The sequence below is a fragment of the Lonchura striata genome, chromosome 3 (genome assembly GCF_046129695.1).
Source record: "Lonchura striata isolate bLonStr1 chromosome 3, bLonStr1.mat, whole genome shotgun sequence".
NCBI lineage: Eukaryota > Metazoa > Chordata > Aves > Passeriformes > Estrildidae > Lonchura > Lonchura striata.
This window is the reverse complement of record NC_134605.1, coordinates 112,508,937-112,620,795: the sequence shown is the minus strand read 5'-3', so window position 1 is coordinate 112,620,795 and position 111,859 is coordinate 112,508,937. Positions and strand designations below refer to the sequence as shown.

Genomic DNA, 111,859 nt, shown 5'->3' with positions numbered 1-111,859 from the left:
GTATCTTATTTTATTTTATGGATTTTTCCCGGATTTTTTTTTTTTTTTCATTTTATTTTGGGGATTTTTCCCAGATTTTTTTTTTTTTTAATTCATTTCATTTTTGGGGATTTTTCCCGGATTATTTTTTTATTTTATTTTAATTCTTAGGGATTTTTCCCAAATTTTTCTTTTAAATTTTATTTTATTTGGAGAATTTTCCCCGGATTTTTTTTTTTTTTTTTTCTTTTCATTCTTGGGGATTTTTCCCGGATTTTTTTTTTAATTTCATTTTAGCGGGAACCCCCCATTTTTAGCGGGAAAAGTCCCCTTTTTGGCGGGAAAAACCCCCGTTTTTGGCGGGAACCCCTTACCTGCTTGGCGGGAGCCGCGGCGCGGGAAAGGCGAAGGGGGCGGGGCCGAGCGGCGCGCGCGGGAAAAGGGGAGGGGGGGAGGGGCGGGGGAGGGGGGGGGAGGGGGGGAGGGGCGGGGCCGCAAAACCCGGAACGGACCCGGAGCGGGACGGGGAAAAAAAACCGGAATTGGGGGAGAAATGGGAGTTTTGGGGGAAAAAAGGGAATTTTGGGGATTTTGGGGAAGAAAAAGGGAATTTTGGGGAAAAAATCGGAATTTTGGGGGGATTTTTAGGGAAGGAAAGGGAATTTTGGGGGGAAAATTGGAATTTTTGGGGGAAGAAAAGGGAATATTGGGGGGATTTTTGGAGAAGAAAAAGGGAATTTTTGGGGAAAATGGGAATTTTGGGGGAATTTTTGGGGAAAAAAAGGGAATTTTGGGGGAAAAATTGGAATTTTTGGGGGAGGAAAAGGGAATTTTTGGGGAGGAAAAGGGAATATTGGGGGGATTTTTGGAGAAGAAAAAGGGAATTTTTGGGGAAAAATGGGGATTTTTGGGGGATTTTTGGGGAGGAAAAGGGGATTTTTGGGGGATTTTTGGGGAAGAAAAAGGGAATTTTGGGGAAAAAATCTGAATTTTGGAGGGATTTTTGGGGAAGGAAAGGGAATTTTGGGGGAAAAATTGGAATTTTTGGGGGAAGAAAAGGGAATATTGGGGGGATTTTTGGAGAAGAAAAAGGGAATTTTTGGGGAAAAATGGGGATTTTTGGGGGATTTTTGGGGAGGAAAAGGGAATATTTGGAGAAAAATTTTAATTTTTGGGGGAAGAAAAGAGAATTTTTAGGGAGGAAAAGGGAATATTGGGGGGATTTTTGGAGAAGAAAAAGGGAATTTTTGGGGGATTTTTGGGGAGGAAAAGGGATTTTTTTGGGGATTTTTGGGGAGGAAAAGGGAATTTTTGGGGGATTTTTGGGGAAGTAAAAGGGAATATTTGGGGAAAAATGGAAAATTTGGGTGAATTTTTGGTGAAAAAAGGGAATATTTGGGGAAAAATTGAATTTTGGGGGGATTTTTGGTGAAAAAAGGGAATTTTTGGGGGGGATTTTTGGGGAAGTAAAAGGAAATTTTGGGGGAAGAAAAGGGAATTTTGGGGGAAAAATTGGAATTTTGAGGGCATTTTTGGGGGAGAAAAGGGACTTTTGGGGAAAAATTGGAAAATTTTGTGAATTTTTGGGAAAAAAGGGGAAACTTTTGGGGGAAAATGGGAATTTTTTGGAGAAAATGGGAATTTTTGAAAAAAAAATTCATTTATTTGAGATTTTGTGTGAAAAGGGGGAATTTTGGGGGGAAAATTGGATTTATTTGGGATTTTTGGGGGAAAGGGTGTGGCTTCGTCTGCCATTGCTGTCTATGGGTGGGCGTGGCTTCACTGAGGGGGCGTGGCTTCGTCTGACACTGCTGTCTATGGGGTGGGCGTGGCTTCGCAGAGGGGGCGTGGCTTCACCTCCCATTGCCGGCTACGGGGTGGGCGTGGCTTCGCAGAGGGGGCGCGGCTTCGTCTGACATTGCAATCTATAGGGGGCGTGGCTTCGTCTGACATTGCTGTCTATGGGGTGGGCGTGGCTTCACGGAGGGGGCGTGGCTTCGTCTGCCATTGCCGGCTATGGGTTGGGCGTGGCTTCGTCTGACATTGCCGTCTATAGGGTGGGCGTGGCTTCGTCTGCCATTGCAATCTGATGGGGGCGTGGCTTCACTGAGGGGGCGTGGCTTCACCTCCCATTGCCGGCTATGGGGTGGGCGTGGCTTCGTCTGACATTGCAATCTATAGGGGGCGTGGCTTCGCAGAGGGGGCGTGGCTTCGCCTCCCATTGCCGTCTATGGGGTGGGCGTGGCTTCGCAGAGGGGGCGTGGCTTCGTCTGACATTGCAATCTATAGGGGGCGTGGCTTCATCTGCCATTGCTGTCTATGGGTGGGCGTGGCTTCGTCTGCCATTGCCGTCTATAGGGTGGGCGTGGCTTCGTCTGCCATTGCAATCTATAGGAGGCGTGGCTTCGCGGAGGGGGCGTGGCTTCGTTTGCCATTGCCGTCTAAGGGGTGGGCGTGGCTTCGTCTGCCATTGCAATCTATAGGGGGCGTGGCTTCGTCTGACATTGCAATCTATAGGGGGCGTGGCTTCGTCTGACATTGCTGTCTATGGGGTGGGCGTGGCTTCGTCTGACATTGCCGTCCGTCTACGGGTGGGCGTGGCTTCGTCTGCCATTGCAATCTACAGGGGGCGTGGCTTCGCGGAGGGGGCGTGGCCTCACTTACCATTGCCGCCTATGGGGTGGGCGTGGCTTCGGCGCGCGCTCTGCTCTACGCGAGGGGCGCGGCCTCGCGGAGGGGGCGTGGCCTCGCACAACAACAAATCCCCGGCGAGGGGGCGTGGCCTAGGCCGGCCCAAAGGTCGAGGTCGCGGGTTCGAGCCCCGGTGCGGCGGCGGCCATGGCGCCCCGGGCCGTGATCTTCGGCCTCAGCGGCGTCCTGCTGCGGCCGGGCCTGCAGCACTTCCTCAGCGCCTGCGAGCGGGACTGCCACCTGCCCAGGTCCGGCCGGTTCGGGCCGGTTTGGGTCGGTTTGGGTCGGTTTGGGTCGGTTTGGGTTGGTTTGGTTTGGTTTTGGGTGGGTTTGGGTCGGTTTGGTAAAGTTCCGCTCGCGCCCGCCCGCGTCTGGAAGAGAGGCGGCGCCGTACGAGAAACAAGAAATCAACGGGAGAATCCTGCGCTTGGCGGCGCCGCCCGCGCGGGGTGCGGGGTTTGGGGTTTGGGGTTTGGGGTTTGGGGTTTGGGATTTGGGATTTGGGGGGTTTGGGGTTTTTGGGATTTGGGGTTTGGGGTTTGGGATTTGGGGTTTGGGGTTTGGGAATTTTGGGGTTTGGGGTTTGGGATTTGGGGTTTTGGATTTGGGGGATTTGGGGTTTGGGATTTTTGGGATTTGGGGTTTGGGGTTTGGGGTTTTTGGGGTTTGGGGTTTGGGGTTTGGGGTTTGGGAATTTTGGGGTTTGGGGTTTGGGATTTGGGGTTTTGGATTTGGGGGATTTGGGGTTTGGGATTTTTGGGGTTTGGGGTTTGGGATTTGGGATTTGGGGTTTGGGATTTTTGGGATTTGGGGGTTGGGGTTTTTGGGGTTTGGGATTTGGGGTTTGGGATTTGGGGTTTGGGATTTGGGATTTGGGGTTTGGGATTTGGGGTTTTTGGGATTTGGGATTTGGGATTTGGGGTTTGGGGTTTGGTGTTTGGGATCAGGTTTTGGAATTTTTGGGATTTGGGTTTGGGGTTTGGGATTTGGCATTTGGGATTTGGGATCAGGTTTTGTAATTTTTGGGATTTGGGTTTGGGGTTTTGGGTTATTTGGGATTTTTGGGTCATTTGGGATTTTGGGGATTTGATTTTTGGGGATTTTTGGGATTTTTGGGTCATTTGGGATTTGATTTTTTTTTTTTTAATTTTTGGCAATTGATTTGGGATTTGGGATTTTTGGGATTTGACTTTTTGGGAGTTTTCGGATTTTTGGGATATTTTGGGGTCATTTGGGACTTGATTTTTTTGGAATTTTTGAGATTTTTGGGATTTGGGATTCTTGGGTCATTTGGGATTTTGGGGATTTTATTTTTTGTTATTTGGGATTTTTGGGATTTGGGATTCTTGGGCCATTTGGGATTTTGGGGATTTTATTTTTTGTTATTTGGGATTTTTGGGATTTGGGATTTTTTGGGCCATTTGGGATTTTGGGGATTTTATTTTTTGGGATTTGGGATTTTTGGGATTTGGGATTTTTGGGCCATTTGGGATTTTTGAGATTTTATTTTTTGGGATTTGGGGTTTGGGATTTTTGGGCTTTGGGATTTTTCGGGATTTGGGGTTGATTTTTCGGGATTTGGGCTTTGATTTTTCGGGATTTGGGGGTTGATTTTTCGGGAATTCCCCAGGGGTTTCCTGGCGGCCGCTCTGGATTCCGGCGGATCCGAGAGCCTCGAGTCCCGAGCGCTGCGGGGGCAGATCAGCCTCAGCCAGGTGCGGCACCCGGGAATTCGGGAATTCCGGGAATTCCGGGAATTCCGGGAACGTCGGGAATTCCTCACAATTTTGGGAATTTTCCAATTGGGATTCCCTGGAATTTGGGTCTTTTCCAATGGGGATTTTTTTGGAATTTGGGACTTTACCAATTGAGAATGTCGGGAATTCCTGGATTGGGAATTCCTGGGAATTTTGGGAATTCCTCACAATTTTGGGACTTCTTCAAGTGGGAATTTCCTGGAATTTGGGGCTTTTCCAACCAGGATTTTTCCATAAATTTTGGGACTTCTCCAAGCTGGAATTTCCTAAATTTTTGGACTTTTCCAATTGGGAACGTCGGGAATTCCCGGGAACGCCGGGAGTTCCCGGGAATTTTGGGAATTCCTACTAGGATTTTGGGAATTTTCCAAGTGGGAATTTGCCAGATTTTGGGACTTTTCCAACCCGGAATTTTTCCCAATTTTTGGGACTTTTCCAATTGGGATTTTTCCAGAATTTGGGGATTTTCCAACTGGGATTTTCCCAAAATTTTGGGAATTTTCCAAGTGGGAATTTCCTGGAATTTGGGGCTTTTCCAACCAGGATTTTTCCATAAATTTTGGGACTTTTCCAAGCTGGAATTTCCCAAACTTTGGGACTTTTCCAACCTGGATTTTCCATAAATTTTGGGTGTCTTTTCCAATTGGGAAGGTTGGGAATTCCCAGGAACGTTGGGAATTTTGGGAATTCCAACTAGGATTTTGGGAATTTTCCAAGCGGGAATTTGCCAAATTTTGGGACTTTTCCAACCGGGATTTCCTGGAATTTTGGAACTTTTCCAGCCGGGATTTCTTGGTATTTCAGGACTTTTTCCAATTGGGAAGGTTGGGAATTCCCAGGAAATTCAGGAATTCTCAGGAATTTTGGGGAATTCCTCGCGATGTTGGGGCTTTTCCAAGTGGGAATTTCCTGGAATTTTGAGACTTCAACCTGGATTTGTCCCAGTTTTCGGGGTTTTCCCACCCGGGTTTTCCTGGAATCTGGGGACATTTTGGGAATTCCCGGGAATTTTGGGAATTCCCGTTTCCCGGCCGCAGCTGCAGGAGGAGCTGGAGCGGCGCTGCCGGGCGGCTCCGGGCGCCGCCGTTCCCGAGGGATTCTCGGCGTCGCGGCCGTTCCGGGAATTCCGGAGCCGCGCCCGGCTGGAGGCGCCGCTGCTGCGCGCGGCCGCCGCCCTGCGGAGCCACGGTGGGAAGGCCGGGAATGCCGGGGCGGAATGTTGGGAACGGTGGGAACGGTGGGAATGGTGGGAATGGTGGGTTTGGAATGGTGGGAATGGTGGGAACGGTGGGAACGGTGGGAATGCTGGGAATGTTGGGTTTGGAATGTTGGGAATGGTGGGAATGGTGGGAATGTTGAGTTTGGAATGGTGGGAATGGTGGGGGTGGAATGTTGGGAATGTTGAGTTTGGAATGTTGGGAATGGTGGGAACTGTGGGAATGGAACATTGGGATGATGGGAATGGAATGGTGGGAATGTTGGGTTTGGAATGGTGGGAATGGTGGGGGTGGAATGTTGGGAATGTTGAGTTTGGAATGTTGGGAATGGAGCATTGGGATGATGGGAATGGAATGGTGGGAATGGTGGGAATGTTGAGTTTGGAATATTAGGAACGGTAGGAATGGTGGGAACGGTGGGAATGGTGGGAATGTTGGGTTTGGAATGTTGGGAATGGTGGGAACGGTGGGGATGGAATGTTGGGAATGGTGGGGGTGAAATGTTGGGAATGTTGAGTTGGGAACGTTGGGAATGGAGCATTGGGATGATGGGAATGGAATGTTGGGAATGCTGGGATTGTTGGGGGTGGAATGGTGGGAATGTTGGGATGATGAGAACATTGGGAATGGTGGGAACGATGGGTCTGGAATGTTGGGTGTGGAATGTCGGGAATGGAACATTGGGATGATGGGAATGGAATGGTGGGAATGGTGGGAACGTTGAGTTTGGGATGTTGGGTGTGGAATGTCGGGAATGTCGAGTTCGGAATGTTGGGAATGGCGGGTGTGGAATGTCGGGATTGTTGGGTTGGGAATAGTGGGAATGTTGGGAATGTTGGGTTTGGAATGGTGGGAACGGTGGGAACGGTGGGAACGTTGGGTTTGGAATGTTGGGAATGGGGGGGGTGGAATGTCGGGATTGTTGGGTTGGGAATGGTGGGAATGGTGGGAATGGTGGGAATGTTGGGTTTGGAATGTTGGGAATGGTGGGAACGGTGGGAATGGAGCATTGGGATGATGGGAATGGAATGGTGGGAATGGTGGGAATGTTGGGAATGGTGGGAACGTTGGGTTTGGAATGTTGGGAATGGGGGGGGTGGAATGTTGGGAATGGTGAGTTGGGAACGTTGGGAATGTTGAGTTTGGGATGTTGGGAATGGGGGGTTTGGAATGTCGGGAATGGAACATTGGGATGATGGGAATGGAATGGTGGGAACGTTGAGTTTGGGATGTTGGGTGTGGAATGTCAAGAATGTCGAGTTCGGAATGTTGGGAATGGCGGGTGTGGAATGTCGGGATTGTTGGGTTGGGAATGTCGGGAACGCTGAGATGGTGGGAACGGAATGTTGGGAACATTGGGAATGTCCAGTTCGGAATGTTGGGAATGCTGGGAACGTTGGGAATGTTGGGAATGTGGAGGATGGGAAGTTGGGAATGGAACATCGGGATGATGGGAATGGAATGGTGGGAATGGTGGGAATGGAATGTTGGGAATGCTTGGAACGATGGGTGTGGAATGTTGGGAACGTCGGGAACGTTGAGTTTGGAATGTTGGGAATGTTGGGAATGCCAAGTTCGGAACGTTGGGAATGGTGGGTTGGGAATGTTGGGAATGAAAGGTTGGGATGATGAAAATGGTGGGAATGGAATGTTGGGAATGTTGAGTTTGGAATGTTGGGAATGTTGAGTTCGGAATGTTGGGAATGTTGGGATGGTGAGAATGTTGGGAATGGTGGGAATGGAGGAAATGGAATGTCGGGAATGCTGAGTTGGGAATGTCGGGAATGCTGAGTTGGGAATGTCGAGAATGGCGAGTTGATGGGGATGCGACGTTGGGAATGTTGGGAATGTCGAGTTCGGAATGTTGGGAATGGTGGGACTGGTGGGAATGGAATGTTGGGAATGGAGGAAAAGTTGGGAATTTTGGGTTGGGAATCATGGGATGATGGGTTCGGAATGTTGGGAATGTTGGCTCAGGAATGTTGGGAATGTTGGGTTGGGAGTGTTGGGATGGTGGAGATGGAAATTTGGGAATGCTGGGGATGGAAATCCTGGTGGATCCCACCAGGAGCTCCTGGCCAATCCCACCATGAGCTCCTCATGGATCCCACCAGGAGATCCTGGTGGATCCCACCACAAGATCCTTGTCAATCCCACCACAAAGCCCTGGTGGATCCCACCATGAGCTCCTCATGGATCCCACCAGGAGATCCTCGTGGATCCCCCCATGAGCTCCTGGTGGATCCCACCACAAAGCCCTGGTGGATCCCACCATGAGCTCCTCATGGATCCCACCAGGAGATCCTCGTGGATCCCCCCATGAGCTCCTGGCGGATCCCACCACAAAGCCCTGGCTGATCCCACCCTCAGCTCCTGGTCATTCCCACCATGAGATCCTGGTGGGTCCCACCAGGAGCTCCTGGCCAATCCCACCACAAGATCCTTGTCAATCCCACCACGGAACCCTGGTGGATCCCACCACGAGGTCCTGGCCAATCCCACCAGGAGCTCCTGATGGATCCCACCAGGAGATCCTTGTGGATCCCACCACAAAGTCCTGGTAGATCCCACCCCGATCTCCCGTTGGATCCCACCAGGAGCTCCTGGCCAATCCCACCACAAAGCCCTGGCTGATCCCACCACAAAGCCCTGGTAGATGCCACCAGGAGCTCCTGGTGGATCCCACCACAAAGCCCGGGTAGATCCCACCACGAGTCCCTGGCCGATTCCACCAGGAGCTCCTGGCCGGTCCCACCACAAGATCCTTGTCAATCCCACCACAAAGTCCTGGTTGATCCCACCACGAGATCCTGTTCAATCCTCCCACAAGATCCTTGTGTATCCCACCACGAGCTCCTGATGGATCCCACCAGAAGATCCTCATGGATCCCACCAGGAGCTCCTGGCCAATCCCACCCTGAAGCCCTGGTAGATCCCACCATAAAGCCCTGGTAGATCCCACCATAAAGCCTGGGTTGATCCCACCCCGACCTCCAGTAGGATCCCACCATGAAGCCCTGGTGGATCCCACCCCAAAGCCCTGGTAGATCTCACCACCAAGCCCTGGTAGATCCCACCAGGAGCTCCCGGCGGATCCCATCCCAAAGCCCTGGCAGATCCCACCACCAAGCCCGGGTAGACCCCACCAGGAGCTCCTGGTGGATCCCATCCCAAAGCCCTGGCTGATCCCACCATGAACTCCTGGTGGATCCCATCCTAAAGCCCTGGTAGATCTCACCACCAAGCCCTGGTAGATCCCACCAGGAGCTCCTGGCTGATCCCACCCCGAAGCCCTGGCAGATCCCACCAGGAGCTCCTGGCCGATCCCACCCCGAAGCCCTGGCAGATCCCACCAGGAGCTCCTGGCTGATCCCACCCCGAAGCCCTGGCTGATCCCACCATGAACTCCTGGCGGATCCCACCCCAAAGCCCTGGCAGACCCCACCAGGAGCTCCTGGCCGATCCCACCCCGAAGCCCGGGCAGATCCCACCAGGAACTCCTGGCGGATCCCACCCCAAAGCCCTGGCTGATCCCACCATGAACTCCTGGTGGATCCCACCCCGAAGCCCTGGCAGATCCCACCAGGAGCTCCTGGCCGATCCCACCCCGAAGCCCTGGCAGACCCCACCAGGAGCTCTCCGGCCTCTCGCAGGGTTCCTGACGGCCGTCCTGGCCAACTCCTGGCTGGACGACACGCCCGGGAGGTCCCGGTGGGCCGAGCTGCTGCAGGAGCTGCGCCGCAGCGTCCACCTGGTGCTGGAGTCCTGCCGGCTCGGCGTCGCCAAGCCCGACCCGCGCGTCTTCTCCTGCGCCCTGGACGCGCTGGGCGTCAGGCCTGAGGAGGTGCCACCACCATCCCAAAAAAAACGGGAATTTGGGGTTGTCCGTGGCCCAGATCCTTGGAGGATCTCAGGGGTTTGAAGCTTTGGGAGATGCCACCACAATTCCCAAAAAATCCAGGAATTCAGGGTTGCCCATGGCCCAGATCCTTGGAAAATTCCAGGGGTTTGAAGCTATGGGAGATGCCACCACAATTCCCAAAATCCGGGATTTCCCATCCCCCAAATCCTGGGATGTTCCTGGGAATCCAAAGCCCTCTGAGATGCCACCACAATGGCCAAAATTTGGGATTTTCCATGCCCCAAATCCATGGATATCTGTGGGAATTTGAAGCTTTGGGAGGTGCCACCACCATCCCAAAAAAACAGGAATTTGGGGTTGTCCATGGCCCAGATCCTTGGAAAATTCCGGGGGTTTGAAGCTATGGGAGATGCCACCACCATCCCCAAAAAATCCAGGAATTCAGGGTTGTCCATGGCCCAGATCCTTGGAGAATTCCAGGGGTTTGAAGCTTTGGGAGATGCCACCACCATCCCCAAAAAAAATCCGGGAATTGGGGTTGTCCATGGCCCAGATCCTTGGAAAGTTCCAGGGGTTTGAAGCTATGGGAGATGCCACCACAATTCCCAAATCTGGGATTTTCCATCCCCCAAATCCACGGATTTTCCCCGGAATTTGAAGCTTTGGGAGATGCCACCACCATCCCCAAAAATCCGGGAATTGGGGTTGTCCATGGCCCAGATCCTTAGAAAATTCCGGGGGGTTGAAGCTATGGGAGATGCCACCACCATCCCCAAAAAATCCAGGAATTCGGGGTTGCCCGTGGCCCAGATCCTTGGAGGATCTCAGGGGTTTGAAGCTATGGGAGGTGCCACCACCATCCCCAAAAAAATCCAGGAATTCAGGGTTGCCCATGGCCCAGATCCTTGGAAAATTCCAGGGGTTTGAAGCTATGGGAGATGCCACCACAATTCCCCAAATCCGGGATTTCCCATCCCCCAAATCCTGGGATGTTCCTGGGAATCCAAAGCCCTCTGAGATGCCACCACAGTGGCGAAAATTTGGGATTTTCCATGCCCCAAATCCATGGATATCTGTGGGAATTTGAAGCTTTGGGAGATGCCACCACCATCCCAAAAAAAATCCGGGAATTGGGGTTGTCTGTGGCCCAGATCCTTGGAAAATTCCGGGGGTTTGAAGCTATGGGAGATGCCACCACAATTCCCAAATCTGGGATTTCCCATCCCCCAAATCCACGGATTTTCCCGGGATTCTGAAGCCCTGGGAGATGCCACCACCATCCCGGGAATCTGGGATTTTCCATCCCCCAAATCCATGGATTTCCCCAGGATTCCAAAGCCATGGGAGATGCCACCACAATTCCCAGAATCTGGGATTTTCCATGCCCCAAATCCATGGATTTCCCCAGGAATTTGAAGCCCTGGGAGATGCCACCACCATCCCGGGAATCTGGGATTTTCCATGCCCCAAATCCATGGACTTCCCCAGGAATTTGAAGCCATGGGAGATGCCACCACCATCCTAAAGATCTGGGGAATCTGGGATTTTCCGTGCCCCAAACCCATGGCTTTTCCCGGGAATCCGAAGCCCTGGCAGATGCCACCACCATCCCGGGAATCTGGAATTTTCCACCCCCCAAATCCATGGATTTCCCCGGGATTCCAAAGCCATGGGAGATGCCACCACAATTCCCAAAATCCGGGATTTTCCATCCCCCAAACCCATGGATTTTCCCGGGAATCCGAAGCCCTGGGAGATGCCACCACCATCCCGGGAATCTGGAATTTTCCACCCCCCAAATCCATGGATTTCCCCGGGAATTTGAAGCCATGGGAGATGCCACCACCATCCCGGGAATCTGGGATTTTCCACCCTCCAAATCCATGGACTTCCCCAGGATTCCAAAGCCATGGGAGATGCCACCACAATTTCCAGAATCCGGGATTTTCCATGCCCCAAATCCTTAGATTTCACCAGGATTCCGAAGCCATGGGAGATGCCACCACCATCCTGAAAATCTGGGGAATCTGGGATTTTCCACCCCCCAAATCCACGGATTTCCCCAGGATTCCAAAGCCATGGGAGATGCCACCACGATTCCTGAAATCCGGGATTCCGGGGATTCCCGGGGTTCCCTCTTTTCCAGGTGCTGTTCCTGGGCTGCCGGGAGCGGGACCTGGCGCCGGCGCGGGCGCTGGGAATGGCGGCGCTGCCGGTGCGGGACACGGGATCCGCCCTGCGGGACCTGCAGCGGATCACCGGCGTCCAGGCACGGCGATCCCGCCCCGGGATCTCCGGGGGGGATCTCCTGGGATCTGATGGGAATCCTGGGTGGGATCTCCTGGAAATCCTGGGTGGGATCTCCTGGGATTCCTGGGAATCCTGGGTGGGATCTCCTGGGATCTGATGGGAATCCTGGGTGGGATCTCCTGGGATTCCTGGGAATCCTGGGTGGGATCTCCTGGGAATCCTGGGTGGGATCTCCTGGGATTCCTGGGAATCCTGGGTGGGATCTCCTGGGATCTGATGGGAATCCTGGGTGGGATCTCCTGGGATTCCTGGGAATCCTGGGTGGGATCTCCTGGGAATCCTGGGTGGGATCTCCTGGGATTCCTGGGAATCCTGGGTGGGATCTCCTGGGATCTGATGGGAATCCTGGGTGGGATCTGATGGGAATCCTGGGTGGGATCTCCTGGGAATCCTGGGTGGGATCTCCTGGGAATCCTGGGAATCCTGGGTGGGATCTCCTGGGAATCTTGGGTGGGATCTCCTGGGAATCCTGGGAATCCTGGATGGGATCTCCTGGGATCTGATGGGAATCCTGGGTGGGATCTCCTGGGAATCCTGGGTGGGATCTCCTGGGACTCCTGAGGGTCCTGGGTGGGATCTCCTGGGATCTGATGGGAATCGTGGGTGGGATCTCCTGGGAATTGTGGGTGGGATCTCCTGGGAATCTTGGGTGGGATCTGCTGGGAATCCTGGGAATTGTGGCTGGGATCTTCTGGGAATCCTGGGAATCCTGGGTGGGATCTTCTGGGAATCTTGGGAATCCTGGGTGGGATCTGCTGGGATCTCCTGGGATTCCAGCACAGGATCTGGGATGTCCTGGGAGTCCTGGGTGGGATCTCCTGGATCTCCTGAGAGTCCTGGGTGGGATCTTCTGGGAATCCTGGGAATTGTGGGTGGGATCTCCTGGGATCTGATGGGAATAGTGGGTGGGATCTCCTGGGAATCTTGGGTGGGATCTCCTGGGAATATTGGGAATCGTGGGTGGGATCTCCTGGGACTCCTGGGAGTCCTGGATGGGATCTCCTGGATCTCTTGAGAGTCCTGGGTGGGATCTCCTGGAATCTCCTGGGAATCTTGGGAATCCTGGGTGGGATCTCCTGGGATCTCCTGGGATTCCAGCACAGGATCTGGGATGTCCTGGGAGTCCTGGGTGGGATCTCCTGGGATCTCATGGGAATTGTGGCTGGGATCTCCTGGGAATCTTGGGAATCCTGGGTGGGATCTGCTGGGATCTCCTGGGATTCCAGCACAGGATCTGGGATGTCCTGGGAGTCCTGGGTGGGATCTCCTGGATCTCCTGAGAGTCCTGGGTGGGATCTGCTGGGAATCCTGGGAATTGTGGGTGGGATCTTCTGGAATCTTCTGGGAATCCTGGGTGGGATCTTCTGGGAATCCTGGGTGGGATCTCCTGGAACATCCTGGGAATCCTGGGGATCCTGGGTGGGATCTCCTGGGATCTCATGGGAATTGTGGGTGGGATCTCCTGGGAATCGTGGGTGGGATCTCCTGGGAGTCCTGGGAATCCTGGGTGGGATCTTCTGGGGATCCTGGGTGGGATCTCCTGGGATCTCATAGGAATTGTGGGTGGGATCTTCTGGGAATCTTGGGAATCCTGGGTGGGATCTGCTGGGAATCCTGGGTGGGATCTCCTGGGATCTCCTGGGAATCCCGGGAATCCTGGGTGGGATCTCCCAGGACGTCATGGGATTACGGACCAGGAATCCGGGCTGGGATCTTCTGGGATCTGGCGAGGATTGGGATCTCCTGGGAATGGGTGGGTGGGAATCCAGACCAGGATCTGGGACCTTCTGGGAATCCCGGATGGGATCTCCTGGGATCTCGGGAAGGGGAAGGGCCAGGATCTTCTGGGATGGGATCTGGGAATCCAGCCCGGGATCTTGTGGGATCTCCTGGGAATCCTGGGTGGGAATCCAGCCGGGGATCTTCCGGGATCTTGGGAAGGGTTTGGATCTCCTGGGATTCCCGGCTGGGATCCTCTGGGAATGGCCGGGATCTTCTGGATGGGATCCTGGATTCCCGACTGGGATCTCCTGGGATCTCCTGGGATCTCGGAAGGGTCGGGATCTCCAGGGAATCCCGGCTGGGATCGGGTGGATCCCGGGGGATCCCGGCTGACCGGGATCCGCCCCCGCAGCCGCCGGGCCCGGAGCTGCCGGTGGCCGTGGAGCCGCAGGAGGTGGCGCACGGATACGTCGAGATCCGGGTACGGAGCGCCGGGATCCACCGGGATCCACCGGGAATCGGGGTGGGATGGACCGAGATCAGCCAGGAATCGGGGTGGGATTGACCAGGATCCATTGGGAATTGGGGCGGGATCGGCCGGGATCCACCAGGAATCGGGGCGGGATCGAACAGGATCCATTGGGAATTGGGGCGGGATCGACCGGGATCAGCCGGGAATCGGGGCAGGATCCGCCGGGATCCACTGGGAATTGGGCCGGGATCGAACAGGATCCATCAGGAATCGGGGCGGGATTGACCAGGATCGGCTGGGACTTGGGGCGGGATCGGCCGGGATCCATCGGGAGTTGGGGTGGGATCGGCCGGGATCCATCGGGAATTGGGGTGGGATCGGCCAGGATCCATCAGGAATTGGGGTGGGATCGGCCAGGATCCATTGGGAATCCGGGCAGGATCTGCCGGGATCCATCGGGAATTGGGGTGGGATCGGCCGGGATCCACCAGGAATTGGGGCGGGATTGAACAGGATCCATCGGGAATCGGGGCAGGATCGGCCGGGATCCATCGGGAATTGGGGCGGGATTGAACAGGATCCATCGGGAATTGGGGTGGGATCGGCCGGGATCCACCAGGGATCGGGGACTGGGGTGGGACCCGCTGGGATCCGCTGGGAATTGGGGACTGGGCGGGATTGACCGGGATCAACTGGGAATCAGGGCAGGACTGGCCGGGATCCACCGGGGATTGGGAGGGGATCCACTGGGAATCGGGGCGGGATGGGCTGGGACCCATCGGGATCCACCAGGAACCAGGGTGGGATCAGCCGGGATCCACCGGGAATCGGGGTGGGATTGACCAGGATCCGCCGGGAACCGGGATCAGCCGGGAACTGGGGCGGGATCAGCCAGGATCCATTGGGAATCAGGAGGGGATTGACCAGGATCCATCGGGAATCGGGGCAGGATCAGCCAGGATCCACCGGGAATTGGGCTGGGAATTCGGGCTGGGAATCCGGGCTGGGATCTGCTGGAATCCAGCGGGCATTGGGACGGGATCGGGGTGGGATCCACTGGGATCCGACAGGAATCAGGCTGGGATCCATTTGGAATCTGGGCGGGATTGGCCGGGAATCCAGGGTGGGATCTGCCGGGGATCAGGCTGGGATCAGCTGGGAAAGGACGGGAATCCGGGCTGGGATCCCAGCTGGGATCCATTGGGAATCGGGGCTGGGAATCCACGCTGGGATCCGCTGGGAATTTGGGAATGGCCGGGATCCGCTGGGAATCCGGGCTGGGATCCGGGCTGGGATCCATTGGGAATTTGGGAATGGCTGGGATCCACTGGGAATCCGGGCTGGGATCCATTGGGAATCAGGGCTGGGAATCCACGCTGGGATCCATTGGGAATTTGGGAATGGCTGGGATCCGCTGGGAATCCGGGCTGGGATCCATTGGGAATCGGGGCTGGGATCCGGGCTGGGATCCATTGGGAATTTGGGAATGGCCGGGATCCGCTGGGATCCGGGCTGGGATCAGCCGGGAATTTGGGAATGGTGGGAATCCAGGCCAGGGGCTGGGGATGGCTGGGGGGGATTCCAGCCGGGATCTGGAATTCCCGGCCAGGAAAAGTTCGGGAATTGCGGAGCCCAGCACAGGGAATTCCGGAGCTTTTCCCGGTCTGGAATTCCCGTTCCCGGCGGAATTCCGGAGCTTTCCCTGGCCGGGAATTCCGGAGCTTTTCCGGCCGGGAATTCCGGTTCCCTGTGGAATTCTGGAGCTTTTCCAGATGGGAATTCCAGAGTTTTTCCGGCCGGGAATTCCAGCTCCCTGTGGAATTCCAGAGCTTTTCCTGGCCGGGAATTCTGGAGCTTTTCCGGGTCCTTGCAGAATTCCAGAGCTTTTCCAGCCTGGAATTCCGGAGTATTTCCGAGCTGGGAATTCCAGAGCTTTTCCAGCCGGGAATTCCGGGGTTTTCCCATTTCCCTGCGGAATTCCAGAGTTTTCCAGCCAGGAATCCTGGGGTTTTCCCATTTCCCTGTGGAATTCCGGAGTTTTCCGGCCGGGAATTCTGGGCTTTTCCCATTTCCCGGCCGGGAATTCCGGGGTTTTCCCGTTTCCCTGTGGAATTCTGGAGTTTCACGTCCGGGAATTCCGGGCTTTTCCCGTTTCCTGGCTGGGAATCCCGGGGTTTTCCCATTTCCCTGCGGAATTCCGGAGTTTTCCGGCCTTTCCCAGCCGGGCGTGCGTTTCCACTTTGCCGAGCTGGGCCGGGGCCCGGCGCTCGTCCTGTGCCACGGATTCCCGGAGTCCTGGCTGGCCTGGCGCTTCCAGGTGAGCCGGGATTCCCGAAATTCCCCAAATTTCCAAATTCCCAAAATCCCTGAAATCCCCAAAATCCCCAAAATGCCAAAACCCCAGCTCCATCCCGGAATTCCCATCCCCATCCCAAAAATCCCGGCCCCATCCCGGAGTTCCGGCTGGCCTGGCGCTTCCAGGTGAGACAGAATTCCCAAATTCCCAGAATTCCTGAAATTCCCAAAACTCTCAAATTCCCAAAATTCTCGAACTTCCCAAAAAATCCCACATTTACCAAAAATCCCAAATTAACCAAAAAATCCCCAAAATCCCCCAAATCCCGGCCCCATCCCGGAGTCGTGGCTCTCCTGGCTCTTCCACATCTGCCCAAAATTCCCAAAATTCCCAAAATCCCCAAACTCCCAAACTTCCCAAAATTCCCAGAATTCCCAAACTCCCAAACTTCCCAAAAATTGCCAAAATTCCCAAAATTCCCAAACTCCCAGACTTCCCAAAAATTGCCCAAATTCCCAGAATTCCCAATCCCACCCTGAAATTCCCATTCCCCAAATCCCGTCCCCATCCCAGATTTCCCATCCCGGAATTCCCAAAATCCCGGAATTCCGATTCCATCCCGGAATTCCCGAACTTCGGAGCCCATCCCAGAGCCCCCAGTTGATCCCTGCTGTTCCGAGCCCTGCCCGGAATTCCGGGGCTGTTGGGAATTCCGGGAATTCCGGGAATTCCGGGAATTTTGGGATTTGCAGCTGCCGGCGCTGGCCGGGGCCGGGTTCCGGGCGATGGCGCTCGACATGAAAGGGTTCGGAGAGTCCTCGGCACCGCCCGGTCAGAGCCCCGGAAAAACGGGAAAAACGGGAATTCCGGGGGAAAAATGGGAATTCCAGGGGAAATATGGGAATTCTGGGGGGAAATACGAGAGTTCTGGAGGGGAATGGGGGAATTTCAGGGGGAAAATGGGAATTCTGGGGGAAAAACGGGAATTCTGGGGAAAAATGGGAATTCCGGGGAAAAAATGGGAATTCCGGGGGGAAATACGAGAGTTCTGGGGGGGAAATGGGGGAATTTTGGGGAAAAAAGTGGGAATTTTGGGGGGAAAACTTGGGAATTTTGAGGGGGAGGAAGTAAAAATTCTGGTAATTCTGGGATGGGGGTGGGATTTTGGGAATTCCAGGAATTGTGGGATGTGGGTTGGATTTTGGGAATTCTGGGAATTGCGGGATGGGGGTGGGATTTTGGGAATTCTGGGAATTGCGGGATGGGGGTGGGATTTGGGGAATTCTGGGAATTCCGGGATGTGGGTGGGATTCTGGGAATTCCGGGAATTGCGGGATGGGGGTGGGATTTTGGGAATTGCGGGATGTGGGTGGGATTTGGGAATTCCGGGATGGGGGTGGGATTTTGGGAATTCCGGGAATTGCGGGATGTGGGTGGGATTTTGGGAATTCTGGGATGGGGGTTGGATTTGGGAATTCTGGGATGTGGGTGGGATTTTGGGAATTCCGGGATGTGGGCGGGATTTTGGGAATTCCGGGAATTGCGGGATGTGGGTGGGATTTTGGGAATTCTGGGATGGGGGTTGGATTTGGGAATTCTGGGATGTGGGTGGGATTTTGGGAATTCTGGGATGTGGGCGGGATTTTGGGAATTCCGGGAATTGTGGGATGTGGGTTGGATTTTGGGAATTCCGGGAATTCCGGGGGAAAACATCGGGGAAAAGCCATGGGATGAAATGGGGGTACAAATCCGCGGGCGGATTTCCCGCAGATGTGTCGGAATATTCCCAGGAGCGGATCTGCCAGGTCGGGAATCCCGGGAATGTCGGGGCCGATCCCGACGGGATCCGATCCCAATGATCCCGATCTGATCCTGATCCCACTGATCCCGATCCCACTGATCCCAATCCCAATCGGATCCTGATCCCACTGATCCCGACGGGATCTGATCCCGATGATCCCGATCTGATCCCGATCCCGATCTGATCCCGATGATCCCAATCCCGCTGATCCCAATCCCAATTTGATCCCGATTTGATCCCGATCCCAATGATCCCGCTGGGATCTGATCCCGATGATCCCGATCCAATCCCGATCCCTTTGATCCCAATCCCGATTTAATCTTGATCCAAATGATCCCGATCCTGAGGGGAATCCGATCCTGATCCCGATCCCGATCTGATCCCGATCCCGCTGATCCCAATCCCAACGGGATCTGATCCCGATCCCAATGATCCCGATCTGATCCTGATCCCAATGATCCCGATCTGATCCCGATCCCGATGATCCCGATCTGATCCCGATCCCAATGATCCCGATCTGATCCCGATTTGATCCCGATTTGATCCCGATCCCGATGATCCCGATCTGATCCCGATCCCGATGATCCCAATTTGATCCTGATCCCAATGATCCTGATCCCATATCCACCGATCCCGATCCCGAGCTGATCCCGATCCCGCTGATCCCGATTCTGATCCTGCTCCCGATCTTCTCCCAGGATTTCATCACTTTCCTGGATAAACTGGTGAGGATTTGGGATTTGGGATTTGGGATTTGGGATTTGGGAATTTGGGATTTGGGATTTGGGGTTTGGGATTTGGGATTTTTGGGATTTGGGGTTTGGGATTTGGGATTTGGGATTTTTTTGGGGTTTGGGATTTGGGATTTGGGGTTTGGGGTTTGGGATTTGGGATTTGGGAATTTGGGATTTGGGGTTTGGGATTTGGGATTTGGGAATTTGGGATTTGGGATTTGGGATTTGGGATTTGGGATTTGGGGTTTGGGGTTTGGGGTTTGGGGATTTGGGATTTGGGATTTGGGGTTTTTGGGAATTTGGGATTTGGGGTTTTTGGGATTTGGGGTTTGGGATTTGGGATTTGGGATTTGGGATTTGGGGTTTGGGGTTTGGGGTTTGGGGATTTGGGATTTGGGATTTGGGGTTTTTGGGAATTTGGGATTTGGGGTTTTTGGGATTTGGGGTTTGGGATTTTTGGGTTTGAGATTTGGGGGATTTTGGGAGATTTGCAGGATCTGGGGGATTTTTGAGGTTTGGGGTTTGGGATTTTGGGGATTTTTGGGGAATTTTGGGATTTGGGGATTTTGAGGATTTTGGGAATTTTGGGATTGGTATTTTGGGGATTTTTGGGGATATGGGGATTTTGGGGATTTTGGGTTTGAGGAATTTTGATATTCGGGGGATTTTGGAGATTTTTCAGTTGAGATTTGGGGAATTTGTGGATTTTAGGGATTTTGGGTTTTTGGGGTTGAGGTTTGGAGAGTTTTGGGAGATTTGTGGAATTTGGGGATTTTTGGGTTGGGGATTGGGGATTTGGGGGAATTTGAGGGTTGGGATTTTTGGGGTTTGGGGATTTTTGGGATTTTGGGAGATTTTTGGGGATTTTTGAGATTTGGGGTTTGGGGGAATTTTGGGGATTTGGGGAGATTTGGGGATTTTGGGAATTTGGGGGATTTTTGGGATTTGGGGGATTGTTGGCATCTGGGAATTTTGGGGGATTTTGGGGATTTGGGGATTTTGGGGATTTTTGTGAGATTTGTGGAATTTGGGGATTTTTGGGTTGTGGTTTGGGGGAATTTGGGGGTTGGGATTTTTGGGGTTTGGGGGTTTTTGGGATTTTGGGAGATTTTTGGGGGTTTTTGGGATTTGGGGATTTTGGGGATTTGGGGATTTTGGGGTTGGGGATTGGGGATTTTTGTGAGATTTGTGGAATTTAGGGATTTTTGGGATTTGGGGTTTGGGGGTTTGGGGGATTCTGAGGGTTGGGATTTTTGGGATTTTTGGGATTTTGGGAGATTTTTGGGGGTTTGGGGGATTTGGGGGATTTGGGGATTTGGGGTTGGGGTTTGGGGGTTTGGGGGAATTTTGGGGGTTGGGATTTTTGGGGTTTGGGGATTTTTGGGATTTTTGGGATTTTGGGAGATTTTGGGGGGATTTTGGGGATTTGGGGATTGGGGGTTTGGGGGATTCTGAGGGTTGGGATTTTTGGGATTTTTGGGATTTTGGGAGATTTTTGGGGGTTTTTGGGATTTGGGGAATTTGGAGATTTTGGGGTTGGGGTTTGGAGATTTTTGTGAGATTTGTGGAATTTGGGGATTTTTGGGTTGTGGTTTGGGGGTTTGGGGGAATTTGGGGGTTGGGATTTTTGGGGTTTGGGGATTTTTGGGATTTTGGGAGATTTTTGGGGGTTTTTGGGATTTGGGGATTTTGGGGATTTGGGGATTTTGGGGTTGGGGATTGGGGATTTTTGTGAGATTTGTGGAATTTGGGGATTTTTGGGATTTGGGGTTTGGGGGTTTGGGGGATTCTGAGGGTTGGGATTTTTGGGATTTTTGGGATTTTGGGAGATTTTTGGGGGTTTGGGGGATTTGGGGGATTTGGGGATTTTGGGGTTGGGGTTTGGGGAATTTTGGGGGTTGGGATTTTTGGGGTTTGGGGATTTTTGGGATTTTTGGGATTTTGGGAGATTTTGGGGGGATTTTGGGGATTTGGGGATTGGGGGTTTGGGGGATTCTGAGGGTTGGGATTTTTGGGATTTTTGGGATTTTGGGAGATTTTTGGGGGTTTTTGGGATTTGGGGGATTTGGGGATTTTGGGGTTGGGGTTTGGGGATTTTTGTGAGAAATCCCAGAACAAAAAAAACCCAAATCCGTAAAAATCCCGGCCCAAAAAACCCCAAATCCGTAAAAATCCCGGCCCAAAAAAAAACAAAATCCATAAAAATCCCGATCCAAAAAAACCCAAATCCGTAAAAATCCCGGATTAAAAAAACCCAAATCCGTAAAAATCCCGGATTAAAAAAAACCCAAATCCGTAAAAATCCCAGCCCAGAAATCCCAAAATCCGGAACAATCCCAGCCCAAAAAACCTGAAATCCATAAAAATCCCAGCCCAAAAAACCTCAAATCCGGAACAATCCCGGCCCAAATAAACCAAAATCCGTAAAAATCCCGGAACAAAAAAACCAAAATCCATAAAAATCCCGATCGAAAAAACCCCAAATCCATAAAAATCCCAGCCCAGAAATCCCAAAATCCATAAAATCCCTGCCCAAAAAACCCCAAATCCATAAAAATCCCAACACAGAAATCCCCAAATCCATAAAAATGCCCCAACAAAAATCTCCTAAGAAAAATCCCATCCCAAAAACGCCAAAATCCATGAAAATCCCAGAATAAAAATCCCAAAATCAATAGAAATCCCATCACAAAAACCCCTGATCAATAAAAATCCCGAAGTGAAAAACCCCAAAATCCATAAAAATGCCCAAATAAAAATTCCAGAAATCAATAAAAATCCCATCATAAAAATCCCCTGATCAATAAACATCCCATCACAAAAACCCCCAAATCAATAAAAATCCCACAATAAAAATCCCAAAACAGAAATCCCCTGATCAATAAAAATCCCCTAATCAATAGAAATCCCATCATAAATAAAAATCCCAGAATAAAATTCCCTTTACAGAAATCCCCTAATCAATAAAAATCCCCAAATCAATAAAAATCCCATCACAAAAATCCCCTGATCAATAAAAATCCCAGAATAAAAATCCCAGTATAAAAACCCCAAAACAGAAATCTCCTCATCAATAAAAACCCCCTAATCAATAAAAGTCCCAAAATCAATAAAAATCCCAGAATAAAAACCCCAAAACAGAAATCTCCTGATCAATAAAAATCTCCTGATCAATAAAAATCCCATCTGAGAAATCCCCTGATCGATAAAAATCCCATTACAGAAACCCGATAACTGATAAATAACCCTATAACTGATCAATAAAAAAACAATAATCGATCGATAACCGATCAACAACAGATCAATACCAATGAATAACCGATCGATAACCGATAATTGATCCCCGATCAGGGCCATGTCCCTCCCTGAAGGCGCCGTTCCGGCCCAGCCGATAAAAATCCCGTAACAGAACCCCGATAACCCATTGATAAACCCCGATAACTGATCAATAAAAGGCAATAACTGATCAATAACCGATCAATAGTGATCAATAACCGATCAATAACCGATCAATAACCGATATTCGATCCCCATGTCCCTCCCTGAACACGCCGTTCCGGCCCAGCCGATAAAAATCCCGTAACAGAACCCCGGTAACCCATTGATAAAAGGCAATAGTTGATCAATACCGATCGATAGCCGATCAATAACCGATAATCGATCCCCCCAGGGCGGTGGCCTCCCTGAACACGCCGTTCCGGCCGGCCCAGCCGATAAAAATCCCGTAACAGAACCCCGATAACCCATTGATAAAAGGCAATAGTTGATCAATACCGATCGATAGCTGATCAATAACCGATAATCGATCCCCCCAGGGCGGTGGCCTCCCTGAACACGCCGTTCCGGCCGGCCCAGCCCGGCTCCGACCCCCTGGAGCAGCTCCGGAGGATCCCGAACTTCGACTACCAGCTCTACTTCCAGCAGCCGGTGCGGGAGCGCCGGAATCCCGCAATTCCCGAATTCCCGAAATTCCCACATCCCGAAATTCCCGAATCCCGCAATTCCCGAATTCCCGAATCCCGAAATCCTGAAATTCCCACATCCCGAAATTCCCGAATCCCGCAATTCCCGAATTCCCGAATCCCGAAATCCTGAAATTCCCACATCCCGAAATTCCCGAATTCCCGAATCCCGAAATCCTGAAATTCCCAAATCCCGAAATTCCCGAATCCCGGAATTCCCGAATTCCCAAATCCTGAAATCCCGAAATTCCCAAATCCCAAAATTCCCGAATTCCTGAATCCCGAAATCCTGAAATTCCAACATCCCGAAATTCCCGAATCCCGCAATTCCCAAATTCCCGAATCCCGAAATCCTGAAATTCCCACATCCCGAAATTCCTGAATCCCGGAATTCCCGAATTCCCGAATCCTGAAATCCTGAAATTCCCGACATCCCGAAATTCCCGAATCCCGAAATTCCGACACCCCGAAATTCCCGAATTCCCGAATCCCGAAATCCTGAAATTCCCGACATCCCGAAATTCCCAAATCCCGAAATTCCCGAATTCCCGAAATCCTGAAATTCTGACATCCCGAAATTCACGAATCCCGCAATTCCCGAATTCCCGAATCCTGAAATCCTGAAATTCCCACATCCCGAAATTCCCGAATCCTGAAATTCCCGAATTCCTGAATCCTGAAATCCTGAAATTCCCGACATCCCGGAATTCCCGAATTCCCGAATCCCGAAATCCTGAAATTCCCGAATCCCGAAATTCCCGAATTCTCAAAATTCCAACATCCCGAAATTCCCAAATTCCCAAATCCCGAAATCCCGAAATTCCAACATCCCGAAATTCCCAAATCCCAAAATCCGGAAATCCCGACATCCCAAAATTCCCAAATCCTGAAATCCCGAAATTCCGACATCCCGAAATTCCCGAATTCCCAAAATTCCCAAAAATCCCGAATCCCAAAAATCCCCAAATCTCAAAATCCCCAATTCCCAAAATCCTGAAATCCCGAATCTCAAAAATCCCAAATCCCCAAATCCTGAAATCCCAAATCCCAACTATCCTGGAATCTCCAAAATCCTGAATCCCAAAATCCTAAAAATCCCGAATCCCAAAAATCCCAAATCCCAAAAATCCCGAATCCCAAAAATTCCAAACCCAAAAAATCCCAAATCCAAAATCCCAAAATTCCCGAATCCTGAATCCCAATTCCCAGAAATCCCAACATCCCAAAATCCCAACATCCCGAATCCCCAAATTCCCAAAATCCCAAAAATCCCAAATCCCAAAAATCCCGAAAACCCCAAATATCTCGAAAAACCGAATCCCAAAAATCCCAAATCCCGAATCCCAAAAATCCCAAATCCCAAAAATTGGGATATATTTGGGATTTTATCCTGATGTTTTGGGGATGTTTTTGAGATTTTTTTTGGGATGTTTTTGGGATTTTATCCCAATGTTTTTTGGATTTTATCCCAGTGTTTTTGGGATGGTTTTGGGATATTTTTGGAATTTTATCCCGCTGTTTTTGGGGATTTTATCCCATGGTTTTTGGGATATTTTTGGGATTTTCTCCCAGTGGTTTTGGGATATTTTTGGGATTTTCTCCCGGTGTTTTTGGGGATATTTTTTGGAATTGTATCCCGCTGTTTTTGGGGATTTTATCCCGGTGTTTTTGGGATATTTTTGGGGATTTTATCCCATGGTTTTTGGGATATTTTTGGGATTTTCTCCTGGTGGTTTTGGGATATTTTTGGGATTTTTCCCGGATTTTAGGGCGTGGCGGAGGCGGAGCTGGAGAAGGACATCGAGAGGACCCTGAAGATCCTGATCCGATCCCACGAGCCCGAGGTGGGATTTGGGATTTGGGATTTGGGATTTGGGATTTGGGATTTGGGATTTGGGATTTGGGGTTTGGGGTTTGGGATTTGGGGTTTGGGATTTGGGATTTGGGATTTGGGATTTGGGATTTGGGGTTTGGGATTTGGGGTTTGGGATTTGGGATTTGGGGTTTGGGATTTGGGATTTGGGATTTGGGATTTGGGATTTGGGGTTTGGGGTTTTTGGGGTTTGGGATTTTTTGGATTTGGGGTTTGGGATTTGGGATTTGGGATTTGGGATTTGGGATTTTTGGGATTTGGGATTTGGGATTTGGGATTTGGGATTTGGGATCGGGTTCAGGATGGGGATTGGGATTGGGATTCGGGGTTGGGATTTGGGATCGGGATCAGGAATGGGATCGAGGTCAGGATCAGGATTTGAGTCAGGATCAGGATCGGGGTTGGGATTCGGGATTTGGGATCAGGATCGGGATGGGGACTCAGGATTGGGGTCGGGACTGGGATGGGTTTGGGGATTGGGATTGGGATTTGGGATCGGGATTGGGATTGGGATCAGGATCAGGGTCAGGATTGGGATTGGGGCTGGAATTAGGATTAGAATCAATATTAGGAGAGGATTGGGATTGGGATTGGGATTGGGATTGGGATTGGGATTGGGATTTGGGATCGGGATCGAGGTGAGAATTGGGATTTGGGGTCAGGATTGGGATTGGGATTTGGGTTGGAATCGGGATTGGGAATGGGGTCAGGATTGGAAATGGGATCGGGATTGGGATCGGGATTGGGATGGGATTGGGATTGGGATTGGGGCTGGAATTAGGATCAGGCTCAGAATGGGATTGGGGTTGGGATTTGGATTGGGATCAAGATTAGGAGAGGATTGGGATTGGGATTGGGATTGGGATTGGGATTGGGATTGGGATCGGGATTGGGATCGGGATTGGGATTGGGATGGGATGGGATCAAGACCGGGATCAGGATTAGGATCGGGATCAGGTTTGGGATCAGGATCGGGATCGGGATCGGGATCGGGATCGGGATCGGGATCGGGATCAGGATCGGGATTGGGATCGGGATCAGCCGAGGATCCGGAATGGGATCCCGAAGAACTGGGAAACCCCGGGGAGCTTTTCCAGCATCAGGGGGATCCCTGGCTCCGGGACCGTCCCCGATCCCGTTGTTTTCCTGGGATCCGCTGGGATCCGTTCCCGGTGTCCCCAACCCCCTGGGGGTTTCCCGGGAATTCCCGGGAATTCGGGATCCCTGACCCCCCCGATCCCGCAGGATCGGCTCCCCGTCGACCTCGACCTGCGCCACGTCCAGGAGAGAGGTCGGGAACCTGGGGATCCCCCGGGAATCTGGGATCCATCCCCCGGGAATCTGGGATCCACCCCCTGGGAATCTGGGATCCACCCCCGGGAATCTGGGATCCATCCCCCGGGAATCTGGGATCCACCCCCCGGGAATCTGGGATCCACCCCCGGGAATCTGGGATCCACCTCCCGGGGATCTGGGGTCCACCCCCGGGAATCTGGGATCCATCCCCCGGGAATCTGGGATCAATCACCGGGAATCTGGGATCCATCCCCTGGGATCCATCCCCTGGGAATCTGGGATCCACCCCCCGGGAATCTGGGATCCACCCCCCGGGAATCTGGGATCCACCCCCGGGAATCTGGGATCCATCCCCCGGGATCCACCCCCGGGAATCTGGGATCCACCCCCGGGAATCTGGGATCAATCCCCTGGGAATCTGGGATCCACCCCGGGAATCTGGGATCCACCCCCCGGGAATCTGGGATCCACCCCCCGGGAATCTGGGATCCACCCCCGGGAATCTGGGATCCATCCCCCGGGATCCACCCCCGGGAATCTGGGATCCACCCCCGGGAATCTGGGATCAATCCCCTGGGAATCTGGGATCCACCCCGGGAATCTGGGATCCATCCCCAGGATCTGGGATCCACCCCTGGGAATCTGGGGTCCCCTGGGAATCTGGGATCCACCCCCGGGAATCTGGGATCCATCCCCCGGGAATATGGGATCCAACCCCGGGAATGTGGGATCAATCGCTGGGAATCTGGGATCCATCCCCGGGAATCTGGGATCCTTCCTCAAGTCCCTGGCGGGTTGGGGGATCCTGGGATTTGGGGGATCCCTTGGGATTTGGGATCCTGGGAATGGGAATCCCCAGGGATCTGGGGGCTCCTGTGGGATCTGGGGATCCCCTAAGAGTGGATCCCAAATCCCCTGGGAATGGCGGGATCCTGGGATCTGGGGGATCCTGGGGGATTTGGGGGATTTGGGGATTGGGAATCCCCTGGGATTTGGGGGGATCCTGGGATCTGGGGGATCCCTTGGGATCTGGGGGGTTTGGGAATGGGAATGGATCCTAAATCCCCTGGGAATGTGGAATCCCCTGGGATTCGGGGATCCCCTGGGATTTGGGGGATTCTGGGATTGGGAATCCCCTGGGATTTGGGGGATCTCCTGGGATTGGGGGGATTCTGGGAATGAGGGATCCTCTGGGATTTGGGATCTCCTGGGATTTAGGGATCCTGGGAATGGGGGATCCCCTAGGATGTGGGGCTCCTGTGGGATTTGGGGGATCCCCTGGGATCCGGGATCCCCAATCCCCTGGGGTTTAGGGGATCCTGGGATCTGGGGATCCCGTGGGAATTGGGGGATTCTGGGATTGGGAATCCCCTGGGATTGGGGGGATCTCTTGGGAATGGGAGGATCCCTGTGAATGGATCCCAGATCCCCTGGAATGTGGAATCCCCTGGGATTGGGGGGATCCCATGGGATTTGTGGAATCCTGTGGGATTTGGGGGAATCCCCTGGGATTTGGGGGATCCTGGGAATGGGGGATCCTGCAGGATCTGGGGAAGATTTCCCAGATATTTTTTTCAGCGGGAGGATCGTGAGGAGGGATCTGGGGCTGATCCCAAGGGGGGATCCGGGGAAGATCCCGAGAGATTTCAGTGATCCCGAGGGGGGATCCGGGGAAGATCCCAAGGGGGGATCCGGGGAAGATCCCGAGAGATTTCGGTGATCCCGAGGGGGGATCTGGGGGAGATTCCAGGGGGGAATTGGAGGCTGATCGTGAGGGGGGATCTGGGGCCGATCCCGATGGATCTCAGTGATCCCAAGGAGGAATCTGAGGCCAATCCCAAAATGGGATCTGAGGCCAATCCCAAAATGGGATCTGGGGCCGATCCCGAGGGGAGATCTGGGCGAGATCCCGATGGATCTCAGTGATCCTGAGGGGGAATTTGGGGCCGATCCCGAGGGGGGATCTGGGTCTGATCCCAAGGGATCTCAGTGATCCCAAAGCGGGATCTGGGGTTGATCCCGAGGGGGAATTTGGGGACAATCCAAGGGGGGATCTGGGGCCAATCCCAGGTGGATCTGGGGCCGATCCCAAGAGATTTTGGTGATCCCGAGGGGGGATCCGGGGCCGATCCCGAGAGGGGATCCGGGGGAGATCCTGAAGGGGGATTTGGGGCTGATCCCAAAAGGGATCCCAGTGATCCCAAGGGGGGATCTGGGGCCGATCTTGAGGGGGATCTGGGCAAGATCCTGAAGGGAAAATTGGGGCCGATCCCAAAGGGGAATCTGGGGCCAATCCCGAGGATGGATCTGGGGCCGATCCCAGGTGGATCTGGGGGAGATCCCGAGAGATTTCGGTGATCCCAAAGGGGGATCTGGGGCCGATCCCGAGGGGGGATCCGGGCGAGATCCTGAAGGGGGATTTGGGGCTGATCCCAAGGGATCCCAGTGATCCCAAGGAGGAATCTGGGTGAGATCCTGAGGGGGAATCTGGGTGAGATCCCGAGAGATTTTGGTGATCCCGAGGGGGGATCCGGGGGAGATCCCAGGTGGATCTGGGGGAGATCCCGAGAGATTTTGGTGATCCCGAGGGGGGATCTGGGGCCGATCCCGAGGGGGGATCCGGGCGAGATCCTGAAGGGGGATTTGGGGCTGATCCCAAGGGATCCCAGTGATCCCAAGGAGGAATCTGGGTGAGATCCTGAAGGGAAATTTGGGGCCGATCCCAAAGGGGAATCTGGGGCCGATCCCGAGGGGGGATCCGGGCGAGATCCTGAAGGGAAGATCTGTGGCCGATCCCGCTGGATCCCTCCTCCGCAGGGGGGCTCCTGGTGGGGCTCCCGGAGGATCCCCCCGGCAGCCGCCTGCTGCCGCCGCCGGCGCTGGATTACTACGTCCGGCAGTTCCGCGCGTCCGGCTTCCGGTGAGAGCCCGGGATCCGCCGGATCCCCGCCGCGGATCCCCGATCCCCCGTCCCCGCAGCGGATCCAGTTCCGGGTCTCTGCTTTGCCCCCCAGGGGTCCCCTGAACTGGTACCGGAACGTGAGGGAGAACTGGAGCTGGGCCCTGCGCGCCCGGCACAGGACGGTGAGCGGGGACCCAGCCCCGGGATCCCCCGGGATCCCCCGGAGAGCCCCCGGGATCCCTGAAAGATCCCAGAGATATCCCCTAGAGATCCCCCAGAGATCCCCCAGAGATCCCTCAGAGATATCCCCCAGAGATCCCCTGGAGATCCCCCAGAGATATCCCCTAGAGATCCCCCAGAGATCCCCCAGAGATCCCCTGGAGAGTCCCCAGAGATCCCCTAGAGATCCCCTGGAGATCACCCAGAGATCACCCAGAGATCCCCCTAGAAATCCCCTGGAGATCCCTGAAAGATCCCAGAGGTATCCCCAAGAGATCCCTAGGAGACCCCAGAGATATCCCCCAGAGATCCCCCGGAGATCCCCAGGAGATCCCAGAGATATCCCAGAGATCCCCTGGAGATCCCCCCGAGATCCCCTGGAGATCCCCCGGAGATCCCCCAGAGAGATCTTGACCCTATCCTTGAGAGATCCCCAGAGATCCCCTAGAGATCACCCAGAGATCCCCCAGAGATCCCAGAGAGATCCTCAGGGGATCCCCCAGAGATCCCAAACCTATCATTGAGAGATCCATGAGAGATCCCGGGAGATCCCCCCAAGAGATCCCCCAGGAGATCCCCCAGAGATATCCCAGAGAGATCTTGACCCTATCCTTGAGAGATCCCCCAGAGATCCCCAGGAGATCCCCCAGAGATCCCAAACCTATCATTGAGAGATCCATGAGAGATCCCAGGAGATCCCCAAGAGATCCCCGAGAGATCCTGAACCTGTCCTTGAGAGATCCCCAGAGATCCCAGAGAGATCCCAGAGAGATCCCAGAGATATCTTAACCCTATCCTCGAGAGATCCCCCAGAGATCCCCCAGAGATCCCCCGGAGATTCCCTGGAGATCCCCCGAAGATCCCAGAGAGATCACTCAGAGATCCCCCTAGAGATCTCCTGGAGGTTCCTGAGAGATCCCTGAGAGATCCCCAAGAGACCCCCAGGAGATCCCAAACCTGTCATTGAGAGATCCATGAGAGATCCCGGGAGATCCCTGGGAGATCCTGAACCTATCCCAAAGATATCCTGAACCTGTCCAGGAGAGATCCCCAGGAGATCCCAGAGAGATCCCTGAGTGATCCCAGTCCTGATCCCCACCCCAATCCCGATCCCGACCCCGATCCCGATCCTGATCCCGATTCCGATCCTGACCCCAACCCTGATCCCGATCCCCAAACGGATCCCGATCCCGATCCCGATCCCAATCCCAATCCCAATCCCAATCCTGACTGATCCCCAAACGGATCCTGATCCTGATCCCAATCCTGACTCTGATCCCCAAACTGATCCCGATCCCAATCCCGATCCAGGGCCCCTCAGGATCCCCCACATTCCCTCCAATCCCACTGGATCCCCCAAACCCCCTCTGGATCCCCTCAGGATCCCCCAAATCCTTCGGGATCCCCTTGGGATCCCCCAAATTCCATTTCCCCACCCCGGGGACCCCCCGAACCCCCGGGAGCCCCTCGGGATTCCCCAAATCTCCTCGGGATCCCCCAAATCCCCTCGGGACCCCCCAAATCCCCTCGGGATCCCCCAAATCCCCTCGGGAATGCCCCAAAATCCCCTCGGGATCCCCCAAATCCCCTCGGGAATGCCCCAAATCCCCCCGGGGATCCCCCAAATCCCCTTGGGAATCCCCAAAATCCCCTCGGGATCCCCAAATCCCCTGGGGACCCCCCAGATCCCCTCGGGATCCCCAAAATCCCCTCGGGACCCCCAAATCCTCTCCAGATCCCCTCGGGATCCCCCGAATCCCCTGGGGATCCCCCAAATCCCCTCGGGAGCCCCCAAATCCTCTCCAGATCCCCAAAATCCCCTCGGGATCCCCAAATCCCCTCGGGACCCCCAAATCCCCTCGGGATCCCCCGAATCCCATTTCCCCCCCCCCGGGGATCCCCAAATCCCCTCAGGATCCCCAAAATCCCCTCGGGACCCCCAAATCCCCCTGGGGACCCCCAAACCCCCTGGGGTCCCCCGAATCCCCCCGGGATCCCCTGGGATCCGCTCTGGGTCCCGGCAGATCCGGCTGCCGGCGCTGCTGGTGACGGCCGGGAAGGATCCGGTGCTGCAGCCCCGGCTCAGCCACGGCATGGAGGCGTGGGTCAGCGGGAAACGGGGAAAAACGGGCGGAATTGGGGGGAATTCGGGAAAAATCGGGAAAAACGGGGAAAAACGGGGGGAATTCGGGAAAAATCGGGGAAAAACGGGGGGAATTCGGGAAAAATGGGGGGAAATTCGGGAAAAAATGGGGAAAGTTGGGGAGGAATGGGGGAAAAATGGGGAAAATTGGGGTAAATTCGGGAAAAAATGGGGAAAAACGGGGGGGAAAATCAGGAAAATTCGGGAAAAAATGGGGAAAATGGGGGAAATTCGGGAAAAATGGGGAAAATGGGGGAAATTCGGGAAAAATGGGGAAAATTGGGGGAATTCGGGAAAAATCGGGAAAATTGGGGGGAAATACGGGAAAAAGGGGGAAATTCGGGAAAAATTCGGGAAAAAAATGGGGAAAATTCGGGAAAAAAATGGGGAAATTCAGGGGAAAATTGGGAAAAATGGGGAAAATTGGGGGAAAATGGGGAAAATTCGGGAAAAATTGGGTAAATTCAGGGGAAATTTGGGAAAAATGGGGAAAAATGGGGAAAATTGGGGGAAATTTGGGGGAAATTCGGGAAAAATGGGGAAAAATCGGTAAAAATGGGGGAATTCAGGGGAAATTCGGGGAAAAAAAAGGGGAAAAACGGGGGGAATTCTGGAAAAATGGGGAAAATTCGGGAAAAATGGGGAAAATGGGGAGAATTGGGGGGAAAATGGGGAAATTCGGGGGAAATTCGGGAAAAATGGGGAAAATTCGGGAAAAATGGGGAAAATTAGGGGGGAAATGGGAAAAATGGGGGAAATTCGGAAAAAAATGGGGAAAATGTGGGGAAAAATTGGGGAAGAAAACCAGGAAAAATGTCGGGGAAATATGGGGAAAATTCAGGGAAAAATGGGGAAAATGTGGAGGGGAGAAATGGGAAAATGTGGGGAAAATACGGGGAAAGTATGGGGAAAATTCCTGAAAAAATGGGTGAAATCCCGAGGGAAATATGGGAAAATGTGGGGGGAAATACAGGGAAAATACGGGGAAAATTTGGGAAAAAATGGAAGAAATGTGGGGGGCGGAATGGGAAAATGTGGGGAAAATACAGAGAAAATTTGGGAAAAAATACAGGAAAAATGTGGGGGAATATGGGAAAAATTTGGGGGAAATGTTGGGGGGAAATGTGGGAAATGCGGGGGTAAAATGGGAAAATGTGGGGAAAATATGGGGAAAAATTTGGGAAAAAATGGGGGAATTGCAGGGAAAATGTGGGGAAAATATGTGGGGGAAGTATGGGAATAATATGGGGGAAATGTGGGGAAAAATGGGGAAAATGTGGGGAAAATATGGGGAAAAATGGGGAAAATATGGGGGAAAATTGGGAAAAAAACAGGAAAAATGTAGGGAAAATGTGAGGGAAAATTCGGGAAAAAATGGGGGAAATGTGGGGGGAAAAATGGGAAAATGTGGGGGAAAATACGAGAAAAATGTGGGAAAAATATGGCGAAAATTCGGGAAAAATGGGAGAAATACGGGAAAAAATGGAGGAAATGTGGGGGGGGGGGGAACAGGAAAATGTGGGAGAAAAACAGGGAAAATTTGGGAAAAAAAACAGGAAAAATGTGGGGGAAAATATGTGGAAAATCCAGGGAAAATAGCGGGGAAATGCAGGGAAAATGTGGGGAAAATGTGGGAAAAAATATTGGGAAAACCGGGAAAACGTGGGGAAAATATGGAGAAAATTTGGGGAAAATTTAGGGGAAATTCAGGAAAACCATGGGCAAAATACGGGGAAAACATGGGGGAAAAGATGGGAAAATATTGGGAAAATATGGGAAAAATCTGGAAAAATATGGGGGAAATGTGGGGGAAATACGGGAAAAAAATGGAAAAATATGGGGGGAAAAAAATGGAAAAATATGGGAAAGTGTGGGGAAAAATATGGGGGAAATACGGGAATTTTGGGGAAAATGGGGAAAATGTGGGAATTTTGGGAAAAAATGGGGGGAAATTGGGAATTTTGGGGGGAAAATGGAAAATTTGGGAATTTGGGGGAACAGTGGGGAAAATTTGGGAATTTTGGGGAAAAAATGGAAAATTTGGGAAATTTTGGGGAAAGATGGGAAATTAGGGAATTTTTGGGGAAAAATGGGAAATTAGGGAATTCTGGGGGGGAAATGGGGAAGTCTGGGAAATTTGGGGAAAAAGGGGGAAATTTGGGTATTTTGGGGAAAAAATGAGAAAAAATTGGGATTTTGGGGGGAAAACGGGAAAAAATTGGGAATTTTGGGGGGAAATGGGGAATTTTGGGGAAAAATGAGGAAAATCTGGGAATTTGGGGGGAAAATGGTGAAATGTGGGGATTTGGGGGAAAATGGAGAAAAATTGGGAATTTTGGGGGAAAATTGGGGAAAATTTGAGAATTCCGGGGGGAAAAACTGGGGAAAATTTGGGAATTTTGGGAAAACTGGGGAAAATTTGGGAATTTGGGGGAAATTGGAGAAAATGTTGGAATTCTGGGAACAGTGAGGGAAATTTGGGAATTCTGGGATTGGTGAGGGAAATGTGGGAATTCTGGGAATCCTGAGGGAAATGTGGGAATTCTGGGGTTCCATGAGGGAAATTTGGGAATTCTGGGATCAGTGAGGGAAATTTGGGAATTCTGGGAACCGTGAGGGAAATTTGGGAATTCTGGGAACCGTGAGGGAAATGTGGGAATTCTGGGATCGGTGAGGGAAATGTGGGAATTCTGGGATTGGTGAGGGAAATTTGGGAATTCTGGGAATCCTGAGGGAAATGTGGGAATTCTGGGAATCCTGAGGGAAATGTGGGAATTCTGGGAATCCTGAGGGAAATTTGGGAATTCTGGGATCCATGAGGGAAATTTGGGAATTCTGGGCAGGTCCCGCAGCTGCAGCGGCGCCACCTGGAGAACTGCGGCCACTGGACCCAGCTGGAGAGGTGGGCGGAGCTCCCCTGCCCGGAATTCCCAATCCCGGAATTCCCCAGTCCCAGAACTCTGAAATCCCTAAATTCCCAAATCCCGGAATTCCGAAATCCCAAAATTCCCAAATCCCGAAATCCCCAATCCCAAAAATCCCCCTATCCCAAAATTCCTGAATCCCGGAATCCCCAATCCCAGAATTCCCAAAACCCGGAATTCTGAAATCCCCAAATTCCCAGAATTCCCAGAATTCCCAAATCCCAAAAATTCCCAAATCCCAAAATTCCCAAATCCCGGAATCCCCAATCCCAAAAATCCCCCAATCCTAAAATTCCCGAATCCCGGAATTCTCCATCCCGGAATTCCCAAATCCCAAAAGTTCCCCAAGCCCAGAATTCTGAAATCCTGGAATTCCCAAATCCAGGAATCCCCAATCCCAAAATTCCCGAATCCTGGAATTCTCCATCCCGGAATTCCTGAATCCCGGAATTCCCAAATCCCGGAATTCCCAAAGCCCAAAATTCCCAAATCCCGAAATTCCCCATTGCAAAAGTTCCCCAATCCCAAAAATTCCTGGGAATTCTCGATCCCGAAATTCCCAAATCCCAAATCCTGGAATTCCCGAATCCCAGAAATCCGATGGGGAATTTTGGGAATATTTTGGGGATGTTTGGGGAATATTTTGGGAATTTGGGGAATTTGGGGAATATTTTTGGGATATTTGGGGATTTTTGGGAATATTTTTGAGATTTTTGGGAATTTTTTGGAATTTTGGGGATATTTCGGGAATATTTTGGCAATTTTAGTGGAATATTTTGGGAATGTTTTGGGGATATTTTGGGGCTATTTTGGGTATAATTTGGGATTATTTTGGGAATATTTTGGGAATTTTAGTGGAATATTTTGAGAATATTTCAGGAATATTTTTGGGATATTTCGGGGCTATTTTGGGAATATTTTGGGAATATTTCGGGGCTATTTTGGGAATATTTTGGGAATATTTCGGGGCTATTTTGGGAATATTTTGGGGAATATTTCGGGGCTATTTTGGGAATATTTCGGGGCTATTTCAGGAATATTTTGGGAATATTTTTGGGAATATTTTGGGGCTATTTTGGGGCTATTTTTGGGAATATTTTGGGAATATTTTGGGGCTATTTTGGGAATATTTTGGGAATATTTTGGGGCTATTTTGGGAATATTTTGGGAATATTTTGGGGAATATTTCGGGGCTATTTTGGGAATATTTCGGGGCTATTTCAGGAATATTTTGGGAATATTTTGGGAATATTTTTGGGAATATTTTGGGGCTATTTTGGGGCTATTTTGGGGAATATTTTGGGAATATTTTGGGGCTATTTTGGGAATATTTTGGGAATATTTTGGGGCTATTTTGGGAATATTTTGGGGCTATTTTGGGTAATATTTTGGGGATATTTTGGGAATATTTTGGGAATATTTTGGGAATATTTTGGGGAATATTTTGGGAATATTTTGGGGCTATTTTGGGGATATTTTGGGAATATTTTGGGAATATTTTTGGGAATATTTTGGGAATATTTTGGGGCTATTTTGGGAATATTTTGGGGAATATTTTGGGAATATTTCGGGGCTATTTCGGGGCTATTTTGGGAATATTTTGGGAATATTTGGGAATTTCCCGCAGGCCGGCGGAGCTGAACCGGATCCTCCTGGAGTGGCTGCGGGAGCTGCCCCCGGAGCCGCTGCCCCCAAATTCCCCAAATTCCAAACTCTGAGCACAACTCCCAAACTTTCGGGAATTTTCCGGGAATTTTTCCAGGAGTTTTTCCCCAGGAATTCCGAGGTTTCTTTGGAATTTTTCCAGGAATTTTCCCCAGGAATTTCAAATTTTTAATGGGAATTTTCCCCTTGGAATTTCAAATTTTTTGCAGAATTGTTCCCAGGAATTCCAAGCTTTTATTGGGAATTTTTCCAGGAATTTTTCCCGGGAATTTCAATTTTTTAATGGGAATTTTTCCCGGGAATTTCAAATTTTTAAATGGGAATTTTCCCAAGAATTTATCCAAGGAATTTCAAATTTTTTGCGGAATTTTTCCAGGGAAAACTCCAAACTTTTATTGGGAATTTTTCCAGGAATTTTTCCCAAGATTTTCAAATTTTTTGCAGCATTTTTTTCCCAGGTATTCCGAGCTTTTATTCATAATTTTTCCAGGAATTTTTCCCGGGAATTTCAAATTTTTTGCAGATTTTTTCCTGGGAATTCCAGGTTTTTTGCAGGAATTTTTCTTTTTTTTTTTTTTCCCAGGAATTCCAAGGTTTTTTTTCCTGATTTTTCCTGGGAATTCAAATTTTTTGTGGGAATTTTTCCTGAGAATTCCAAGTTTTCTGCAGGAATTTTTCCCTGGAATTCCGATTTTTTGGTGGGAATTTTTCCCGGCAAATCCAGGAAATTTCCGTGGATTCATCAATAACCAATAACCGCTCATTAACTCATTAATCCCGGTCGATAATCGATAATCAATAATCAATAATTAATCACTAATTAACGATTTTCCTGTTTCCGCTGCCGCTGTCAAAGATGAGAAATAAAATTTGGGATTTTTCCAGCAATTTTCGTCTCCTCGGAATCCTTCGGAAGCCTCCCTGACCCCGAGGCCAAAAAATTCCCAAAAATCCCCAAAAATTTCCCCAAAAATCCTCCCAAAATTCCCCAAAAATCCCAAAGAATTCCTGCAAAATCCCAAAATAATTCCCAAAAAATTTCCCTCCAAAAATCCCAAAAGAATTCCCCAAAAAATCCCCCAAAATTCCCCAAAAATCCCAAAAGAATTCCTCCAAAATCCCCCAAAAATTCCCTAAAAAAATCTTAAAAGAATTCCCAAAAAAATTCCCCAAAAATCCGCAAAAATTCCCAAAAATCCCAAAAGAATTAAAAAAAAATCCAAAAAAATTCCCCAAAAATTCCCAAAAGATTCCCCCAAAATCCCAAAAGAATTCCCAAAAAAATTCCAAAAAAATTCCCAAAGAATTCTCCAAAAGAATTCCCAAAAAAATCCCAAAAAATTCCCAGTAAATCCCCCAAATCGCCAAAGTTTTCCCCAAAAAAAATCCCCCCAAAAAACCCCAAAAATTCCTCAAAGATTCCCCCTAAAAATCCCAAAAAATTCCTGCAGAATTCCCAATAAATCCCCCAAAATCCCGCAGAGTTCCCCAAAGAATTCCAAAAAAATCCCCCGAAAAATCCCCAAATACCCAAAAAATCTTCCCCACAAATTCCCCAAAAAATGCCCCAAAAATTCCCCTAGAATTCCCAAAAAAATTCCCAAAAGATCCCAAAAATTCCCCAAAATATTCCAAAACAATTCCTTCAATCTTCCCCAAAAATTCCCAGAAAATTTCCCCAAAAATTCCCAGAAAATTCCCACAGAATTCCCCAAAGAATTCCCCCCAAAAAATGTCCAAAAATCCCCCAAAATATCCCAAAAAATGGCCCCAAAATTCCCAAAGAATTCCCCAAAGAATTCCCAAAAAGTTCCCCAAAATGCCCCAAAGGATTTCCAAAAATTCACTAAAAAATCCCAAAAAATTCCCAAAAAATTCTCAATAAATCCCAAAAAAATCCCTAAAGATTCCCAAAGAATTCCCCAAATTTCCTAAAGATTCCCAAAGAATTCCACAGAAATTCCCCAAAATTTCTCCCAAAATCCCCCCAAAAAATTCCAAAAAATCCCCCAAAATTTTCCAACCCCAAAACCCCCAAAATCTCTGGAATTTTTCACAATTTTCCCAGATTTTCCCCAAATTTTTCCAATTTTTCCCCAATTTTCCCAAAATTTTCCCTTTCCCCATTTCCCAGCAATCCCCACCAAAAACCCCAAAAATTTGGGAATTTTTTCCCATTTTCCCCCAAATTTTCCAGGAATTCCCTCCCAGAATCCCCAAAATCTCTGGAATTTTTCCCAATTCTCCAAATTTTCCCAATTTTTCCCATTTTCCCCCATTTTTTTCCCCAAAAATTCCCAATTTTCCCGATTTTTTTCCCATTTTTTCCCAATTTTCCCACCCAGAACCCCCAAAATCTCGGGAATTCTTCCCCAATTTTCCAATTTTTTCCCCATTTTTTCCCATTTTTTCCCAATTTTCCCCCAAATTTCTGGAATTTTTTCCCCATTTCCCGGCAATCCTCATCCCAAAAAATCCCCCAAATTTGGGATTTTTTTCCTTTTTTCCCCCATTTCCCCCCAAATTTTCCACGAATTCCCTCCCAGAACCCCCAAAATATTCGGAATTTTTTTCCAGATTTTCCAAAATTTTCCCCATTTTTTTTCCCATTTTTTCCCCAATTTTTCCACCCAAAATCTTTGGATTTTTTTACCAATTTCCCCAAATTTCTCCAATTTTTCCCAATTTTCCCACCCAGAACCCCCAACATCTCTGGAATTCTTTCCCAATTTTCTCCAATTTTTCCCATTTCTTCCCAATTTTTTCCAAATTTTTCCCCAATTTTTTTCCCCAATTTTTTTCCCATTTCCCCCCAATTTTTCCCCAATTTTTTCCCAATTTTTCCCCAATTTTTTCCCAATTTTTCACCAATTTTTTTCCCAATTTTTCCCCAATTTTTTTCCCAATTTTTCCCATTTTTCCCCAAATTTTCCCAAATTCCCCCAATTTTCCGGGAATTTTCCCCATTTCCCATCAATCCCCACCCAAAACCCCCCAAAATTTGGGATTTTTCCCCATTTTTCCCCATTTTCCCATTCCCGGCTCCGCTCCAGCTTTTCCAGCCGCCGCTGGAATTGCGAAATTCCCAAAAAAACCCAAAATCTCGTCCCGGTTTTTTTGGTTTCCGGGAATTCCGCGGCCGCCGCGAGCTCCGAGCCCAAAAATCCCCAAAATTCCCCAAAAATCCCCAAAATTCCCCAAAATTCCCCAAAAAGGCGCGGCGGGAAGCGGCTCCGGCATGGTGAGGAAATTCCCGCGCGGCTTCTCCCGAATTTTTTTGGGAATTTCGGGAAATTTTGGGAAAATCCAACCCCGCCCCCAGCCCGCGGCTCTCGGCCGCTCCAAAGGTCAAAAATTCCCAATTTTTGGGGTTTTTTGGGAATTTTCCCAGGGGTTTTGGGAGATTTTGGGGATTTTTTGGGAATTTTGGGGGTTTGGGATTTTTGGGAATTTGGGATTTGGGAATTTGGGAATCCCAAAAGGGAAAATTCCCGGGAAAGGGTAAAAAAAAATCCGAATTTTGGGGATTTTTTTTCCAATTTTTTAGGAATATTTTTCCCTCTTTTTTGGGATTTTTGGGTTTTAGGGATTTGGGGTTTTGGGAATTTTGGGATTTTTGGGAATCCCAAAAGGGAAAATCCCCGGGAAAAGGTTGAAAATTCCCGAATTTTTGGATTTTTTGGGGATTTATTTTTCCCCAATTTTTTAGGATTTTTTTCCCTCTTTTTTGGGGATTTTTGGGGTTTAGGGATTTGGGTTTTTGGGACTTTTGGGATTCGGGTATTTTTGGGAATTTTGGGAGTTGGGAATTCGGGATTTTTGGGAATTTTGGGGAAATTCCCGGAAAATCCAACCCCGCCCCCAGCCCGCGGCTCTCGGCCGCTCCAAAGGTCAAAAATTCCCAATTTTTGGGTTTTTTTGGGAATTTTCCCAGGGTTTTTGGGAGATTTTGGGGATTTTTTGGAATTTTGGGGGTTCGGGATTTTTGGGATGTTGGAATTTGGGAATTTGGGAATCCCAAAAGGGAAAATTCCCGGGAAAATGTTAAAAAATTCTGAATTTTGGGGATTTTTTTCCGGTTTTTTGGGGGGGATTTTTTGGGTTTGGGGGATTTTGGCAGTTTTGGATTTTTGGGAATTTTGGGGAATCTCAAAAGGGAAAATTCCTGGGAAAAGGTGGAAAATTCCCTGAATTTTGGGGGTTTGGGGATTTTTTGGGAATTTTTTTCCCGTTTTTTTGGGGAATTTTGGGGGTTCGGGATTTTGGGAATTTGGGAATCCCAAAAGGGAAAATTCCTGGGAAAAGGTAAAAAAAATCCAAATTTTGGGGGTTTTTTTTCCCAGTTTTTTTGGGGGGGATTTTTCCCATTTCTGGGGAGATTTTGTGGTTTGGGGGGAATTCAGGAATTTGGGAATTTTGGGAGAATTTTTGGGAATCTCAAAAGGGAAAATCCCTGGGAAAAGGTGGAAAACTCCCGAATTTTGGGGGATATTTTTCCAGGGAAATTTGGGATTTGGGAATTTGGGGAATTGGAGTTTTTGGAATTGGGGATTTTTTTGGGGAAATTTGGAATTTCGGGGGATTTGGGAATTTTGGGGGTTTGAGATTTGGGACGATCCCAAATTCCCCGGGACGATCCCGGATCCCTTGGGCTGATCCCCCGGGCTGATCCCGGATTTCCCAGGACGATCCCAAATTCCCCGGGCTGATCCCCTGGGCTGATCCCAAATTCCCCGGGCTGATCCCAAATTCCCCGGGACGATCCCGGATCCCCCGGGCTGATCCCGGGTTTCCCGGGCTGATCCCGGATTTCCCGGGACGATCCCAGATTTCCCGGGCTGATCCCCTGGGCTGATCCCAAATTCCCCGGGCTGATCCCAAATCCCCCGGGCCGATCCCAGATTTCCCGGGCTGATCCCGGGTTTCCCGGGCTGATCCCGGATTTCCCGGGACGATCCCAAATTTCCCGGGCTGATCCCCTGGGCTGATCCCAAATTCCCCGGGCTGATCCCAAATTCCCCGGGACGATCCCGGATCCCCCGGGCTGATCCCGGGTTTCCCGGGCTGATCCCAAATCCCCCGGGCCGATCCCAGATTTCCCGGGCTGATCCCGGGTTTCCCGGGCTGATCCCGGATTTCCCGGGACGATCCTGGATCCCCTGGGCTGATCCCGGATTTCCCGGGACGATCCTGGATCCCCTGGGCTGATCCCGGATTTCCCGGGCTGATCCCAAATTCCCCGGGCTGATCCCAAATTCCCCGGGCTGATCCCGGATTTCCCGGGCTGATCCCAAATTCCCTGGGACGATCCCGGATCCCCTGGGTTGATCCCAAATTTCCCGGGCTGATCCCGGATTTCCCACAGACTGATCCCGGATTTCCCGGGCTGATCCCGGATCTCCCGGGCTGATCCCGGATCCCCTGGGTTGATCCCAAATTTCCCGGGCTGATCCCGGATTTCCCGGGCTGATCCCGGGTTGATCCCAAATCCCCCGGGATGATCCCAGGTTTCCCGGGCTGATCCCGGATTTCCCGGGCTGATCCCAGATTTCCCAGGACGATCCCAAATTCCCCTGGGACGATCCCAAATCCCCCGGGCTGATCCCCTGTGCTGATCCCGGATTTCCCGGGCTGATCCCGGATTTCCCGGGCTGATCCCAAATCCCCCGGGCTGATCCCAAATCCCCCGGGCTGATCCCGGGTTTCCCGGGCTGATCCCAGATTTCCCGGGCTGATCCCGGATTTCCCGCAGGCCGATCCCGGGTTTCCCGGGCTGATCCTGGGTTTTCCGCAGGCCGATCCCGGGTTTCCCGGGCTGATCCCCTGGGCTGATCCCGGATTTCCCGGGCTGATCCTGGATTTCCCGGGCTGATCCCGGGTTTCCCGGGCTGATCCCGGGTTTCCCGGGTTGATCCCGGGTTTCCCGGGCTGATCCCGGATTTTCCGCAGGCCGATCCCGGGTTTCCCGGGCAGCTCCGGGGCCGCTCCGGGTTCCGGTTCCGGAACTGGGCCGGCACCCATGGGTGCAGCCCCGAGCTCTTCTTCCAGCCCCGCGACCTCCGGGAGCTGCGCCAGGTGAGCAAACCCCGGGAACATCCCGGGAAAATCACGGGAAAATCCTGGAAAAATCCTGGGAAAATCCTGGAAAAATCCCGGGAAATCCCGGGAACATCCCGGAAAAATCCCAGAAAAATCCTGGGAAAATCCTGGAAAAATCCCAGGAAAATCCTGGGAAAATCCTGGGAAAATCCCAGAAAAATCCAGGGAAAATCCCAGGAAAATCCCGGGAAAATCCTGGGAAAATCCCAGAAAAATCCCAGGAAAATCCCGGGAAAATCCTGGGAAAATCCCAGAAAAATCCCAGGAAAATCCTGGGAAAATCCCAGAAAAATCCAGGGAAAATCCCGGAAAAATCCCGGGAAAATCGCAGAAAAATCCCAGAAAAATCCTGGGAAAATCCCGGAAAAATCCCAGAAAAATCCCAGGAAAATCCCAGGAAAATCCCGGAAAAATCCCAGAAAAATCCAGGGAAAATCCCAGAAAAATCCAGGGAAAATCCCCAGAAAATCCCAGAAAAATCCCAGAAAAATCCTGGGAAAATCCCGGGAAAATCCCAGAAAAATCCTGGGAAAATCCCAGAAAAATCCCAGAAAAATCCTGGGAAAATCCCGGGAAAATCCCAGAAAAATCCTGGGAAAATCCCAGAAAAATCCCGGGAAAATCCCAGGAAAATCCCAGTTAATCCTTGGGAAATCCTGGGAAAATCCTGGGGAAATCCCAGAAAATCCCAGAAAATCCCGGGAAATCCCAGGAAAATTCTGGAATTCCGGCCGGAGCGGCGGGAAAGGGAATGGGAGGGGGAGGGGTGATCCCGAGGGGGTTTTGGGAATTCCCAGGGAATTTGGGGTTTTTTGGGATAATTCCAATGTTTTGTGTGGGGCTTTTTGGGATATTCCCGGATTTTGGGATGGGTTTTTTGGGACATTCCCGATGTTTCAGGAGGGGTTTTTTTGGGACAATTCCCGATGTTTTTGGGCTGTTTTTTGGGGTAATTCCCGATATTTTTGGGCTGTTTTTTGGGGTAATTCCCGATGTTTTTGGGCTGTTTTTTGGGATAATTCCCAATGTTTTGGGGCTGTTTTTTGGGACAATTCCCAATGTTTCAGGATGGGTTTTATTGGGATAATTCCCAATGTTTTGGGGCTGTTTTTTTGGGACAATTCCCGATGTTTTTGGGCTGTTTTTTGGGGTAATTCCCGATATTTTTGGGCTGTGTTTTGGGATAATTCCCGATGTTTTGGGGCTGTTTTTTTGGGGTAATTCCCGATGTTTTTGGGCTGTTTTTCTGGGGTAATTCCCGATGTTTTTGGCTGTTTTTTGGGCTGGTTTTTTTGGGATAATTCCCGATGTTTTTGGGCTGGTTTTTTTGGGGTAATTCCCGATGTTTTTGGCTGTTTTTTGGGGGTAATTCCCGATGTTTCAGGATGGGTTTTTTTGGGATAATTCCCGATGTTTTTGGGCTGTTTTTTTGGGGTAATTCCCGATGTTTTTGGCTGTTTTTCTGGGGTAATTCCCGATGTTTCTGGGCTGTTTTTTGGGGCAATTCCCGATGTTTTTGGCTGTTTTTGGTGCCGCTGGGGCAGATCCTGGCGCTGGCGCAGCAGCGGGGGAAGCGCGTGAAGGTGGTCGGGGGCGGCCACTCGCCCTCGGACATCGCCTGCTCCGACGGCTTCCTCATCCACATGGGCCACATGAACCGCGTCCTGCAGGTCAGCCCCGAATCCCAAAAAAAACACGGAAAAAATGAAAAAAAAAAGCGAAGGAATCGGTGAAAATTCGCCCGAAATAGGGGAAAAAACAACCCAGAAAATTCCACCAAAAATTCAAAAAAAATCCCCCCCAAAATCACCCAAAAAATTCAAAATAATGAACCGCGTCCTGCAGGTCAGCCCCGGAGCTTCCCCAAAATCCAAAAAATGCAAAAAATTAAAAAAAAAAGTGAAGGAATCGGTGAAAATTCACCCAAAATAGGGAAAAAAACAATGCAGAAAATTCCACCAAAAATTAAAAAAAAATCACCCAAAAATTCAAAATAATGAACCGCGTCCTGCATGTCAGCCCCGCAGCTGCCCCAGAATCCCAAAAAAACACGGAAAAAATGAAAAAAAAAAGCGAAGGAATCGGTGAAAATTCGCCCGAAATAGGGGAAAAAACAACCACAAAATTCCACCAAAAATTAAAAAAAAAATTCCCCCAAAATCACCCAAAAAATTCAAAATAATGAACCGCGTCCTGCAGGTCAGCCCCGCAGCTTCCCCAAAATCCCCAAAAAACGCGTAAAAACAAAAAAAAAAGCGAAGGAATTGGTAAAAATTCACCCAAAATATATTAAAAAAAACATCAGAAAATTCCACCAAAATTTTTTTTTAAATAACCCAAAAATTCCCAAAAAAATCAACAAAAAATCCCCCAAAATCCCCCCAAAATTCCACAAAATAATTACAAAAATTTTTTAAATCACCGGAAAAAAAAAAAAAAACCACAAAAAATTGCCCAAAATCACCACAGATCACCAAAAAAAATCCCCAAAAAATCCCCCAAATTCGCCAAAAATTGCCACAAAAATTCCACCAAAATATCACCCCAAATCACTCAAAAATGCCCCAAAAAATCACCAAAATCACCCAAAAATTCCCCCCCAAATTCCCCGAAAATCACCAAAAAATTCAAAACAATGAACGGGGTCCTGCAGGTCAGCACGGGAATGTTTCGGAAAATCAAAAAAAAAAAAAGTGAAGGAATCGGTAAAAATTCACCCAAAATATAAAAAAAATTTAAAAAAAAATTCCAAAAATTCCCCCCAAAAAAGCACCAAAAATTCCCAAAAAAAGCAACAAAAAAATCCCCCCAAAGTCCCCCCAAATTCCACAAAATAATCATCAAAAAATTTTAAAAATCACCAAAAAAAAATCACCAAAAATGCCCCCCAAAATCACCGCAGATCACAAAAAAAAATCCCCAAAACATCCCGAAAAAATCCCCCAAATTTGCCAAAAATATCCACAAAAATTCCCCCAAAAAATCACCAAAAATCACCGGAAAATTCCTCAAAAAGTCACCAAAAAATTCACCCAAAATATTAAAAAAATCATCAAAATATCGCGGCAGAAAATCCCCCCAAAATTCGAAAAATTTCCCCAAAAAAGCACCAAAAATTCCCCCAAAAAAATCAACAAAACAATCCCTACAAAAAGTCCACAAAAAGTCCCCAAAAATTCCCTAAAAAGTCCCTGGAAAATTCCCAAAAATTTCCCAAAAAGTCCAAAAAATTCCCAAATTTTTCCAGGTGGACAAGGAGAAGCTGCAGGTGACAGTGGAAAAAATCCCCCAAAAATCCAAATAAATTCCCCAAAATCATCCGAAAATCACCAATAAATTCCCAAAAAATTCCCAAAAAATTCCCAAAAATTCCCAAAAATTCCCCAAATCCCCGAATTATTCCAGGTGGACAAGGAGAAGCTGCAGGTGACGGTGGAAAAAATTCCCCAAAAATCCAAATAAATTCCCAAAAATCATCAAAAAATCACCGAAAAATTCCCAAAAATTCCCAAAAATTCCCAAAAATTCCCCAAATCCCCGAATTATTCCAGGTGGACAAGGAGAAGCTGCAGGTGACGGTGGAAAAAATCCCCCAAAAATCCAAATAAATTCCCCAAAATCATCCGAAAATCACCAAAAAATTCCCAAAAAATTCCCAAAAAATCTCAAAAATTCCCAAAAATTCCCCAAATGTCTCCAGGTGGACAAGGAGAATCTGCAGGTGACGGTGGAAAAAATCCCCCAAAAATCCAAATAAATTCCCCAAAATCATCAAAAAATCACCCAAAAATCCCCAAAAATCCCCAAAAATCCCCAAAAATTCCCCAAAATTCCCAAAATTCCCAAAAATTCCCCAATTTTGGCAGGTGGACAAGGAGAAGCTGCAGGTGACGGTGGAGGGCGGAATTCTCCTCTCGGAGCTGCACCGGGAGCTCGACAAGCACGGCCTGGCCCTGCCGAAGTGAGCGGGAATTCGGGATCGGGATTTGGGATTGGGGTTTGGGATTTGGGAATTGGGATTTGGGATTTGGGATTTGGGGTTTTCGGGATTTGGGATTTGGGATTTGGGAATTGGGATTTGGGATTTGGGAATTGGGGTTTTTGGGGTTTTTGGGGTTTGGGATTTGGGATTTGGGGTTTTTGGGGTTTTTGGGGTTTGGGGTTTGGGATTTTTGGGATTTGGGATTTGGGATTTGGGATTTGGGGTTTGGGATTTGGGATTTGGGGTTTGGGGTTTGGGGTTTGGGGTTTGGGATTTGGGGTTTGGGATTTGGGGTTTGGGGTTTGGGGTTTGGGATTTGGGGTTTGGGGTTTGGGGTTTGGGATTTGGGGTTTTTGGGGTTTTTGGGGTTTGGGGTTTGGGATTTTTGGGATTTGGGATTTGGGATTTGGGGTTTTTTGGGATTTGGGGTTTGGGATTTGGGGTTTGGGGTTTGGGATTTTTGGGATTTTAGATTTGGGGTTTGGGATTTTCGGGGTTTGGGATTTGGGGTTTGGGATTTGGGATTTGGGGTTTTTTGGGATTTGGGGTTTGGGATTTTAGATTTGGGGTTTGGGATTTTTGGGATTTTAGATTTGGGGTTTGGGATTTTCGGGGTTTGGGATTTGGGGTTTTTGGGATTTGGGGTTTGGGATTTTCGGGGTTTGGGATTTGGGGTTTTTGGGATTTGGGGTTTGGGAATTCTCATCCCGAATTTCCCGTCCCAGTTTAGGCGCCGTGTCCGATGTGACGGCGGCCGGAGTCATCGGCACCGGCACCCACAACACCGGCATCCGGCACGGCATCCTGCCCACCCAGGTGCAATCCCGGGAATTCCGGGAATTTTGGGAGTTCCGGGAATTCCGGGAATCCAGACACGCCCCCCACTCCCAAATCCACTAAAAAATCCCACCGAAAATCCCAAAAAACCCCAAAAATCCCCAAAAAACCACAACATCGACATCCAGCATGACATCCTGCCCACCCAGGTGCAATCCCGGGAATTCTGGGAATTCCGGGAATTTCAGGAATCCAGACACGCCCCCTGCTCCCAAATCCACTAAAAAATCCCACCGAAAATCCCAAAAAACCCCAAAAATCCCCAAAAAACCACAACACCGACATCCAGCATGACCACCCAGGTGCAATTCCAGGAATTTTGGGAATTCAGGGAATTCTGGGAATTTCGGGAATCCAGACACACCCCCCGCTCCCAAATCCACCAAAATATCCCACCAAAAATCCCTAAAAAATCCCACCAAAAACCCCTAAAAAATCCCACCAAAAACCCCTAAAAAACCCCAAAAAAACCCCTAAAAAAATCCCCAAAAAACCCCTAAAAAATCCTTTAAAAAAATCCCCAAAAAAACCCCTAAAAAACCCCAAAAAAACCCCTAAAAAAATCCCCAAAAAAACCTAAAAAATCCTTTAAAAAATCCCCAAAAAACCCCTAAAAAATCCTCAAAAAAACCCTAAAAAATCCCCCAAAAAACCCTAAAAAATCCCTAAAAATCCCCAAAAAATCCCCAAAAAACCCCTAAAAAACCCCTAAAAATCCCCAAAAAACCCCTAAAAAATCCCCAAAAAACCCCTAAAAAACCCCTAAAAAACCCCTAAAAAATCTCTCAAAAACCCCTAAAATACCCCTAAAAAATCCCCAAAAAACCCCTAAAAAAATCCCCGAAAAAACCCTAAAAAATCCTTAAAAAAATCCCCCAAAAACCCCTAAAAATTCCCCAAAAATCCCCCCGGACACCCCGAATCACTGACCGAGGCCGCAATCCCCTTTCCGGGCAGGTGGTGGCGCTGTCGCTGCTGCTGGCCTCGGGCCGCGTGCTGCGCTGCTCGGCCACCGGCGCCGGCGGTGACAACGGTGACAACGGTGACAATGGTGACAATGGTGACAACGGTGACAATGATGATGGTGATGGTGACAATGATGGTGACAATGATGATGATGATGGTGACGATGATGATGATGGTGACGATGATGATGATGGTGCCGCGGCGTCGCTGCTGTTCGGGGCGGCGCGGCTGCACCTGGGCGCGCTGGGCGTGGTGCTGAGCGTCACCTTCCAGTGCGTGCCCGCCTTCCGACTGCGGGAGATCGCCTTCCCCTCCACCCTCACACAGGTACCCACGGATCCGCAATTCCCGGGATTCTGGGAAAAACACGGAATTTAGGTGGGGATTTACATGGGAATCGCCACAGGAATGCAGGGAAAATTCCTGGAATTCTCTCGGGAATGGGGGAGAATTCCCAAGCTTCCGCCTCAGGGAGATCGCCTTCCCCTCCACCCTCACCCAGGTACCCGGATTGATCGGGAATTCCCGGAATTTCTGCCGGAATTCTGGGGGAAAACGCAGAATTTAGGTGGGGATTTACATGGGAATCGCCTGAGGATTGCAGGGAAAATTCCTGGAATTCTCTCAGGAATGGGGGAGAATTCCCGGGATTCTGCCTCCAGGGTGTGGCCTTCCCCTCCACCCTCACCCAGGTACCCACGGATCGGGAATTCCCGGGATTCTGGGGGGAAAACACGGAATTTAGGTGGGGATTTACACGGGAATCGCCACAGGAATGCAGGGAAAATTCCTACAGGGAAAATTCCTGGAATTCTCTCAGGAATTGGGGAGAATTCCCGGGATTCCGCCTCAGGGAGATCACCTTCCCCTCCACGCTCACCCAGGTACCCGGATTGATCGGGAATTCCCGGAATTTCTGCCAGAATTCTGGGGGAAAACACGGAATTTAGGTGGGGATTTTGGCAGGAATTTAGGCGGGAATTTACGCGAAAATGGGGGGAAAATTGAGGGAATTTTCTGCAATTTTACTGGGAATTTCATCAGGAATTTCCTCAGGAATTTCCTCAAGAATCAGGAAAAATCTCTCAGAGTTTCCTCAGGAATGCCAGGGAAATTCCTGGCATTTTCCGGAATTTTCCTGGGAATTTCGTCAGGAATATTACCAGGAATCTCCTCAGGAATGCCGGGAAAATTCCTGGAATTCTCTGGAATTTTCTCAGGAATTTTCTCAGGAATTTCCTCAAGAATCAGGAAAAACTTTCAGAGTTTCCTGAGGAACGCCAGAAAAAATCCTGGAATTTTCTCAGGAATTTTTTCAGGAATTTTCTCAGGAATTTCCTCAGGAATTTCCTCAAGAGTCAGGAAAAGCTTTCAGAATTTCCTCAGGAATGCCGGGAAAATTCCTGGAATTTTCCTGGGAATTTTGTCAGGAATTTCCTCAGGAATTCCCTCAAGAATCAGGAAAAAACTCCCGGAATTTCCTCAGGAATGCCGGAAAAATCCCTGGAATTTTTCCCAGTAATTTTCTCAGAAATTTCCTCCGGAATCAGGAAAAAACTCTGGGAATTTCCTTGGGAATAAGGAAAAGTTTCCCGGAATTTTCTCAGGAATTTTCTCGGGAATTTCCTCAGGAATCAGGGAAAAACTCTGGGAATTTTCTCAGGAATGTGGGGAAAATTCCTGGAATTCCTGCTGGGAATTTTTCCTGGGAATAATTTCCTGGGAATATTTTCTGGGAATCATTTCTTGGGAATTTTTTTGTGGGAATAATTTCTATTTTAATATTTTTGGGAATATTTCCTGGGAATATTTCTTAGGGATATTTTTGAGGAATATTTTCTGGGAATAATTTTCTGCCAATTTTTTCTGGGAATTTTTTTGGTGATTTTTTTTCTGGGAATAATTTCCCTGGAATGTTTATTATGGAATAATTCCTATTTTCACTTTTTTGGGAATATTTTCTGGGAATAATTCCTGGGAATAATTTCCTGGGAATATTTCCTGGGAATAATTTTTTTGGGGAATAATTTCCTGAGAATTTTTTCTAGGATTTTTCCTGGGAATATTTCCAGGGAATAATTCCTATTTTAACTTTTTTTGGGAATATCTTCTGGGAATAATTTCCTAGGAATTTTTCCCGGGAATATTTCCAGGGAATAATTCCTATTTTAACTTTTTTTGGGGAATATCTTCTGGGAATAATTTCCTGGGAATTTTTTCCGGGAATATTTCCAGGGAATATTTCTTAGGGATATTTTTGAGGAATATTTTCTGGGAATAATTTCCCGGGAATTTTTTTCTGGGAATTTTTTCCTGGGAATTTTTTTGGGGGATTTTTTCCAGGTGCTGGATCAGCTGGAGGAGCACCTGCAGAATTCCGAATTTTTCCGCTTCCTGTGGTTCCCGCACACCGAGAACGTCCGGATCATCTACCAGGACCCCACCACCCAGGCACGGATCCCAACATTCCCGGAATTCCCGAAATTCCCAGTTCCCGGAATCCCAAAAATCCCAGGATTCTCCGAGATCCCAAAATTCCAGGGTTGGGAATTCCGGGATTTTGGGAATGGGCTCCGGGAATTCCGGGAATTTTCAATATCCAAAGCAGGGATCCCAACATTCCCAGAATTCCCAACATTCCCGGAATTCCCAACATTCTCAGAATTCCCAACATTCCCAGTTCCCGGAATCCCAAAACTTCCAGGATTTTCCGAGATCCCAAAATTCCAGGGCTGGGAATTCCGGGAGTTTGGGAATGGGCTCCGGGAATTCCGGGAATTTTTTGAGTTCTTGGAATTCCAGGGAGGGATTTTGGGGTGGGAGGAAGAATTTTGGGGAGGGATCCCGAAAATTCCCAGAATTTCCAATTTCCCGGAATTCCAGGGAGGGATTTTGGATTGGGAATTTCGGGATTTTGGGAATGGGCTCCGGGAATTCCTGAAATTCTTTAAAATCTCATAAAATTCCCTAAAATCCCTGGGAAAAATCCTAAAATTCCCTGAAATCCAGAAAAATCCCTAAAATTCCCTAAAATCTCTAAAGTTCCTGAAATCTCTCTGAATTCCCTAAATTCCCAGAAATGCCTCAAATCCCGAAAAAATCACTGAAATCCACGAAATTCCATGAAATCACTAAAATCCTTGAAATCCCGGAATTCCCTAAAAAAAATCCCGGAATTCCCTAAAATAGCCGGAATCCTTAAAATTCCATAAAATTCCCTAAAATTCCCTAAAATCCCTAGGAAAAAAAATCCCTAAAATTCCCTGAGATCCCGAAAAAAAAATTCCCTAAAATTCCCCAAATCCCTGAAATCCCCCCAAAAAATTCCTGAAATCCCTGAAAAAATTCCCTGAAATTCCAAAAAAAAAAATTCCCTAAAATCCCTGAAATTCCCTAAAATCCATAAGAAAAAAAATCACTAAAATCCCTAAAATTCCATTAAATCCCTGGGAAAATCCCTGAAAAAAAATCCCTGAAATGCAAAAATAATTCCCTGAAATTCCAAAAAAATCATCCCTGAAATTCCCTAAAATAAAAAAAAAAATCCCTAAATTCCCTTTAAAAAAATCCCAAAAATTCACTAAAATCCCTGAAAAAATCTGTGAAATGCTAAAAAAAATCCCTGAAATTCCAAAAAAAAATCCCTGGAAAAAAAAAATCATCCCTGAAATTCCCTAAAATATTCCCTAAATTCCATTTTTAAAATCCCAAAAATTCCCTAAAATCCCGAAAATTCCCTAAAATCCCTGAAAAAAATCCCTGAAATGCTAAAAAAAAATCCCTAAAATTAAAAAAAAAAAAATTCCTGAAATTCTCTAAAATCCCTAAAAAAAATTCCCTAAATTCCCTTTTAAAAAATCCCCAAAATTCCCTAAATTCCCGGAAATGCGGGAAAACATTCCCGGAATTCCCGGATTTCCAGGCTCCGTGCTCCTCGTCCAGCTGGTTCTGGGATTACGCTGTGGGATATCACCTCCTGCAGTTCCTGCTCTGGATCAGGTGGGATTCGGGATTTGGGATTTGGGATTCGGGATTTTTGGGATTTGGGATTTGGGATTTGGGGTTTGGGATTTTTGGGATTTGGGGTTTGGGATTTGGGATTTGGGATTTGGGATTTGGGATTTGGGGTTTGGGGTTTGGGATTTGGGATTTGGGATTTGGGATTCGGGATTTGGGGTTTTTGGGATTTGGGATTTGGGATTTGGGATTCGGGATTTGGGGTTTGGGATTTGGGATTTTTGGGATTTGGGATTTGGGATTTTTGGGATTACAATTGGTTTTGGATTGGGATTGGGATTGGGATCAGGACCTGGATCTGGATCAGGATCAGATTCGGAATTTGGATCAGGATCGGGATCAGGGTCAGTGTCAGGATTGAGATGGGATCGGGATCGGGATCGGGATCGGGATCGGGATCGGGATCGGGATTAGGATGGGATCGGGATCGGGATCGGGACTGGGGCCGGGATTGGGATTGGAATCAGGATCAGGATCAGAATTGGGATTGGGATTTGGGATTGGAACGGGATTTGGGATTGGAACGGGATGGGGATGGGGATGGGATCAGGATCAGGATGAGGACTGGGATAGAATCAGGACTGGGATGGGGATTGGGATTGGGTCAGGTTTGGGATCGGGATTGAGATCGGGATTGAGATTGGGATTGGGATCAGGATTGGGAACTGGATTGGAATTGGGATCAGGATCAGGACAGGGATCAGAATCGGGATTTAGATCAGGATCAGGATTGGGATCAGGATTGGAATTGGGATCAGGATCAGGATCGGGATCGGGATTCAGATCCAGATTGGGATTAGGATGGGACTGGGACCTGGATCTGGATCTGGATCTGGATCTGGATCCGGATCTGGATAGGGACTGGGATCGGAATTGGGATTGGGGTCAGGATTAGGATGGGATTCGGATTGGGATGGGGATTGGGATCAGGATTGGGATGGAATGGAGATCAGCATCGGGGCTGGGATCAGGATCAGGATTGGGATCCGGATCGGGATCAGGATTGGGACTGGGATTGGGATCGGGATCAGGATTGGGATCAGGATCAGGATCAGGATCGGGATCAGGATTGGGACTGGGATTGGGATCAGGATTGGGATTTGGGATTGGGATCAGGATGGATATCAGGATTCAAATTGGGATCTGGATTGGGATCGGGATCAGGATTGGGTTGGGATCAAGATTGGGATGGATTGGGATGGGGATTGGGATTGGGATCAGGATTGTGATGGGATCAGGACTGGGATGGATTGGGATTGGGATCAGGATTAAAATGGGATTGGGATCAGGATTGGGATGGGATTGGGATCGGGATTGGGATGGGATCAGGATTGGGATGGATTGGAATTGGGATCGGAATCGGGATCGGGATCGGAATAATCGCGGAACGTGCCGGGATTCCCTTCCCATGAAAACCCCTCGCCAACATTCCCAGAATTCCCGGATCCTTTCCCGGCCGTCGCCGCTCCCTTCCCCCACCTCGCGGGGATTTTCCAGGATGGAAATTCCGTCTGAATTCCCGATTTTTCCCGGCAGCACCTTCTTTCCCAGGATGGTGGTTTGGATCAACCGGATTTTCTTCCGGCTCCTCTTCAGCTCCCGCACGGAGAACGTCGACCAGAGCCACCGGATCTTCAACTACGAGTGCCGCTTCCGGCAGCACGTCCAGGACTGGGCCATCCCCATGTAATTCCCGAATTTCCCATCCATTCCCATGGAATTCCCGAATTTCCAATCCATTCCCGTGGGAATTCCCAGATCCCGGTCCAGGACTGGGCCATCCCCATGGAATTCCCGAATTTTGGATCCATACCCATGTAATTCCCGAATTTCCGATCCATTCCCATAGGAATTCCCAGATCCCGGTCCAGGACTGGGCCATCCCCATGTAATTCCCGAATTTCCGATCCATTCCCATGGGAATTCCCGAATTTCCGATCCATTCCCACAGGAATTCCCAAATTTCCAATCCATTCCCATAGGAATTCCTAGATCCCAGTCCAGGACTGGGCCATCCCCATGGAATTCCCAAATTTCCCATCCATTCCCGTGGGAATTCCCAGATCCCAGTCCAGGACTGGGCCATCCCCATGGAATTCCCGAATTTTGGATCCATTCCCACGGGAATTCCCAAATTTCCAATCCATTCCCATGGGAATTCCCAGATCGCGGTCCAGGGTTGGGCCACCCCCATGTAATTCCCGAATTTCCCATCCATTCCCATGGAATTCCCAAATTTCCAATCCATTCCCACGGGAATTCCCAGATCCCGGTCCAGGATCCATTCCCATGGGAATTCCCAGATCCCAGTCCAGGACTGGGCCATCCCCACGGAATTCCCGAATTTTGGATCCATTCCCACGGGAATTCCCAAATTTCCAATCCATTCCCGTAGGAATTCCCAGATCCCGGTCCAGGACTGGGCCATCCCCATGGAATTCCCGAATTCCGTGGGCATGGAGATCCCTGCAGATCCCAATCCCATTCCAAATCCCGGATCCATCTGATCCCACAGGAGGAACATTCCAGAACATTCCCAGGAATTCCCTGGGCCTGCAGATCCCAACCCCAGGATCCCAACCCCTGGGCAGAACATTCCAGAAAATTCCTGGGAATTCCCTGGACATGGAGATTCCTGCAGATCCCAAATCCTGGGATCCCAAAACCCTGAGCAGAACATTCCAGAAAATTCCTGAGAATTCCCTGGACATGGAGATCCCAATTCCAGGATCCCAACCCCACGGGAAGAACATTCCAGGACATTCCCAGGAATTCCCTGGACATGGAGATCCCAACCCCGGGATCCCAACCCCTGGGCAGAACATTCCAGAACATTCCCAGGAATTCCCTGGGCATGGAGATCCCAACCCTGGGATCCCAACCCCACGGGGAGATCATTCCAGAACATTCCTGGGAATTCCCTGGACATGGAGATCCCAACCCCGTGATCCCAAGCCCTGGGCAGAACATTCCAGAACATTCCAGGGAATTCCCTGGGAGGAGATCCCTGCAGATCTCAATCCCGGGATCCCAAACCCCACGGGAAGATCATTCCCGGACATTCCCGGGAATTCCATGGGAGGAGATCCCAATCCCCAGATCCCAAACCCCACGGGAAGATCATTCCCGGACATTCCCGGGAATTCCATGGGAGGAGATCCCTGCGGATCCCAATCCCGGGATCCCAAACCCCTGGACAGAACATTCCAGAACATTCCCGGGAATTCCATGGGAGGAGATCCCTGCAGATCCCAATCCCGGGATCCCAAACCCCACGGGAAGATCATTCCCGGACATTCCCGGGAATTCCGTGCCGCTGAGCGGGGTTTTTCCGGGCGCAGCGGGAAGACGCGGGAGGCGCTGCTGGAGCTGAAGGCGGAGCTGGATCGGAATCCCGGGATCGGCGCGCACTTCCCGGTGGAGATCCGCTTTTCCCGGCGGGACGAGATCCCGCTGAGCCCGTGCTTCCGGCGGGACAGCTGCTACATCAACGTGCTCATGTACCGGTGAGAGCCCGGCCCGGATCCATGGGAATGTTCCTGACCGGAATATCGGCATGGGATCCCTGCAGATCCCGGATCCATGGGAATGTTCCCACCAGGAATATTGACATGGGATCCCGGATCCATGGGAACCTTCCCGACCGGAATATTGGCATGGGATCCCGGATCCATGGGAACGATCCCACAGGGAATATTGACATGGGATCCCGGATCCATGGGAACGATCCCGACCGGAATATTGACATGGGAATCCCGGATCCATGGGAACATTCCCGCTGGGAATATTGACATGGGATCCCGGATCCATGGGAACGATCCCGACCGGAATATTGGCATGGGATCCCGGATCCATGGGAACGATCCCGACCGGAATATTGGCATGGGAATGCCGGATCCATGGGAATGTTCCCGTCCGGAATATTGCCATGGGAATGCCGGATCCATGGACACTGTTCCCGTCCGGAATATTGGCATGGGGATCCCTGCAGATCCTGGATCCATGGGAACATTCCTGACCGGAATATTGACATGGGAATCTCAGATTCATGGGAACCTTCCCACCCGGAATATTGGCATGGGAATCTCGGATTCATGGGAACCTTCCCACCCGGAATATTGGCATGGGAATCTCGGATTCATGGGAACATTCCCACTGGGAATATTGCCATGGGAATGCCGGATCCATGGGAGCATTCCTGCCGGGAATATTAACATGGGAATGCCAGATCCATGGGAACATTCCCGCCTGGAATATTGCCATTGGAATGCCGGATCCATGGGAACCTTCCCACAGGGAATATTGACATGGGAATCCCTGCAGATCCTGGATCCATGGGAACATTCCCGCCTGGAATATTGCCATGGGAATGCCGGATCCATGGGAACCTTCCCACAGGGAATATTGACATGGGAATCCCTGCAGATCCCGGATCCATGGGAACATTCCTGACCAGAATATTGACATGGGAATCCCGGATCCATGGGAACATTCCCACAGGGAATATTGACACGGGATCCCGGATCCATGGGAAAACGTTAGTATGAGGATTGGAAGGAGGGTGGAGGATGTTGATTGTATTTGGATCGGTCACATGGCTAGGGCTATATATATGGATAATATTATGCATTCTAAACCGAGGAGGGCGGAGATTAGGTGGGTGCGGTGGAAGGCTATACCTAGGCTGCTTAAGGTGAAGGCTGAGTAGAAACTTAGGTGGAGGTAGGACATGAAGAAAGTTATAGGTTTAAGCTATAATCTGTTGAGTCGAAATCAACTGTCTTGGTTAGCCTAACTTTCTGTTATTCCGCTCATTCTAGTCCTCCTTGGGTTCATTCGTATACGAGCCCTAGTGTTAGTAAGAGGATTAGTGTGGAGGCTCATATTAGGGTGGTGGTGGGGGATTGAAGTTGGATTGCTCATGGTAGGGGGAGTAGTAGGGCGATTTCTAGGTCGAATAGTAGGAATAGGATGGCTACTAGGAAGAAGCGGATTGAGAATGGTAAGCGGGCGGATCCTAGGGGGTCGAATCCGCATTCGTATGGGGATAGTTTTTCTGAGTCTGGGTTAATTTGGGCTAATCAGAAGTTTAGGGTGGTTAGGATAATGCTTAGGGATGTGGGTAGGATGAATACGAATATGATTATGTTTATTACTCTTCTCTGGGTTTAAACCAGATTTTAAGGATTGGAAGTCGATTGTAATTAATATACTAGAAGAGTAAGATCCTCATCAGTAGATAGAGATATATAGGAATAATCAGACGACGTCTACGAAGTGTCAGTACCATGCTGCTGCTTCGAAGCCGAAATGATGGTTTGGTGTGAAATGGTATTTGATTAGGCGCGCTAGGCATACGAGGAGGAATGTGGATCCGATGATTACGTGAAGGCCGTGGAATCCGGTAGCTACAAAGAAGGTTGAGCCGTATACTCCGTCGGCGATGGAGAAGGGGGCTTCGTAGTATTCTATGGCTTGGAGGGCGGTGAAATAGAATCCTAGGAGGACTGTTAGGGTTAGGGCGTGGATTGCTTGTTTTTTCGGTTGGCTTCTGTGATGCTATGATGGGCTCATGTTACGGTGACTCCTGAGGCTAGAAGAATAGCGGTGTTTAGGAGTGGTACGTCTATGGGGTTTAATGGTTTGATTCCTACGGGTGGTCATTGTCCTCCTAGTTCTGGGGTGGGGGCTAAGCTTGAGTGGAAGAAGGCTCAGAAGAATCCTAGGGGTGTGGTGGCCTTGGAATGTGCTTTCTCGTACGATATCTCGTCATCATTGGAATATGACTAGTATGGTGGAGAGTAGACCTATAATTAGAAGCTGAGGTGAGTTATAGTGGAATCATATTGTTAGTCCTGAAGTGGTTAGTAGAGCGGCGGCTGCTCCTAGGATAGGTCATGGGCTGGGGTCGACTATGTGATAGGAATGTGCTTGGTGGGCCATTGGGTTTAGATATTTTCTTGAAGGTAGAGGCTTAGTAGAAGTACAAAGACGTAGGCTTGGATTATTGCTACTGCTACTTCTAGGATTGTTAGTAGGAATAGTACTAGCAGGGTTAGTAGGGAGACTGCTGGTATTGTTGTAGATAGGGTTATTGTGGCTGTTGAGATGAGTTGAATCAGTAGGTGCCCTGCTGTTAGGTTTGCTGTTAGTCGTACTCCTAGAGCTAGTGGTCGGATGAGTAGGCTTGTTGTTTCGATTAGGATGAGGGCTGGGATTAGTGGTGTTGGGGTCCCTTCTGGCAGTAGGTGTCCTAGGGAAGCAGAGGGTTGACTTCGTAGCCCTGTCAGGAGCGTGGCAAGTCATAGGGGAAAGGCTAGTGCGAGGTTTATTGATAGCTGGGTGGTTGGGGTGAATGTATATGGTAGTAGCCCAAGTAGGTTAATGAGGAGTAGGAAGATTATTAGGGATGTTAGGATTAGAGCTCATTTATGTCCTTTTTTATTTAGCGGGGTTATTAGTTGTTTTGTAATTAGGTTGATGAACCATAGTTGGAGGGTTGATAGTCGGTTGGTGATTCATCGGTTGTCTATGGAGGGTAGGAGTAGAGCTGGGAATGTTATTGAGATGAGGATTAGTGGGATTCCCAGGAGGGATGGGTTGGGAATTGGTCGAAGAAGCTTAGGTTCATGGTCAGGTTCATGGTCAGGTACTTGGTGCAGTATGGGTTTTGCTAGATGGGGGGTTAGGTGATACGAATGTTAGGACTTTGGGTTGGATAATCATGGAAAAGGTTAATCATGAAATAATCATGATAAAAAGCCAGGGGTTTGGGTTTAGTTGAGGCATACCATCAAGGAGGGATGTAGCCCTCTTTCTTTAGCTTAAAAGGCTAATGCGTTCAGATCCATGGGAACGTTCCCGCCGGGAATATTGACATGGGATCCCGGATCCATGGGAACGTTCCCGCCGGGAATATTGACATGGGATCCCGGATCCATGGGAACCTTCCCACCCGGAATATTGGCATGGGATCCCGGATCCATGGGAACGATCCCGACCGGAATATTGACATGGGATCCCGGATCCATGGGAACGATCCCAACCGGAATATTGACATGGGATCCCGGATCCATGGGAACGATCCCGACTGGAATATTGGCATGGGATCCCGGATCCATGGGAACGATCCCAACCGGAATATTGACATGGGAATCCCGGATCCATGGGAACGTTCCCGCCCGGAATATTGACATGGGGATCCCTGCAGATCCCGGATCCATGGGAACGTTCCCGACCGGAATATTGGCATGGGAATGCCGGATCCATGGGAATGTTCCCAACCGGAATATTGGCATGGGGATCCCGGATCCATGGGAACACCGTTCCTGCCGGGAATATTGCCATGGGACTCTCGGATCCATGGGAACGATCCCGCCGGGAATATTGCCATGGGAATCTCGGATTCATGGGAACGTTCCCACAGGGAATATTGCCATAGGGATCCCTGCAGATCCCGGATCCATGGGAACATTCCCGCCTGGAATATTGCCATGGGAATCCCAGATCCATGGGGACACTGTTCCCGTCCGGAATATTGACATGGGAATGCCGGATCCATGGGAACATTCCCGCCTGGAATATTGCCATGGGAATCTTGGATCCATGGGAACATTCCCACCCGGAATATTGCCATGGAATCCCAGATCCATGGGAACCTTCCCACCGGGAATATTGACATGGGAATGCCGGATCCATGGGAACGATCCCTACCGGAATATTGACATGGGAATCTCGGATTCATGGGGACACTGTTCCCACCGGGAATATTGACATGGGATCCCGGATCCATGGGAACGTTCCCACCCGGAATATTGCCATGGAATTCCAGATCCATGGGGACACCATTCCCACCGGGAATATTGACATGGGAATGCCAGATCCATGGGGACACCGTTCCCACCGGGAATTTTGCCATGGGATCCTTGCAGATCCCAATCCCGGGATCCCAAATCCATGGGAAGAGGAGACCCCATTCCCACCGGCAATATTTCCATGGAGATCCTTCTAGATTCCAATCCCAGGGTCTCGAAATCCATGGAAACGTTCCCGCCGGGAATATTGCCATGGAGATCCTTCTAGATCCCAAACCCGGGATCCCGAATCCATCCCTTTTCCATGATCCTGAATTCCGGGGGCCGGATCCCAGGATCTGCCTGATTCCCAATCCCAAGATCCCAAATTCCTGGGGCTGGATCCGGGGCTCCGTCTGATTCCCAAATTCCTGGGGCTGGATCCGGGGCTCCGTCTGATTCCCAAATTCCTGGGGCTGGATCCGGGGCTCCGGCTGATTCCCAATCCCAATATCCCGAATTCCCGGCGTTGATCCTGGTCCAATCCCCCATCCTGAATCCCAGAATTCCGGAGGCCCCAATCCCGGGGTCGGATCCTGGGGTTGGATCCCAATCCGATCCCCGGTACCGGAATTCCGGGAATTCCCGGGGCCGATCCCTGATCCCGGAATTCCGGGAATTCCCGGGGCCGATCCCTGATCCCGGAATTCCGGGAATTCCCGTCAGGCCGTACGGGCGGGAGGCGCCGCGGAGCCGCTACTGGAGCATCTACGAGGGAATCATGAGGAAGCACGGAGGGAGACCCCACTGGGCCAAGGTAGCCAAAAAAACGGGAATTAGCCCGGGAAAACGGGAATTATCCGGGGAAAACGGGAATTATCCGGGGAAAACGGGAATTATCCGGGGAAAACGGGAATTATCCCGGGAAAACGGGAATTATTCGGGGAAAACGGGAATTATCCCGGGAAAACGGGAATTATCCGGGGAACACGGGAATAATCCGGGGAAAACGGGAATTATCCGGGGAAAATGGGAATTATCCCCGGAAAACGGGAATTATCTGGGGAAAATGGGAATTATCCCGGGAAAACAGGAATTATCCGGGGAAAATGGGAATTAGCTGGGGAAAACGGGAATTATCTAGGAAAAAGGGAATTATCTGGGGAAAACAGGAATTATCTAGGAAAAATGGGAATCATCCCCGGGGAAAATGGGAATCAGCCCGGGAAAACGGGAATCCTGCAGGGAAAAATGGGAATTATCTAGGAAAAACGGGAATTATCTGGGGAAAACGGGAATTAGCTCCGGGAAAACGGGAATTATCCGGGAAAACGGGAATTATCCAGGGAAAATGGGAATTATCCGGGAAAACGGGAATTATCCCGGGAAAACGGGAATTATCCGGGGAAAATGGGAATCGTCCCGGGAAAATGGGAATTATCCGGGAAAACGGGAATTATCCCGGGAAAACGGGAATTATCCCCGGAAAACGGGAATTAGCCGGGGAAAACGGGAATTAGCCGGGGAAAACGGGAATTATCCCCGGGAAAACGGGAATTATCCCCGGAAAACGGGAATTAGCCGGGGAAAACGGGAATTAGCCGGGGAAAACGGGAATTATCCCCGGGAAAACGGGAATTATCCCCGGGAAAACGGGAATTAGCCGGGGAAAACGGGAATTATCCCAGGAAAATGGGAATTATCCAGGGAAAAACAGGAATTATCCGGGAAAAATGGGAATTATCCAGGGAAAAATGGGAATTATCCAGGGAAAAATGGGAATTATCCAGGGAAAAATGGGAAATTTTTATGGCAAAATGGGAATTTTGCATGGGAAGATGGGGATTTTCCATGGAATTCTAAAAGGGAAAAATGGGATTTTTAATGGAAAAAAAAATGGATTTTTAATGGAAAAATTTGGGAATGGGGGGAAATGGGGGGAAATTGGGAATTTTTAATGAGGGAGAAATGGGAAAACATGGGATTTTTAATTTTTAAAAAATGGTGAAAAATGGGGGGAAATGGGAAAAATTGGGATTTTAAATGGGAAAAAATGGAAAAAATGGGATTTTTAATGGGAAAAATGGGATTTTTAATGGGAAAAATGGGATTTTTAATGGGGAAAAAAGGGATTTTTAATGGGAAGAAAAATGGGATTTTTAATGGAAAAATTGGGGGGAAATGGGAAGAAATGGGATTTTTAATGGGGAAAAAAATGGGATTTTTAATGGGGAAAAAAAAGGGATTTTTAATGGGAAGAAAAATGGGATTTTTAATGGGAATAAAATTGGGATTTTTAATGGGAAAAAAATTAGGATTTTTAATGGGAAATAATGGGATTTTTAATTGAAAAAATTGGGATTTTTAATGGGAAAAAATGGGATTTTTAATAGGGAAAAAATGGGATTTTTAATGGGGAAAAATGGGATTTTTAGTGGGAAAAAATGGGATTTTTAATGTGAAAAATTGGGATTTTTAATGGGAAAAAAATATGGGATTTTTAATGGGAAAATTGGGATTTCTAGTGGGGAAAAAGTGGGATTTCTAGTGGCATAAAAATGGGATTTTTAATGGGAAGAAAAATGGGATTTTTAATGGGAAAAAATTGGGATTTTTAATGGGAAAATTGGGATTTTTAATGGTAAAAAATGGGATTTTTAATGGTAAAAATTGGGATTTTTAATGGGAAAAAATTGGGATTTTTAATGGGATTTTTAATGGGAAAATTGGGATTTTTAATGGGAAAAAATTGGGATTTTTAATGGGATTTTTAATGGGAAATAATAGGATTTTTAATTGAAAAAATTGGGATTTTTAATGGGAAAAAATGGGATTTTTAATGGGGAAAAAATGGGATTTTTAATGGGGAAAAAATGGGATTTTTAATGGGGAAAAAATGGGATTTTTAATGGAAAAATTGGGCAGAAATGGGAAGAAATGGGATTTTTAATGGGAAAAAAAAGGATTTTTAATGGGAAAATTGGGATTTTTAGTGGGAAAAAATGGGATTTTTAATGGGAAATAATGGGATTTTTAATTGAAAAAATTGGGATTTTTAGTGGGAAAAAATGGGATTTTTAATGGGAAAAAAATATGGGATTTTTAATGGGAAAAAAATATGGGATTTTTAATGGGAAAATTGGGATTTCTAGTGGGGAAAAAATGGGATTTCTAGTGGCAAAAAAATGGGATTTTTAATGGGAAGAAAAATGGGATTTTTAATGGTAAAAAATGGGATTTTTAATGGGAAAATTGGGATTTTTAATGGGAAAAAATTGGGATTTTTAATGGGATTTTTAATGGGAAAATTGGGATTTTTAATGGGAAAAAATGGGATTTTTAATGGGGAAAAAATGGGATTTTTAATGGGGAAAAAATGGGATTTTTAATGGGATTTTTAATGGGAAAAAAATTGGAATTTTTAATGGGAAAATTGGGATTTTTAATGGGAAAAAATTGGGATTTTTAATGGGATTTTTAGTGATAAAATTGGGATTTTTAATGGGAAAATTGGGATTTTTAATGGGAAAATTGGGATTTTTAATGGGAAACTTGGGATTTTTAATGGGAAACTCGGGCGGAAGTTGGGATTTGAAGAGCGGGTGAACCCCGGGAATCATCGGGAATTTGGGGTGATTTTTGGGAATTCCGTCAGGCGCACAGCTGCGGGCGGCGCGAGCTGCGGGAAATGTTCCCGAATTTCGGATCCTTCTGCGCCCTGAGGCGGCGCCTCGACCCCGGCGGCACCTTCCTCAACGCCTACCTGGAGAGAGTCTTCTTTTAACCAAAACCGCGGGATTTCAACCCAAATCCCTGTCCCGGGAACACCCAGCTCTTCTTTTAACCAAAACCGCGGGATTTTAACCCAAATCCCCATCCTGGGAATTCCCTGCGCTCCTTTTAACCAAAAACACGGGATTTCAGCCCAAATCCCCGTCCTGGGAACACCCAGCTCTTCTTTTAACCAAAACCGCGGGATTTTAACCCAAATCCCTGTCCTGGGAATTCCCTGCGCTCCTTTTAACCAAAACCGCGGGATTTTAACCCAAATCCCTGTCCCGGGAACACCCAGCTCTTCTTTTAACCAAAACCGCGGGATTTTAACCCAAATCTCCATCCTGGGAACACCCAGCTCTTCTTTTAACCAAAACCGCGGGATTTTAACCCAAATCCCTGTCCTGGGAATTCCCAGCTCTTCTTTTAACCAAAACCGCGGGATTTTAACCCAAATCCCCAACCCGGGAACACCCAGCGCTGCTTTTAACCAAAAACACGGGATTTTAACCCAAATCCCCGTCCCGAGAACACCCAGCTCTTCTTTTAACCAAAACCGCGGGATTTCAGCCCAAATCCCCATCCCGGGAACACCCAGCTCTTCTTTTAACCAAAAACACGGGATTTTAACCCAAATCACCAACCCGGGAACACCCAGCGCTGCTTTTAACCAAAAACACGGGATTTTAACCCAAATCCCCGTCCCGAGAACACCCAGCTCTTCTTTTAACCAAAACCGCGGGATTTTAACCCAAATCACCAACCCGGGAACACCCAGCTCTTCTTTTAACCAAAACCGCGGGATTTCAGCCCAAATCCCTGTCCCGGGAATTCCCAGCTCTTCTTTTAACCAAAAACACGGGATTTTAACCCAAATCCCCATCCCGGGAATTCCCAGCGCTCCTTTTAACCAAAAACACGGGATTTTAACCCAAATCCCCGTCCTGGGAACACCCAGCGCTCCTTTTAACCAAAACTGCGGGATTTTAACCCAAATCCCTGTCCTGGGAACACCCAGCGCTCCTTTTAACCAAAAACACGGGATTTCAGCCCAAATCCCTGTCCTGGGAATTCCCTGCGCTCCTTTTAACCAAAACCGCGGGATTTTAACCCAAATCCCTGCCCTGGGAACACCCAGCTCTTCTTTTAACCAAAACCGCGGGATTTTAATCCAAATCCCCATCCTGGGAACACCCAGCTCTTCTTTTAACCAAAACCGCGGGATTTTAACCCAAATCCCTGCCCTGGGAATTCCCTGCGCTCCTTTTAACCAAAAACGCGGGATTTCAGCCCAAATCTCCATCCCGGGAATTCCCATCGCTCCTTCTTTTAACCAAAAACACGGGATTTCAGCCCAAATCCCCATCCCGGGAATTCCCAGCTCTTCTTTTAACCAAAAACACGGGATTTTAACCCAAATCTACATCCCGGGAACACCCAGCTCTTCTTTTAACCAAAAACACGGGATTTCAGCCCAAATCCCCATCCCGGGAATTCCCAGCTCTTCTTTTAACCAAAACCGCGGGATTTTAACCCAAATCCCTGTCCTGGGAACTCCCAGCGCTCCTTTTAACCAAAAACACGGGATTTTAACCCAAATCTCCAACCCGGGAACACCCAGCTCTTCTTTTAACCAAAAACACGGGATTTTAACCCAAATCCCCGTCCCGGGAACACCCAGCTCTTCTTTTAACCAAAACCGCGGGATTTCAGCCCAAATCCCCGTCCCGGGAATTCCCAGCTCTTCTTTTAACCAAAACCGCGGGATTTTAACCCAAATCCCTGTCCCGGGAATTCCCAGCTCTCAAATCGGGATTTTCCCGCCAATTGTCCATTCCTTGCCCGGGAATTCGGAATCATTTTCCCACCAAATTTGAATTATTTTTTCCCCCAAAAATTCTGAATTATTTTCCCCCAAAATTCTGAATTTTCCCGGGAATTTGGAATCATTTTCCCACCAAATTTGAATTATTTTTTCCCCAAAAAATTCTGAATGATTTTCCCCAAAAGTTCTGAATTTTCCTGGGAATTTGGAATAATTTTCCCACCAAATTTGAATTATTTTTTCCCCCAAAAATTCTGAATGATTTTCCCCAAAATTCCGAATTTTCCTGGGGATTCTGAATTTTCCCGGGAATTTGGAATCATTTTCCCACCAAATTCTGAATTATTTCCCCCAAAATTCCAAATTATTTTCCCACAAAATTTGATTTACTTTCCCCAAAATTCCAAATTTTTCTCGGGAATTCTGAATTATTTTCCCGGGAATTTTCAATTATTTTCCCGGGAATTTTGAATAATTTCCCCATAAAATGTGAATTATTTTCCCCAAAATTCCAAATTTTCCTGGGAATTCGGAATAATTTTCCCACCAAATTTGAATTATTTTCCCCAAAATTCCGAATTTTCCTGGGAATTCTGAATTTTCCCGGGAATTTGGAATCAATTTCCCCCAAAATTCCAAATTTTTCCGGGAATTCTGAATTATTTTCCCAGGAATTTTCAATTTTTTTCCCGGGAATTCTGAATAATTTTCCAATAAAATTTGAATGATTTCCCCAAAATTCCGAATTTTCCCAGGAATTTGGAATAATTTTCCCACAAAAATCTGAATTATTTTCCCCCAAAATTCTGAATTTTCCTGGGAATTTTCTTTTTTTTTTTTTCCTGGGAATTCTGAATTTTTTTCCACATGGAAAAAAAACCCAAATCCCCCCAAAAAACCCCCAAAAAATCCCAATGAAATAAAAAATAAAATTCAAAAATAAAATAAAATAAAATTCAACAATCCCCCCAAAAGTGTAAAAAATAAATAAAAAATCGCAATCAAATCCAATTGTCGCGTTGGTTTTTTTCTCTTTATTTTTTATTTTGTTTTCCCTTTTTTATTCTCATTTTTCCCTTTTTTATTCTGATTTTTCCTCTGATTTTTCCCTCTTTTATTTTCATTTTTTTCCCTTTATATTCTCTTGAATTTTCCCTTTTTTATTCCAATTTTTCCCTTTTTTATTCTCATTTTTTCCACTTTTTTAATCTCAATTTTCCCTTTTTTATTCTGATTTTTCCTCTTGATTTTTTTCTATTTTATTTTCATTTCCCCCCTTTATTTTCTCTTGATTTTTTCCCTTTTTATTCTCATTTTTTTTCTTTCTTATTCTCATTTTTTCCCTTTTTTTATTCCAATTTTTCCCTTTTTTATTCAATTTCTTTTCCCTTTCCCCCCTCCATTAATTCCATTTTTTATTCATTTTTCGATGTATTTTTCCCCCTTATTATTCTCATTTTTTCCCCCATAAATTGAATTTTTTCTATTTATTTTCTAGTTCATTTTCCCTTTTTTTACTCTCATTTTTTCCCATCCCATCCCCTCCATTAATTCCATTTTTTCCTTTATTTTCTATTGAATTTTCCCTTTTTTAATTCACATTTTCCCCCTCCCATCCCCTCCATTAATTCCATTTTTTCCTTTATTTTCCCCTCCATTAATTGGATTTTTTTCCATTTTTATTCTCATTTATTCCCTTCCCATCCCCTCCATTAATTCCCTTTTTTCCCCTCCATTAATTGGATTTTTTCCCTTTTTTTCCCCTCCATTAATTGGATTTTTTCCATTTTTTCCCCTCCATTAATTGGATTTTTTCCCTTTTTTTTCTATTGAATTTTCCCTTCCCATCCCCTCCATTAATTCCATTTTTTTCCCTTTTTTTCTGCTCCTTTAATTGGATTTTCCCCTTTTTCCTCCATTATTTCCCCTCCATTAATTGAATTTTTCTCTTTATTTTCCATTGAATTTTCCCCTCCCATCCCCCCATTAATTCCATTTTTTCCTTTATTTTCCCCTCCATTAATTCCATTTTTTCCACTCCATTAATTGGATTTTTTCCCTTTTTTTCCCTCCATTAATTGGATTTTTTCCATTTTTTCCCCCTCCATTAATTCCATTTATTCCCCTTTTTTTATTCCCTTTAATTTCCCTTTATTCCCCCCCATTAATTCCATTTTTTCCTTTATTTTCTATTGAATTTTCCCTTTTTTATTCCCTTTTTTCTCCATCCCATCCCCTCCATTAATTGGATTTTTCCCTTTATTTTCTCCCCCATTAATTGGATTTTTCCCTTTATTTTCCCCCCATTAAATGGATTTTTCCCTTTATTTTCTCCTCCATTAATTGGATTTTTTCCCTTTATTTTCCTCTCCATTAATTGGATTTTTCCCTTTATTTTCCCCTCCATTAATTGGATTTTTCCCTTTATTTTCCTCTCCATTAATTGGATTTTTCCCTTTATTTTCCCCTCCATTAATTGGATTTTTCCCTTTATTTTCCTCTCCATTAATTGGATTTTTCCCTTTATTTTCTCCCCCATTAATTGGATTTTCCCCTTTATTTTCCCCTCCATTAATTGGATTTTTCCCTTTATTTTCTCCTCCATTAAATGGATTTTTCCCTTTATTTTCTCCCCCATTAATTCCATTTTTTCCCATCCCATCCTCTCCATTAAATTGATTTTTTCCCTTTTCCCCCTCCATTAATTCCATTTTTTCCATTTATTTTCTATTGAATTTTCCCCTTTTAATTCTCATTTATTCCCATCCCATCCCCTCCATTAATTCCATTATTTCCCCCCCTTTAATTGGATTTTTTCTCCATTATTTCCCCCCCTTTAATTGGATTTTTTCCCTTTTTTTCTCCATTATTTCCCCCCCTTTAATTGGATTTTTTCCCTTTTTTTCTCCATTATTTCCCCCCCCATTAATTGGATTTTTTCCCTTTTTTTCTCCATTATTTCCCCCCCATTAATTGGATTTTTTCCCTTTTTTTCTCCATTATTTCCCCCCCCATTAATTGGATTTTTTCCCTTTTTTTCTCCATTATTTCCCCCCCATTAATTGGATTTTTTCTCCATTATTTCCCCTCCTTTAATTGGATTTTTTCCCTTTTTTTCTCCATTATTTCCCCCCCATTAATTGGATTTTTTCCCTTTTTTTCTCCATTATTTCCCCCCCATTAATTGGATTTTTTCCCTTTTTTTCTCCATTATTTCCCCCCCATTAATTGGATTTTTTCTCCATTATTTCCCCCCCCTTTAATTGGATTTTTTCCCTTTTTTTCTCCATTATTTCCCCCCCATTAATTGGATTTTTTCCCTTTTTTTCTCCATTATTTCCCCCCCATTAATTGGATTTTTTCCCTTTTTTTCTCCATTATTTCCCCCCCATTAATTGGATTTTTTCCCTTTTTTTCTCCATTATTTCCCCCCCTTTAATTGGATTTTTTCTCCATTATTTCCCCTCCTTTAATTGGATTTTTTCCCTTTTTTTCTCCATTATTTCCCCCCCTTTAATTGGATTTTTTCTCCATTATTTCCCCTCCTTTAATTGGATTTTTTCCCTTTTTTTCTCCATTATTTCCCCTCCTTTAATTGGATTTTTCTCTTTTCTCCGGAGCCGATGAATGGATTCGACCTCGGCTCTGCCCCGGCTTTTAGTGCATTTTAATCTGATTTTTATTCCCTTTTATTCCATTTATTATTTCCATTTTTTCTCCCTTTTATTCCATTTTCAGTCCCTTTTTTTCCTCTATTTTTCCTCAATTTTATTCCATTTTAATCCCTTTTATTCCCATTTTTAATTCTATTTTTTATCGGTTTTATTCCATTTATTTTCTATCTTTTGTCCCTTTTATTCCATTTATTATTTCAATTTTTATCACTTTTATTCCATTTAGCTCTGTTTTTTTATCAACTTTATTCAATTTTTTATTTCCATTTTTTTCTCCCTTTTATTCCATTTTCAGTCCCTTTTTTTCCTCTATTTTTTCTCAATTTTATTCCATTTTAATCCCTTTTATTCCCATTTTTAATTCTATTTTTTATCGGTTTTATCCCATTTATTTTCTATTTTTTATCTCTTTTATTCCATTTATTATTTCCATTTTTTATCCCTTTTATTCCATTTATAATTTTCATTTTTATTCCCTTTTATTGCATTTAACTCTGATTTTTTTAATCAACTTTATTCCATTTTTTATTTCCATTTTTTCTCCCTTTTATTCCATTTTCAGTCCCTTTTTTCTCTATTTTTTCTCAATTTTATTCCAATTTAAATCACTTTTATTCCCATTTTTAATTCCATTTTTATCCCATATTTAATTTTCATTTTTTATCCCTTTTATCCCATTTATTTTCTATTTTTTATCCCTTTTATCCCATTTATTATTTCCATTTTTAACCCTTTTATTCCAGTTATAATTTCCATTTTTATTCCCTTTTATTGCATTTAACTCTGATTTTTTATCAATTTCATTCCATTTATCATTTCATTTTATCCCTTTTATTCCATTTATTTTCTATTTTTTATCCCTTTTATTATTTCCATTTTTAATCCTTTTATTCCATTTATAATTTTCATTTCTATTGCTTTTATTCCATTTAACTCTGATTTTTTATCAATTTTATTCCATTTTTTATTTCCGTTTTTTATCCCTTTTATTCCATTTTTAGTCCCTTTTATTCTCTATTTTTTCTCAATTTTATTCCATTTTTAATCTTTTTTATTCCCATTTTTAATTTCATTTTTTCTCCTTTTTATTCCATTTATTTCCATTTTTTCTTCCCTTTATTCCATTTATTTTCTATTTTTTCTCCCTTTTCTCCCCATTTTTTTTTCCTTTTTCCTCCCTTTTATTCCATTTTTAATTCCATTTATTTTCCATTTTTCCTCCCTTTTATTCCCATTTTTTTCTCCCTTTTATTCCCATTTTTCCTCAATTTTATTCCTTTTTTTCTCCCTTTTCCCTCATTTTTCATCCCTTTTATTGGCTTCTTTTATTCCCTTTTTCCCATCTTCTTTTCTATTTTTCTCCATTTTATTCCATTTATTTTCGATTTTGTTCTACCATTTTATTCCCTTTTTTATCCCCATTTTTTTATTCCATTTTTCTCCCTTTTATTCCCTTTTTTTCCCCCTTTTATTCCATTTTTATTCCCTTTTTTCTCATTTTTCTCCTTTATTTTCTAATTTTTCTCTTCTTTTTTTCTATTTTTTCTTGCCTTTTTCCCCATTTTTTCCTCCCATTTTTTCCATATTTCTCCCTTGTGTTTTCTATTTTTAAATCCTTTTTATTCCCAGTTTTTCCTCCCTTATATTTTAATTTTTTCCCATTTTTCTCCCTTTCCCCCCATTTTTTCATCCCATTTATTCCTATTTTTAATCCCCTTTTTTTCTCCCTTTTATTCCCTTTTTCCCACAATTTTATTCCCATTTTTTCCACCTTTTATTCCCATTTTAATTCCTTTTATTTTCTATTTTTTTCTCCCTTTTATTCCCATTTTTCCCCATTTTCCCTCTTTTTGGTTATTTTTTCCAATTTTTCCCCTTTTTTGTTATTTTTTTCCCGTTTTCCCTTTTTTCTGTTACTTTTCCCCTTTTTTCCCTTTTTGTTATTTTCCCCCAGATTTTCCTCCTTTTTTTATTATTTTTCCCTTTTCCCCCCATTTTTTGGTGATTTTTCCCAATTTCCTTTTTTTTGTTATTTTTCCTCACATTTTTTCCCTTTTTTGTTATTTTTTCCCATTTTCCCCATTTTTTTTTTATTTTCCCATTTTCCTTTTCTTTTTCATTATTTTCCCCCAGATTTTTCCTTTTTGTAATTTTTTCCCATTTTCTACTTTTTTTTTGCTATTTTCCCCCATTTTCCTTTTTTATTTTTTTTTTTGTTATTTTTTATCCCATTTCCCCCCCTTTTTATTTTTTCCCTTTTTTTGGTTATTTTTTCCCATTTCCCCCCCCTCTTTTTGGTTATTTTTTCCAATTTTTCCCCTTTTTTGGTATTTTTTCCTGTTTTCCCTTTTTTCTGTCACTTTTCCCCAGATTTTCTCTTTCTTTTGCTATTTTTGCCCATTTTTTCCTTTTTTTTTTTTGTTATTTTCCCCATTTCCCCCATTTTTTGGTTATTTTTCCCAATTTCCTTTTTTTTTGTTATTTTCCCCCCACATTTTTCCCCTTGTTATTTTTTTCCCTTTTTTTTTGTTATTTTCCCCCATTTCTCCTTTTTTTTTGTTATTTTTTTCCCTTTTTTTGGTTATTTTCCCCCATTTCTCTCTTTTTTTTTTCCTTGTTATTTTTCCCCTATTTTTGGGTTATTTTTCCCCTTTTCCCATTTTTTTGTTCTTTTCCCATTTCCCCTCCCGGGGGATTTGTGGGATTTGAGCCGGGCCGAGATTTTCACACCTAAAGGTCGCCAATGACGCAGGAGCCACTCAAAAATCTCGTTTTTTTTCTTTATTTTCCCCTATTTTTCCCTTTTCCCTGATTATTCCCATTTTTTCCATTTATTCCAAATTTTTTCCCATTTTTTTCCAGTTTTCCCCCCCATTTTATTCCCATTTTTATCCCATTTAATTCCCATTTTTCCCCTATTTATTCCCATTTTTTTCCCACTTTTCCTGATTCTTTCCCCATTTTTTCCCATTTATTCCCATTTTCCCTGATTTCCCCCCATTTATTCCCATTTATTCCCATGTTTCCCAATTTCCCTCATTTTTTCCCCATTTCCCTATTTATTCCAATTTTTTCCCCATTTTTCCCCATTCCCTTTTTTTCCCTATTTATTCCCATTTATTTCCCATTTTTCCTGGTTTTCCCCCTCATTTATTCCCATTTTTCCTGATTCTTTCCCCATTTATTCCCATTTATTCCCATTTTTCCATTTTCCCCTTTTCAATGGAAGATCAGAAATGACGCAGGAGTGACACAAAAATCTGATTTTTTTTCTTTATTTTCCCCTATTTTTCCCTTTTCCCTGATTATTCCCATTTTTCCCATTTATTCCAAATTTTTCCCATTTTTTCCCAGTTTTTCCCCCCATTTTATTCCCATTTTTACTATTTTTCCCTCATTTATTCACGTTTTTACTGATTCTTTCCCCATTTTTCCCATTTATTCCCATTTTGTCCTGTTTTTCCCCATTTATTTCCATTTTCTCCCCATTTCACTCTATTTATTTCCATTTTTTTCTCATTTATTCCCATTTTATTCCCATTTCCCCCCCATTTATTTCAATTTTTCCCATTTCTCCCCATTTCCCCCCATTTTTTTCTCATTTCTCCCATTTTATTTCCATTTTTCCCCCATTTTATTCCCATTTATTTCCATTTTCCCTCATTTATTTCCCAATTATTCCTATTTTGTCCCATTTTCTCCCTCTTTTCCCCATTTCTCTCATTTTTCCTCTTTTTTTTTCCCAATTTATTCCCATTTTCTCCTCGTTTCCCCCCATTTTTTCCCCTTTATTTCCATTCCCCCATTTATTCTCATTTTTCTCCCATTTCCCTCTTTTATTTCCAGTTTATTCCCAGTTTATTCCCATTTTTTCCCCATTTTCTCCCATTTTTTCCCCATTTTATCCCCATTTTTTCCCATTCTTCCCCATTTCCCCCATTTTCCTTTTTTTTTCCATTTTTCTTCCATTTTCCATTTTCCCCCATTTTATTTTCATTTTTCCCATTTTTCCCCATCTTTTCCCATTTTCAGCTCATTTTCCCCCAATTATTCCCATTTCACCCCCATTTCCCCCATTTTTTCCTTTCTTTGAATTTTCCCCATTTTATCCCATTTTTTCCCATTTTATTTTCATTTTCCCCCATTTTCCCCATTTTTTCCCCATTTTCCCCCTATTTCACCCATTTTATTTTCATTTTTTCCATTTATTCACATTTTCTCCCATTTTATTTTCATTTTTTCCCATTCCCCCCCCATTTCCCCCATTTTTACCCATTTCCCCCATTTTTTCCTCAATTTTTCCCATTATATTTTCATTTTTCCCATTTTCCCCCTTTTTTTCCAATTTTATTTTCATTTTCCCCCCTATTTCCCCTTTTTTTCCTTTTTTCCCATTTCCCCCATTTCCCCCCCTTTTTCCCATTTTATTTTCCTTTTTCCCCATTTTCCTCCATTTTCCCCCTTTTTTTGCCATTTTATTTTCATTTCCCCCATTTTTCCCCTTTTCTCCATTTTATTTTCATTTTCCCACATTTTTCCCATTTTATTTTCATTTTTTCCCATTTCCCCCCCTATTTCCCCCATTTTTACCCATTTTCCCCATTTTTTCCTCAATTTTTCCCATTATATTTTCATTTTTCCCCATTTCCCCCCCTTTTTTCTTATTTTATTTTCCTTTCCCCCCCCTATTTCCCCATTTATTTCCCTTTTCCCCCCCTTTTTTCCCATTTTATTTTCATTTTTCCCCATTTCCCCCATTTCCCTCATTTTATTTTCATTTTTTCCCATTTTCCCCCCATTTATTCCCATTTTCCCCCCCATTTTCCCCATTTTTTCCCATTTTATTTTCATTTTTCCCATTTCCCCATTTTCCCCCCTTTTTCCCATTTTATTTTCCTTTTCCCCCATTTCCCCATTTTTCCCCTTTTTTTTTGCCATTTTAGTTTCATTTTTCCCCATTTATTCACATTTTCTCCCATTTTATTTTCATTTTCTCCCATTTTCCCCCCATTTTTTCCCATTTTCCCCCCATTTTCCCCATTTTTTCCCATTTTCCCATTTCATTTTCATTTTTCCCCATTTCCCTCATTTTATTTTCATTTTTTTCCCATTTATTCACATTTTCTCCCCTTTTATTTTCATTTTTCCCCATTTCCCCCCATTTATTCCATCCCCCTATTTCCCCCATTTTCCCCCCTTTTTTGCCATTTTATTTTCATTTTTCCCCATTTTCCCCCATTTTCCCCCTTTTTCCCCGTTTTATTTTCATTTCCCCCCTTTTTTCCATTTTATTTTCATTTTTCCCCATTTTCCCCATTTTATTTTCATTTCCCCCCATGTTCCCCCTTTTTTCCCATTTCATTTTCATTTTTCCCCATTTCCCTCATTTTATTTTCATTTTTTTCCCATTTATTCACATTTTCTCCCATTTTATTTTCATGCTCCCCCTTTTTTCCCATTTTATTTTCAGTTTTCCCCATTTCCCCCATTTATTCCCATTCCCCCCATTTCCCCCATTTTCCCCCTTTTTTTGCCATTTTATTTTCATTTTTCCCCATTTTCCCCTTTTTTTCCATTTTATTTTCATTTTCCCCCCTTTTTTCCCATTTTATTTTCATTTTCCCCCATTTTCCCCCAATTTATTTCCATTTCCCCCATTTTCCCCCATTTTCCCCCTTTTTTCCCATTTTATTTTCATTTTTCCCCATTTCCCCCCATTTATTCCATCCCCCTATTTCCCCCATTTTTCCCTTTTTTTTGCATTTTCCCCTAAAATTCCCCAGTTTTATTTCCATTTTCCCATGTTTTGCCCCCTTTTTTTGCCATTTTATTTTCATTTTTCCGCATTTTCCCCTAGAATTCCCCAGTTTTATTTTCATTTTCCCCCATTTTTCCCCTTTTTTTGCCATTTTATTTCCATTTTCCCCATTTTCCCCATGAATTCCCGGTTTTATTCCCATTTTCCCGTATTTTCCCCGCGCCCTTTCTCCCCTCCCCGCTAATCCCGGGGTTGTTTTTTTTTGCTCCTTTGTCGATGTTTTTTTCCCGGTTTTTTTCCCGGTTTTTTCCCGTTTTTCCCGTTTTTTTCCCGTTTTTTTCGGGCCGGCCCCGCCCCCGCCCCGCGGATAAAGCGCGGCCGGAGCGGCGGCGGCGGCGCGAGAGCGGCGGCAGGTAGGACAGCGCCCCATTAATTAGCCCCGATTAATTAGCCCCGATTAGCCCCGATTAGCCCCAATTAGCCCCAATTAGCCCCGAATTATCCCCAAAATATTCCCAAAACCGCCCCAATTAGCCCCAATTAGCCCCAAATTAGCCCCAATTAGCCCCAAAATATTCCCAATTAGCCCCAATTAGCCCCAAATTAGCCCCAATTAGCCCCAATTAGCCCCAATTAGCCCCAATTAATTAGCCCCAATTAGCCCCAATTAGCCCCAATTAGCCCCAATTAGCCCCAAAATATTCCCAATTAGCCCCAATTAGCCCCGATTAGCCCCAATTAGCCCCAATTAGCCCCAAATTAGCCCCAATTAGCCCAAATTAGCCCAAATTAGCCCCAAATTAGCCCCAATTAGCCCCAATTAGCCCCAATTAGCCCAAATTAGCCCCAATTAGCCCCGATTAGCCCCAATTAGCCCCCAATTAGCCCCCAATTAGCCCCAATTAGCCCCAATTAGCCCCAATTAGCCCCGATTAGCCCCGATTAGCCCCCAAATTAGCCCCGAATTAGCCCCAATTAGCCCCAATTAATTAGCCCCAAATTAGCCCCAAATTAGCCCCAAATTAGCCCAAATTAGCCCCAAATTAGCCCCAATTATCCCCAATTAGCCCCAATTAGCCCCAATTAGCCCCAATTAGCCCCAATTAGCCCCGATTAGCCCCGATTAGCCCCAATTAGCCCCGATTAGCCCCGATTAGCCCCGATTAGCCCCAATTAATTAGCCCCAATTAGCCCCAAATTAGCCCCAATTAGCCCAAATTAGCCCCCAATTAGTCCCAATTAGCCCCAATTAGCCCCAATTAGCCCCAATTAGCCCCCAATTAGCCCCACTTAGCCCCAATTAGCCCCGATTAGCCCCAAATTAGCCCCAATTAGCCCCAATTAGCCCCCAATTAGCCCCAATTAGCCCCCAATTAGCCCCAAATTAGCCCCAATTAGCCCCCAATTAGCCCCAAATTAGCCCCAATTAGCCCCAATTAGCCCCGATTAGCCCCAATTAGCCCCAAATTAGCCCCAATTAGCCCCAGTTAGCCCCAATTAATTAGCCCCAAATTAGCCCCAAATTAGCCCAAATTAGCCCCAATTAGCCCCAATTAGCCCCAATTAGCCCCAATTAGCCCCAAAATATTCCCAAAACCGCCCCAATTAGCCCCAATTAGCCCCAATTATCCGCGAAATTGCCCCAATTAGCCCCAAATTAGCCCCAATTAGCCCCAATTAGCCCCGATTAGCCCCAATTAATTAGCCCCAATTAGCCCCAATTAGCCCCAATTAGCCCCGATTATCCCCGAAATTGCCCAAATTAGCCCCAATTAGCCCCAATTAGCCCCGATTATCCCCGAAATTGCCCAAATTAGCCCCAAATTAGCCCCAATTAGCCCCAAATTAGCCCCAATTAGCCCCAAATTAGCCCAAATTAGCCCCAATTAGCCCCAATTAGCCCCGAATTAGCCCCAATTAGCCCCAATTAGCCCCGATTAGCCCCAATTAGCCCCAATTAGCCCCAATTAGCCCCAATTAGCCCAAATTAGCCCCAATTAGCCCCAATTAGCCCCGAATTAGCCCCAATTAGCCCCAATTAGCCCCGATTAGCCCCAATTAGCCCCAAATTAGCCCCAATTAGCCCCAATTAGCCCAAATTAGCCCCCAATTAGCCCCAAATTAGCCCCAATTAGCCCCAATTAGCCCCAATTAGTCCCAATTAGTCCCAATTAGCCCCGATTAGCCCCAATTAGCCCCAATTAGCCCCAATTAGTCCCAATTAGCCCCAATTAGCCCCAATTAGCCCCAATTAGCCCCGATTAGCCCCAAATTAGCCCAAATTATCCCCAAATTAGGCCCAATTAGCCCCAATTAATTAGCCCCAATTAGCCCCGATTAACCCCAATTAGCCCCAATTAGCCCCGATTAGCCCCAATTAGCCCCGAAATTGCCCCAATTAGCCCCAAATTAGCCCCAATTAGCCCCAATTAGCCCCAATTAGTCCCAATTAGTCCCAATTAGCCCCAAATTATTCCCAAATTAGCCCCAAAATATTCCCAAAACCGCCCCAATTAGCCCCAATTAGCCCCGATTAGCCCCAATTAGCCCCAATTAGCCCCCAATTAGCCCCCAATTAGCCCCAATTAGCCCAAATTAGCCCCCAATTAGCCCAATTAGCCCCAATTAGCCCCAATTAGCCCCAATTAATTAGCCCCAATTACCCCGATTAGCCCCAATTAGCCCCAATTAGCCCCAATTAGCCCCAATTAATTAGCCCCAATTAGCCCCAAATTAGCCCCGATTAGCCCCGATTAGCCCCAATTAGCCCCAATTAGCCCCAATTAGCCCCAATTTAGCCCCAATTAGCCCCAATTAGCCCCAATTAGCCCCAATTAGCCCCCAATTAGCCCCCAATTAGCCCCAATTAGCCCCAAAATATTCCCAAAACCGCCCCAATTAGCCCCAAATTATCCCCAAAATATTCCCAAAATTGACCCAAAATAGCCCCGAATTGCCCCGAAATTAGCCCCAAATTATCCTCAAATATCCCCAAAATAGCCCCAAATTACCCCCAAAATATCCTCGAATTAACCCCAAAATATCCCCAAAATATCCCTGAATTAGCCCCAAAATATTCCTGAAATATTCCCAAAATAACCCCAAAATAGCCCCAAACTGGCCCGAAAATATTCCTGAAATATTCCCGAATTACCCCGGAATTAACCCAAAAATATCCCCAAATTATCCCCAAAATAATAGTCCCAAAATATCCCTGAAATAGCCCCAAAATAATCCCAAAATAGCCCCAAAATATTCCTGAAATATTCCCGAATTACCCCGGAATTAACCCAAAAAATCCCCGAATTATCCCCAAAATAATAGCCCCAAATTATCCCCAAAATATCCCCAAAATAGCACCAAAATATCCCCAAAATATTCCCAAAATATCCCCAAAATATCCCCAAAATTTCCCCAAAATATTCCCAAAATAACTCCAAAATAGCCCTGAATTATCCCCAAAATTATCCCCAAAATTATCCCCAAAATATCTTTTTAAAAATCCCCCCAAAAATTTAAAAATCCCCGAAATTTCCCCAAAATATCTTTCAAAAATCCCCCCAAAACCGCCCCCCCCCAAAATTCCCAAAATATCCCCAAAATTCCTTTAAAAACACTTTTTAAAAAAAAATCCCAAAAATCTCTAAAAAATCCTAAAAAATTTCCCCAAAATTTCCAAAAATCCCGGAAAAAAATCCCGGAAAAAAAACCCAAAAATATCCTTGGAAAATCCAAAAAAATCCCAAAAAAATCCTTTAAAAATCCTTGTAAAGAGCCCAAAAAATTTCCAAAAAAATCCTTAAAAATCCCCAAAAATCGATTTAAAAACCAAAATAAATCCTAAAAATTTGGGGGGATTTTTTGGGGGATTTTTTGGGGATTTTGGGGATTTTTGGGGGATTTTTGGGGGATTTTTTTTGGATCTTGGGGAGGATTTTGGGGGGATTTTTTTGGGGGATTTTTGGGTATTTTTGGGGGGATTCTTGGTGGGAATTTTTTGCCATTTTTGGGGAATTTTTGGGGAATTTTGGGGATTTGTTCGGGATTTTTGGGGGGATTTTTTGGGATTTTTTTAATTTTCTGGGGATTTTGGGGGATTTTTTGGGGGATTTTTTGGGGGATTTTTTGGGATTTTTCGGGATTCTTGGTGGGATTTTTGGGGATTCTTGGGGGGAATTTTTTACCATTTTTGGGGAATTTTTGGGGGATTTTTTGGGGGGATTTTTGGGGGATTTTTGGGGGGATTTTTGGGGGGATTTGGGGGGATTTTTGTGGGGGATTTTTTGGGACTTTTTGGGATTTTTTGGGGATTTTTTGGGGGATTTTTGGGGATTCTTGGGGGGATTTTTGGGGATTCTTGGTGGGAATTTTTTACCATTTTTGGGGAATTTTTGGGGATTTTTGGGGGAATTTTTTGGTATTTTTTTATTTTCTGTGGATTTCGGGGGTTTTTCAGGGGATTTTTTGGGATTTTTCGGGATTCTTGGTGGGATTTTTTTACCATTTTTGGGGAATTTTTTGGGATTTTTTTTATTTTTCTGTGGATTTGGGGGATTTTTCAGGGGATTTTTTGGGATTTTTTGGGGGATTTTTTGGGATTTTTCGGGATTCTTGGTGGGATTTTTTTACCATTTTTGGGGAATTTTTGGGGGATTTTTGGGGAATATTTGGGGGATTTTTTTGGGGATCTTGGGGGATTTTTTGGGGGATTTTGGGGGATTTTTGTGGGGATATTTCGGGGAGTTATTTTGGGAATTTTTGGGGAATATTTTGGAGATTTTTGGGGGGATTTTTTGGGATTTTTTTATTTTAGGGGGATTTTTGGGGAATTTTTCGGATTTTTTGAGTGATTTTTGGGGAATTTTTGGCGATTTTTTGAGGGGATTTTTCTGGGAGGTTTTGGGGGATTTTGGTGGGGATTTTATTTTTAATTTTGGGGGATTTTTGGGACCGTTTTGGGGATTTTTGGGGGGGATTTTTGGTTTTTAAAGGAATTTTTGGGGGGATTTTCCAGAGGGAAACTGAGGCACGGAGCTCCCAAAAGATTCCCAGAATTTTTTCGGGATTTTTTCCCCAGTCCTTCCCAAAAAAATCCCCAAAAATCCTTAAAAAAAAATCCCGAAAATCCCTTAAAAATCCTTTAAAAATCCCCCCTAAAAAAATGAAAATTCTCTAAAATATCCCCAAAATTATTTTTAAAAATTCCAAAATATCCTCCAAAAAATCCCAAAAACGAAAAAAAAATCCTCAAAAAATCATTTTAAAAAATCCAATAAAATCCCTGAAAAATTCCCTAAGAAATCCCAAAAAAACCCCAAAAAATCCTTTAAAAATCACCCAAAAAATCACAAAAAAAAAAACAACTCAAAAATTCCCAAAAAAATCCCGAAAAAAATCCTGAAAAAAATCCCAAGAAAATCCCCAAAAATTTCCATAAAATCTGGAAAAATCACCCAAGAAATCCTAAAAAAAAAATCTTAAAAAAAACCCTAAAAAATCCCCAAAACCCCCCAAAAATTCCATAAAACCCCTCAAAAATCCCTAGAAAAATCCCCAAAATCCTTTTAAAAATCCCCCCCAAAAAAAATCCTCAAAACCCCCCAAAAATTCCTTAAAAACCACCAAAAATTCCCAAAACAATCCCCAAAACATCCTCCAAAAAATCCCAAAGAATAAAAAAAAAAAAACGATAAAAAACCCCAAAAAATTCTTGAAAAAAATCCCCAAAAAAATCCCCAAAAATCACCAAAAAATTCCAATAAATCCCCAAAAATTTCCCTGAGAAATCCCAAAAAAAAAAACCCTGAAAAAATTCCCAAGAAATCCTCAAATAATCCTTAAAAAAATCAGAAAAAAATCCTTAAAAAATCCAAAGAATCCCCAAAAAAATCCCCAAAAAATTCAGTTTTTTTCCCAAAAATTCCCAAAAAATTCCCCAAAAATTCCCCAAAAATTCCCAAAAAATGCCCGAATTCCCGTTTTTCCGCAGGTTTCCGGGATTTCGGGATGGGCCCGCGGCTTCTGCTGCCGCTGCTGGGGCTGCTGCTGGCGCCGGGCGGCGCCGTCCCGGTAACTTCGGCATTCCCGGGAATTCCCACGCGGGGCGGGAGGCGTTTCGGGGTGAAGGGGGAATCCCAAAAAATCGGGGGGGGTTGGGATGAAATCCCAAAAAATCGGGGGGGGGTTGGGGTCCAATTCCCAAAAATCGAAGGGGTTGGGGATGAAATCCCAAAAAATCGGGGGGATTTGGGGTCAAATTCCCAAAAATTGGAGGGGTTTGGGGTCAAATTCCAAAAAATTTGGAGGGATTTGGAGAATGAAATCCCAAAAAATCGGAGGGGTTTGGGGAATGAATTCCCAAAAAATTGGAGGGATTGGGGATGAAATCCCAAAAAATCGGGGGGATTTGGGTCCAATTCCCAAAAATCGGAGGGATTGGGGAATGAAATCCCAAAAATCGGAGGGGTTTGGGATTAAATCCCAAAAAAATTGAGGGGTTTGGGGAATGAATTCCCAAAAAATTGGAGGGGTTTGTGATGAAATCCCAAAAACTGGAGGGATTGGGGAATGAATTCCCAAAAAATTGGAGGGATTTGGGGTCAAATTCCCAAAAAAAATGGAGAGATTTGGGATGAAATCCCAAAATATTGGAGGGACTGGGGAATGAAATCCCAAAAATTGGAGGGATTGGGATGAAATCCCAAAAAATTGGAGGGGTTTGGGGTCCAATTCCCAAAAATCTGAGGGGTTTGGGTCAAATTCCCAAAAAAATGGAGGGATTGGGGAATGAATTCCCAAAAAATTTGGAGGGGTTTGGGGTGAAATTCCAAAAAATTGGAGGGATTTGGGGTCCAATTCCCAAAAATCGGAGGGATTGGGGAATGAATTCCCAAAAAATTGGAGGGATTGGGGAATGAAATCCCAAAAAATTGGACGGATTGGGATGAAATCCCAAAAAATTGGAGGGATTGGGGAATTAAATCCCAAAAAATTGGAGGGATTGGGGAATTAAATCCCAAAAATCTGAGGGGTTTGGGGTCCAATTCCCAAAAAAACTGGAGGGATTGGGGAGTGAAATCCCAAAAAATTTGGAGATGGATTTGGGATGAAATCCCAAAAAAACTGGAGGAATTTGGGGTCAAATTCCCAAAAAAATTGGAGGAATTTGGGGTCAAATTCCCAAAAAAAAAGAAGGGAAAATTTGGGAATCAAATCCCAGAAAATCCAAAAATTTGGGAATCAAACACAAAAAAATCTGGAAAATGGGGAACTTGGGAATTTCCCTGGAAGTTTTTCAGGATCTCATCCCAAAATTCCCAAAAAATGGAAGAATTTGGGAATCAAATTCATAAAATACCAAAAAATGAAGGAATTTGAGAACGAAATCGCAATAAATGGAGGGATTTGAGAATCAAATCCCAGAAAATCCGAAAATTTGGGAATCAAACACAAAAAATCCCCCAAAAATGGGGAATTTGGGAATTTTCCTGGAAATATTTTGGGATCTGATCCCAAAATTACTTAAAAATGGGAAAATTTGGGAATGAAATCCCCAAAAAATGGAGGGATTTGGGGTCAAATTCCCAAAAAATCAGAGTTGTTTGGGATCAAATCCCAAAAAAAAAAAAAAAAAAAAGGGGAAAATTTGGGAATCAAATCCCAGAAAATGATAAATTTTGGGAATCAAACACAAACAAATCTGAAAAATGGGGGAATTTGGGAATTTTCCCAGGGATTATTTTGGGATTAAATACTCAAATTCCTAAAAAATTGAGGGGTTTGAGATAAAATCCCAAAAAATGGGGAAATTTGGGAACGAAATCCCAAAACCAGGAAAATTTGGGAATCAAATCCCGAAACTTTGTGGGATTTGGGAATGAAATCCCAAAAAATAGGAAAATTTGGGAATCAAATCCCAAAAAACAGGGAAATTTGGGAACGAATTCCCACAAAATGTCGGGATTTGGGAATGAGATTCCAAAAATTTCCCAAAAAATGGGGGAATTTGGGAATGAAATCCCAAAAATTTGAGGGATTTGGGAACGAAACCCCACAAAACGTCAGGATTTGGGAATGAGATCCCAAAAACGGGGGAATTTGGGAACAAAATCCCAAAAAACGGGGAAATTTGGGAACGAATTCCCACAAAACGTCGGGATTTGGGAATGAGATCCCAAAAATGGGGAAATTTGGGAATCAAATCCCAAAAAATGGGGAAATTTGGGAACAAACCCCCCCAAAAACGTCGGGATTTGGGAGTGGGGATTTTCTGTTGGATTTTTTGGGTCTGAATCCCTAAAAAATCCCAAAAAAAACGTGGGAATTCCGTCCCACTATTCCCGTCATTTTTGCCATACCAGGCTTAAACCAAATTCCAAAAATGGGGAAATTTGGGAAGGAAATCCCAAAAACAGGAAAATTTGGGAATCAAATCCCGAAACTTTGTGGGATTTGGGAATGAAATCCCAAAAAATTGGAAAATTTGGGAACCAAATCCCAAAAAACGGGGAAATTTGGGAACGAACCCCCCCAAAAACGTCGGGATTTGGGAATGAGATCCCAAAAATTTCCCAAAAATGGGGGAATTTGGGAATGAAATCCCAAAAAACGGGGAAATTTGGGAACGAATTCCCACAAAACGTCGGGATTTGGGAATGAGATCCCAAAAATGGGGAAATTTGGGAATCAAATCCCAAAAAACGGGGAAATTTGGGAACAAACCTCCCCAAAAACGTCGGGATTTGGGAGTGGGGATTTTCTGTTGGATTTTTTGGGTCTGAATCCCTAAAAATCCCCCCAAAAAATTTGGGAATTCTGTCCTGCAATTCCCATCATTTTTGCCATTCCAGGCCTAAACCAAATCCAAAAAAAATGGGGAAATTTGGGAACAAAACCCCACAAAACGTCAGGATTTGGGAATGAGATCCCAAAAATTTCCCAGAAATGGGGAAATTTGGGAATGAAATCCCAAAAAACTGGAAAATTTGGGAATCAAATCCCAAAAAATGGGGAAATTTGGGAACGAAACCCCATAAAACGTCAGGATTTGGGAATGAGATCCCAAAAATTTCCCAAAAATGGGGGAATTTGGGAATGAAATCCCAAAAAATTGGAAAATTTGGGAATCAAATCCCAAAAAACAGGAAAATTTGGGAACGAAATCCCACAAAACGTCGGGATTTGGGAATGAGATCCCAAAAATTTCCCAAAAATGGGGGAATTTGGGAATGAAATCCCAAAAAACAGGGAAATTTGGGAACGAATTCCCACAAAACGTCGGGATTTGGGAATGAGATCCCAAAAACGGGGAAATTTGGGAATCAAATCCCAAAAAACGGGGAAATTTGGGAACGAACCCCCCCAAAAACGTCGGGATTTGGGAGTGGGGATTTTCTGTTGGATTTTTTGGGTCTGAATCCCTAAAAATCCCCCAAAAAAATTTGGGAATTCCGTCCCACAATTCCCGTCATTTTTGCCATTCCAGGCTTAAACCAAATTCCAAAAATGGGGAAATTTGGGAAGGAAATCCCAAAAACAGGAAAATTTGGGAATCAAATCCCGAAACTTTGTGGGATTTGGGAATGAAATCCCAAAAAATTGGAAAATTTGGGAACCAAATCCCAAAAAACGGGGAAATTTGGGAACGAACCCCCCAAAAACGTCGGGATTTGGGAGTGGGGATTTTCTGTTGGATTTTTTGGGTCTGAATCCCTAAAAATCCCCCCAAAAAATTTGGGAATTCTGTCCTGCAATTCCCATCATTTTTGCCATTCCAGGCTTAAACCAAATCTCAAAAATGGGGAAATTTGGGAATCAAATCCCGAAACTTTGTGGGATTTGGGAATGAAATCCCAAAAAATTGGAAAATTTGGGAATCAAATCCCAAAAAACGGGGAAATTTGGGAACGAAATCCCACAAAACATCAGGATTTGGGAATGAGATCCCAAAAATTTCCCAAAAACGGGGAAATTTGGGAACGAAATCCCAAAAAACGGGGAAATTTGGGAACGAACCCCCCCAAAAACATCGGGATTTGGGAGTGGGGATTTGCTGTTGGATTTTTTGGGTCTGAATCCCTAAAAAATCCCCAAAAAAACGTGGGAATTCCGTCCCGCCGTCGCCCTTGCAGGCCTGTCCCGGGATTTCCTCGGAGCCGCCGCTTTTTCCCGGGAAGGGCCAATCCCGGCCGCTCTCCGAGGGCCTCCGGCGCTTCCGCTGGAGCTGGCAGGACGCCTCGCATCCCGGGAAACGGGAGGAGCTGGCCGGGAAAACGGCGGGAATTGCCGGCTCTTCCCGCTTTTCCGACGAGGCCGAGGACGGGAAGCGCTCCTATTCCATGGAGCACTTCCGCTGGGGAAAACCCGTCGGGCGCAAGAGGAGACCCGTCAAGGTCTACCCCAACGGAGCCGAGGAGGAATCGGAGGAGAATTCCCGCCCGGAATTCCGCAGGGGAGAATCATCCGAGGAGGAGGAGGAAGAATTCCCGGAATTCCCGTGGGATTCCCGGAAGGAGAAGCGTTACGGCGGATTTATGAGCTCGGAGCGGATCCGGACGCCGTTGGTGACACTCTTCAAGAACGCCATCGGGAAGAGTTTCGCCAAGGATGGGCAGTGATGGGAAAAATCCCGGGAAAATCCCAGAAAAAAAATCCCGGGAAAATCCCACGGGGAAAAATTCCCGGAAAATCCGGGGAAATCCCCCGGGATTCGCGGCCCCCGTAGCGTCCCCTTAGCGCTTCATCCTTCCTAATAAAAAATCCCGGGATTCTCGGGCGGGAATTCCCGGGTTTGGGAGTTCTTGGAATTGGGGCGGATCCCGGTTGGGAATTCTTGGAAATATTGTAAAGGAGGGATGGAAAATTCCCAAAAAAAAAAAAAAAAAAAAGCTACGGATGAGAGCGCTGGGAAGGGGAAAAAACGGGAATTTGGGTCGGGAAAGGGTTGGAGGGTGAATTTTTGGGATGAGTTGGAATTCCCAGGTTGGGAATTCTGGGAAGTTTTCCACGGGAAAAACAAGGACGGGGTGCAGGGAATGGATTTCCATGGGAAAAGGGAGGAATTTTGGGAAGGAATTCCCAACATTTGGGGAAATTTGGGGTTGGAATTCCCTGAGAATCTCTGGGAATGGCCAAGGAAAAGTTGGGAAATTCCAGGATCGTGGGATTGGGATTGGGGTGGGATGGAAGATCCATGGATCCCAACAATGGAATTCCAGGATTCTGGAATTCATCCCGAGGGATTTTTATGGAATTTGGAGATGGAAAAGAGAATCCCGAATTCCCAGGGAATTCCCAAAATTCCTTCCCGGAGAGGAGCTGGGATGGGGATGGATCCAATCCCAGGCTGGGAATGGCGGGAATTCCCGGGGAAAAGAGGAAATGGAATTTGGGAAGGAATTCCCAACCTGGCGGGAATTCCTGAAGAATCCCTGGGAATTCTTGGAATTCCCCTGGGAAACCTTGGAATGGGATGGGATTTCAGATCCATGGATCCCATCCCAGCCATTCCAGGATCCCTCCAAATCCCCTTGGAAAAGCTCTGGAGCCCCTCCCGTTATCCCGGGAAAAAAACCAGGATGGGATTTGGGAATGGGGATTTGGAATTCCGCTGCTCCCGTCGGAGCCGATCCCAAATCCGGGAATGCTCCGAGCTCCAAAATTCCATGGGCACCAACCCCAATCCTGATCCCGATCCTGATCCGATTCCCAGTTCTGGTCGCGATCCCAATCCTGATCCTGATCCAGATCCTGGTCCCATTCCCAATTCTGATCCCGATCCCCAATCCCAATCCTGATCCGGATCCTGATCCGGATCCTGGTCCCAATCCTGATCCCGATCCCAATCCCAATCCCAATCCCAATCCCAATCCCAATCCCAATCCCGATCCTAATCCTGATCCCATTCCTGATCCTGATCCTGATCCTGATCCTGATCCTGATCCTGATCCTGATCCTGATCCCGATCCCGATCCCAATCCTGATCCCAATCCTGATTCTGATCATGATCCCGATCCCGATCCTGCTTCCAATCACGATCCTAATCCTGATCCTGATCCTGAATTATGATTTTGTTCCTGCTTCTGATCCCAACCCCAATCCTGATCCTGATCCAAATCCCCAATCCCAATCCCAATCCAGATACCGATCCCTAATCCCAATCCTGATCCCGATCCCGATCCCATTCCCGATTCTGACCCCGATCCCTAATCCCAATCCTGGTCCTAATCCTGACCCTGATCCTGATCTTGATCCTGATCTTGATCCTGACCCCGACCCTGATCCCGATCCCGATTCTGATCATGATCCCGATCCCGATCCCGATCCTGATCCCAATCCTGATCCAAATCCTGGTTCCAATCCTGATCCCCCCCCAATCCCGATCCCAATCCTAATCCTGATCCCAATCCTGATCCCATTCCTGATCCTGATTCTGATCCCAATCCCCAATCCCGATCCCAATCCTAATCCTGATCCAAACCCTGATCCAAATTCCCGATTCTAATCACGATCCCAATCCCTGGTTCCGATCCTGATCCTGATCCTGATCCCGATCCCAATTCTGATCCCGATCCCCAATCCCAATCCTGATCCTGACCCCGATCCTGATCCCGATCCCCAATCCCTGGTTCCGATCCTGACCCCGATCCTGACCCCGATCCTGATCCCGATCCCCAATCCCAATCCTGATCCTAATCCTGATCATGATCCCAATCCCAATCCCGATTCCGCTTCCCATCTTGATCCCAATCCTAATCCCAATCCTGATCCCGTGTATGATTCTGGTTCTGCTTCCGATCTCGATTCCCATCCAGATCCTGATCCCTGGTGCTGATCCAGATCCCTGATCCCATTCCCAATCCTGATCCCGATCCCCAATCCCAATCCTGGTTCCCATCCTGACCCAGACCCCGATCCTGATCCTGGTCCTGACCCTGATCCCGATCCCCGATCCTGATCCTGATCCCAATCCTGGTTCCAATCCTGATCCTGACCCCGATCCTGATCCCTGTGCTGATCCATATCCCCGATCCCAATCCCAATCCTGATCCCAATCCTGGTTCCCATCCTGACCCAGACCCCGATCCTGATCCTGATCCTGGTCCTGGTCCTGACCCTGATCCCGATTCTGATCCAGATCCCCGATCCTGATCCTGATCCCAATCCTGGTTCCAATCCTGATCCTGATCCCTGTGCTGATCCATATCCCCGATCCCAATCCTGATCCCAATCCTGGTTCCCATCCTGACCCAGACCCCGATCCCTAATCCCAATCCCAATCCTGATCCCGATCCTGGTCCCAGTCTCCATCCCCATCCCAATCCTAATCCCGATCCCAATCCTGATTCTGATCTCGATCCTGATTCCAATCATGATTCCGATTCCAATCCTGATCCCATTTCTGATCCCGATCTCAAACCTGATCTTGATCCCCATCCCAATCCTGATCCTGATCCCAATCCGAATCTTCATCCTGATCCTGATCCCAATCCCGATCCCAATCCCAATCTTGATCTCAATCAAAATCCCTATCCCAATCCCAATCCCAATCCCAATCCCAATCCCAATCTTCGTACCAATCCCAATCCCAATCTTCATACCAATCCAAATTCTGATCTCAATCCCGATCCCAATCCTGATCCCAATCCCAATCCCAATCCCAATCCCAATCCCAATCCCAATCTTCATACCAATCCAAATTCTGATCTCGATCCCAATCCCAACCTTGATCCCGATCCCAGTCTTGATCCTGATCCCAATCCTGATCCCAATCCCGATCACGATCCTGATATTGGTCCCAATCCCAATCCCAAACTTTATCCTGATCCTGATCCCTATCCCAATCCAGATCCCGATCTTGATCCCAATCCCAATCTTCATACCAATCCAAATCCTGATCCCAATCCCGATCCCAATCCTGATCCCAATCCCGATCACGATCCTGATCCCAATCCCAATCTTCATACCAATCAAAATCCTGATCCCAATCCCGATCCCAATCCCGATCCCAATCCCGATCCCGATCCCGATCCCAATCCTGATCCCGATCCCGATGCTGATCCCGATCCCGATCCCAATCCCAATCCCAATCCCAATCCCAATCCCGATCCCAATCCCGATCCCTATCCCGATCCTGATCCCGATCCTGATCCCAATCCCGATCCCAATCCCGATCCCGATCCCGATCCCGATCCCGATCCCGATGCCGATGCCGATCCCAATCCCAATCCTGATCCCGATCCCGATCCCGATCCCAATCCTGATCCCGATCCCGATGCTGATCCCGATCCCGATCCCAATCCCAATCCCAATCCCAATCCCAATCCCAATCCCAATCCCAATCCCGATCCTGATCCCGATCCTGATCCCAATCCCGATCCCAATCCCGATCCCGATCCCGATCCTGATCCCGATCCCGATGCCGATGCCGATCCCAATCCCAATCCTGATCCCGATCCCGATCCCGATCCCAATCCCAATCCCGATTCCGATCCCAATCCCAATCCTGATCCCGATCCCGATCCCAATCCCAATCCCGATTCCGATCCCAATCCCAATCCCGATGCCGATCCCGATCCCAATCCCAATCCCGATTCCGATTCCGATTCCGATCCCAATCCCAATCCCGATGCCGATCCCACTCCTGATCCCAATCCCAATCCCGATCCCGATCCCGATCCCGATCCCGATCCCGATCCCGGCCGCGGGGCACAAACACGGACCCAGGCTTCTCCGATACAATTTATGGATCTGGAATACACAACTCCCGTCCTCCCCCACTTCCAACCCGGATCCGACCTCTCCAATTCGGGAGGAATCCCCGGGAAAACCCCGGATCCGCCCCCGCCGAGTCCTCCCAACCGTCCCTGAGTTTGGATCTCCCGGAATCGCCGCCGCCGCTCCGAGTCCGGGATTCCCGCGGCGAGGAAAAATCCCCCGGGGGGGGGGAAAAAACCCGGGATCCGCCTTTCCCTCTTTTCCACGGGATAAAACCCCGAAAAACCCAAACAACCGTCCCAAAAAAGCGGCGGGAAGGGGGAGCGCGGGTGGACATTCCCGAGGGACCCTCAGGAGGTCTCCAGCACCTGGTGGGGCAGCGGGACGGCGGCGGATCCCGGGAGCGCTCCCGGCTTCTCGCGGCCCTTCAGGAAGAAGGTCAGGAGCTCCCCCTTGCCCTTGACGAAGACGGCGCCGCGGCGCACGAAGCGGAAGCCGAACTCCTTCAGGATCTGCTGCGTCTCCTCCACCACCTGCGGGAGAGCGGGAAAAGCAGGAATGGCCCGGGGGAAAAGAGGGAATGATCCAGGGGAAAAGCGGGAATGGCCCAAGGGAAAAGCGGGAATCCCACCTGGACGTTCCCCATGGTCCCACCTGGATGTTCCCTGGACGTTCCCCATGATCCCCCCAGCCATTCCCACCAGGACGTTCCCGGGATCGATCCCCATGATCCCACCTGGACGTTCCCCATGGTCCCACCTGGATGTTCCCATGGTCCCACCTGGACGTTCCCCATGGTCCCACCTGGACGTTCCCCATGGTCCCACCTGGACGTTCCCCATGATTCCACCTGGATGTTCCCCATGATCCCACCTGGACATTCCCATGATCCCACATGGACATTCCCTGGACGTTCCCCATGGTCCCACCTGGACGTTCCCCATGATCCCCCCAGCCATTTCCACCAGGACGTTCCCGGGATCGTTCCCCATGATCCCTGCCTGGACGTTCCCCATGATCCCACCTGGACGTTCCCCATGGTCCCACCTGGACATTCCCCATGGTCCCACCTGGATGTTCCCCATGATCCCACCTGGACGTTCCCCATGGTCTCACCTGGACGTTCCCCATGATCCCCCCAGCCCTTCCCACCGGGACGTTCCCGGGATCGTTCCCCATGATCCCACCTGGACGTTCCCCATGATCCCACCTGGATGTTCCCCATGATCCCACCTGGATGTTCCCCATGATCCCACCTGGACGTTCCCCATGATCCCACCTGGACGTTCCCCATGGTCCCACCTGGATGTTCCCTGGACGTTCCCCATGATCCCACATGGACATTCCCCATGGTCCCACCTGGACGTTCCCCATGATCCCACCTGGACATTCCCCATGATCCCACCTGGACATTCCCCTAATCCCATCTGGACGTTCCCCATGGTCCCACCTGGACGTTCCCCATGATCCCACCTGGACATTCCCATGATCCCACCTGGACATTTCCATGATCCCACATGGACATTCCCTGGATGTTCCCCATGATCCCACCTGGACGTTCCCCATGATCCCACCTGGACGTTCCCCATGGTCCCACCTGGACATTTCCATGATCCCACCTGGACATTCCCTGGATGTTCCCCATGATCCCACCTGGACGTTCCCCATGATCCCACCTGGATGTTCCCCATGATCCCACCTGGACATTCCCCATGATCCCACCTGGATGTTCCCCATGGTCCCACCTGGACATTCCCCATGATCCCACCACCTGGACGTTCCCCATGGTCCCACCTGGACGTTCCCATGGTCCCACCTGGACATTCCCCCGATCCCACCTGGACGTTCCCATGATCCCACATGGACATTCCCTGGACGTTCCCCATGATCCCACCTGGATGTTCCCATGGTCCCACCTGGATGTTCCCCATGGTCCCACCTGGACATTCCCCATGGTCCCACCTGGATGTTCCCCATGATCCCACCTGGACATTCCCTGGACGTTCCCCATGATCCCACCTGGACGTTCCCCATGATCCCGCCTGGATGTTCCCATGGTCCCATCTGGACATTCCCCCAATCCCAACTGGATGTTCCCCATGGTCCCACCTGGACGTTCCCCATGGTCCCACCTGGATGTTCCCCATGGTCCCACCTGGATGTTCCCCATGGTCCCACCTGGACGTTCCCCATGGTCCCACCTGGATGTTCCCCATGGTCCCACCTGGACGTTCCCCATGGTCCCACCTGGACGTTCCCCATGATTCCACCTGGATGTTCCCCATGATCCCACCTGGACATTCCCATGATCCCACATGGACATTCCCTGGACGTTCCCCATGATCCCACCTGGATGTTCCCATGGTCCCACCTGGACATTCCCCCAATCCCACCTGGACATTCCCCATGGTCCCACCTGGACGTTCCCCATGATTCCCCCAACCATTCCCACCGGGACGTTCCCGGGATCGTTCCCCATGGTCCCACCTGGACGTTCCCCATGGTCCCACCTGGATGTTCCCATGATCCCACCTGGACGTTCCCCATGATCCCACCTGGACGTTCCCCATGATCCCACCTGGACGTTCTCCATGATCCCACCTGGACGTTCCCCATGATCCCACCTGGACGTTCCCCATGGTCCCACCTGGACGTTCCCCATGGTCCCACCTGGATGTTCTCCATGGTCCCACCTGGACGTTCCCCATGATCCCACCTGGACGTTCCCCATGGTCCCACCTGGATGTTCCCCATCGTCCCACCTGGACGTTCCCCATGATCCCACCTGGATGTTCCCCATGATCCCACCTGGACATTCCCCATGATCCCACCTGGACGTTCCCCATGGTCCCACCTGGACATTCCCCATGGTCCCACCTGGATGTTCCCCATGATCCCACCTGGACGTTCCCCATGATCCCACCTGGACATTCCCCATGATCCCACCTGGACGTTCCCCATGGTCCCACCTGGACGTTCCCCATGATCCCACCTGGATGTTCCCCATGATCCCACCTGGACGTTCCCCATGGTCCCACCTGGACGTTCCCCATGGTCCCACCTGGACGTTCCCATGATCCCAACTGGATGCTCCCCATGATCCCACCTGGATGTTCCCCCAATCCCACCTGGGCATTCCCTGGACGTTCCCCATGTTCCCACCTGGACATTCCCATGATCCCACCTGGACGTTCCCCATGGTCCCACCTGGATGTTCCCCATGATCCCACCTGGACGTTCCCCATGATCCCACCTGGACGTTCCCCATGGTCCCACCTGGACGTTCCCCATGGTCCCACCTGGACGTTCCCATGGTCCCACCTGGACGTTCCCATGATCCCACCTGGACATTCCCCATGGTCCCACCTGGACGTTCCCCATGGTCCCACCTGGATGTTCCCATGGTCCCACCTGGACGTTCCCCATGATCCCCCCAGCCATTTCCACCAGGACGTTCCCGGGATCGTTCCCCATGATCCCTGCCTGGACGTTCCCCATGGTCCCACCTGGACATTCCCCATGGTCCCACCTGGACGTTGCCCATGGTCCCACCTGGATGTTGCCCATGACCCCGGTGGACTCCATCCTGCTGGCCACGTTGACCGTGTTGCCCCAGATGTCGTAGTGGGGCTTGCGCGCCCCGATGACCCCGGCCAGCACGGCGCCCTTGTTCATCCCTGCCGGGGACAGGCGCGGGTAACGCCGCAATTCCCGCAATTCCCGGAATTCCCGGAATTCCCGGAATTCCCGGCGTTCCCGACTTGCCGATGCGCAGCATGAAGTTGTTGAAGGACTGGTAGTTGATGTTCATCAGCGTCACCTTCATGGCCAGCGCGAAGTCGGCCAGGTCGGCCAGGTGCTGCCAGCGCTCCTTCTCCGAGCGCGGCTCCTTCTGCGTGGACATCCCGGGAATCGGCCAAGGGCACGGGAGGTGGGACACGGAGGTGCAGGTGGTGGGGCTTGGAGATGGGGGCACATGGAGATGGGACATGGAGGTGGAGATGGAGATGGGTCATGGAGATGGGACATGGAGATGGGATATGGAGATGGAGATGGGAGATGGAGATGGAGATGGGACATGGAGATGGAGATGGGAGATGGAGGTGGAGATGGGACATGGGACATGGAGGTGGAGATGGAGATGGGTCATGGAGATGGGATATGGAGATGGAGATGGGAGATGGAGATGGGACATGAAGATGGGACATGGAGATGGGACACGGACACGGAGATGGGACGTGGAGATGGGACACGGGGGTGTAGATAGAGATGGGACATGGAGATGGGACATGGAGGTGGAGATGGGAGATGGGACATGGAGGTGGAGATGGAGATGGGTCATGGAGATGGGACATGGAGATGGGAGATGGAGATGGAGATGGGAGGTGGAGATGGAGATGGGACATGGAGATGGGACATGGAGATGGAGATGGGAGATGGAGGTGGAGATGGGAGATGGGACATGGAGGTGTAGATGGAGATGGGACATGGAGATGGGACATGGAGGTGGAGATGGCGATGGGTCATGGAGATGGGACATGGAGATGGGATATGGAGATGGAGATGGGAGATGGAGATGGAGATGGGAGATGGGACATGGAGATGGGACATGGAGGTGGAGATGGAGATGGGACATGGAGATGGGACATGGAGGTGTAGATGGAGATGGGACATGGAGATGGGATATGGAGATGGAGATGGGAGATGGAGATGGAGATGGGAGATGGGACATGGAGATGGGACACGGAGGTGGAGATGGAGATGGGACATGGAGATGGGACATGGAGGTGGAGGTGGAGATGGAGATGGGACATGGAGATGGGACATGGAGGTGGAGATGATGGGACGTGGAGCTGGGACGTGGAGATGGGAGCCAAGGATGGGGACAAGCAGGACGGGCCCGGTCCCAGCGTCCCCAGGTCCCGGTCCCGGCCTGACCTTGGCTCCGAATCCGTCGGCGCCGGCGTCGGGCGTCACTCCGGAGGCGGCCATGTAGGTGCTGCCGATGGTCTTGATCTTGGTGATGCAGCGGAACTGGGGCTCGTCCAGCAGCTGGGCAGAGACGAAACCCGGGATCGCCACGGGAACGTCCCGGTGGGATCCCACCTGGATGTTCCTGTGAGTCCCACTGTGATCCCACCTGCATGTTCCACATCCCATCTAGATGTTCCCCGTCCCACCTGGATGTTCCTGTGAGTCCCACTCTGATCCCACCTGGATGTTCCACATCCCATCTAGATGTTCCCCGTCCCACCTGGATGTTCCTGTGAGTCCCACTCTGATCCCACCTGGATGTTCCACATCCCATCTAGATGTTCCCCGTCCCACCTGGATGTTCCTGTGAGTCCCACTCTGATCCCACCTGGATGTTCCACATCCCATCTAGATGTTCCCCGTCCCACCTGGATGTTCCTGTGAGTCCCGGTGGGATCCCACCTGGATGTTCTCCCTCATTCCCAGTCTGATCCCACCTGGATGTTCCTGTGATTCCCGGTGGGATCCCACCTGGATGTTCCTGTGAGTCCCGGTGGGATCCCACCTGGATGTTCCCTGTCCCACCTGGATGTTCCTGTGAGTCCCACTCTGATCCCACCTGGATGTTCCCTGTCCCATCTGGATGTTCCTGTGAGTCCTGGTGGGATCCCACCTGGATGTTCCCTGTCCCATCTGGATGTTCCTGTGAGTCCCGGTGGGATCCCACCTGGATGTTCCCTGTCCCACCTGGATGTTCCTGTGAGTCCTGGTGGGATCCCACCTGGATGTTCCCTGTCCCATCTGGATGTTCCTGTGAGTCCTGGTGGGATCCCACCTGGATGTTCCTGTGAGTCCTGGTGGGATCCCACCTGGATATTCCCATCATTCCCGCTGTGATCCCACCTGGACGTTCCCAACTATTCCAACGTTCTCCATGATTCCCAGTCTGATCCCACCTGGACATTCATTCCCCAAGACTCTCCACTGGACATTCCCCACAGTTCCCGTCCTGATCCCACCTGGACATTTCTTCCCGAGATTCCCACCTGGACATTCCCGATTATTCCCAAAGTGACCCCACCTGGACTTTCATTCCCAGAGGTCCCCACCCGGCCCCTCCCCGCCGTTCCCGGCGCGTTCCCGGCTCACGGCGTCGAAGTCGGAGATGATCTCGTTGAGGAAGCGCAGGCACTCGATGCCGCCGTTGTTGATGCTCTCCTCGGTGTAGAAGTCGGCGAAGTTGGGCAGCGAGGCGAACATCACGCCGATCTCCTCGTAGGATTGGCTGTAGAGCTCCTGCAACGCCGGGAACGCCCCCGGAGCGCGGAGCCGTCGGTTATTGGGGGTTGGTTATCCACCATTGGTCATTGGTTTTTTTGGGATCCTTGGGAGTGTCCAAGGAAAGGCTGGAGAACCCTTGGATGGTGTGGTGGGATTGGGATTGGAGAACCCTTGAATGGTGTGGTGGGATTGGGATTGGGATTGGGATTGGGATTGGAGAACCCTTGGATGGTGCGGTGGGATTGGGCTGGAGAACCCTTGGATGGTGTGGTGGGATTGGGCTGGAGAACCCTTGGATGGTGTGGTGGGATTGGAGAACCCTTGGATGGTGTGGTGGGATTGGGACAGGATTGGAGAACCCTTGGATGGTGGGGTGGGATTGGAGAACCCTTGGATGGTGTGGTGGGATTGGGCTGGAGAACCCTTGGATGGTGTGGTGGGATTGGAGCTCCACGGATCCCATCCCAAACCATTCCGGGATTCTGGGATCCAGGACGCTCAGGATCCATCCCGAGGGGTTTTTATGGAATTCTGGGATGCAAAACGGAAGGGAGACCCTTCCTGGAGTCCCGAATTCCCAAGGAATTCCCAAAATTCCTTCCCAAAGAGGAGCTGGGATGGGGCTGGATCCAATCCCAGGCTGGGAGATCCGGGAATGGAGGGAAATCCCTGGGAAAAGGGGGAGGAATTTGGGAAGGAATTCCCAAAGAATCCCTGGGAACGTCCAAGGAACGTTTGGAGCCACCTGGGATCGGGGTTGGAGTGGGATGGGACGGAACCTCCACAGATCCCATCCAAAGAACTCCAGGGATGCAGGAAGTGCCGGGAAAATTGGGAAGCGCCGGGAAAATCGGGAAGCACCGGGAAAAGCCGGGAATACCGACCTCATCCCGCTTTTTGGAGCCCAGGAAGTGGCGGGCCACGTGCTCGGGCAGCATGTTGGCCACCAGGGCCTCGTTCCAGCGGCGCATCTCCGAGACGCGCTCCTTCTGCTCGTGGACGTCCATCTTCCACAGGAACAGCGTCCGCGCCAGCTTCTCCACCTGGGAATGCCGGAATTCCCGGGATTGGGGATTGTGGGATGGCGGGATTGTGGGATTGTGGGATGGTGGGACAATGGGATGGTGGGATGGTGGGATAATGGAGATGCGCTCCTTCTGCTCGTGGACGTCCATCTTCCACAGGAACAGCGTCTGCGCCAGCTTCTCCACCTGGGAATGCCGGAATTCCCGGGATTGGGGATTGTGGGATGCTGGGATGGTGGGATAATGGGATAACGGAATTATGGGATTATGGGATAATGGGATAGTGGGATGCTGGGATAACGGAGATCTGGTTGATCTTCCGCAGGAACAGTGTCCATGCCAGCTTCTCCACCTGGGATTACACGCCTGGGAATGTGGGAATTCCCGGGATTGGGACATTTTGGGATGGTGGGATTGTGGGATGGTGGGATGGTGGGATAATGGGATGGGATAATGGAGATGTGTTCCTTCTGGTTGATCTTCCACAGGAACAGCGTCTGGGCAAGCTTCTCCACCTGGGAATGCCGGAATTCCCGGGATTGGGGGATTGTGGGATGCTGGGATGGTGGGATAATGGGATAACGGAATTATGGGATTATGGGATAATGGGATAGTGGGATGCTGGGATAACGGAGATCTGGTTGATCTTCCGCAGGAACAGTGTCCATGCCAGCTTCTCCACCTGGGATTACACGCCTGGGAATGTGGGAATTCCCGGGATTGGGGCATTTGGGGATTTTGGGGAAATGGAGATGCGCTCCTTCTGCTCGTGGACGTCCACGTCTTCCACAGGGATGGTGGGATGATGGGATTGTGCGATAATGGGATGATGGGATGATGAGATTTTTGGGATTTGGGATGATGGGATGATGATGTTCTGGAATTATGGAATGACGGGATAATGGGATTATCATATTATGGGATTATGAAGTTATGGGGTACTGGGATGATGAGATTATGGGATGGTGGGATGATGAAATTATGGGATTATGATGTTATGGGATACTGGGATTATAGGATAATGACATGATGGGATGATGGGGTGATGGAATTATGGGAATATGATATGGAATTATGGGAATATGATATGGAATTATGGGATCATGATATGGAATTATGGGATTATGGGATAATGGAATGATGGGATAATAGGATGTTGAGATTATGGGATTATGGGATGATGGGGTGATGGGATTATGGGATTATAAAATAATGGGAATATGGGATAATAGGATGATGGGGTGATGGGATTATGGGATTATAAAATAATGGGAATATGGGATAACAGGAGGATGGGGTGATGGGATAATGGAATGATGGGATAATGTGATGATGGGATGATGGAATTATGGGATCATGATATGGAATAATGGGAATCCCAGAAGGGAGGGAAAGGGCGGGAAAAGGGAGGAAAAGGGAGGAAAAGCAAGGGAAGGGAAGGGAAGGGAAGGGAAGGGAAGGGAAGGGAAGGGAAGGGAAGGGAAGGGAAGGGAAGGGAAGGGAAGGGAAGGGAAGGGAAGGGAAGGGAAGGGAAGGGAAGGGAAGGGAAGGGAAGGGAAGGGAAGGGAAGGGAAGGGAAGGGAAGGGAAGGGAAGGGAAGGGAAGGGAAGGGAAGGGAAGGGAAGGGAAGGGAAGGGAAGGGAAGGGAAGGGAAGGGAAGGGAAGGGAAGGGAAGGGAAGGGAAGGGAAGGGAAGGGAAGGGAAGGGAAGGGAAGGGAAGGGAAGGGAAGGGAAGGGAAGGGAAGGGAAGGGAAGGGAAGGGAAGGGAAGGGAAGGGAAGGGAAGGGAAGGGAAGGGAAGGGAAGGGAAGGGAAGGGAAGGGAAGGGAAGGGAAGGGAAGGGAAGGGAAGGGAAGGGAAGGGAAGGGAAGGGAAGGAAAGGAAAGGAAAGGAAAGGAAAGGAAAGGAAAGGAAAGGAAAGGAAAGGAAAGGAAAGGAAAGGAAAGGAAAGGAAAGGAAAGGAAAGGAAAGGAAAGGAAAGGAAAGGAAAGGAAAGGAAGGAAAAGGGAAGAAAGGAAAAGGGAAGGAAGGAAAGGGAAGGGAAGGAAAAGAAAAGAAGGAAAAGGGAAGGAAGGAAAGGGAAGGGAAGGAAAAGAAAAGAAGGAAAAGGGAAGGAAGGAGCCCTTCCCCTCCCGCCACTCACGTGCCGTGAGAAGTAGTAGAAGCTGAGCATCACCACGAAGATCATGGCGGTCATGGAGTACTTGGAGGGCACCAGCACGGACCTGCCGAGGGACCGGCCAGAGGCCGGAATTCCCAACGTTTCCCGAGGGATCGGCCGGAGGCCGGAATTCCCAACGGTCCCCGAGGGATCGGCCGGAGGCCGGAATTCTGGAGGGTCCCCCAAAGGCCGGAATTCCAAACGATCCCCCAAGGGATTGTCTGGCATCTGGAATTCTGGGCCCATCCCCTGAGGGATTGTCCAGAGGCCGGAATTCCGGGCCAGTTCCCAAGGGATCATCCAGTGGCCAGAATTCCGGATGGTCCCCCAAAGGCTGGAATTCCAAACAATCCCTCAAGGGATTGTCTGGTGGCTGGAATTCCGGCCCCACCCTTGAGGGATCATCCAGAGGCCGGAATTCCGGACGGTTCCCCAAAGGTCGGAATTCCAAACCATCCCCCAAGGGATTGTCCAGGGGCCGGAATTCCGGGCCAGCTCCCAAGGGATCGTCCAGAGGCCAGAATTCCGTCCCCGTCCCATCCCCATCCCCATCTCTGTCCCCATCCCCATCCCAATCCCCATCCCCATTCCCATTCCCATCCCATCCCATCCCATCCCATCCCATCCATCCCATCCCATCCCATCCATCCCATCCCATCCCATCCCATCCCATCCCATCCCATCCCATCCCATCCCATCCCATCCCATCCCATTGATCCCATCCCATCCCATCCCATCCCATCCCATTCCATCCCGTCCCCTCGGTGCCGGCTGCCGCCCTACGCGCCGTGCTGGCCGCGCCGCTGGTCGTAGCGGTCGAAGATGGGCTCCCAGGCGGAGACGTTGACGGCGCCGGTGGCGGCGGTGACGAGCACCATGAGGCTCAGCTTGACCATGTGGCTGACCTGCACCAGCATCACGGTGGCCACCAGCGCCAGCAGGGCGACGTAGCTGAAGTACTTGGGGTGCTCGGTGCAGCCGCCGCCCCGGGGTGGCCCCGAGGTCCCGTTGGTGGCCACCCAGCGGGCGCGCCGGCAGCCGAGCTGGGGACAGGACGGTGGGGTCAGCATGGGGACGCGGTGGCCACCAGGGTGGGGCAACTGCTGCGGTTTGGCTGTTCTTCAAAGCTACTGGCCCATGGTGGCCTCCATGTCCCATTGGCCACCAACGCGTGGTGACCTCCATGTCCCCATTGGCTACCAGCCCATGGTGGCCTCCATGTCCCACTGGCCATCAACCCATGGTGGCCTCCATGTCTCAATGGCCACCAGTCCGTGGTGGCCCCATTGTCCCATTGGCCACCAACCCATGGTGGCCCCATTGTCCCATTGGCCACCAACCCGTGGTGACCTCCATGTCCCCATTGGCCACCAGCCCATGGTGGCCTCAATGTCCCATTGGCCACCAGCCCGTGGTGGCCTCAATATCCCATTGGCCACCAGCCCATGGTCCCCATGGCAGCCCAGATGGGGACATGGGGACATGGTGGCCACCACAGCCACCAGGGTGGGGTAACAGCAGTGGTTTGGCTGCTCTTCAAAGCCACCAGCCCATGGTGGCCCCATTGTCCCATTGGTCACCAACCCATGGTGGCCCCATTGTCCCATCGGTCACCAACCCATGGTGGCCCCATTGTCCCATTGGTCACCAACCCATGGTGGCCTCCATGTCCCATTGGTCACCAGCCCATGGTGGCCTCCATGTCTCAATGGCCACCAGTCCGTGGTGGCCTCCATGTCCCATTGGTCACCAACCCATGGTGGCCCCATTGTCCCATTGGTCACCAACCCATGGTGGCCCCATTGTCCCATTGGCCACCAACCTGTGGTGACCTCCATGTCCCCATTGGCCATCAACCCATGGTGGCCTCCATGTCTCAATGGCCACCAGTCCGTGGTGGCCCCATTGTCCCATTGGCCACCAACCCATGGTGGCCTCCATGTCCCATTGGCCACCAACCCGTGGTGGCCTCCATGTCCCATTGGCCACCAGCCCATGGTGGCCTCCATGTCCCATTGGCCACCAACCCGTGGTGACCTCCATGTCCCCATTGGCCACCAGCCCATGGTCCCCATGGCAGCCCAGATGGGGACATGGGGACATGGTGGCCACCACAGCCACCAGGGTGGGGTAACAGCAGTGGTTTGGCTGCTCTTCAAAGCCACCAGCCCATGGTGACCTCTATGTCCAATTGGCCACCAGCCCGTGGTGGCCCCATTGTCCCACTGGCCACCAGCCCATGGTGACCTCCATGTCCAATTGGCCACCAGCCCATGGTGGCCCCATTGTCCCATTGGTCACCAGCCCATGGTGGCCTCCTTGTCCCATTGGCCACCAGTCCGTGGTGGCCTCAATGTCCCATTGGCCACCAAACCATGGTGGCCTCCCTGTCCCATTGGCCACCACCTTGTGGTTCCCATGGCAGCCCAGATGGGGACACGGTGGTGACCACCATGGCCACGTGGGAGATGTAGCTGCAACATCTGTGCTGCTCCTCACAGCCACCAGCCCATGGTGGCCTCAATGTCTCAATGGCCACCAACCCATGGTGGCCCCATTGTCCCATTGGTCACCAACCCATGGTGGCCTCCATGTCCAATTGGCCACCAGCCCATGGTGGCCTCCATGTCCCATTGGTCACCAACCCATGGTGGCCCCATTGTCCCATTGGCCACCAACCCGTGGTGACCTCCATGTCCCCATTGGCCACCAGCCCATGGTGGCCTCCATGTCCCCATTGGCCACCAGCCCATGGTGGCCTCCCTGTCCCATTGGCCACCACCTTGTGGTTCCCATGGCAGCCCAGATGGGGACACGGTGGTGACCACCATGGCCACGTGGGAGATGTAGCTGCAACATCTGTGCTGCTCCTCACAGCCACCAGCCCATGGTGGCCTTGATGTCTCAATGGCCACCAACCCATGGTGGCCTCCATGTCCCATTGGCCACCAACCCGTGGTGGCCCCATTGTCCCATTGGTCACCAACCCATGGTGGCCTCATTGTCCCACTGGCCACCAGCCCATGGTGGCCCCATTGTCCCACTGGCCACCAGCCCATGGTGGCCCCATTGTCCCATTGGTCACCAACCCATGGTGGCCCCATTGTCCCATTGGTCACCAACCCATGGTGGCCTCCATGTCCCATTGGTCACCAACCCATGGTGGCCCCATTGTCCCATTGGTCACCAGCCCATGGTGGCCCCATTGTCCCACTGGCCACCAGCCCATGGTGGCCTCCATGACCTCACCATGTCCACGATGTCGGCCGTGGTGACGATGGCGATGGCCGCCATGGCCCAGGTGTTGCGCGCCCATCGGGTCCGGTCGATCCAGGTGGAGAAGGCCACCAGCTTTTTGGGGAAGGCCTGCGGCGACAACCACCGGACGGGGACGGTCACCGTATTTTGGGAATTTGGAAATTTTTGGGAACCCCAGAAGCCCGTCTCACCCGCGGGAAGATGGCGGCCGAGGAGCAGAGCGTCAGTCCCACCAGCAACGCCTCGCCCACCACGAAGGTCACGTAGTTGGTCACCAGCCTGCCACCGCCCAGGAGAAAGGTCAGCGGCGCCGACCCTCGCCGAACCGCGGCGCCGGCGCGGCGCCCGCCCTACCCGGGGTCGATGACGGCCTCCACCAGGGCGGTGAAGAAGAGGACGACGCAGGAGCAGCCGAAGGCGGCGCCGCTCTGCTTCTCCTTCTCCACCGAGTAGCGCGTCTCCATCTCGGGGTCGGTGAAGCGCAGCGACAGCCGGAAGGTGGCCTTGCCCTTCAGCCTGGCAAACGCCGGCACGTTGGCGCCGGGGCGGTGGGCAGCGGCCGGGATCTCCGGGGGGTTTTGGGGGACGGAGGTGGCACCACTCACGCCTGGATGGACTCGCGCTCCAGCAGGGCCTCGTTGAGGAGCCGGTGGAGCTCCTGCTCGTTCTGCGCCGCGCCCGCCACGCGCTCGGCCAGGTCCCGCAGCCGCAGCCGGCGCCGCGGGTTGGGGAAGGACGGGTTGGGCGCCTGCGGGGACGGGGGACGGTGCGGTGGGGACGGCGCGGTGGGGATGGTGTGGTGGGGACGGCGCAGTGGGGACGGCGTGGTGGGGACGGCGTGGTGGGGACGGCGCGGTGGGGACGGCGTGGTGGGGACGGCGTGGTGGGGATGGCACGGTGGGGATGGTGTGGGGACACCGCGGTGGGGATGGTGTGGTGGGGATGGCACGGTGGGGACGGCGTGGTGGGGATGACACGGTGGGGATGGTGTGGGGACACCGCGGTGGGGACGGTGCGGTAGGGATGGCACGGTGGGGACGGCGCGGTGGGGACGGCGTGGTGGGGACGGCGCGGTGGGGATGGTGTGGGGACACTGCGGTGGGGACGGTGCGGTGGGGATGGCACGGTGGGGACGGCACGGTGGGGACGGCACGGTGGGGATGACATGGTGGGGATGGTGTGGGGACGGCGCGGTGGGGACGGCATGGTGGGGACGGCGTGGGGACACCGCGGTGGGGACAGCGTGGTGGGGACGGCATGGTGGGGACGGCGTGGTGGGGATGGCATGGTGGGGACGGCGTGGGGACACCGCGGTGGGGACAGCGTGGTGGGGACACTGCAGTGGGGATGCCGTGGGGACAGCATGGGGACAGCATGGTGGTGACAGCGTGGTGGGGACATCATGCTGGGGACAGCGTGGTGGGGATGGCATGGGGACAGCGTGGGGACACCGTGGAGACACCATGGTGGGGACAGCATGGTGGGGACGCTGTGGGGACAGCGTGGTGGGGACAGCATGGGGACAGCGTGGGGACAGCGTGGGGACAGCGTGGGGACAGCGTGGGGACAGCATGGTGGGGACAGAATCGTGGAAACACTGCCGAGGGGATGCTGTGAGGACACTGTGGGCACCGCGTGGAGACACCACGGTGGGGACACTGCGGTGGAGACAGCGTGGTGGGGACAGTGGTGGGGACACCACTGTGGGGACACCGTGGGGACAGCGTGGGGACGGCATGGGGACAGCGTGGTGGGGACACCACAGTGGGGATGGCATGGGGTCAGTGTGGGGACGGCATGGGGACACAGCGGTGGGGACAGCTTCGGGACACCGTAGAGACACTGCGGTGGGGACACCATGGGGACAGTGTGGTGGGGACACCACGGTGGGCATGGGGTGGGGACGGCGTGGGGACAGCGTGGTGGGGACAGCATGGTGGGGATGGCGTGGTGGGGACGCCATGGGGACATCGTGGTGGGGACACTGCAGAGGGGATGGCGTGGGGACACTGTGGGGACAACATGGGGACACCGCGGTGGGGACGGCATGGGGACGGCATGGGGACAGCATGGGGACAGCATGGGGACAGCGTGGGGACACTGTGGAGACACCGAAGTGGGGATGGCGTGAGGACACCGCTGTGGGGACACCATGGGGACAGTGTGGGGACAGCGTGGTGGGATCAGCATGGTGGGGACACCATGGGGACACCACGGTGGGGACAGCGTGGTGGGGACGCCGTGGGGACACCACGGTGGGGACAGCGTGGTGGGGACACCATGGGGACACCACGGTGGGGACAGCGCGGTGGGGACACCATGGGGACACCACGGTGGGGACAGCGCGGTGGGGACACCATGGGGACACCACGGTGGGGACAGCGTGGTGGGGACACCGTGGGGACACCGTGGTGGGGACACCACGGTGGGGACAGCGCGGTGGGGACAGCGCGGTGGGGACAGCGTGGTGGGGACGCCGTGGGGACACCACGGTGGGGACAGCGTGGTGGGGACACCATGGGGACACCACGGTGGGGACAGCGTGGTGGGGACACCGTGGGGACACCACGGTGGGGACAGCGTGGTGGGGACGCCGTGGGGACACCACGGTGGGGACAGCGTGGTGGGGACACCATGGGGACACCACGGTGGGGACAGCGTGGTGGGGACGCCGTGGGGACACCACGGTGGGGACAGCGTGGTGGGGACACCATGGGGACACCACGGTGGGGACAGCGTGGTGGGGACGCCGTGGGGACACCACGGTGGGGACAGCGTGGTGGGGACGCCATGGGGACACCACGGTGGGGACAGTGTGGTGGGGACACCATGGGGACACCACGGTGGGGACAGCGCGGTGGGGACGCCATGGGGACACCACGGTGGGGACAGCGTGGTGGGGACACCGTGGGGACACCGTGGTGGGGACGTCGCCGGCACCTCGTCGGCGTCGTCGGCGTCGGGCTCGGCGGAGCTGCTCCGGCCGGGATCGGCGTCCTCGGGCGGCTCCGGGCTGAGGCTCCCGTTGGGCTCCGGCGCGGCCACCGGAGGGGGGGACACGGCGTGGGACGAGGTCAGGGACAGCTTCTGTGGGGACAGGGGCGTGGTGGGTGTCACCGGTGTCACCAGTGTCACCAGTGCCACCCATCAGACCATGGATGAGGTCAGGGACAGCTTCTGCGGGGACAGGGGCGTGGTGGGTGTCACCGGTGTCACCAGTGTCACCAGTGTCCCTGATCACACCATGGATGAGGTCAGGGACAGCTTCTGCGGGGACAGGGGCGTGGTGGGTGTCACCAATGTCACCAGTGTCACCAGTACCACGAATGTCACCGGTGTCACCCATCACACCGTGGATGAGGTCAGGGACAGGGATATGGTGGGTGTCCCTATGTCACCAGTGTCACCAGTGTCACCAGTGTCACCGGTGTCACCAATGTCACCAATGTCACCGGTGTCACCAGTGCCACTGGTGTCACTCATCACACCACAGATGACATCAGGGACAGGGACATAGTGGGTGTCCCCATGTCACCAGTGTCACCAGTGTCACTGGTGTCACCAATGTCACCAATGTCACCGGTGTCACCGGTGTCACCCATCACACCGTGGACGAGGTCAGGGACAGGGGCATGGTAGGTGTCCCTGTGTCACCAGTGCCACCAGTGCCACCCATCACACCGTGGGACAAGCTTCTGTGGGGGACAGGAGCATGGTGGGTGACCCTGTGTCACCAGTGTCACCAGTGTGTCCCCAATGTCCCCAGGAACCCCACCAGTGTCCCCAGTGTGTCCCCAGTGTATCCCCAGTGTTCCCAGCATCCCCACCAGTGTCCCCAGTGTCCCCAGTGTGTCCCCAGTGTATCCCCAATGTCCCCAGCATCCCCACCAGTGTCCCCAGTGTGTCCCTGGTGTGTCCCCAGTCTGTCCCCACCAGCGTCCCCAGTCTGTTCCCAGTGTGTCCCCAATGCCCCCAGTGTCCCCAGTGTGTCCACATTGTCCCCACACCCCATGTCCCCAATGCCCCCAGTCTGTCCCAAGTGTCCCCAATGTCCCCAGTGTGTCCCCAGTGTGTCCCCAGCGTGTCCCCAGTGTCCCCAGTCTGACTCCAGCTTGTCCCCAGTGTCCCCAGCACCCCCACCGGTGTCCCCAGTCTGTCCCCAATGTGTCCCCAGTGTCCCCACCAGTGTCCCCAGCATCCCCAGCACCCCCACCAGTGTCCGCAGTGTCCCCAGTCTGTCCCCAGCACCCCCACGGGTGTCCCCAGCGTGTCCCCAGTGTCCTCAGTCTGTCTCCAGCATGTCCCCAGTGTCCCCAGCACCCCCACCAGTGTCCCCAGTGTGTCCCCAGTGTGTCCCCAGTGTCTCCAGTCTGTCTCCAGCATGTCCCCAGTGTCCCCAGCACCCCCACGGGTGTCCCCAGCGTGTCCCCAGTGTCCTCAGTGTCCCCAGTCTGTCCCCAGTCTGTCTCCAGCATGTCCCCAGTGTCCCCAGCACCCCCACCAGTGTCCCCAGTCTGTCCCCAGTGTGTCCCCAGTGTGTCCCCAGTGTATCTCCAGCTTGTCCCCAGTGTCTCCAGCACCCCCACCAGTGTCCCCAGTCTGTCCCCAGTGTCCCCAGTCTGTCCCCAGTGTGTCCCCAGTGTGTCCCCAGTCTGTCCCCAATGTCCCCAGTCTGTCCCCAATGTCCCCAGCGTGTCCCCACCGGTGTCCCCAGTGTGTCCCCAGTGTGTCCCCAGCATGTCCCCAGTGTCCCCAGTGTGTCCCCAGTGTCACCAGCACCCCCACCGGTGTCCCCAGCGTGTCCCCAGTCTGTCCCCAGTCTGTCTCCAGCATGTCCCCAGTGTCCCCAGCACCCCCACCGGTGTCCCCAGTCTGCCCCCAGTGTGTCCCCAGTGTCCCCAGTCTGTCCCCAGTGTGTCCCCACTGTGTCCCCAGTCTGTCCCCAATGTCCCCAGTGTGTCCCCACCGGTGTCCCCAGTCTGCCCCCAGTGTGTCCCCAGTGTCCCCAGTCTGTCCCCAGTGTGTCCCCACTGTGTCCCCAGTCTGTCCCCAATGTCCCCAGTGTGTCCCCACCAGTGTCCCCAGTCTGTCCCCAGTGTGTCCCCAGCGTATCCCCAGTGTCCCCAGTCTGTCCCCACCAGTGTCCCCAGTGTCACCAGCACCCCCACCAGTGTCCCCAGTCTGCCCCCAGTGTGTCCCCAGTGTCCCCAGTCTGTCCCCACCAGTGTCCCCAGTGTCCCCAGCACCCCCACCAGTGTCCCCAGTCTGTCCCCAGTGTGTCCCCAATGTCCCCAGTCTGCCCCCAGTGTGTCCCCAGTGTCCCCAGTCTGTCCCCACCAGTGTCCCCAGTGTCCCCAGCACCCCCACCAGTGTCCCCAGTCTGTCCCCAGTGTGTCCCCAATGTCCCCAGTCTGTCCCCAGTGTGTCCCCAGTGTGTCCCCAGTCTGTCCCCAGTCTGTCCCCAGTGTCCCCAGTCTGTCCCCAATGTCCCCGGCGTGTCCCCAACGGTGTCCCCAGTGTCCCCAGTCTGTCCCCAGTGTCCCCGCCGTGTCCCCACCGGTGTCCCCGCCGTGTCCCCGCCGTGTCCCCGGCGCCGCCGCTCACCACGCCGTTGACGCCGCGCCGCGGGCCCGTCTTGGGGACCACCACCAGGTAGGTGACGATGCCCTTGTCCCTCAGGTAGTCACAGCGGGAGCCGCCCTCGCCCGGCTCCACCTCGAACTCGCCCTTCAGGCAGTCCACGGTGCTCTGCGAGACGTGCACGCGCCTGCCGCGCCCGCGCCGCCGTCACCGCGCCGTCCCCGTCCCCGCGGCGGCGCCGGGGCGGCGGGGTCGGCGGCTCACCCGGGGATGCCGCCCGCCTCCATCTTGTTGGCCACGGTGACGTCGGTGGACCAGACGTCGTACTGCCAGCGCTTCTGGCCCAGCACGCCGCCCAGCACCGCGCCGCTGTGCACGCCCACGCGCATGTCCACCGCCGTGCGCGTCCGCTCCCGCACCGAGCTGCGCCGCCGCAACGCCGCGGGTGGGCGCGGGGACGGGCACCGGGAATGGGAATGGCCATTGGGAATGGGAATGGCCATTGGGAATGGGAATGGTCATTGGGAGTGGGAATGGTCATTGGGAATGGGAAAGGCCATTGGGAATGGGAATGGTCATTGGGAATGGCCATTGGGAATGGGAATGGCCATTGGGAGTGGGAATGGTCATTGGGAATGGCCATTGGGAATGGGAATGGCCATTGGGAATGGCCATTGGGAATGGGAATGGTCATTGGGAATGGGAATGGCCATTGGGAATGGCCATTGGGAGTGGGAATGGTCATTGGGAATGGGAATGGCCATTGGGAGTGGGAATGGTCATTGGGAGTGGGAATGGCCATTGGGAATGGGAATGATCATTGGGAAAGGGCATGGTCATTGGGAATGGGAATAGCCATTGGGAATGGGAATGGTCATTGGGAATGGGAATGGCCATTGGGAATGGGAATGGCCATTGGGAGTGGTCACTGGGAATGGGAATGGCCATTGGGAATGGGAATGGCCATTGGGAGTGGTCACTGGGAATGGGAATGGCCATTGGGAGTGGTCACTGGGAATGGGAATGGCCATTGGGAATGGGAATGGCCATTGGGAATGGGAATGGCTATTGGAATGGGAATGGCCATTGGGAATGGCCATTGGGAATGGGAATGGTCATTGGGAATGGGAATGGTCATTGGGAATGGGAATGGCCATTGGGAGTGGTCATTTGGAATGGGAATGGCCATTGGGAGTGGGAATGGCCATTGGGAATGGGAATGGCCACCGCCATGCGCGCCTGCTCCCGCACCGAGCTGCGCCACCGCAACACCACAGGTGGGCACGGGGACGGGACAGGCACCGGGAACGGGCACCGGGAATGGGAATGGGCACTGGGAATGGCCACGGGGACCGGGAGTGGCCATGGGGACCGAGGACGGGCACCGGGGGTGGCCACGGGGACCAGGAGTGGCCACGGGAAATGGGGATCATGGGAAATGGGGATTGGGAAACAGGAGTGGCCACGGGGAATGGGGAGTGGCCACAGGGAATGTCGGCACGGAACGCGGAGAATCCGCAGGGAACGCAGAAAATCCGCGGGGAACGCGGCCTCAGCACAGCCCGGCCTCCGGCGTCAGCGACCACTCCCCATTCCCATCCCCATTCCCATCCTCATTCCCATTCCCATTCCCATTCCCATTCCCATTCCCATCCCCATTCCCATTCCCATCCCCATTCCCATTCCCATCCCCATCCCCATTCCCATTCCCATTCCCATTCCCATTCCCATTCCCATTCCCATCCCCATTCCCATCCCATTCCCATCCCATTCCCATCCCCATTCCCATTCCCATCCCCATCCCCATTCCCATTCCCATTCCCATCCCATTCCCATCCCATTCCCATCCCCATCCCCATTCCCATCCCTGTTCCCATTCCCATCCCCATTCCCATTCCCATTCCCATTCCCATTCCCATTCCCATTCCCATCCCCATCCCCATTCCCATTCCCATTCCCATTCCCATTCCCATTCCCATTCCCGTTCCCATCCCCAATCTCAATTCCCATCCCTGTTCCCATCCCCATTCCCATCCCCATTCCCATTCCCATTCCCATTCCCATTCCCATTCCCATCCCCAATCTCAATTCCCATCCCCATTCCCATTCCCATTCCCATTCCCACTCCCATTCCCATTCCCATTCTCATCCCCATTCCCATTCCCATCCCCAATCTCAATTCCCATTCCCAATCCCAACCCCAATCCCAACCCCATTCCCATTCCCAATTCCCATTCCCAATTCCCCATCCCCATCCCCATCCCCGGCCCCATTCCCATCCCCTGTTCCCATTCCCGATCCCGTTCCCGATCCCAATTCCCCATCCCCATTCCCAATCCCAGTTCCCAATCCCATTCCCAACCCCCATTCCCAAGCCCCGTTCTCAATCCTGATACCGATCCCGATCCCGATCCCGATCCCGATCCCGATTCACCGTCCCCATTCCTGATCCCGATCCCGATCCCGATCCCGATTCCCCGTCCCCAATCCCGATCCTGATCCCGATCCCGATCCCGATCCCCATTCCCAACCCCAGTTCCCATTCCCGATCCCGATCCCCATTCCCAACCCCAGTTCCCATTCCCAACCCTAGTTCCCATTCCCGATCCTGATCCTGATCCCGATTCCCCATCCCCAGTTCCCGATCCCGATCCCGATCCCGATCCCGATCCCGATCCTGATCCCCATTCCCGTCCCCAATCCCGATCCCCATTCCCAATCCCATTCCCAACCCCAGTTCCCATTCCCGATCCCGATCCCGATCCCCATTCCCAACCCCAGTTCCCACTCCCGATCCCGATCCCGATCCCGATCCCGATGCCGATGCCGATCCCGCCTCCTTACGCGATGGCCTCCACCATGTCCAGCCCCATGCGGATGGCGCAGGCCGCGTGGTCCTCCCGGAATTCCGGCAGCCCGCAGATGCAGTAGTAGCAATCCCCCAGGATCTTGATCCGCAGCTGGTGATGCTTCTGGGAATTCCCAAAATTCCCGTCATCCCCGCCCGAAAATTTAAAAAAAACGAGAATTTCCCATTCCCGAACCCCATTTCCCACCCGTCCGAGTGGCCGGGGAAAGGCTGGAAAAATTTGGGATTGTCGGATTGGAATGGGGTGGGATTAAAGGCCCGTGGATCCCATCCCAAACCTTTCCGGGATTTTGGGATCCAGGACGCTCAGGATCCATCCCGAGGGGTTTTTATGGAATTCTGGGATGGAAAAGGGAAGGAATTCCAGGAAAAATCAAGTGTGGCACGGAGCTGAGGGGTTGATTTGTCCTTGGGAATGTCCAAGGAAAGATTGGAAAAATTTGGGATTATGGCATTGGAATGGGATGGAATTGGATATCTATGGATCCACTCTGGGATTCTGGGATCCAGGACACTCAGGATCCATCCCGAGGGGGTTTTATGGAATTCTGGGATGGAAAAGGGAAGGAAAATGTGGGAAAAATTTGGGAATTCCAGGGAAAATCAGGTGTGGTGTAGAGGGGAGGGGTTGGTTCATTCCCTGGGAATGTCCAAGGAAAAGTTGGAGCCGTTTGGGATTGGGATGGGATTGGAGATCCACGGATCCCATCCCAAACCATTCCGGGATTTTGGGATCCAGGACACTCAGGATCCATCCTGAGAGGTTTTTATGGAATTCAGGGATGGAAAAGGGAAGGAATTCCAGAAAAAATCGGGTGTGGCACGGAGATGAGGGGTTGATTTGTCCTTGGGAATGTCCAAGGAAAAGTTGGAGCGGTTTGGGATCGGGATTGGAGCTCCACGGATCCCATCCCAAACCTTTCCAGGATTTTGGGATCCAGGACGCTCAGGATCCATCCCGAGGGATTTTTATGGAATTCGGGGATGGAAAAGGGAAGGAATTCCAGAAAAAATCAAGCGTGGCACGGAGCTGAGGGGTCGACCCATCCTTGCGAGCGCCCAAGGGAAGGCTGGCGAAATCCGGGATGGTGGGGGCAGGAATTGGGGGTTTTTTTGGGTGGGGTTGGGAATTCCGGGAATTCCGGGAATTCGGGAATTCCGGGAACGCCGACTCACGGCGGCCAGCTTGTCGAAGCGGGCGAAGAGCTCGTTGAGGAGCTTGACGAGCTCCTGGGCGCTGCAGGAGGACGAGAGCTGCGTGAAGCCCACGATGTCGGCGAACAGGATGCTGCGGAATCCCGGGAATTCCCGTCAGGCGGCCGATCCCGGGAAACGGCAAAGGCCGGGATAACGCCGGCGCGGCCTCGGCACCGCGGCTTTAGCGGGAAAGAAATCCGGGATGCGGGGAAACGCGGCTGGAGAAACTCAGCTCCCAACGGCCGGTTCC

General features: G+C 49.6%; 4 protein-coding genes and 1 pseudogene across 5 annotated transcripts in view; 3 read left to right on the top strand and 2 right to left on the bottom strand.

Annotated features, from left to right (window-relative positions):
• Positions 1-2,803: 2,803 nt before the first annotated feature.
• On the top strand, positions 2,804-36,000 carry EPHX2 (epoxide hydrolase 2). The gene is made up of 19 exons (XM_077781778.1): positions 2,804-2,918; positions 4,301-4,385; positions 5,465-5,615; positions 9,298-9,488; positions 11,653-11,775; positions 13,951-14,019; positions 16,232-16,327; positions 17,059-17,137; positions 18,077-18,152; positions 18,806-18,832; positions 22,512-22,565; positions 22,657-22,768; positions 24,573-24,647; positions 25,922-25,967; positions 28,790-28,892; positions 28,987-29,056; positions 31,118-31,198; positions 34,080-34,138; positions 35,788-36,000. Exons 1-19 carry the CDS (start codon positions 2,818-2,820, stop codon positions 35,876-35,878), a joined length of 1,689 nt encoding a protein of 562 aa, XP_077637904.1. The 5' UTR covers positions 2,804-2,817; the 3' UTR covers positions 35,879-36,000.
• A 2,942-nt stretch (positions 36,001-38,942) lies between these two features.
• On the top strand, positions 38,943-63,404 carry LOC110477408 (L-gulonolactone oxidase). The gene is made up of 12 exons (XM_077782486.1): positions 38,943-39,066; positions 41,775-41,900; positions 43,469-43,594; positions 45,791-45,885; positions 46,632-46,722; positions 47,701-48,036; positions 50,053-50,160; positions 51,632-51,708; positions 53,263-53,412; positions 55,068-55,232; positions 60,246-60,336; positions 63,175-63,404. The coding sequence occupies exons 1-12, from the start codon at positions 39,064-39,066 to the stop codon at positions 63,301-63,303; spliced, it is 1,497 nt and encodes a 498-aa protein (XP_077638612.1). The 5' UTR covers positions 38,943-39,063; the 3' UTR covers positions 63,304-63,404.
• On the bottom strand, positions 56,948-58,560 carry LOC144246081 (cytochrome c oxidase subunit 3 pseudogene; annotated as a pseudogene). Its single transcript, XR_013339768.1, has one exon. The product of XR_013339768.1 is annotated as a cytochrome c oxidase subunit 3 pseudogene (transcript).
• Positions 63,405-80,556: 17,152 nt separating the features above from the next.
• Positions 80,557-85,444, top strand: POMC (proopiomelanocortin). The gene is made up of 2 exons (XM_021543157.3): positions 80,557-80,619; positions 84,681-85,444. Exons 1-2 carry the CDS (start codon positions 80,557-80,559, stop codon positions 85,164-85,166), a joined length of 549 nt encoding a protein of 182 aa, XP_021398832.2. The 3' UTR covers positions 85,167-85,444.
• A 3,832-nt stretch (positions 85,445-89,276) lies between these two features.
• Positions 89,277-111,859, bottom strand: part of ADCY3 (adenylate cyclase 3) — a 39,579-nt gene continuing 16,996 nt past the window's right edge. The window contains exons 4-20 of the mRNA XM_077782485.1: positions 111,589-111,700; positions 110,388-110,515; positions 107,808-107,966; positions 107,568-107,730; positions 104,904-105,050; positions 102,569-102,711; positions 102,318-102,479; positions 102,155-102,242; positions 101,955-102,071; positions 99,489-99,748; positions 98,688-98,769; positions 96,405-96,563; positions 95,389-95,535; positions 94,204-94,317; positions 93,031-93,157; positions 92,818-92,942; positions 89,277-89,798 (exon numbers count right to left, since the gene is read on the bottom strand). Coding sequence (XP_077638611.1) covers positions 89,616-89,798; positions 92,818-92,942; positions 93,031-93,157; positions 94,204-94,317; positions 95,389-95,535; positions 96,405-96,563; positions 98,688-98,769; positions 99,489-99,748; positions 101,955-102,071; positions 102,155-102,242; positions 102,318-102,479; positions 102,569-102,711; positions 104,904-105,050; positions 107,568-107,730; positions 107,808-107,966; positions 110,388-110,515; positions 111,589-111,700 — 2,416 coding nt within the window. The 3' untranslated portion in view covers positions 89,277-89,615. The remainder of the gene's footprint in view (positions 89,799-92,817; positions 92,943-93,030; positions 93,158-94,203; positions 94,318-95,388; positions 95,536-96,404; positions 96,564-98,687; positions 98,770-99,488; positions 99,749-101,954; positions 102,072-102,154; positions 102,243-102,317; positions 102,480-102,568; positions 102,712-104,903; positions 105,051-107,567; positions 107,731-107,807; positions 107,967-110,387; positions 110,516-111,588; positions 111,701-111,859) is intronic.

Excerpts from the sequence above, each read along its gene's own strand:
- EPHX2 (XM_077781778.1), top strand. The coding sequence starts at position 2,818 with ATGGCGCCCCGGGCCGTGATCTTCGGCCTCAGCGGCGTCCTGCTGCGG. Across the intron at positions 2,919-4,300 it reads CGGGACTGCCACCTGCCCAG|GGGTTTCCTGGCGGCCGCTC; the intron begins GTCCGGCCGGTT and ends GGAATTCCCCAG. Across the intron at positions 22,769-24,572 it reads AGCTCTACTTCCAGCAGCCG|GGCGTGGCGGAGGCGGAGCT; the intron begins GTGCGGGAGCGC and ends CCCGGATTTTAG.
- LOC110477408 (XM_077782486.1), top strand. Across the intron at positions 43,595-45,790 it reads ACATGAACCGCGTCCTGCAG|GTGGACAAGGAGAAGCTGCA; the intron begins GTCAGCCCCGAA and ends CAATTTTGGCAG. Across the intron at positions 50,161-51,631 it reads ACCAGGACCCCACCACCCAG|GCTCCGTGCTCCTCGTCCAG; the intron begins GCACGGATCCCA and ends CCGGATTTCCAG.
- POMC (XM_021543157.3), top strand. The coding sequence starts at position 80,557 with ATGGGCCCGCGGCTTCTGCTGCCGCTGCTGGGGCTGCTGCTGGCGCCG. Across the intron at positions 80,620-84,680 it reads CGCCGGGCGGCGCCGTCCCG|GCCTGTCCCGGGATTTCCTC; the intron begins GTAACTTCGGCA and ends TCGCCCTTGCAG.